General features: G+C 41.6%; 8 protein-coding genes and 2 long non-coding RNA genes across 16 annotated transcripts in view; 3 read left to right on the top strand and 7 right to left on the bottom strand.

Moving 5' to 3' along the window:
* Positions 1-5,944, top strand: part of LOC135348855 (ERO1-like protein alpha) — a 10,857-nt gene extending 4,913 nt beyond the window's left edge. The window contains exons 11-16 of the mRNA XM_064547214.1: positions 3,168-3,327; positions 4,003-4,066; positions 4,856-4,942; positions 5,081-5,190; positions 5,551-5,596; positions 5,831-5,944. Coding sequence (XP_064403284.1) covers positions 3,168-3,327; positions 4,003-4,066; positions 4,856-4,942; positions 5,081-5,190; positions 5,551-5,596; positions 5,831-5,881 — 518 coding nt within the window. The 3' untranslated portion in view covers positions 5,882-5,944. The remainder of the gene's footprint in view (positions 1-3,167; positions 3,328-4,002; positions 4,067-4,855; positions 4,943-5,080; positions 5,191-5,550; positions 5,597-5,830) is intronic.
* Positions 5,945-6,811: 867 nt separating this feature from the next.
* LOC135348773 (uncharacterized) lies at positions 6,812-15,205 on the bottom strand. 2 transcript variants are annotated; one of them, XM_064547099.1, is made up of 9 exons: positions 14,906-15,205; positions 13,669-14,799; positions 11,441-11,760; positions 10,285-10,363; positions 9,123-9,243; positions 8,845-8,881; positions 8,516-8,615; positions 8,079-8,160; positions 6,812-7,559 (listed from the first exon to the last, which is right to left on the bottom strand). In XM_064547099.1, exons 1-9 carry the CDS (start codon positions 15,089-15,091, stop codon positions 6,880-6,882), a joined length of 2,736 nt encoding a protein of 911 aa, XP_064403169.1. In that variant the 5' UTR covers positions 15,092-15,205; the 3' UTR covers positions 6,812-6,879. The 2 variants fall into 2 exon arrangements, with proteins under 2 accessions (XP_064403169.1, XP_064403168.1); XM_064547098.1 differs by having other exon boundaries at positions 6,812-7,586; positions 14,906-15,198.
* A 15,756-nt stretch (positions 15,206-30,961) lies between these two features.
* LOC135348881 (beta-1,4-galactosyltransferase galt-1-like) lies at positions 30,962-32,409 on the bottom strand. The gene has a single exon (XM_064547260.1). It carries the CDS (start codon positions 32,234-32,236, stop codon positions 31,049-31,051), a length of 1,188 nt encoding a protein of 395 aa, XP_064403330.1. The 5' UTR covers positions 32,237-32,409; the 3' UTR covers positions 30,962-31,048.
* Positions 32,410-34,991: 2,582 nt separating this feature from the next.
* On the bottom strand, positions 34,992-58,829 carry LOC135348754 (lysosomal-trafficking regulator-like). Of its 2 annotated transcripts, none has more exons than XM_064547066.1 (45): positions 58,633-58,829; positions 58,424-58,512; positions 57,799-57,973; positions 56,571-56,661; positions 54,042-56,398; positions 52,996-53,662; positions 52,560-52,785; positions 52,081-52,232; positions 51,621-51,730; positions 51,124-51,327; positions 50,584-50,669; positions 50,068-50,209; positions 49,568-49,772; positions 49,107-49,294; positions 48,369-48,578; positions 48,055-48,228; positions 47,588-47,815; positions 47,288-47,489; positions 46,860-47,114; positions 46,521-46,723; positions 46,086-46,255; positions 45,707-45,842; positions 45,291-45,466; positions 44,724-44,998; positions 44,256-44,500; positions 43,490-43,702; positions 42,671-42,898; positions 42,499-42,575; positions 42,161-42,349; positions 41,693-41,850; positions 41,221-41,388; positions 40,829-41,040; positions 40,490-40,590; positions 40,158-40,316; positions 39,942-40,008; positions 39,421-39,724; positions 39,031-39,134; positions 38,510-38,623; positions 37,667-38,221; positions 37,343-37,438; positions 37,097-37,233; positions 36,660-36,778; positions 36,302-36,461; positions 35,644-35,718; positions 34,992-35,387 (listed from the first exon to the last, which is right to left on the bottom strand). In XM_064547066.1, the coding sequence occupies exons 1-45, from the start codon at positions 58,753-58,755 to the stop codon at positions 35,219-35,221; spliced, it is 10,494 nt and encodes a 3,497-aa protein (XP_064403136.1). In that variant the 5' UTR covers positions 58,756-58,829; the 3' UTR covers positions 34,992-35,218. The 2 variants fall into 2 exon arrangements, with proteins under 2 accessions (XP_064403136.1, XP_064403137.1); XM_064547067.1 differs by having other exon boundaries at positions 52,560-52,773.
* A 103-nt stretch (positions 58,830-58,932) lies between these two features.
* On the top strand, positions 58,933-59,575 carry LOC135348958 (uncharacterized). Its single transcript, XR_010398826.1, has 3 exons — positions 58,933-59,112; positions 59,193-59,229; positions 59,314-59,575. It is a non-coding gene; the product is annotated as an uncharacterized LOC135348958 (long non-coding RNA).
* LOC135348797 (uncharacterized oxidoreductase YtbE-like) lies at positions 59,563-63,893 on the bottom strand. Of its 2 annotated transcripts, XM_064547141.1 has the most exons (9): positions 63,754-63,893; positions 63,608-63,688; positions 63,445-63,552; positions 63,122-63,310; positions 62,855-62,946; positions 62,704-62,802; positions 62,440-62,542; positions 61,737-61,796; positions 60,055-61,505 (listed from the first exon to the last, which is right to left on the bottom strand). In XM_064547141.1, exons 1-9 carry the CDS (start codon positions 63,821-63,823, stop codon positions 60,244-60,246), a joined length of 2,064 nt encoding a protein of 687 aa, XP_064403211.1. In that variant the 5' UTR covers positions 63,824-63,893; the 3' UTR covers positions 60,055-60,243. The 2 variants fall into 2 exon arrangements, with proteins under 2 accessions (XP_064403212.1, XP_064403211.1); XM_064547142.1 differs by lacking the exons at positions 60,055-61,505; positions 61,737-61,796 and adding an exon at positions 59,563-59,711.
* A 27-nt stretch (positions 63,894-63,920) lies between these two features.
* Positions 63,921-70,683, top strand: LOC135348858 (E3 ubiquitin-protein ligase pellino homolog 1-like). 2 transcript variants are annotated; one of them, XR_010398816.1, is made up of 10 exons: positions 63,921-64,156; positions 64,384-64,497; positions 66,430-66,541; positions 67,164-67,274; positions 67,693-67,887; positions 68,105-68,293; positions 68,553-68,651; positions 68,979-69,107; positions 69,398-69,635; positions 70,390-70,683. XR_010398816.1 is itself a non-coding variant. In XM_064547220.1 (10 exons), exons 1-10 carry the CDS (start codon positions 64,068-64,070, stop codon positions 70,502-70,504), a joined length of 1,407 nt encoding a protein of 468 aa, XP_064403290.1. In that variant the 5' UTR covers positions 63,921-64,067; the 3' UTR covers positions 70,505-70,683. The 2 variants fall into 2 exon arrangements, 1 of the variants encoding a protein (XP_064403290.1); XM_064547220.1 differs by having other exon boundaries at positions 69,382-69,635.
* A 1,586-nt stretch (positions 70,684-72,269) lies between these two features.
* Positions 72,270-132,060, bottom strand: LOC135348752 (E3 ubiquitin-protein ligase RNF213-like). Of its 3 annotated transcripts, none has more exons than XM_064547059.1 (75): positions 131,237-132,057; positions 120,259-120,858; positions 120,066-120,205; positions 119,861-120,019; positions 119,581-119,801; positions 117,588-117,958; positions 117,023-117,261; positions 116,716-116,952; positions 116,477-116,669; positions 113,203-113,264; positions 112,851-113,157; positions 112,701-112,799; positions 107,303-107,425; positions 106,446-106,626; positions 106,059-106,391; positions 105,430-106,013; positions 105,192-105,357; positions 104,798-105,021; positions 104,449-104,739; positions 93,738-94,629; positions 93,330-93,600; positions 93,164-93,282; positions 93,041-93,118; positions 92,876-92,982; positions 92,624-92,762; positions 91,585-91,801; positions 91,314-91,536; positions 91,128-91,259; positions 90,958-91,060; positions 90,729-90,894; positions 88,301-88,472; positions 87,755-87,891; positions 87,306-87,623; positions 87,128-87,245; positions 86,847-87,079; positions 86,715-86,791; positions 86,291-86,424; positions 86,137-86,235; positions 85,924-86,073; positions 85,666-85,853; positions 85,183-85,405; positions 84,674-84,904; positions 84,312-84,586; positions 84,056-84,248; positions 83,908-83,990; positions 83,653-83,809; positions 83,286-83,479; positions 82,788-82,952; positions 82,530-82,734; positions 80,969-81,163; positions 80,787-80,914; positions 79,661-80,718; positions 79,180-79,602; positions 78,936-79,117; positions 78,661-78,870; positions 78,292-78,521; positions 78,129-78,234; positions 77,735-78,063; positions 77,561-77,672; positions 77,070-77,471; positions 76,903-77,019; positions 76,744-76,839; positions 76,425-76,685; positions 76,293-76,365; positions 76,193-76,227; positions 76,007-76,104; positions 74,628-74,962; positions 74,422-74,571; positions 74,200-74,366; positions 73,997-74,147; positions 73,857-73,940; positions 73,317-73,798; positions 73,022-73,210; positions 72,706-72,965; positions 72,270-72,560 (listed from the first exon to the last, which is right to left on the bottom strand). In XM_064547059.1, exons 1-75 carry the CDS (start codon positions 131,909-131,911, stop codon positions 72,410-72,412), a joined length of 17,028 nt encoding a protein of 5,675 aa, XP_064403129.1. In that variant the 5' UTR covers positions 131,912-132,057; the 3' UTR covers positions 72,270-72,409. The 3 variants fall into 3 exon arrangements, with proteins under 3 accessions (XP_064403129.1, XP_064403130.1, XP_064403132.1); XM_064547060.1 differs by having other exon boundaries at positions 105,430-106,007; XM_064547062.1 differs by lacking the exons at positions 72,270-72,560; positions 72,706-72,965; positions 73,022-73,210; ... (3 more) ...; positions 74,200-74,366; positions 74,422-74,571 and adding an exon at positions 75,814-75,905 and having other exon boundaries at positions 74,822-74,962; positions 131,237-132,060.
* LOC135348849 (zinc finger MYM-type protein 2-like) lies at positions 88,537-90,708 on the bottom strand. The gene has a single exon (XM_064547207.1). It carries the CDS (start codon positions 90,389-90,391, stop codon positions 88,871-88,873), a length of 1,521 nt encoding a protein of 506 aa, XP_064403277.1. The 5' UTR covers positions 90,392-90,708; the 3' UTR covers positions 88,537-88,870.
* A 7,501-nt stretch (positions 132,061-139,561) lies between the features above and the next one.
* On the bottom strand, positions 139,562-142,264 carry LOC135348955 (uncharacterized). The gene is made up of 5 exons (XR_010398823.1): positions 141,757-142,264; positions 141,491-141,670; positions 141,206-141,308; positions 140,193-140,637; positions 139,562-140,007 (listed from the first exon to the last, which is right to left on the bottom strand). It is a non-coding gene; the product is annotated as an uncharacterized LOC135348955 (long non-coding RNA).
* Between the last annotated feature and the right edge of the window lie 847 nt (positions 142,265-143,111).

Here is a 143,111-nt window from a genome sequence, read left to right as displayed (position 1 = left end):
GCATCATCTTCATATTGTCGTACATAGATCCTGCCCAGCTTAGTGATGTTAAGAACATGGGAATGCAAATGACCAACATTTTCAGGAAAGTTTTCACGTCTTCAACTTGTTCTGCAGTGAAAGGTCCACCATACTTTGACTTGCCCAAGTCCATTCTTGAAGGTATGTCTTCCTCCCAGTATGTGAGAGCACTGCGATTGAGGGGAGCCTTGTGTTGTTTAGCAAACTTGAGAACTTGGTAGATAGTTTTCACGGATTGAGGACAGTTGGGCTCAATAGTCAGCCATTTTGGAGCGAGAATAAACAATGAACAACAGACAATGGTCATACACAGTGGTGGAAAAATACTGAATAATTGGATATTATGGTTAGCTGTGCAATTATACATTAGTGAAGATACTGTGTCAGCAATCCAAACACCAAAAATCATGGAAAAAACAAACCAGGCGATAAAACTACTGATATTAGAAGAAGAAGCGTCCGGCATTTGATCTAGCCCCAGCTGTAAAGCTGTCACAAAGCATGCTGTAGCACCTACAACTACAACTACAAACTGTATACCCGTTACAATAGCCTTGAGCAACTCTATCCCAGGAATAGGAATGACAAAGACGAAAAATATTGACACAAGTGTGGCTGCAAAAAATAGGACAACAGAACCGAATTTGAAGACTTTGTAGTTTCCATATTTTGCATCGGCCATCCATCCTAGAAATGGTATTCAGACATAAAATGGTGCTGGTACAGCAATTGTTACATAGTTGTATCTCGGTGGTAAAATCTTGTTGATTCTAGTACCAAGTACTCCATGACACCCCCAAATAGTAGCACTGATCAGTGTTGTCCATATTAATACCAAAAGTGCTCCTTTAGAATAGAAACGTCTCACTCTGTACCTGCAACATCTTTCCTGAGCCATGAAGTACTTGGTGTACTGTTAGTTTGCTTATTCTTCAGAGCTCAACTTTATTTTTGCTTATGATTATAGTAAATGTTGCCGTTAACAAATACCCCCGTAGTATAGCACTGTTTTGTGTTATTTGCACTGTGCGTGGGTGTAAATCTAAACTTGAAACTGAAGCCCTTCCCCATGTACGGTAATTGACAAACTTGCTTTATGTGACAACAAATTAAAAGTCTCGTGCTAACATGCAGCAGCTACAACAACTAGAGCACTGATTTGCAAACCCTCGGCAGATGACATGATTATAAAGAAACCAGAGGAGTGATATAATGGCAGTGCATGTAGTATGTATGACTGAGCTGTCTAGCACATGCAGGAGCAATAGACCCAGACTGGACACATGCATGCTGAAACATTTGAGTAGTGCATACACTGTGAACTATGATTACAGTGAACAAGCCTGGAGTCTTAGAGAAGTATGCATGGTCCTGGTGCTAGGATCCAGAGTCCAGCAAAGAAACCAGTCACAACTCTAGCTTTCTACTTTAGTGACCCTTTTCCGTTGTTCTTGGTACGGGATCACTTCAGCTGTACATAAAATAGGCCTACCTTGAGAATAAAGGTCGGGTATATAGCTGCCAACGTCAAGCTTTTATTCGACAACGAAGTTTTAACACCAAAATCTGTCGCTATTAAAACTAATAACTTGTTGTGTAAAGGCAACATGTACAGCCAGCAAAGAAGCCAGTAATCTTTTCCCATAAACAAATACGTATCCATGTGGCACGTATGTGTAATATAATGTTATAGTGCATGCCTCGAATTTATATTTTCTAATGACCAACGTGCAGGTTCAAGCTTTTAGCTTTTGTTTGACAGCGAAACTTTAACATCAAAATCTGCCACTATTAAAACTAATAACATGTTATGTGATAGCCTCGATCCCAGGCCGCTCTTCCTAGAAGAGAGGGCCTGGTATCGACTGTTTGCGCATGCGCCACATAATCCCCAGAAACTGGGGACTCCGGATATCATTGTATAATGCTCAGTAAAGCAATGACGTCACAACGAACAGAAGTGGATTGAAGAAAGTGGATAGAAGTGCGTTTGTCATAGGTGCCAACCTCCAAAGAAAAATTTCCCGGACAAAAAATTTGTTGTTAGCGGTTGCTTTCTGCGCATGCTCAGTATGATCTTCTGGAGAGCCCCACCCACAAAAACAGTGCAGCAGCCCCACCCCTTTTTTCTAACCCGATTGTAGCAATAGACAGATAGCATAATTCAGGAAACTGAATTCTGCTCATGATTTAAGCTTTCAAGCCATAGTTGCAGTATTTTTGAGCTTCTTCGGACTGTATTATCCCAGTAGGAGCAGCAACCTTGAAAATCTGGGACATTTCAGGTAAATAGCAATTTCCGGACGGGACACAGAACAGAGCCTCCAAATCCGGGACTGTCCTGGGAGTTTCGGGACAGTTGGCACCTATGGATTGTGAAGGTTTCTAGCCCGTGTGATAGCGTTCTAATAGCTACCCTTATAGCCTGCTATGTTAACAAAGGACTCACAGCCTGCAACAGTGTGGATAACAATCGTCTGAACGGAGGGAAGGCTGACAATAGCCTATATGGACAGGCCACGCCCATCTGACACTAACCTTGGTGAAAGTCTACATGTAGACTCTACCAGAAGAAATAGCTGCTGTAACCAAATGTACAGCTCTGTCTCTAGCTAGCTAGCTATATAGCTCTGTGTATGTAGTATTTTTGTTATTCAGGATATTTTTCGGGTAAATTTCAGTTTAATGGGAAAATTACGGGGAAATTATCCAATAATTTTGCGCATGCGCAAACAGTCAGTTGCAGGCCTCCTTTTTGAGGAGTTATGTAGTTATGTGAAGGCTATCCATGCTGTAAACGCACCGCTATATGTATGGCATTCAGGTGAGCAGGCTCAAAAATCGTCAACAGATAGACAGACAAACCATAATGACTATACTTATTGTCTATACTATCGTATATAGCAGGTTATTTTCGAGGCACTAAATGTTTGCGGATTACCCAAACTAAACATTTTGAGGATTTTATTTTTAAGGATAGAGCTTCAAATGACCACACCCCTACAGTAGAGAGGTTTCAATACCGGATGTAAACCAATTTTTGTGCCTCGAAGATAAGCAGTATATTATACGGTATACCCGTGGACGCCCACGCGCCCTGGGTAATAATGCATTAACTGCACACTCTCCTATATACATAAACACAGGTCCTGGCTGGCTCAAAAACTTGTACTTTGCCTACCTCCTTGTGTTGAAGGCTGTCATTAAAACGGAGCCTTATTGGCAGAGTTACCAGTTCTACACGGGGAACAAGACAGAAGACGTGGAAACCAGGAACATGGTGATGGAGATCATACAAGCAGCAAAGTTAGTTATAAAATTGGTGAACAACTATATAGTCTCGGTCCCAGGCTCTCCTTTTTCTGTTCTTTGTCATCGTTTCAATATGATAAAATACGGTAGGAATAAAGAGGGAAAGTTATAAAAAAGGAGCCTGGGATACAAAGTTGCGTGACGGTATATAGAAGGGTGGTAGAAGGTGAAATTTGAGCATGGGTAAAGGTTGAGATATTTGACTGCCCACCTTAAATCAGGACTGGTGCATGCGCTGGTTCTGCACTGAGCTTGCATGACTTGGTACTTAATTGGTACCTAGGTAGATTTAGAAATCTACCTAGGAACTAGCAGTGTCTTTAATAATGCGTTGGAGAATACCCTACATCATGATTGTGGGCTAAATATCGCCCACGTTCATAAAAATGTATACATGTGCATGCAGGTTTTACAACGTCCATCATTTCCTTCGTTACTGTCTCCCATCATATTTTATATTGAGAGCTAGACAAGAGCAAGAAAAGGAAAGCCTGCATGGGGATAAGGGACAAGGCTATATAGTGAACAATCATGATACCCGCTTTTTTAGTCCTTTGATTATCGACCTTCCTCTGCTCTTAGTGAACTGATGCTGTTTTTAATGTGGCATATATAATAAAATGTGTGAGCACTCACATGTATGCATGCATTTATTATATAATTATACAGGGGCTGCTCTAGTTTGTTTGATGAGTCGATGATGTTTACTGGAAACACTTCAGAACTGCTAAAGGTCTGTGTCGCATGCACACAACTTCTATGGGGATGCCAATATAATTAATTATACAACAAAGTAGTGTATAATTATTAAGTATAGAAACGCCAACACCTATATACAGTTAGCCTCGATCCCAGGCCGCACTTCCCACTTCACTTAGGGAAGTGGGCCTGGTATCGACTGCTTGCGCATGCGCTAATATCCCCCCGGTATCTGGGGGCTTTGGATAACATCGTATATATGCTCAGTAAAACTATGACATCACAACGAACGGAAGTGGATTGAAGAAAGTAGATAAAAAGTTCGATTGAAGGTTTCTAGCCCATCGGATAGCATTCTCTGATAGCTACCCTTAGCCTGCTATGTTAATAAAAGACTCACAGCCTGCAACAGTGTGGATGACAATCGTCTGAACGGAGTGAAAGCTGACAAGAGGACAGGCCACGCCCATTTAACATTAACTTTGGTGAAAGTCTACTATGCTACTGCTACCGGAAGAAAATAGCTGTACAACAAACCTACACAGCTCTGTCTCTATTTATAGCTAGCTAGCTATATAGCTCTGTGTATGACTTTTAGGATATTTTCTCTGATGAATTCTGTATTATAGGAAATTTTACGGGAAAAAATATCCAATAATTGTGCGCATGCGCAAGCAGTCGATAGCAGGCCTTCTTTTCTATGAAGGCCGGTGAAGGAGGCTAATATACAGTATGCATGCAGTGTCCCATTGAGAGATTTGAATACATGACGTTATGGTGTTAACTATACAGTTTGCATGTGGTTTATCAAGTGTTTTCGCAGAATGACTTCAAGGCTCATTTCAAAAACATTTCTCGGATTATGGATTGTGTGGGTTGTGACAAGTGCAGGCTTTGGGGGAAGTTACAGGTATATGTTTCTCAAACTTAATGGCCATTGATTTAATTTTGTAATGTCGAAATGTATTTTTAACGAGGAGAGAAAACTCTCTTTGCATGCGTATATATAATCTAACCATCCCTTTCCACCCCACCACCTCTTGTGCAGGTGAAGGGTGTAGGAACAGCTTTGAAGATCCTCTTCTCCAATCGCAGGAACAAAGCTCCTCTACGTTTGACTAGAACAGAAGCAATTGCCCTGTTCAATGTACTGGGGAAGTAAGTCAGCGTGTATACCTTAAATGTAATAAAACCACTTGCGAGTAATTAGAAACGCTATGAGTAACATTAATTTCACAACTTGAGCAGAAGCATAATTTAATACCAGCAATTAAAATGATCATGAGCTAAACAGTGAAATCGCAGACAAATCTACCTGTGAATATTAAGTAAGTAGTGCAGTGTATTACAGTCCTTATAACAAAATTAATGTCCTTACAATAAACTTGAGTGGGAAGTATATTCAACTTCCCCCTATATAATGCCCTGATATTGTGTGCATGAAAAGGAGGTGCATGTAGATTGATTCAATGGTATCATAATTATTGTATTTAACTTTGTTTATATCTTTTTTTGCAGGTTTTCTAGTAGCATTCAATATTTAGAAATGTTCAGGCGAATGGAGGTGAGTACTTTGTACTAGCTATAACTATAAGTACTGAAATGCTAAACCCTCGGCTGTTGACATAAATAATTATCCTTAAAATTATTAAACGAGTGATACCATTAATGAATGCAGTAGTAAGTGTGAGCATGCATGGAAGCTCGCTGGCAGCATATAATTATATAAATTATTATAGGAGCAATAAAAATTAGGGGCTGGTGCGAGACTAATAAAACGCCAATTGTTTTTCTGCAGGTTAACTCAAACCCATCGAACGACAGTATATCGAACAAATCAGAACTATAGAATTTAATGTCAATTTTACCTCAGTGCCTCATTATTAAAGTGCAAACAACTTATTTATCTACACACACAGACTTGGGTCCGAGTCAATGGGGAAACATTAAGGGTTTGGTAGATTATGAGGCATGCACATTTAATATTCATAATTTAAAAGAATAATTTTCTCCATGATAACTTGCCATTTTCCCGGAAGCTGCGTATGAAAACGGACGGCAAGGCCTTTTAAAGCAAGGTGTTTGTGAACAGCAATTCCATACTGTGTTGACATTTTTAGTGTTGGGTCACCAAAAAGGTTGCAGTTTGTTATGCATGTATGGTTATCCTCATGCACTCACCTTACTACCACAATTCACTACCGTGCATGGTTCCAGGGGTAGTATAGCCAGGATTTTAGGGAAGGAGGTGATTAGAGGTGGTATTTATAGCTGCATTTCGAGGAGCTATAATAGAGGACAGAGGTTCATCCCTATATATGTGCGGTATGACACAGTCACATTATCATTTTTTGGAGGTGGTGCTGTCATAATGAAAGAACCGCGGGTACTGATGCCTCGGTGGATGTGTCAACGCTACATGTGTATACCGTATAAACGCCCATCTCGTTTAAACGCCCAGGGTAAAAGCTCTGTCTTTGACAATAAACACTCATCTTAAATAATCACCCATATAGGTATATATAAATAGACCTTTAAATAGAAGTGAGTTGCACAGAATAAGCACATTTGCGTGTGGTTTATTATAGAACTGCATGACTTGTGCATGTAGAAATAGGCCGTCATGCAGCTTGGCTAGCCAGGTCACACCCATCTATATATATGCTTGTTAACACAACCTTGAACCGCGGGATGTTACTCGAGGGTACATATATATACCAATCCCTCCTTTTCCTGTATCTATATATGCATGGTCATGCAGTACAACTGACATATAACATTCAGATCAAATGTACATTATTTTGTGATAATAATAAATAATTACAATAAAGTTATACAAACTACGTACTAGTGTGTAATGGATGTGATATAAATTGATGTGTACAAAGAACTACCACCAAGTACACACAGTTTACCAGATAGTTCAATGCAATAGCGACACTTCATTTTCTCGGGAAGGTTACCACATTGTGTCCACTGGTCTTTGATGGGATTGTACAGGTGGATGCTTGAGATAGCCATACCTCGTAGCTCTTTACTATCCTTACCTCCCACAGTTAGGACGGTGTTGCCGATGGCGATGAGAGACGACCAATAGAAAGGAACACTTGCGACAGACTCCCACACACCAGAACTGGCTCGTGACATGAGGGAGGGTACATGAGCTCGAAACACTTCTTTAGTGGATTGACCTACAAGATACAGTGTGTCTCCAATTAGGCAAGTGCTGTAGTCATCAGTGCTGGGAAGTGGTTTGACTGTGATCCATTTGTTACCTGTGTTTAGAATGCTCACATCAGCTATCCTAGTGCTGTTTGAGTCATATCCACCGATAACGATCAGATGGTTCCGATAGCCAACAACTTTTGGCAAAGTTATTGCTTTTGGCATGGGGGGAAACGACTGGACCCATTGTCGAGAGCTCTCATCGAATGTTAGGATAGTATTCGTGTTCTCCTTAGTAGACTTGTCCCGACCTCCGACCACTAGCAGTTGACTTCTCAGTGTTGCTATTGTGAATCCACTCACTGAAGGGGGTGGAAGCTCACCTTGATCTGGTGTGTGCATTAGTATAGTAATTATTGTTATACCATATAACGCGAAATTTTCGCAGATTTCGTGGGTAGCAATCCTACACGAAAATTAAGTCCACGAAAATTGTTAGAATCTACCTGCTATAACGTGCAAAGATTTAAAGGCGTGGCTTCTGGTAAGTCATTCCGCGAACATTGTGCAACGAAAATGCAACGAAAAGAGGCCAATCAATGAAATATAAGTGCCTTGAAAATTTCGCGCTATACGGTAATAAGTCGCAATAATTATAGGCAGTGGTAAAGGAGCAATCCACAGCCTTTTGGGTTATTTTATAGCTGTTAGTAATTTATTTAGCAAACCAGGAAAGAGAGCTACATACATGCAAGCTTTTTGGTATAATTATATACGTGTATATACTGAAGTCCTGATTATAAACATTCCAAGATGGTATATAGATCAAGGTTCTAGATGTATACACCCTACATTGATTGACGTGTACATGAAATACTAACGTTTGAGCATAGATAGGGGTTTTAGGTACATCCTCAACTCTGTGTCTCCACTCTGCACGGCCTTGTCGTAGGGAGTGTTACCCTGCATGTAGAAAGAGCGAGAAATGGAGTCCAAATTAAAGTTCAGTTAAGTATACATACAAAATGGGCAATTGCAATAAGCCATGCAGCTGGTACAAATAGTATATATACGGGTTAGCAAAATAGTAATTATACAAAAAAAGAAGCTATATCAGGGTGTCATACAGGGGAAAGGGGGGATATCCCCCCAGCTCCAACCCCCCCCCCTTTCAATTATGACTGAGTGTCCATAGCTGGGTATTGAAATAACAGTTGTAGCAACATTTTCTGGTTACTTTTCTCATTTCCCCCCTCTACTTCAAAATCCTGTATGACACCCTGTATATACAAGAAGCTATATACACTTGACAAATTACTTTATAATCCTGTTGGTCGAGAGAGGCCCCTGCCTCCACTAGAATCTTGCAGATGTCCACATACCCAAACCAGGCCGCTTTATGAAGGGCAGTTTGGACTCTAGAAACATTTAAAGGCAGTTTGGAAGTAATTACACTCGTACAATGTACATTCATGACATCGACACTCATGCAGTGCAAACAGTTGTTAATTTCACTAAATTGAGAACTTCCTGTAGAATTATACCGTCCACTTCCAGTAAAATTATACTTCCATATAATCTATACTGCTACTGATTTCAGCCAATCAAATAAATAACAGATGATGTAATGTAGTCTACAAAACTCGCCTTTCGTCTTCTGCAATGTCTAGAGTGGTTTTGCTCACTGTAGGCAGTGTGTGTGTGTGCATAGTACCCAGCATATGATGTCATGTGATTGTACAGAGTACATGATAGAGTGAAAATGTATATACATATTTGGACGCAAAAGGATTGTTACAACAGGATTGAGTACAAACACAAAGCATGCATGCATGAGCAGTAGCATTAATTTTTGATAGGGATCGACTGTTACAATACAGGAACAGCCAAAGCATCATCAGACAGACACCTGACCTACTACGCACCATTATTCACAATGTACTGGACCACTTCTTTCTTTTGTAGTCGGGCGGCATGATGTAGGGGAGTCCAACCATTAATATCAGTCGCCGTCAGTTTGGCTCCCTTACTGTGGAGCTTCTCAACCTGGAGGGGAGGAGAGGGGAGGTTAGACAAGCCTACTAGGTATATACAGCTCTGAATTATAAACTGTAAAGTAATTACGTGGCACAAGCAGCTTTAATTGTGGCACAAAGCACAAATTGCCATGTAATCTACTTTGTTGTCTTGAAACCATTTGCTACAGAAAAAGTTGGGCTTGATGATGGAAAATAGTCGATGCCGTTGGAACTGGAACTGTTTATTTGAACATGCAATTATTCAAATTGAAAATAGGCAAGGATGTACAAGGTACTCTACGTGCCCCAACTGGCAGGCAATCTATTTTCAGTCCAGTCTGCAGTACAGAAAGGAAACATCATGAAGTTTGGCTCCTCAAGATGTTGGATTAGGAACAGGAATGGTGGTCTCCTTGGTATGGGTTCGTTGAATGGAGGCTTGTACCATCTTAACTGTGAGCCTATTGACGGAACAAGCAAGTGCAGCCTGTGAACAAGGTGCTGATTTATGGCACCAACATCTTGGGCATGCAAATAGAAAGTACATGGCTGATCTCTCCCGCAAGCAAATGGTCACCAGATTGAAACTACCGAGTGAACCCAGATTGTCTTTCTGTGAAGGCTGTGTGGAAGGTAAAATGCATCATTTATCATTTAAATCAGTGGGAGAGTCACCATTCAAGTCGAAAGCTCCAGCTAGTACACAGCGATGTATGTGGACCCATAGACGAATTAATCGCTGGAAAACGTTACTTTGTCTCGTTTATAGACGATTTTTCTAGGTGCTGTGCTGTCTACTTCTAAATCTGAAGTGCTCATGCTCATACGAAACTTATTGATACAGAGGTTTTCAAGTAGATTGAGGGATGCTTCAGAGTGTATAAAGTTGCTCATGCACAAGTTGTAATTAAATTACTGTTGGACGTACATACAGCAGATACAGCAGTAATTTAATTATAACTTATGCTTTACACTCTCAGCATATTCCCTCAACCCACCTGAAAACATAGAAATTACAGGATATGATAGCAGATCTGTTGACACTGACTCTCTATAATTAACAATATACCTCAGCAATGTTCCCCCTTTTGGCGGCATCAAAGAGTGCCCTACTAGGTCTGTGGGCGTGGGCGTCCGTCACACTAGAGCTGCAGGATTCGTAGTTACCATGACAACACTCACCAACATAACACAATTATACATTATACGTACAGGCATGGTTTACAGAATTGGCACAAGTATATAAGCAACACCTGCAAAACAAACCAGGTATATTACATTATACAGTCTATATATACACCAGTGATGCCAAGAGCAGATAAGAGTAAGAGTGTTGAACCATAGATAGAAAAGTAAAGGGCCACTAAATGGTTGAAATACTCCACGTTATCATTTAGCGATCGCAAATAATTTTGTGGTTGACCGTTCTGTGACTGTTCCTAGCTTTCTTATCCACTAGCGATCACTCAGGGGCTGGGAGGTACTCTAGAGAAGTAAGTTTTCAATTTTTGTTGACTTTAGCTTGAACTACTCTTTTCTATTTCCCTGCTGTGAAGCCAAAACAGTAAAGGATATTGCTTGACTTGGTTATTATGTATCTAAGTGCTATATAGAATGGCTTCATGCTCTGTACTAGCAGTTCATAAACGTTTACAGTATAGTCCTTCTAGTATACTTTTAGACACACCACGGGCCTACCCTCCACGACTTCATAGTAAGGGCGTTCCTTCTTGTATAGCATTTATTTGTTTAGTGATAGTGCCTGAGTGGCTTAGTCAACCTTTTAGAGCTAGGTTCTCTTTACTTTTTAGCATAATCAAGATTGAATAGTGATCAATTTCACTATTTGTGTGTACAGCACATTGTACGGCAGTCAAGACAGGTAATGAGCATGCTGAGTATATTCATAGTTTTAGCCACACCCTATAACGCGGAGTGTTTCACGCAAACATTTTTGTTTCTGATCCCTTTTACTTTTCTATCTATGGTTGAACTGCTGTAGTAAACACAGAACCGCATTTGCCAAACCTCTCTTGGCGATATATATATATAATTATATACATGTATATTATAACTGATACGGTGTATTTGCTTTAAGTTATAATCATGTAAAGTGTAAAACAAGTATGACCTACAAAGCTGGTTAACATGCATAGACCATGAACACCTATAGAATATAAAGTAGAATGCATGATTGTTTTTAATGGAGAGGTCATTGTACATACCATATTTCATCATCCGATGATGTTTCTTCAGCTGCCAGAACTTGAACCATACTGTTGCTGGCCAATAAAGATTTGAGATCTCCTAATTCATGTACAGTCTCAGCAAAATTACTCCTGCCCCTCATGTACAGCTTCCCATTGATAGCCACAGGCTGACCCATCACATCCATCTTCCGTGGTATGTCCTTGCATCTTGTCCAGTTGAAGGTGATGGCAGTAGGAACAGTTGGTTGTGGTGTGGTCGATTTGTGTGGTAGTAATTCGTTTCCAGTGCTCGAATCAATACTCTTGATTGCTTTTGTGGTTTTCTTTGTGGTTTCCTAAGTGTACATTATAATTATGTAATTCAGTACGCTGAGGTGCATTTGGTCAATTGAGGTTTACCGTGAACATTTTTGCGGGGTGCAAATTTTCACTATTTAGCTAGAGAGCCCTAGAGGAAATGTTCATGGATGATAATACGATGCCAGGAAACCAGACCCAGTTGAACAGTAAATGAAATAATTGCGAAGGTTTTATTTTCCAGCAAGTGGGCGTGTCCGGAAGCAATAGCTGGTGACATGCATGTAGTGAGTAGCTGCCTGTAGCAAAAGCTGTTTAGCATAGATCCAGACTACTTTCAGTAGCTGTTTAAAGCTCAAAAGGTAAGTACATATGTTGTTTTTGTAAGTACATGGTTGAAATGAAGGGAACACTCTTAAGTTGAAGCGAGTTTTGTTGAGTAGTGTAGCCAAAATTGCCATTGCTGTGCACATACTTTTGGGCTTTTACATGGAGTAGCTAGTCTGTTATGCCAGGGACACAATTTTAAACTATGTAGATCTGTTATTAAGCTAAGTGCATGCAGGGTTTTGCAAGTGTATTTCCCTCCAAAACAATTTGTCAGTAGACTTTTGTAGATGGTACTACATCGTGTAAACAATACAAAAAGCATAGTAAAACCATTATCTATGGCTAAACATTCAGTAACGTTTGCATGCATATCTATCAGTTCGTCATAATAATTTATTACTATACTCCAGGGCAGTCATGACTCCTGTCTCTATGTTCTCTTTGTCACTGTCACTGGTCTCACTGTCTTTAATCTAATTCAATTTCCGGCTCGTTCGTTTCGATGTTCTTACAATCTCTGCAAGTTCACCTGGTCTAAGCCACAGTAATGGCTGTTTCACACTGCTGCTAACGTTTAAAAGTTCACTAACTGTGGAAAAGAACAGTGAGATTAACCTGTCGCTCGGTAATGTTGGGTATTCAGGATAGACACACTTCATACGATAACCAGTTTTCTTCCATGTATATAGGTACTAAATAAGCTGGGTAGGTTAGTCGAGCTTCTCTAAAGTAGGCTAAGCATATACAGCTGGTCCGTTCAACTCATTAAGCACTATTTTTACCCGTAATGAAGTATAGTTTTTGCACCACACAGAATGCAAGTACACTAATGATCTGGACGATGCTTGGAATGCATTGAGGAGGACATCTGTTGGAGGAAATACACAAAATGTAACTTACTTTGTGTTCACGTCTCTCTTCACTAGTGCTATTTATACAACATTTTCAACGACACATTTCTCGACCGTTAATGAATCGACATAAAAAATATTTATATACACACGTTCATCAATAATAATATTATGGGATGGGCACTCAACATGTTAAAATTCATCTCATACCTCCAAAACAATTGTTCAGTGCACTTTACGCAAGGGTTTTAATTTTACCAAAACTGACATTCCAATCAATGCCCCGCAGTGGCTCTAAGGCTAAATTTAGATCCTGCCATGTATGGTAGAATGGTGCAGGAAGCCAAACTCGCATTTTTTTAATAACTCTCTTCCCCTTGCAAAAATAAACTGCAAAGGGAAGAGTTATAAAAAAATTCGAGTTTGGTGCAAGCAATTGCAAAAAGTTATTTAATATATTCGTGGAGAAAATAAAACTCCACGTAGGAGCATGCACAGGCACTATTGCTGTTGGACTGGACCCACCAATAGCTTTGCATATATATGAAATACCGATGCGTGGGAGTTTTATCCCAGCTTTAATTTTCGCGTTAACTACTCTACCCTTGAAAAACGCACTTCACAAAAATTTAATTGCCGCTATACGGTATAATATGTAGACCAATTGCCAAACCACACTGTCATCATCAACTGCCTACTTTTTGGCAAATATTACCAAAAGCACACTCAATTAACTGACTTACAGAAGGACAAACACCCACTCACCTGCCCTGAGCCCTGCTGTATCTGTAGAGACCTCACTGAACTGAAGAGACGATCAATTTCTCTGCGTTGAACTTCCAACTGCTCTTGTTGGAGAGTGGTCAGTTCTTCCAGTCCACAAACTTGATCTTGTTTCTCATCAACAGTTGCTTGAAGTGCATTTATCTGGGCTCGTTTCTCAGCTTGAAGACGATCGATACTTCCTTGTAACTGATTTACTTGACTTGAAAATTCTTTCTGAAGTTGATTGATTTCAACATGCTTTTGTTTCATTTCCTCCAAGTGCAGTACTTTATTTGCGCCTTGTTTTACTCTTTCAGCATCTGCGGCAACTCGCTGTACCTCTTCTTCCTTCCCAGCAACCTGTTGAATCAGTTCCAGCTTGGTCTGGGTGCAGTTCTGAGAAAGTGTTGTTCCAACCTCCTCTAATCGTCTCAACACCATCACAGCAGGTGGTCGATCTTCAGGAAGGAACTCAAGACAATCGAGGGTCAACTGGACTAGGGGGTGGGTCTCACCAAGAGCTGTTTTCATTGGAACCATGTAATCTTTATGACGTTCAATTTTCGTTTGTCCTAAGACCCTTTGAGTAACTGGATCATAATATGCAGCAGGTTTGAGATCTTTGGGGAAGGTTTGTGTCAGTGTGAACAGAGATACTACACCAAAAGAAAAAATGTCTATGGCAGTGTTGTATCGTGTGACGCCTTCCTCTTGAGCTGCCTCTGGTGGCATGTACACACCAGTGCCTGGCATTGAGGCGCAGGCAGCTAGCCGGCTAGGTTGAATGTTCACAATCCTAGAAACACCCAAATCTGCTACCTTGGCATTGAGACCATTATCGACTAGAATGTTTCTGGCTGTCAGATTGCAATGGGAAATGGGTGGAGTGCGGCTGTGCAGATAGACCACCCCTCGGCCAGTCCCCGTCAGAAGGTGCACTTTGAGGTCAATAGGAATTCTGGGGCTGGTTTCCAGAAGATTTTCGAGGCTGGTTTGTAGCTTCTCCATCAGTAAAACGGGGAGTTGGGCTCCAGGGAGATAGCACACCCCCAGGAACTGTACTATGTGAGGGTGACGGAGCTGGCTCATCAGCCTACACTCCTCCACAAAATCAGTCACCCATTTCTCAATCTGTACAATGTGGGCAAAAATCATCCAGTAAATTGTACAACTATAGACTTAGTAGATCTAATTAGTCTATGCTGGCTATGCCAAATAACAGTGTACATCTTGCTACCTGCTGTGGAGAGCCCAGGTTGACAAGCTGTTGGTGTAATTTCTTGGCAGCTACCGTTGCTCCAGGTATCTCTACCTCTTCTACACTGCCATAAGTACCTGCTCCTAGTGCACGTCCAGTCAACTCAACTGTAGCGACTATGAACTGCTCCAACTCAGAAGCAGTGATTCTAGCCATCTCTTGCATGTCATGTAGTCTATAGATATTAAAGTCGAGTTTGACCCCGGAAGTTATGCGGTCAATTATTATGGCTTCATTTATGCTTTATGTGGTGGACAAGGATGGAAATGCTAACTTTTAGCTGGTTGGAGCTTACCAGCTCTACAGCACCTAAATAGAAACGCTTTTTAACAGTAACAGTGTTTTTGTTGAAAGTGAATGCAATTTATGTTATGATACTAATTTTATCGGGTTATCACTGTTACAGAAGGTTTAAATAAACCTATAAGAGTCCGGGTCTAAGAGCACAAACAAACACGTACTACATTTTCTAAAAAAGTCATGTAGCTTAGTTTTGAATAACTTGAGCTTACAATGCCTTCTGGTAGACTGTTCCATAAGTGCGGGGCATTAATAAAATATGAATAGATCTACCTGTACTGACTGTCAATTCTCAACTGTTCAGCATAGCGTGAGTTCGAGGTGGTGATGCCTTAATTGTGTTTGTAGTACATAGTCTGAAATATTTATTGCAGTCGAGAGAGTTTAGAATCTTGTATGTAGTCGGGCTTGGTCGTATGATTTTGTCCTACAGTAATGATGTTTGTCCTACTTGGAACAAATCCAGTGGGTTGCTTTCCTCTGAACTTTCAGCTTTCCCAGTGGCTGAATGGGGACTCAATGATAACGGTGTGGCATATATACTCCAGATAAAACAGAGCTGCAATGTGAACGCTCTTTTCTTGGCTGATCTCCTGCATCTGTATGTACATTGATCGGCGCAAAAAGGTTTAGTTGGCTGTCTATATGTACTCCTATAGGACAAGGTACTTAAAATTGTCTACAAATTCCACTAGAGAATTATTCATTATGTAGAAGTGTAGCTGGGGGGTGAACGTTTGTTTGATATGCATAGAACCTTGATATTAAAGGATAATTACCATGTATAATTATGTTAGTGACCACAAGAAGATTTTTGACGGTGAGGTCCTTCTGTAGGGAAATGCAGTCCTGTTTGCATGATAGATCTACATGCACTTTCAATAGAGTGTACAGTCATCGGCGAATAGCCTGGTCTGAGTTTTTTGGCATTGGTGTCGATAACATAGACTATAGAAACAGTATAAAGGCCCTAGGATAGACCCTTGTGGAACATCTGCTGTGACAGTTGACCATGTAGTCTGTAGAGCTTTGTTTGTCTAGGAGAACGCGTTGTTGGCAGTCACTGCACGAGGAATGCCTTAATCCAGTTGTTCCTTATACCAATGTTGTCCAATTTGGCACATAACTAGGCCCTGATAAATGATGCTTGGAATAATTTTAGCCGATAATAGCTATATACCTGTAGGTGTCTAAAGAATAATTGGTTAATCATTTATGATAGGGTGAAATTCTAGTATTTATTTTTGTATAAGCATAGAACAAAGTCAACTAATTATAACGAGTGTTGCAAGCTGTGCTGTGCTAATGCCTTTCGCCATGTTTTGGTTCAGTTAAACGTATAATTTATAAGAGTATAATTAAAAGAAGAGAAGAGTGTCGAACTATACCGATACCTCTACACAAAAACTGCATGTGTACAAAGTAACACGACTTCACGTGATAAAGTATATTGTAGTAATTTTCTAGTAAATGTTAGTCGTGACGTTTTTAGGGGTGTGGTAATTGAACAATGACATCTCATTCTAGCTAGTCGTTCGCATTCAACATTTTAGAGCTGCTCACTGCGGAGACGATCTCTTCACAAAAACCATCTAAATAGAGACAATAGTCGAGTTGATCCTCCACTGTTAACAAATTATGTGCGCTGCGTATATAATGTATGATTGCGCATGCAAACGTCATCAATTGCGAGTTGCTCACGTGCAATTGGCAGGATGTCACGTTACTTTGTGCACAATTTTTGTGTAGAGGTAATCGGTAGTTCGACACTTTTCTCTTCTCTTGCATGGTGTTAATCAATATTGTTGCCTTTTGACCTCTGAGATTGAAGAATATAATTACGGCATATTGCACTGTGGGTCAGTTCTGAAAAGAATGTTTTGCTTCACTCTAGGAATCGTTGTATTATGCACTAGAGCATAATTATATTGAGAGAGGCAGATTGTCCACATGAAAGGTGTTCTAATAAAAAAAGAGTGCCTATAATTATGTTTATTCTAGAATTATAGCAGGTTATAAGATAAATTGTGTGTTTTTGTTGATGACTTATTGTGCAAGTAGTGTATAGTATAGGGTCTATGCAATCCACTATCTTGTACGTTTGGTACATGCAATGCGAGTAGGTCCCTGCATTGTCCATTGCATATTTCCTCGCAGCACGCTTCGTAGGATTTGTTCCAGGAAAATGTGATGGGGTTCCACACTGCGCATGCCCATCTTGCTGCCCTTTTCTACTTTTTCCAATGCTGTTGTGTCTTTTAGTTGGTGGGGTGCCCACACGGGTACACACAACTCCAAGTGTGGACGAACAAGGGCCTGGTAGGATCTATTTTTGATGGACTTGGATGAGCCTCGAAGGTTCCTTTGCAAGAGGTTGTGAAGATTTGGTTTGCTCTGGCGGTTGAGGCATTCACTTGCGCTGACCACTTCAGTTTGGTGTCGATCAGCGCACCTAAATATTTGAAACTATTCACATTCTCTAGAGTAGTGTTGTTGATCTTGTAGTTACAGACTGGCCGTGGGGGAGTACGCTTGTTTGAGATGACGAGACATTTGCTCTTGCTCAGATTTAATTAGGGTAGTTGCCTAGTTTGTGACCAGCAATAGAATGTATAGTTATGTCTCGTTGGACTGACGTCACATCATCTTGACTGTTCACACATCTGTAGACTGTGCAGTTGTCGACAAACAGTCTACACTCGGAAGAGATCCCTTTACCTATGTCATTAATGTAGATGAGGAAGAGGAGAAGGCCTATAGGGTGGAACCTTGTGGAACTTCAGATGTTACTGTAGATACAATGCCTACTCTCGATCTGTGCACGGTTAGTGAGGAAGGCATTTACCATGTGAGAAGTGGCATGGTCTAATGCCGATGTTATCTGTTTGAGTAATTATGTGGGACAGAGTCGAATGCCTTTGCAAAGTCAAGAAATACGATGTGCTTTGAGGAGCTGTTGTTCAGTGACTCTGCCCAGTGATCCACACACTCTAGTAGCTGAGCAGTGTTCCTTGCGGAAGCCATGTTGATTTGCCGATAGCTTTCTGCTTGTTGATAAGTGGGAATATATTTTATCGTATATGACATGTTTTATAGTGAGACTTACTGGTAATGGTTGATGTTTTGAGCCTTTTTTGTGGATCGGAGTAACATTCGCTCTGGTCCAGTCTTTGGGGAGTTTTCCTGTTCTCATGGACATGTTGAATATTTTTTGTGAGTGGTTTATGAGTCTCTATATAGTGCTGCTTCAACAAGGGTTGATTTTCCCAGGGATGCATGTTGTCCGGTCAACAAGATTTTGCGGGGTTGATCCTACAAAGTGCTTCGTAGACTTCCTTTTCACATCTTCAAGCTTACTTGAGGGTATGGTGAAATTCCTGCATGGGGAAGTTAACTGGTTCATGCTTTCTTTGGTGAAAAGTAGCAATTGAATGCAATGGCTTAATTTGTCAGCAACTTCTCTAAATGACTGGTCCTGATAGAAAAGGTCAGGGATACGAGTGATTCCATTCCTTATTCTTTTAATCTAGTCCCAAAAGGGTTTTGTATTGGTGTGCAGATTGCTGGTCATGGTGTTTAGTCATGGTGGTATTTCCTTGTGAGGTCACATACAGTGTTCTATCTGTGACCTTTCTGATGGACACAGTGCTGGGTACGCGTTTATGACTCAAATGCATGGTAGGTAAAGGGTTAAGATATTAACTCGGAATTGTCATGCATGGGCTGTAAAATGCGCCCTTAAATACACTATGTAACTGGTAGGTGTTTTTAATTTGGTGACTGGCAAATTTTACTGAAGACTTTACCAACTTAAAGTTTTCCGGTGGACACAACGTCATTGCTGCAGTAGCCACGCCTGAGACGGTGCCAAATTAAAAAGGCTCAAATGGCTCATTCGCCAAATAATTATAATATCCACCAAATTTTCCAGTTGTATGCATCAATTAACTCTCCTCATAATTTATTTCGTCTGACTAGTGATTGCGATGGTAGCTCAGCTAACTTGTTGCTTGCTTCAATTTGGCAAAATGATATGAGCTGAAACTTGCATGACTTGTACAACTAGTGTTCAAGCTGGCGCTGTGCTAATGCCTCTCGCCATGTTTTTGCTTTCGCTCACAAGTATTAGAAAGGTTAATAATTTGCAATAATTATGATTTCAAATTGACAGAATAGGTGTTAGCAATTGATTAAACACAGTAACGAATAATATAAATTGAGTACCTGGACCTCAACAAAGCTGATTCTCTGCAAAATGGATTCTCTTACCGTGGTATTGAGCGCGCATGCGCATTAGATCTAAGGGGTGTGTCTGCAGTTCAATCAATAATGGCTACTAAAATAGCTAGCTTCTTTAGCAGCTCTTTCTAACTCTTGTAGCCAACAAAAAGCTAGCGCTTTAGTGCAAGGCTAACTCATAAGTTGAATAGAAAGTTTGTGCGAACAGATGATGCTATGAAAGATTCTGAAGAGACTGCAACAGCCTTCAATGTGAGTAAAACTAGCCATAACTCGAGAAAGAAGCTTTAGTTTGCTAATCCACAAATCAAAATCCAAGAGAACGTGGCTAGAAGCCTATAGAAGCTGTTAGTTTTCGTCGCATTGTAACCGTTGAGCAGTTATAGCTGGAATACACACACACACACACAGACAGACAGACAGACAGACACACACAGTCAGCTTTACCGTATCCCTCGTGCGGCTACGCCTCGAGGCATAATTAATATGTATAGGGAGCTGAGGACCTGTTAAGTTACCTTTATGGTGACATATTTCACAGGTAGATTTGTCTGAAATTTTACTGTTTAGCTCATATTTGCTGGTATTAAATTCTGCTAAAGTTGTGAAATTAATGTTATTCATAGCGTTTCTAATTACTCACAAGTGGAGTTCAATTATCTGCGAGTATATACAAATGTTTGCGATTTTACTCTTATTTTACTCTCGTTCGCAAAAGTAACACCCGCGAAAATATGTCACCTTAAGGTATAGTATACATGGAACTATAATTATGTCCAATTTCCCTTCAAAGCGATCTCCCTCAAAAAGCCATATTATATTTACAGTGCTGAGTAATACCTGTGAGTAGTTGTATACTTAAATATATCAAAAATGGAACATTTCTGGTGAATGAATAAGCTACAACCCAAAAGTTGTTATTGTGGGAAATCCATTAAGTGAAAACGGGGGTGATCGTAAAAAAATATGTGCAAAAATTTATTTATCTCAAGCCGTTTTGGACAAATTTTCTAATCAAAAGCTATATAGACAATTCAAGCTTACTCATGTGTAATTTTTGGACATTAGCTGGAACTGTTGGTCTTTTCTCTCACTAACCGACTACCCAATATAATTAACGTTTACTGTTCTATTAATCACCTACAAGAGGTAGTGGGGTGGAAAGGGGATGTTGAATTAACAGAGTTTTGTACTGATAATAAAGCTATTTTGATAACAATACCTTAAGTTTTGAAAAACATACCTGTATAACTTCTCCCAAAGCCTATAGCCTATACACAATCCATAATCCGAGAGATGTTTTTATACCATTTTGCGAAAACAACTAGATCTAAAACCACATGCATATGTGCATACTGCATTAGTGTGTACCTAAACGTCATGTGTTCAACTCTTTCACTGGGACACTGTACTGTAGGCGTTTTTGTATATTGGCAATCCCCACAGAAGTTCTTGTGCGGCATAAATCTTTACAGTGCATCCAGTCTATAGAGAGTAGATTACCACAAATGTGAAAAAATATTTCCCAAAGTTGTTAGTTGTTAACAGTGTGAAATCCATTTAGGTGAAAACGGGGTGATCATAATTTTTTATGTATCATCTATTATTTTCTCTGAAACTAAGTTTTTGGACACATTTTTTTTTATCACATTCATTTCTGTGTAATTTTAGACCTCTGGATTTCGCACTGTTAAACACCTAACAACTTTGGGGAAATATTTTTTAAGTACAACTATACTCACATTTGTGGTAATCTACCCTGCAGAGGATGTGTATAGGATGTAAGTAGTATCAAACCCTATAGCTTCATAACATAGCCAAACCCGCTCTATCTATATAGAAGTTGTGACAAAATCCCAGACTTCATATAATATAGCCGAAAACTGTTGGTCTTTTCAGATTACCCACGTCACTATATATTGTTCTATGGTTTCAAGCGTTGCATGGTTCCTACTCCATGATTTTAAGCGTTCCATGGTTCCATGGTTCACTACAATATGTTGCCATAGAAACATTATTTTTGTAGCTTATTTATCTCATGCACAATGGTGCAGCACATTTTCTTACATCGATATAAGTACATATTTGTGGTAATCTATATTCTCTATAGACTGGATGCACTGTATAAGAGCAGCAGTTTTGAAGTGTTGCCCATGCATCGATTGACATTCATCAAACAAACTAGAGCAGCCACTGTATAAATTCAAAGATAAAAACGCATCCACACTCATAAAACAGCGTCAGCAAATTCAAAGATGAAAACGTATCCACACTCATAAAACAGCGTCAGCTCACACACAAAGAGCAGATCGAGAGGCCAATTCAAAGTGACTAAATAAGAGATTAATGAAGGTATATGCACGGTTGTTGATACCAATTATTTATATTAATGATCTCCATCACCATGTTCCTGGTTTCCATGTCTTCTGTCTTGTTGAACTGGTAGCTCTGCCAATATATACCGCTTCGTTTTAATAAAACCCTCAACACTCGGAGGTGGAGGTATAATTATAGGCTAAGTACAAGTTTTTGAGCTAGCCAGGACCTGTGTATGTCAGCCAGCCATGGCCAGGAGCCATGCAGCCAGAAGCTGCTGTCAATACAGAATTTGGGATATTTTCACAAATGTTGTAGTCACAAAGCTTTTCCAGTTTCAGGTTCAAAAATACAAAACAGAGTAATCCTATGGGGATATTAGATAAGCGAGAATAAAATATTTTTGCCAACTCATAATAATTATTATTATAAAGAATGATTATGGCTCAGGAAAGGTGCTGCAAGTACAGAGTGAGACGTTTCTATTCTAAAGGAGCACTTTTGGTATTAATATGGACAACACTGATCAGTGCTACTATTTGGGGGTGCCAAGCAGTGCTTGGTACTAGAATCAACAAGATATTACCGAGATACCACTATGTGGAGATTATTTTACCAGCACCATTCTATATCTGTATACCATTCTTCGGATGGATGGCCGATGCAAAATACGGAAATTACAAAGTCTTCAAATTCGGTTCTATCGTCTTATTTTTTGCAGCTGTACTTGCGTCTATGTTTTTTGTCTTTGTCACTCCTATTCTTGGTCTCCTGGGCTAGAGTTGGCTATTGTAGCAAGTATACTGTTTATATTCGTGATTATAGGTGCTACAGCATGTTTTGTGATAGCTTTGCAGCTAGGGCTAGATCAAATGCCTGATGCTTCTTCTTCTAACATCAGTAGTTTCATCGCCTGGTTTGTTTTTTCTATGGGTTTCGGTGCTTGGATTGTTGACACAGTATCTTCACTAATGTATAATTGCACAGCTAACCATAATATCCAATTATTCAGTATTTTTCCACCACTGTGTATGACCATTGTCTGTTGTTCATTGTTTATTCTCGCTCCAAAATGGCTGACTATTGAGCCCAACTGTCCTCAATCCGTGAAAACTATCTACCAAGTTCTCAAGTTTGCTAAGCAACACAAGGCTCCCCTCAATCGCAGTGCTCTCACATACTGGGAGGAAGACATACCTTCAAGAATGGACTTGGGCAAGTCAAAGTATGGTGGACCTTTCACTGCAGAACAAGTTGAAGACGTGAAAACTTTTCTGAAAATTTTGGTCATTTGCATTCCCATGTTCATAACATCACTAAGCTGGGCAGGATCTATGTACGACAATATGAAGATGATGCCAATACCAAACAGCTCCAACATAAGCTCATGCTATTTGGCACTCATATACAGTTTTAGCTACAGCTCATGGTGGAGTACAATTGTAACAGTAGTTTCCTATGAATTTGCGCTCTATCCATTACTACACAACTCTGTTCTAGCACTAAGTACTCTCAAACGCTTTGGAATTGTAGGATTCTTTACATTGCTAACAAGCTCAGGCTACCTTGCGATATCTATCATATCACCAGTTGATATTACATATCCACATTTCATAACAATCGCCCTGCTGAACGTTCTCAATGGATCTATCACTGTGTTCTTACTTACTACTATGAATGAGTTTGTATGTTCTCAGTCTCCATACAACATGCGTGGACTACTAACTGGATATGTACATTTTCTGGTATTGCTTTCAATATCTATTTGTATCCTATTAAGTGAATTGATACGCGAGTTTATAAGAAAACCTCAAATACAGTGCAACAGTTGCTGGGACGAACATAACTCCATCATAACTACAACAATTCTAACTGTACTGGCTTTTACTGGATTTATTTCTCACTGCCTCCTTGCTCACTGGTACAAGAGAAGAGTGAGAGACGATGGTTTTGTGCCTCAACATATTATCGAAGAGGTTTACGACCGTTACCTATCATCGATACCTATCATCAATTAAGGGCTAGAACTTGAACCAGGCAGGAGCCATATCAATTATGAGAACACTCACCATTTAAGCATGCATGTACTACATTTTACATCATTATTCAAAGCCATTCAATGCATGGGCGGACATCTATCAACTTCTATAGTAATGGGTCTGCTATATAAAAACAGCGCAAGGACTATATACAACAAAATATATATAAAAAATGCAAGGCATATATACGGTACATGCATGTATAATGTACTATACGTATCAACAAAACAATGACATGCATGCAGGTAACTTTGACAATCTAGCTATTAATTGACCTTTGACCCAATGCATGCATCAGGTGATCTGTCTAATTCCCCTAGGTAGGGGAGCAACTTCAAGTCTAATCCCCAACTAATCCCCACTTATCCCCGTAGGGGGGAGGTGGGGCATTACTTTGACAATATGAGATAATTAATTAATGTTTTAATCACTATAGCTGATCATAACATAAACTGCATTCACTTTTCAACAACAACACACTGACTGTATACATGCCTATATATAGCAATCAAATATGGCATCCAGTATACAGTTAGTCTAATAATCAGATGAATATGTGGAACAATTAAGCTACTGCATGTTCTAAAAATCCCAATGACATGCATGCATGCAAAGTAAGTTAATTCTATATATAGGATATATACCATATCTAAGAGGAGGATATGCACCCATAATTATACAAGACCCACAGATGATATTATACTCTGGTTTCCGTAAGCCTAGTTGGCAGCTCTGGGCCAGCCTTGCATCTGTGTTGATCACCCTGGCCTGTTCTCTACCAACTCTACCTCATTTATATGGTCACCATCGGATACATACTCTTTTTCCAAACTTTTTTCTGTGAGTTAGTGAAGCATACACGCCAATAATTGCATAATATTTCTTATCATACTTGGTATAATTATATACAGAGCATAATATTATTACGGGGCATAGGCCACATCAGTACAGAATCTTTGCAACAGTTGCATGTGTGTAAAGCTTAAGAGCCTGTATATACTACATGTGGTTACGGAAAACCTGAACCAAAGCTACCACTAGAACTACAATAATAATAGTGACAGTTCACTATTTACGACAGATCACAAGCTATCTAAAACCATAGTTTCATTTAGTAATTAAGTCCTTTCCACATATTCTTGGATGAGGCTAAGCACATAATTATTTGAATGGATAGTTTACTACTACAACGTAACTTAGATGGTACTTCGTATAGTCACCAATTGTAATTGCCTATTCTCGGTTGACGATGCTTCAATTGGATCATTTATGAGGCTAAAATTATGCACAACCAGTGAGTGGAATCACTTTAATTTGCGTGGGTGGTGATAGAGTAAAACACGTCTCTTATTTGTAAAAAGCTTTGGGGAAGAAAGCACATGCAGTGGAGGTAATAATTTGGAGGGCCTATATTAATGAACTTTAGTATACGTATAGAACTCATATCTGGTATACTCATTCCACCATCCAACCAGATGAAGCAATTTATCGATCATACTCAACTAGTATTTACGATACAAGATCCCCTCCCTGCTGATGACAAATATCCTCTCCAGTGTGTTAATAACCTAGAATGTGCCGATGTAAGTAAATATTTATCGAGAAAGGAAATGGAAAAGTCCTGGTCACTAATAGTTCAGGGCGATCGGGATAGATTTCCTAGAGAGATAATCACAATGGATCAAATAGCTTCCAAAGTAGAAGGAAAATTGTCGAAACTAGTTGTCATTAAGGAGGGCAGGGCCCTGGGAGGGGGTAAGACGACTTTAAATTTGTCATGGGAACTGTGCAGACAATGGGCTAATGGTGAAGTTTGGACAGATTACTCCCTCGTTGTATTGCTCAGACTTCGAGAATGTTCAGGAAGCTGTAGAATTAGTTGATCTATTTCAATGTGAAGATGCTATACTATTAATCGAAACAGAATCAAGGGCAGGGCGTACTTTTAATTTTGGAAGGCCTGGATGAGTTACCATGCACAATCCTTTATACAGAAAAGGACTCCATGTTTATGACGCTAATAACTGGACTTCTTCTGCCAGCTAGTATACTGCATGTGCTTGTTACCACTATAGGCCCTGGGCTCTGCCTGTTAATTGTAGCCCAAGAGTTGATCAGTTCATTGAAATCTTAGGTTTTACAAATTCGAGAATACATTGATCTAATGATCAAAGATGGGGCTCCATCAGAACTATGTGACTCTAATCCACGTATCTCTAGTGCAATGTATAACCCTCTTCATGCCAGAATTGTAGTTGAAGTTTACAGAGAAAACCACGAGAATAGCAACAGTATAATCTACGGTGGCCCTGAGCGCTATACGAGTAGTTCACCTTAGCTATACTTGATAGTTGGATGCTTCTTGGTATAACTATTCCTTGCATTACATCACACTAGACTAATGTGTATTACATCATAATCATAGTAATGTACGGTGGCCCTGAGGTATACACCTACTCCATTTTGCGTTTGCGGTTCATTTTTTGCAGTTCGCTTTTGCAGTTCGCTTTTGCAGTTCGCTTCTGCAATTCTCTTTTGCAGTTGCTCAATCTCATAATAATCACATGACATCAACATGTTCTTTAATAAGAAACAGACAAGAGAATAATTATGCTGTGTCTAATTCTAATACATGTAGACTATCTCTGCTGTGTCTGTCTGTGTTTTATCATGGCACATTTGCAACAACTCAACAGTATACGGTAATAGGATATAATTATTATGCAGACATTGAATACCCCATTTCAACATATCTCAGTGTTGATGAAATACTTTTACTCGTGGAGACCTTACAAATAATCGTTCAAACACAGACAGACACGTACAGCAGAGATATTAGACACAGCTAGCTAGCTAGCCAGCATAATCATTGCATGGCTTGCCTGTTTTGAAATATATGTTGTTGCAACATCTAATTATTATTGTTGTTTATTATATAATTATGGTAACCTGTTTCTACAGGCTTGCTATCAGCATTTCTAGGTCCTGCTGTACAATATTTCTATGTCCTTAATGCTGTAAAATCATATTGAATTGTGGGCAACTGCAAAAGTCAACTGTGAACATGCAGAAGTCAACTGCCTGCAGAAGCGCAGGTGAACTGCGAAATGAACTGCAAATGCAAAATAGAGTAGGTATATACCTCAGGGCCACCGTAGTAATGTACATGCAGTGTATAGGTACGTGTAGGTACTATAGGTAACACTGGTAATGTACCCCTCGGCCTTTCGGGGGCTATATTTTAACCAGATTTTGAATGGTATTTTACCACATATCTTTACGTCTATCCTTTGTTTGTACGTGATGTATCTACCGTATAGCGCAAAATTTTTGAGGGGCTTAATTTTCGTGGATTTCGTGGGTTAGCAATCCTACACGAAAATTTAAGTTCACGAAAATTGTTCTTTAATTAGAATTATCTGCTAAACGTGCAAATATTTAAAGGCGTGGCTTTTTGCATCACTACCATACCACTGGGATTATATGCACTTGCACTACAGTAGATTTTGAGAAATAAATCTACTTTTAGGACATATGCCCACCAACCTACCCAATAACTCAGTTGGTCCTTTTATAGGCTACTCCTTTTCATTAGTTATGGGAAGAAAACAAAAAATTTACTAGCTGAACTAATGAATTCACCTCAAAACACATGACAATTATATAGGGAAAAATTGACCGATCAGAAGTTTGACGTCATTGGGCAACAAGTTAGTTATGGCATGTTGCACTCGTGCTGGGCAATAACTAATACTAGTTGAGAGGCATTAGCACAGCACAGCTTGCAATATATACTCGTTATTGTATATCTTTCTCAAAACTGATATGCATATAATTATAAATATCATTATAGCTGTAATATCAGTCAAGTTTTGCAATTAGTATTACGAGGTAGGTGTAATAATTCCTGAGCCCTAACATGTGCTATGTAAGCTACATTGCCAGATGGATGAACGATTGTTGTTCCTCCCAATATTCCACCTGTAGAATGAATTCCAACCGATGTCGTCAGGGTTGGTCTACAAGCAAATTTTGTCTCCGATGCCGTCCAGAATTCTTTTACTTTGAGTAAACGTGTTATATTTCCGTCTTTCAAATTTGATAACGGTTGTGTTAAGCCACAATCAGGAAAATATTTGAGCCATACAAATTCAGCTGATACTTGATTGTCCTCAGTAAAAAATTGGTTGACATAGTCATGTACATCAGTCTTGTTAGGAAAACGTGGGATAAAAAAGTCATCAGTATCTAAAAAGAAGGCAAATTCAAACACTTCTCGATAGCGATACAAACAATCATGATAGTTTAGAAGTTGTGAGTGGTAGTTAATCTGTGATGTATCGAAATATGTTTTGCGATTTTCTACTTTCAGGAAACCTTCTTGAATATAACTTTCAACAATTTTGAGATTTTCATTGTCACTCATAAATTGCTCTTCAACATATAATTGAACCAAATCAACTCCAATAGTCTTCTGATATTTCAGCCACTCACTTAACCAAGGTGGTTTGCCAAAGCAGTTTGTACAAACAACAACTTTGTTTTTATAGTTATCTCTACGTGCAGGGTATGTAATGTCAATAGTACCTGTTATTGCTTCTTTCGAGTTTGGAAGTGGACGGTAACGCACAAAAGCGGTGCTGTTTTCATGGACTTCAAGATCGTAACAATCAATCATTACTTCCTCATGAGTAAGTTTTGGGTAATGTTGATTAATCCACGGAAAGTAAAGAGTAAAAATCTTGAAAGCTTTAGCATTAATGGAATCAGCACCACAGCCTTCAATTAACCCATGTTTGTTTGCGTATTTCCATAGAGGCCTCTGCAAAAATCACTACTGTGTTAACAGGGTGTTTGCGACCATTTCTCGCACGTGTGTCAATGTATGCTGATCGAATAACCATAGAAGAATGGATATCACTTGGTTCTGAATGAACTTGTTGGAGGAACACGTTTTGCTTCTGAGTTCGAGTACCATTAGAAACGGCTTCTAATCTTTGTTCTGGAGTACCTTCTATTTGTGATGAACTGTTAGTACCAGTATCTGAACTAGCAAATATATTGAATGGCCGTGAAGAATATTGATAGATATAGAAGATACCAACCAAAATAATTACCAATGAAGAAAATCCGAAAAATGCTTTCTTTAACTTGTAATTAATCATAACCACTCCCTTCACTCTGAGCTCTGGATCTCTGTGACTTGACGGCGATTGAGCAACCGTAGATATATATATATCTTCTCTGGACGGATATATTATGGTAGCTACTACCTAGCCTAGACTCGCAAGCCGCCGTCACTGTTGCAGGCGAACAGTAGACTGGTCAAACTCCGTGTTGAGACTTGTGTAACGTTTGCCACAATATTTGTGGCAACTAACCACATGCGGTTACCACAAGATCAATGATAGTGACGTTCACTAGAAAACTCTACGTATCACATGCAGTATACTGACGTCACGAAAACCGCAGCCACTTAAAATATTTTCTGATATGCTGACTGTGCAACACAAGTCTCAACACGGAGTTTGACCAGTCTACTGATCGCCTGCAACAGTGACGGCTTGCAAGTCTAACCTAGCCTCGATCCCAGGCCGAGTTTTCGCTTTTATAAGGGTTAGGCGAACAAGGCCTGGTGCACATGGTTAGCAGTGTCTCATAATTCTCATCCCATTTCTTTGTGCACGCTTTTAGGGCAAACTTCTGGGTATCCTCCAGTAACTTGATGTCCTTAGCCAAGTGGGGACTCCAGACAGCAGAGGCGTATTCTAGATGAGGTCTAATTAGTGATTTGTATAATTTTGAGGTAGAGTCAGATTTCGAGTATTTGTAAAAGCTCCTGTGGAGCATGCCAATAAGTTTTCTCGATTTATTGCATGTAGAAGTAATATGCTTGGTCCAGGAGAAATCACTTGAGAAGTTGACACCAAGGTATTTGAGAGAGAAAAATTGTCGTCAATAGTAAGAGGGGAGTTCGGAAGTGTGGGTGAGTGTTTCCTAGAGAAGGTCATGTAGCAACATTTAACTTCAAGTGATTGTGGGATATCCAGTGGCAGAGTGAGTTCACATCATCCTGGAGTTTTGAGTAGTCAGATTGTGAACTGATTGACCTGTAGAGCGCGATGTCATCAGCATACATTACTATGCTGCTCGATGACACACAGTTGGCGGCCTTATCAATATAGATTAAGAAGAGTAGAGGGCCAAGAATTGACCCCTGAAATCACAGGTAGGAGGCTTGATTCTACACCATCAAGAACAACTAGCTGGAGCCTTCCCGATAGATAGCTTTGGTGATGAATGGGTTTAATCCAATTTGTTTTAGTTTATTTAGCAAAGGAAGGTGATGGACTGAGTCAAAGGCCTTGCTGAGATCGAAAAACACAGAACACATCTCTTTACCCCCATCCAGGGATTCAAGGCAGTCGTGTGAAAAAGATACGAGGGCTGCAGTTGTGGATTTCCCTGCAGTGAATCCCCATTGTTGAGAGGACAGGGGAGAGTTAGTATTGAGGTGGGTTGTCATGACGCTCAGTAAGTGCCTCTCCAGAATTTTGCTGATGACTAGTTCTGATAGATCAATGTAGTCTAGAATTTGTTCAGAAGAAAAACCTAATGAACTGATTAACTCTTGGGCTACAATTAACAGGCAGATCACATACTGCCCAGGGCCTATAGTGGTAACAAGCACATGCAGTACTAATCTAGCTGGCAGCCAGCTAGCTAGAAGAAGTCCAGTCCACGAAAATTGTTCTTTAATTAGAATTATCTGCTATCACGAAAATTGTTCTTTAATTAGAATTATCTGCTATAAATATTTTGAAAGGCGTGGCTTTTTGCATCACTATACCATACTTCCCACTGCTGTGTACACTATGTACTAGCTGTAGCTAGTGTACACAGCCAGAGCAGTATATAGTTGGTCCTTTTATAGGCTACTACCTTCTCATTATAGTTATGGGAAAAAAACCAAAAATTTACTAGCTAAACTAATGAATTCACCTCAAAACACATGACAATTATATAGGGAAAAATTGACCGATCAGAAGAGTTTGACGTCATTGGGCAACAAGTTAGTTATGGCATGTTGCACTCGTGCTGGGCAATAACTAATACTATAGTTGAGAGGCATTAGCACAGCACAGCTTGCAATATATACTCGTTATTGTATATCTTCTCAAAACTGATATGCATATAATTATAAATATCATTATAGCTGTGATATCAGTCAAGTTTTGCAATTAGCATTACGAGGTAGGTGTAGTAATTCCTGAGCCCTAACATGTGCTATGTAAGCTACATTGCCAGGTGGATGAACGATTGTTGTTCCTTCCAATATTCCAGCTGTAGAATGAATTCCAACCGATGTCGTCAGGGTTGGTCTACAAACAAATTTTTTCTCCGATGCCGTCCAGAATTCTTTAACTTTGAGTAAGCGTGTTATATTTCCGTCTTTCAAATTTGATAACGGTTGTGTTAAGCCACAATCAGGAAAATATTTGAGCCATACAAATTCAGCTGATACTTGATTGTCCTCAGTAAAAAATTGGTTGACATAGTCGTGTACATTAGTCTTGTTAGGAAAACGTGGGATAAAAAAGTCATCAGTATCTAAAAAGAAGGCAAATTCAAACACTTCTCGATAGCGATACAAACAATCATGATAGTTTAGAAGTTGTGAGTGGTAGTTAATCTGTGATGTATCGAAATATGTTTTGCGATTTTCTACTTTCAGGAAACCTTCTTGAATATAACTTTCAACAATTTTGAGATTTTCATTGTCACTCATAAATTGCTCTTCAACATATAATTGAACCAAATCAACTCCAATAGTCTTCTGATATTTCAGCCACTCACTTAACCAAGGTGGTTTGCCAAAGCAGTTTGTACAAACAACAACTTTGTCTTTATAGTCATCTCTACGTGCAGGGTATGTAATGTCAATAGTACCTGTTATTGCTTCTTTTGAGTTTGGAAGTGGACGGTAACGCACAAAAGCGGTGCTGTTTTCATGGACTTCAAGATCGTAACAATCAATCATTACTTCCTCATGAGTAAGTTTTGGGTAATGTTGATTAATCCAGGGAAAGTAAAGAGTAGAAATCTCGAAAGCTTTAGCATTAATGGAATCAGCACCACAGCCTTCAATTAACCCATGTTTGCGTATTTCCATAGAGGTCTCTGCAAAAATCACTAACACAGGGTGTTTGCGACCATTTCTCGCACGTGTGTCAATGTATGCTGATCGAATAACCATAGAAGAATCACTTGGTTCTGAACTGTTAGTACCAGTATCTGAACGAGCAAATACATTGAGTGGCCGTGAAGTGTATTGATGGATATAGAAGATACCAATCAAAATAATTACCAATGAAGAAGATCCGATAAATGTTTTCTTTAACTTGTAATTACTCATATCCAGTGGTAGACTGGAAGCACTCCCTTCGCTCTGGATCTCTGTGACTCGACGGCCTTTATTCCGAGGATCAGGAAGGCTCAACACATACGTACGTACGTACTAGCCTCTACACAGGCTCTCCTTTTTCTGTTCTTTATCACAATCGTTATCACAATCGTTCAATAAGATAAAATACTGTATTAATCGTTCAATGAGATAAAATACGGTATTAATTGGAGGAATAAAGAAAGAAATAGACGTAGAGTAGGAAAAAGGAGAGCCTGTATCGGGAAGTCGCGTGAGGGTAGAAGGGTGGTAGAAGGGTGAAAATGAGCGTGGGCATGCTGAGCTAGAGATGTTGGACTGCCCACGCAGAGATCTATGACTAATAAAACTTTGCCTGCAGCAAGCTGGACATGGACTTGGAACTGGAAGTTTGCAAGCACTATAGCTAGCTATACCTTAGGCTTAGCTAGATGATCTACTAGTTATGTGTTCAGATTATATCAGACTATCCACCTTTTCTTGTGTCTTTCTACATACTATAGTCTACTGATAGTATAGATCTAGTCATCATTATCATATAGCAGGTAGCTACTTCCACCAGAGCTGGCCACGCTGGTTCTCTGATCTGACTTGCAGCACAGCTTGGTGGTTGTCTCAGTACGTACAGTCTTATTAATTAACTCTGAATGCGTGGGAGAATATCTTACGTCACGATTGTGGGCTACATATCGCCCACGTTCATAAAAATCCTTGCGGATCACGCGATTTCCCGAACCAGGCCTTACTTTTTCTTAACTGTACGCCCATTTCTTTCTTTGCTGCCTCACTATGTCTTTCTTATGATTTATGGATGAACAGTGACAACAGCAAGAAAAAGTAAGGCCTGGGATCGAGGCTACGTACGTACACAGGAATGATTCCAACTGCTGAGTCAGCCCTTTTGAGGTTATGGCCGCCCTCACATAATAGTCCTGAACCCACTAATCATGTCCAGGAGTGCATGAATATTCATGCACTCCTGATCATGTCTATAGGAGGGCTGCAGAACATGGGGGGAACACCTGTTTTGCAAATTCTGTGATACAGAGTGTATTCTATACCCCTGGTTTATGGAAAATAATTAGTGATAGTGAGACATTACAAACATCTGACTCACACTAAAATAAATGTACACGTTTACTCAATCAGAGCATTGTCATGAAATTGGCCAGTTTTGTATGGTGTATGCTTTGAAAAGTCTCTAAATGAATATCAGCAAAACTCTGTCGTGTGTCCATCAGCTGTATGTATATTCTAATATGAAAAGTAAGATCAGATAAACGTTCTAGACATAAGTACGTATACCTCTCACCTAATTTCTGAATGAAAGGGTTGTTAATTCGCTGGAGACCAAATCAGCAAGAAGATGCCCATGAGTTTTTGCTGGGGATGTTTGAACACATCAAATATATAGCTCTTACAGTACAATACAGTTTAGCCATGTAAATATATAATTCTTTATAGGTCATTGTCGATAGGAAAGTATTAAAACTGTCTACATAGATTTTTCATGACATAATGTCTTAAATGTCGTTCTTCGAACTTTTGTGATTCTGTGATTCTTTACTCACTAATTCTGCAGCTACCGTTTTATCTATTCTCTTACCCCTGTATAGGATGACCAGTGTACGTGGCATTCTTCTGTTGGCAGTGAAACAAAATAGAGGGTACACGTTGTTACACACTGTCAGTTTCCATCAAACATTTTCTTGTCGCAAATCATACACTTGACAGTTACCGCTCAACTTTGTATTCGAAGTGCATTTTTTGATTGTCATGTGTCTGACAGTGTGGATTGTAGCAGAGGTTCTCTGCATGGGGTTGTAGGGTAATTTCTCTAAAGGTTACAACAACCGTAGAGGGGTGGGGCTGCTTGGTACTAGCACACTGAGCATGCGCAAAAACACGAGAATCTACCCCGGGGTGGATTTACCCCTACGTAAACTTATCCTTCACCCCAGAGTAAGGGTAATCGTCACCCCGGGGTAACTGTTTGGTAATTTTGTTACACTTGCAATTGGCTTGCCATAGCGACGCCCGTCTAGTAGTACTATAGACAGGTGTTAGGTAGACCTAAAGGCATGCTTAATATCTATCCCCTCCAATCAACCTTGCAAATTAATACATGTGCAGTGTGTAGTGGTGTACTCAGAGAGCTCAGTTGCAGTATATATCTATCGTGATAGTACAGGGCTAGAGATTGACATGGCTAGTCGATCTAGTAGACTTGCCAGAGCCGGTCGGTACTGACAGAAAAACACCCACCATTCTACCTCAGTACAAAAGAAGACAAAACCTGACTTTTCAACACTAGAGAGAGCGTGAGCTAGAGCAGAAGAGAAGTAGAAACCATCACAGCAAACTAGGCACTATAGTCTAGACCATAAATGTTGTAAAAGTTATTGTTGAACAATCAAAACTCTACCATGCATGAATAATTTTGCAACTGGTGCCAGGAATGTGAACCTTGCATACAGACAATATACGAGTGACATACGCCTGCATGCTCAGCTCTTGAATATATAATTATATATAATCAAGAGCAGGCGTATGTACCTATATGTATTTGTTAGGGGATGCATATAGGATCATTCAATAGTGCGTACATGTATATGCGCATTAGATATCAATCATCGACTGATCTACTATAATTATAATTATACATTACAAACGCCATTATCTTACACATTGAAACAAGCATTCTTGTACTGACAACAAATTAACACAGTGCAAGTTACTATGTCATTATTTTACTCATTTTCATAAGAAATCTACATGTATTGCTGCTGTTGGTCACATTAAAATAATAAGTTCTGTCTATAAATAATATAGACATGTGCAATGAACAAATTTTAAACACTATAACAGTTTAATCTTGTTCAGAGAACGACTGACAACAAACACAGTGCAAGTATACACAAAATAACACAAAGTTAAAGCGGGCGATTGAAAGTCTCATCTAACAAACTTTGTCTGGTTATAGTAATTGTCCATATTCAAGTGCTCAAATTCTCCCTCTTGTGTTGTGTGAGTGCCTGTATCGTGCTTTAACTTGACCCAGGCAGCAATCTGCTGGTTGCTATAGCCAGCATACAACTCCTTGTTGTCTGAGCTGATGGCCAGACTGTGTGGAGAAAAGGGGGCATTTTGAGTAACGCAATGCAATGGAATATAGTTCCTGTATTGATTTCATACGAAACTTAACAGTTGTACAGAAATGTCGCAATTAATAGGCTAAAAGATGCTTCTTCAAATGCTCTTTAGCTACATGTAATACTTCAATTTTAAAAGGCTACATTTTTGTAGTAACAAGTAAAATGGCAAAGCACGCTGCTAAGTGGTCCGAGTACGATGGGTCAAGACACATGACATCAACTGACCTGAGGACCGGGGTAGGGCTGCTCAGTGGACAGAGTATCTCTCTCAGCAATGACAGATCCCACGAGCTCCAGAATCTGCAAAGATGGTGGGTACACAATGTATTTTTTTGAAAGCTCATAACTTTCAAACAAAGGTGTGACATGTGGGTGGTAGGAAGGGGTGGTCTATTGAGAGGAGAAAGTGTGTGTACCTATAATGGGAACAATCTGTATACATGTATAGCTCACAAAGAACTTTGTTTAGATCCTACGTGTAAAAATTGGGAAAAACGCTAGCTGATACATTTAGGCTGCATGCATGTTGCTATAGAAAAAGAGGGGGTCACACTGTAGCCACCCCACTTGAACACACTATAGCCACCCTACTTGAACACACTAGCCACCCTACTTGAACACACTAGCCACCCTACTTGAACACACTAGCCACCCTACTTGAACACACTAGCCACCCTACTTGAACACACTATAGCCACCCTACTTGAACACACTAGCCACCCTACTTGAACACACTAGCCACCCTACTTGAACACACTAGCCACCCTACTTGAACACACTATAGCCACCCTTGAAGGGCCATAGAGTAAAGTCTGCAATGTACATGTAACTCTGATGTATATTACATGTACTGTTATATATATGGTGCATTCATATCACACACCTGATGTTTCCATTTGCAAGTCCTCCAATGAGAGCATTGATGTAGAGACCCTCAGGGGCTGCTGTGTAGGAGAGGCAATGGACCATGACCTCAACATGGGTCCTGTCTATCAGCTTCCCATTGATTGTCCACAGCCGAAGCATGCACGATGATGCCATCCCTGTTGAAGTAAATAGAGCACACAAGACAATCATGCAGGCCCCTACACTTCAATAAACAATACTTATAGTATAGCAACAGTATAAATAACCTGCCCTTGAACTAAAAACTTAGGACAATGTAAGCCTGAAAAACACTGTGATTGATGTGCTGTGACATACTGTATACAACACATGTATATGAGAATCACATGACGTACGTGTGGACTGCTTGTGTGTCTTGCAGACGCAGACAGTTGCAATGTCCCCAAGAGTGGGGCTGGTGGCGATGACAGTCACTGGTCCCTCATGGCCTTTCAGAGAGTTCACATAGCTCAGTCTGTGGGGGTGGATAAGAACAATTGATAACCATAAGCCCCGAGGGTCACTTAATTAATGGCTATAAGGAACATTTATAGTGACAGTACATCACGGTGCAATTATGTTTTGGGGAGTGGTTACGTATGATTAAAAGGTCAAATTATGGTATTGCTGGCATACTTAATTTGTTGATTATAACCTATATTCATGTACACGATATTGCACATTGGACGATTCTTGTGCATGGTACATGTAACGGTGATGTGGAAAATTCGTTGAAAAAACACAAACACCCTATAATACCAGCACTTACAGAGAGTGACTTTCACATGCATACCTGTTAGTGTCCCAGATGATGGCTGTCTTGTCCACACTACCTGTGACCAATATACTGAATGGTTTGCAGGCTGCCAGACACTTGACCGCACCATCGTGTCCTCGCAGGTGAACCACCTCCCCGTAGTAGGAGAGGCTCTGTCAGAGAGAGAGAGAAAATGAGTACCAGAAAAGCTTGAGTATTCACCATTTAATTACACCACATGTGAACTGAAATAGATGTGTAAGTGTATCAAAGTACATGTACCTGGTTTGTGTTTTCGATAGTCCAGAAAGAGACGTTTCCTGTGGATCCACCAGACACCACCATCTGACCGTTGCACACACACTCACAGCACGTCACCTGGGAGAGGAGGAGTTATAGTCAATTAAGTGACCAAGCAAAACACCAACTAATAACTAACTATGTAGTTACACTTCTACTGCCTCAATGAATTATTACAGATGGACAACCAGATTTAAATGTACATGTGTGTGGGGTGGGGTACGTGCACCAATAAAATTGAACAACACAGGCACACCTTACAGATTAAAGTGCAAGATATACACTCAACTGTTAGAGTTCACTCACCTTATTGAGAGGGTGCGAGGGAAGTCTGACCACGACACTATCATTGGCCGTAGATCTCACAAGGATAGAATTGTCCCAAGTGCCCCATTGAATCAGCAACGTTGAGTTAGAGGGTGAGGAACTCTGAATATACAGAACCTTTTGTCCAATTACTATCAATTCCCCGCCTCCCATGTACACTAACTTCTCGGGGCTCTTATTGTCCACCCCCAACCCCAAATAAGACAGCTGCATGTCCGGAGTCCCTTGCGCCCCGATAAAATCACAGTCGGAACTGGAATAGGTGTTTTTGACTTTGTGCATGGAGATGAGCATCCAGAAGTACTGACTGTTTACTCTTAAGAGAGGAGAGTTGGAGGTGAGTCTCTTTAAAGCTGTGCCCAATCGCATTCTAAAGCCAGTAAGGACGGTCGACTTTGTTCGGGGTGAGTGGGGCTGTTCTCGAAACAGCTGCAGGGGCATTTGTCCGTACGTCTTGACCATGGCTCTCATGGCGGCACGTTGTGTTTCATCAGTTACTGCTTCTATGTCAATACCATCAGCTCCATAGTATGTCTGGGGGGATTATACAAAATGAGTGATTGCTGGGGGGGTATCGAGAAATACTTAAAAAGTAAAGAGCACGCAATTACATGTAGCATCGATTAAAAATGTAGGGATTGAGCACCAAAAATGCATTCCAAAAATCAGTTATACACATTGTGAAGGACAACTGGTCTATGATGGACAGTCTTCATGGCACCATCTTCAATCAAAGGACAACCTCTAAGACCAACGGTTTCCTATTTTCAAGAAGCTCCACTAGTACAGCTACATGTATTATGAAGTAGTTGCATGACTCACTGCAGGATGGAAGACGTTGAGTGCTTGAACGGCTGCCTTTCCGGTCTGCTTGTAGCCAAACACCAGGTCAATCCAAGAGTGGAGGTTCTGGGACACGAACTCACTCTCCAGTGCCTGGGGGTAGGAGGGCGACTGCTATTAGAGCAGACTACTACATTTTATTCCAGAAGTAGGATTGACAGCAATACTCCCTATGTACGTACATGTACATCCAATGTATCAACTATCTGAAGGTGCTCCCCTAAACCCGTTGCTTAGCACTACCGTACATGCACATCAAGAATCAAGTTACCAAATTACCAAATAAAAGCATCGTTGTGTATTATGCCTCATGCAGAAATGATACTGTTCTCATAACTTTGCTTAGCTAACAATATTATTTTAGGGACTAAAGCAACACCTAACATCAACAATTTAACATGTACCATTCACAGGTTCGACCAATGATAGTCTTTTGAAATCGCTGTAATACATTAACTACTACCGTATATCGTTATAGTGATGAAGTACATACAACATACCTGTCTGTGTTTAAGGATGAAGAGTCGGGGATTGGAGTTGGCCCAGGGTGGGAGGAGCACGTTGTCCACCACCTCTCCAGTCTGACGCTCACCAAAGTTGAACCCTGCACAAGAACAACATTCATCACTAACTCTTATATACAAACAGAATAGTGTTCCCGTTTACGACCAAAAATGGTTGTGCAGCATACATGTCTGTAGCCCTCAAAGTGGACTCACTGTGTACACTATATACACATGTGCAGGATCTAGCTAATAGGATCAATCATTACCAGTCAAAAATGACGGAAAGGGAAAAAGTTTCATGGTAATTACGTACCCAACACAAATCCCTCTACATTGTACATACAATACACATTCAGAAACTAATTATTGAGGTTCTCCACGTACTCTCCCTATTCTCGAGGAACTCAGGGAGAAAGAAGAACTCAGGAATAAGCTCTTTGACATCGGTGGATGATTCATAAGACGACAACCACCATGTCGTGGAGAGTTCGTGGAACGTGCGGTCAGCTATGTCGAAGTTCCGCCCTTGAAACGCGAGGAACATGTCGGTGAAGGGGGGCAATCGTACCAGGAAGTGGAGGACTATGCCGCTGTTTGAGTAGTGGGAACCATAGTGGTAAGGTTTGGACGTCTGATTGGGCTGTCCAGGGGCCGAGCTGTTGGCGTTGCGACACTCAGTATCCAGAAACTGGGAGGGGGAGGGGAGGGTTGATAAATGTGAAGTTACGTCCTGTGAAGGATTTAACTAAGTACTACGTACCTGTTCCTACTCTACAATAATGAGTTAATTAAAGTTACATTATATACGCGGTAGTGTACGTGTGACACTACAGGTATGTATGACTACAAGATAGGTATATGCAGTGAGTATAATTATAGTTATGATACGAGACTGCATGGCTTACAGTGTATGTGTCTTGATATTTCTTGATCTTTCTGTCATCTTGGACAGAGACGGGAATGCTAAATTTCCTGTAAGAATTTAACACATAGAATCTAGAATCGCCGAGTAAACTGGAATGCATGTGCTCATATGAATATGATGTACATCATAGTCAACTTTGATTGACAGACACATGTGTATGCTACATGTAGTTTACTCATTGACTTAGCTCTTGTACCTGAATGAGTCATGACTCTTGAGATCCAGCTGCTTGCCCTTGTAGTCTGACAGTATCCATGGAAACACTGGGTATTGCATGAGGTCATTGAAGGTCCGTCCTGCCAGCTTGTTGAGCTCCATCAGATACTCAAAGTTGGTGGTCTCTCCTTGGCGCCAACTGCAGAGAGGAACGACAACACAAACAGTGTCAGGTAAGTAGCGCATGCAATTCACTTAAAAATACATTGTGGGTTTCTGATTCTGTCCTCTATTGTCCCTATGTTTTAAGGAGAGGTTATTATACGATAGGATTGAAGAACACACCCTCCCTCTAGACACTTTCTTACTCGCCTTATTGTGATCCGCTTGAGTTTCTCGCTCTCTTGCTCTCCCCTGTCTACCAGGTTGGGCAGGTCCAGCTGCAGCAGAGCCGCCCGGACTGCCTCACGATCCTGAGGGAAGGGGTAAACCATTGCATGTTTTGTTACAACCTATCAAGCTATCACCCTGGGGTATTGCATTAGAAGTATGACATGGAATTCGCATATACATGTATTGGACTAGTCTATATGGCCTATAAATGGAGACGGTCTTGAGTGATTGAGTGACTGCTAGTGACCACTAACAATACGCTTGTGTTTATGATACATGCAGTAACTACTGAATATGAAAAAGACAACATCAATTTACCTTTGTGCTCTCGAATGACAACAGCATGGTCTTGCCATTGATCAGAAATATCTCTAGGGCATTGTTCTGTAGCATGTAACGACGATGATGGATCTCGACGATCTTGGTGTGCTCCCAGGAGAGGAGGGTGGTCTCCTCGTCTGATGGGAGGACCTTTGTGATGTTCGGGTCCCCCAGTGGCTCATTACCAATGAAATAACAGCAGATATTAGCTGGAGCGAGTGTGTGTGTGTGAGGGGGAGGTGGGTGAATGAACCTTTTGATTTTTAAGTGTACACAACCTGAGCAAAAGCTAAATGCTTGCTTAGTCTCAGTTACTCAAAAGGTACAAACTAGGGCACATAATTAGCGTGTTGCTCAATTAAAAGGTTCCTGTAGCTAGATCGACTCACAGATTATGAGATTTCCCTGGCAACAGTTGTCAGGGCTGATGCTGGAGCAGCTCCAGGGCATATTGTTGTTAAGCACCACCTCTCCATCCTTGGGCACAAACTTCTTGAGCAGTCCCTCCATAGCATAATACGCAGTGTTCTCGAAGATAAACGACAGTGGGCTGACGTCTGTACTCGTGAGTGAAGAGAAAAACAGAATTGTATAAAAATTATTACACAATGAATTTAGCCTTCAGAGCAGTAAATGCAGTATTGCATACTTTACTTACATGTACCAAGCATACAAGATGGGGTAGTAACGCTAAAAATGGTGACAGTCCAATTAGTGGACAATCTCTATAAGGAAAAAGTAGCTCCTATCCTATCAAACTGTCCTTTATTTAGAGGCTCCAACGTTACATGTACCCAGTGGAAGGAATTAGAACAAAATATGAATTATTATAGCTACATACATAACCATCCACCCACCTACCTGTGTACTTGTTGGGTGACTTGACAGCCTCTGGGAGGAGGTGTCTCTCATTGGTCACCCTCGGTACTCTCATAAGCCTCCGTCTGACCCGCCCCGGACCCTCGGTGGGATCCAGCTGCCAGCACATCTGACGACCCTCGTCACCACTCCACAGCGCCCTGGGGGGAAGGAGACGAGATAATTAGCAAACAGAGGTGCTGAAACGACTGCAGTGGTCTGATAGAAGCTTATTTTTTGTATACAGTAAATACATGTACATGTAAGTGCATACATGTATAATAATCCAACACCTGATCTGTAACCATTGAAAAGTTTAACGTAATGCATTTATAAGAGGAGACAATTGTTCTAGAAGGTAAAATTGATCTGGAAAATATCACTACATGATACGTATAAACGGAGTTTAAGGTTCTAAAATAGAATCGTAACGTATATCTATGCATGCATCCACCACGTCCACATGCCTACCTGGGGTGTGTGTTGAGTTGAATGACCCTCCTCCAGTGCTGCAGTGAGTCCCTCTCTCTCATACCAGCCAGTGAGATCTCGTCCAAAAAGTTCCTCTTTAGAATGCTCTGTTGAAGGAAGATCCGTTCTGTGACCGTTGCCGAGGCTTGGTCGATGGCCTGCTGACGATGCCGGGCCTTCTCAACCAATCTGGGGGGTGGGGGTACGAACAAATTGGCTCACAATTCAAAGCTAACATGACTATACTACAGCCCTAGGTTGTGACATAATAATTTATTTGTCCAGTCCAGGTAGCAGTAAGAATCAGGCTACATTACGAAACGTGTACACGCACACACCTTCCATATTGATTGACTTGTCTCTGAGCAAATCCTTTTGTGTCAAACTCCACTCGAGACAAGAAATTCTGGTCATTCTAAAAGCAGGAAAAACAGAGGGTAATAAATAATAAACGGCTACATGTAACTAACTCAAAAGCCGAGCTGCTAAACTGCCGCTCCCTCCACTCACCACTCTCATGTCCTCCAGTAGGGACGAGTACTTCTGTCTCTTCTTTAAGTCTCTCTCTCCCTCGTACCCAAGGAGAGGGGCCAGTTTGGTCTGCGGCTTGAGCTTGGTCACACCGCTGTTGACCACGGTGTGAAACACACCATCAAAGGTCTCCTGTAGTTCTCCATCGAGGTGAGGTGGGCTCTGTTTCAGCAGCTCAGTGATCATCAGGATTAGACGATAGGCAAGCTGGGTGGGAGTGTGTGTGTAGGGAGGGGTAGTCCGTGTTACATCATTGCATAGAAGTATTGTGCAAAGATGACTGAGCAAATAATTATGAGCAATTTAACAATTGCATAGAAGTGCGTATATTTAGTAGATAGGTCCAGGCCAGAGGAGGTTGGCATTTTGTACATGTACATGGACCGGGTGCTCTTACCATAATTAATCTAAACAGTACAAATGCGCCGGTTTAGGTTCTATGGACTTTCAAAGGAGATCTATATAATGTAGCTAAGAATACTCTACTACATGTACATATACATGGATGTACAGCATGTAGGTCACTACAAGTATAAGCATTCAATATAAGGCGAATTATAGGATTGCCAGAACACAACACAAGTTACAGCTGCTCAAAGATGCTACACTATACCTAGCCACACTAATCACTGATGCATCTATCAATGTAAAGCCCCATTACCCCCTCCAAGGCAATAGTGGGGTTTGTCAGAGCAAAAAGCAGAAAGCCGGCCCTTACATGTACATGTACATAAATGATCGAACTACACACTGTGAGTTAGAAACATACATTGTACTTGTCTATAGTCGCCCACTCACAATCTTCCTGATGGTTGAGTCGAGGAGGTGGTTGAGGAGGTTCTTTGCATCCTGGAGTGTCCAGAACAAGCGAAGGACAGCACATCGGATACGGTCGTCATGGCGAGAGGACACAAGGTGGTTGACAAGGCGACTAAACTGGTCCTTGAGCTGACTTCGACAGTTGAGTGAAAACCTATGTTCCAGGGAGGCCCCCGAGGAGAGTGTCCCCGACTGAGAGGAGGGGGGAGGGGACAAAATAATTACCTATTCAAGAAACAGTTGTTATTTTGATATCTAGGGATACGTTGTAGGAATGATATAATGTACAGTTTGTAATAGAAGGGAGTACCATGGTTTGAACATTAAAAAATGTTGTACAGCGCACCTGCGCGAAACCATATATGACTAGGTGGAATAGTATCGAGATATTTTTGTGCAGTACAGCAGAAGTAATGAAACAAATGTTTAGATGACCGTGTGATCATTGCCTCGCCCCCTCCTCCCCTGTCAATTTTTTCTGTATGAAGGGCTGCTAGGGAGAGAGTATATTAGGAAGCAGGCACTCACTCTCGGCCAGATCAAGTCTAATATCATCCAGCATTGGTATAGCCCAGAATGACTACATACTACTTAAAAACTTCAAAATGATGTAAATGCTGTTTCGACCTTCATGAACTCTAGGCTACTTCAATTCAATGTGACAAAATGCAAGTTTATGTTCGTCTCCAAAAAGACCTCCACTGCTGTTTAGTTGAACATCTCTGTAAAATTCAATTCAACACACCTTCAGAGCAGCTCCTCCGTACCATAGTTTGTGGAAGTACGAGATAAGAAATTTAGTAAACGTTACGTCCATATCAGGAATGGTGATATCATCACTCAGTGATATATTCGCCGGCATGGCAACAATGTTGTCGTCGTCAGTGAAATACTGAGCATGTGCAGAAGTGAATGACTCTATTCCATGCATGACCCAGTCCACCGCAGAGTTCATGGTTGTCACAAACCGGTTGTTCAAGTCTGCTTGCCCTGAAAAAAACGAACATAAATTATCGTAACAGTGGAGCGCCTTTTATTTATAATAAACGACTACCCGTAAAGGCCACGCACCTATGTCCAAAATATACAGTTTTTGTACAAAACAACAAAAGCACCTGTATACGTTATAAATGGGGTTTACTGTGTAGCACACTGCTAAACTAGAAGATGGAGCATTCAAATCAAGTACAATTACTACACGTAGACTATATACCTGGGATCTGATCAGTTGATGAGAGAGTAGGTACATATCTCCTCCCAGTTGTGGAGCTACGGTGGTCCCCATGTCCATTAGCCACACCCCTGGCCACACCTCCTTGCAGATCTTCTTGGAAGTAGCGCAATGCTATGGTCAGAATGTGGTACTGGTAGAGGTGGAGGTAAGAGACAGAGAGGGCTGAGGGGTCCTTGGTCCGACGGAGCTCAGAGCAATGGCGGATACACACTAGCAGATTCTCCATCATACGGAAGGACTCCTCCTGGTCAGCACTGCAGGGGAGGGGGAGGGGGAGGGGGAGGGGGAGGGGTTAATTGGTACTTCCACACACACTGCCAGTAAAATACTATCTCTTGTAAAAAGCGATGTGGCAAACATATTTGGACATCCCTAAATCTTTGGTACATGCCCCCCCTCAACCCAATATTATAAAGTGACTATACGAAATGTCCTAACTCTCCCTTTAGACCACTACTTATTACGTGTTGACAGCCACGTTATACACATGTACATTGTATGTAAATACTTGTGTATATGTCATTCACACAGAGCTGGCATACCAACCTAATAGCAAATATGACAACCAGTTTGCACAGCTGTAGTGCATCAGTCAGCAAGAGCTCCTTCTCCTCTATCGAGAGGCGGGCGTGGTCAGTTACTATGCAGATGAGCTGACAGATGACTTTCAATAGGCCATTGTTGAGCATGAAGAGAGGCATGCCCTTCACCGTCTCAAACAGCTGCAGGGGGAGGTGAAACAAACGTAATAATTATATGCATACCTGGGATTAGTAATGAAAACTGCACTTTACTAGATAGATTCAGGTTTAGCTGGATGACTGAATATGAATGCTTCACTGCACATTAAGCAGAGTCCTATACAGAGCCTAATTGCAAATCTTTTTATAGACAGAAACAGAAAACGACTGTGCAAACAGGTCACAGGGTGTACGTCTCTTTTTGCGCTTTAGTGCTAGTACCTCTCTGATGAAAGTGAGAGTGGTGTGACACAGCTGTGGTTGGCCGATGGAGTTGACCACCACCTGGATCATGGGGATCACAGCATGCATGTGGAACCCCGACAGCTGGCGGGGGATTTGTAGGTAGATACTCAGCCTGAGGGGGTAAAAATTTGTTGTGCTATAATTATGGCACATATAACTGTAAGTAAGTTTTAGTTCTATCACTTGCTCTGAGTGGAACCCTAGACTCTTATCAACATTGCAGCTGGTGCATCATACATGTAGCTATAATTATTCATTGGCTATGACGATATTGCTCAGGGTATTAGCTATCGTGAGCCCACCTACAGTCTGGTACACTAACACCTGCTCACTAGTGTGACACGCTGTTACTTACGGCTCTTTCGTGAGACTAATGTCCTGTCCTACGACAATACTGCCCAAGGCACTCATGAGCTCGTGAGACACGTTGAACTGTTTGAGTTGGTTGGCAAGGAGATTGAAACCCTTCACCTGCACAAAGTTGCTCCTCATTGCCTCACCCCTCTTGAAATACTCGTCGAGAACCTGCATCGACAAAGAAGGTGGTAACTCATATTTACAGAGGGTGCAAAATAGTGCACTTAGAAAGAATTAAAATGTCTTCATAATGTAGATGTACAATAGGGACTGAAACATCGCGTACATATCAAATGCCCTAATTAAAGTGGTGCAGCTGTGTGGCCATGCACTGTTTGGCCTTTTCCACTGGCACTCCTCACACATGCACGTATTTATCATTGCTAGGCAACCACAGCTGATTGCACTGTCTTCAATGAAAAAAACGACTTACCCTGACTACAGCCGTTCTCACGACAATATTCTTGTTGTAGGCAATGGCAACCAGAGCCTCGTGCTGGAGGGAATGACCTACAACCTGTCGTACCCGCTGGTCTGGTAGGAGGGTGATGAGCCGTCTGACCACACCCAAAAGCCCCACCTCCAGGCTCGCCGGGATCTCATCCAGCAACTCTCCGTCTTTCATTGGCAACTGGCCTGCACAAAACACGACGAGACATACCATTACCAATGGTGATATCAGCGTGATGACTTATGTGCATATAGCTATACCAGCTGTCTAAGCTGTACAGTGACATAATGCATAATGCTTATCATTGAGATGCATACTGACCAGTGATGTCTGTCCACGTGAACAGGTTGTCCTCCCAGCTGTATGACGAGTTGGGTAGTCTCCCGGCAACAGGTTGAGTATCAAATGCTATCATCTCCTCCGGCTCTTCCTCTGAGAGGTTAAAAGTCTCAGAGAGCACCATGAGAGTGGTCCCTGAGCTAGTGGGGGAGAGGGGGGAGCCCAGCACACCCCCTATGGCCCCGTCACTGGAGCTCTTAGATATGGGGCGGAGTGAGAGAGAAGATGGGGTTCGTCCTGGAGGAAAGGAAGATGGTGACGAAGAGAACGGGTACGCATATAATAGTATCTTTAGTCTAACTTGACATATTAAATAGTGAAGAAAATGAACACTAGTACCGTAGAATTACATGTACTATATAAAGCATCCTATGGCAACGCTAAAATTGTTGGGTGTAAAGTAAACACACCATCAAAGATGGTGATGGACGTGTCAAAGGCTCCGGGTGGATTGACAAATTTAACATCGTTGAGGTCTGAGACAAGGAGGTTGTCGCTGATGTAACGGAGACATTCTTGATCGGGGGGACTGCCGAGTAGGCACTCACACAGCCGGACAAAGTGGGCGGTAATGGGTGGGGGAAGGGCGGGTAGACTGTCCAGGGAACGGTCCTGGGGTCAGGTGGGTGAGTAAATAAACCCCTAGAAATACTCATGCATGCGTACACTAATTGGAACTAGAGTATAGCACAGACACTCGTTGCATGTACCTTGGTAGTGAGCAGTATGAGCTTAATAGCTCCAGCTCTCGCAAACTGATCTCTGTTGAGGGACCCGTAGCGGTCGTGGCTGAGGAGCTTCTCTAATTCTCCGAGCAGCTGAGACCACACCCCTTCCTCTGCCTTGTGCCACACCCTCCAGTCAAGGAGGATGTGCCGTAACACTGACACTACCTTCACTTGACACAGCTCCGAGCCACAACACCACCTGAGCATTGTCTGGGAGACGGACGAGATAAGAGTTCACAATAATTTTTACGTAAAACAAGAAAGTATGTACGTCCAGGTACATGTATATAAATCATTTTCAAACAGCCACAAAGTAAATAGTCTTTTAAAATGAGAGCTACTACTAACTACATGTACAGTGTAAGTATGGTTGGGGGTTTTTAACAGTGAGCACATACTGTACATGTATACAGATTCCAATAAAAATCAGAACATACATAATTATATACCTTCATAATTTTCTCGCCAACGACTGCCTGAGGGGTCCTCATCACCTGCTGAATGAGCAACATGCCCCCCTGCTGCTCAAACTCAACAGCTGCCACCACCGAGTGCTCCGTTGCCAGGTGGAGGAGAGACAAGACCCTCACCTGCACATCCTCATGGCAGCCCTCACTCACAAGCTGGAGGAGACAAAGATACAAAGACAATCAACAAAGAGGCGTGACAAGAATAGTTGGAAACACGAGATGCTACGAGGTGCATATTTCGATATATATTTAGAGGTCCGCTGTTTTACACACAGTTAAGTTAATTTACAGACCTTTGCATAGAGATAGACAATCTGTTCAATCCCGACGACAATCTGGATCATATCTAGTAACTGTGGGCGTGTCACTGCATTAGCGGAGGTCACCCACTGTAGCTGGTGAACGTGGGTGACCTCCAAGGGGACCTCGTCTTCCCTTGTGGCCTTGTAAGCCGTCAAGAACACTCGGTGGGGGTCAAACGCCGAGTAGGAGAGGATCGGGGTCTGGGGGGAGGGAGGAGTGTCACTAACTGGCGGATATTGGTCATTTCCCAACAATACATGTACATACTGGCACATGCAACGTCAGAGCATAATAATATTCACACAGAAAGCAACTGTCAAATGGCATTTTTACCAGAGGTGGGGGAATGCAACATATACTGTTCGCCACTTGTTCGGTGGGCTTGAGTATGTCGAAAATTATCCTAAAGTTTATATAGAAAGTATAACTATCCTAACCTTCAATATCACAACTTTGTGATATTAAAGGTTTCCTTTAGGAAGCTGGTGTAGTATGCAGGGTTTCATCTAGGATGAAAAGTTAGGGCGTAAGCGTCTGATGTTGTACTAATAATAACACATGTCTGATGTTATTATTCTATAACATTTTGGGGGGGGGTTCACCCCTTCCCCCCCTAGATGAAATCCTGCTATGGTACAGGTAATCAATTGAACAACAATGATATGAAAAGGCTACCCATGCAGGTAATGATAGACAGAGCAACATAATTATACAACATGTAAGATTACCTCTAGTAGTCTAGCCCTCTCCTCGGTAGACACAGGTGGTGAGACGATAATGCTGGAGTCACCCTGACTGTTGTCCTGGTAACCAAAGTGACAGCACTCTATGAGACTGTCCACCATATGCTGATTGCTGGAGGCAACGTCTGGCCCCAGGCTGTGCAGCAGACTAGCCATACTCGGGTTGGAGAAACCTGGGGAAATTTGAGTATTATAGAGCAAATGTAATTGTTAAACACGCATACAGTTTGCACTAAAGGGTGTACCGTCTAAATATGACTCCTCTGCCTATTCTGGTCACCCTGTAAAGACCCTGCCCTATACCTTACACAGTAGCTACGTAAAACCAAGAGTTCATTTGCTCCTGGTAACTCTGAGGTCAATCGGTATTGTAATTAAGCAGTTCTATTTTTACTAAAAATGAAGCAGAGGTGGACCATATCACAGAGACGTACGTACAAACCCACCATTGAGTACTGAGAGAGAGCCCAGCTTCCACTCGAGGGCAATGTTGTCGGCACTGACGAGAGAGAGGTGTTTCTTACGAGTGTGGGGACTCACAGCACCACCGGCCAGATAGTACTGCTCCTGGTTGTTGGTTAACATGGCGTTGAACACGGGGAGTTTGACACTCTCTCGAAACACGTCAGTACCATCCAGCACTACCATCAACTGCAGTCATGGATACGGGGAATGACAGCTAGGAGAAAAATTGCTGCACAACTAATGTGCAACACCGACATTGCAGCAACATTTTTAGGAGTACAATAGTTATAGTATATATGAGCAAACAGCTAGGCTCTAGTGAGGGTGTGCATGCAGTGAGAATAGAAGAGCTGGTGGTTGGGAAAGAACTAGGCCTATAAGGATAGCAATTATGAGTTGAGAGGAATACATATCAAAGTTGCATGCAATTTAAATTGGAGGACTTCTTCTTAGGGTAAGCAAAATGGACATCATCCCTAACCTTGTAGACTGGCTCCATGGAGGCGGGCAGTATGTTGATGACGATGTGCTGCCACTTGCCGAGGTGGACCACACTTCCCAGCGTCACCGATTGAGAATTGGAGCTCTGCGGCGAAAATGTGAGATCCATGGTCGCACACAATCTGGGGGGTGGGGTGGATGATGTATGTGGGGTGGGAGGAAGAAGTATATACATGAATAGCATTAAGCTACTTCAGAGGCTGTACAGACCTGTGATAAAAGGATGGATTATGGCCATGCAGCCACAGTTCTAGTCAGGGATAAGATTTAAGATCTAAACAATATTATGAGCTGGAGCTCCCTATAATTAACGAAAAAAGTTGTGAAATACACAGTTGTGAAAGGTCACTCTAAACTAGTTATGGGCACTCAAAGATAGCTAGGCTATAAAATTATATAGCGAGAATGTAATTTGTGCCCCAACCATACATGTACATGTAACACTCAATGTGGAAGGGGGTGTGGGCTGTGTATTGCATGCAGGTATGATGATTACCTAATGATGAGGTCACCACTGATAGTGCAGACCCAGACTTGCAGGAAGCAGTCTCCAGTGAAGGCGGAGAACAAGTGGAGCCACGCCTACAAAGTTAAAACCAACGGCAGCATAATTAATGAGTACATCCAAAAAAGTACGTAGCACATGTCCAATGCACAATATCTGTACATGCATTTTGACCAGGTGACCTTCAGAGATTCGTAAGGCACTGTACACGTACATAATAGTTAACAGCTACGTGTACTTGCAATAAAAGCCCGCTGCATACAGTAGGTACACCTCATCGGGGTACAGCATTACACTCATGCAGTCACCGTAAGGGGTGTGGTCCCCCAGACCATACACCCCCTGTGGATGCAGAGGAGGATCGTCACGGTCAAAAGGTCTTAATCATAAAGCTGCTTCCGGAGGACTTAAATTGAATTCCACGCAGCTAGCTCCACGTGAATTGGAGATACTAAAGGAAGAGTGAATTCAATTAAAGTCCTCCAGAAGCAGCTTAATGATTAAGACCTTCCGTACAGAGTCCCCACCCACCTGGAGGGGGTATCGAGATACGCATATCCACATGGAGATGGCTCTGTTGTAAGCTTTCCAGGAAGTGAAGTAAGGGACGGACAGGAAGTGCCGAGGGCTCAACTCATCCAAGGGCTGGGGGTACGAAAACTGGACAAATGCAGAGGGTTGGGGGGAATGGGCAGAGCTTTCAGCGACAGAATACAGTAGCCCACACAAGTTTTCCTGGGGGGGGGGAAGAGAAGCAGGGATATAAAGAAGATTTCACAACCCCCTAAACAAATGTATAGGCCTGTGTAATTATTTGCAGTCGAATATATTTTATAGCTTTGAGAGTGAGTCCATGTACACATGTATGTGGACCAAGTTTCATGATCAACAACGTGAAATAAGCCACTTAAAATTGGCCTGAGTGGCATATGCTTAGACCCACAAAATTGATTCACTGCTGGTATCCATCCATTCAACTACAAACATAGTTACATCAGTACATTGTACAGAAGAATACTGAGACTCACGAGATGAGCCTTGGATGCCTGTAGCTTGAGGAACAGTTTCCTCGTCTCACTGGAGGACACTTGATAGCAGCCGAGCACCTCGGAGATCTGACACAGCAGCTGGCACAACGCTGGAGGGAAAGGGAGAGATTGCTGGATTAATTGGTATTATACAAGTCCAAGTCGAAGTTATGGTGGGCACTTTACATCATTATAATTATCACACACGTGCTATACAGCTATAATGGTACACACGTACATCAATATAGGGCTGCATATACTATTTACTATTTACTATTTACTGAGCAACAAAACAGCTAGAAAGAATATTATCATGAAATGAGATATACATACATGTACTTATGTGCATGTGCATATGTGCATATTATTAGTGGAGCATTGACTGCACTACGTACAAAACAAGTCAATTAACTTAATTCAAATACTTAGACATGTCACCCCCTCCCTCCCACACACTTACTGATGCTTCTCTCTGAGCCCGAGTTGAGTAGAGGGGAGAGTGTGTCCAAGAGAGTGTCAAGGAGACCCTTGCCAGAGAGCAGACTGACGTTGTATTGGTCAGCCTTCAGCAGAGCACACAGCTGATGCAGGAACACCTCCACACACTTTTCACTGCACAGAAACATAAATAGGCAAAGTTTCAGGAATGGTACAACATTCATGAAGACCAAACAATGTGAAAATGCATCATAAAACACGGTTGTATGCAAATCTACATGTACTTGTTGACATTGTTTCACATACAGTCCGTAAAAATACATTGTAGCACAGCTGTGGACCAACCCCCTCGACTCTCAGTCTGTATATGCTACATATGATACACGTAGTGGGTACTCAAATAAACCAGCCAAATACATCAGTCTCTACATTCTCTACATCCAACAAGGTAAACTGTACAGTGAAGCTTAATTAAAGCAGTACATTATTTGAGTCACTCACAGGTTAGACGTTAGCCCCGCCTTAATGCTCTCTTTGAGCAGGTTGATACACTGATATAGCGGTACCGTGGACCAGAGCCTCTGTCGGACCTCAACGGGTACGAAACAAGCTGGGAACGGTGGGAAGATCACCTGACTGCTCAGCTCATGTTCGTCACAACTCTCACCAATCTCAGTGCCCGCTCTCTGGTCGTGCTCTCCGTCAGCTTCATAGCCTGGGGGAAAAACTATGAATGAGTAAAAAATTATAATAACACGTACAAGAGTTATCCACATACGTGCCTTGCACATTCTACTCAAATACATTAAATGCACGCACGGGGGTCATCATTAGAAAACAAGTTGGTGTTAAGAAGCTCACTAACACAGGTGTACTACGTTCTATGCTCTCAAACACATAATAACCCCCCCCCCCACACACATACACCACCCCTCACCCGACTGATCCGAGCCCTCTGGTTTGTCGACCCAGAACCAGCTCCTGAAGGAGGAACCAGGAGGAACGTGGCTACCTGCCTCCATACTGCTGGCGTTCCAAATAGACCAGCTGTTGGCAGAACTACCATACGATGAGTTGAAAATAGTTCCACTCCTCATAAACGACCCAAACTTTCCCTCGCTGGTGCCAAAAGGGTTAAAGCTCCCTGCTCCGGAACTAGCCATTGAGCCACGCTTTCCTGACGATCGTCGTTGTGAAAATTGAGCACCCGCAATTGGTATGCCTTGACTTCGAGGTGGGCGATTGTTTCTACTAGTCTGGTTGACATCTTCGTTTCTTGTGGAGGAGTCTGGAGTTACTTCAGCGGTGGTTTTGAGAGCTCGCCTGTCGTTCATCATATGACCTACGAGGGTGGGCGCAGAGGCAGGTGTGGACGTGAACGGGGGCTGGTGGTGTGATGGGGAGGTGTGACCTGTGAGGCTGTGAGGCTGTGAAAGTGAGGAGGTTGAATTGCCCGGACTTGAGTCCTCAGAGGACGATAACAATTGAGAGAAACAGCAGGTGGCTTTGAGTAGAGCAGTGCAGTATCGGTGACCGTTGGCGACTGAGAACACGTTTCCCCCAACCAGTGAGTTCTGTATCTCATTGCAGAGCACCTCAAACAGCTGTGTAGGGAATATATATAAAGTAACTCACAGCAAATACTAGGTGTGTACAGTGTATACATAAGCACTAACAGCACTTGACTACCAGTGGCATACTAACTGAAAAGCAATCAGTAATGAAGGGTACAGTAACACACGTGAAAGCTATAATTATATCTACACTATTTGGACAGGCATAATAATCAAGAGGGTGACTAGAAAAGTGAGTATAGATGTACACACAAACACACACAAACACAAACACAAACACACAAATTACAACAGTGATCGTGAAAGGGCTACGCAGGTCCAGACCAAAGATCCACAGAAATGTGGGAGCGGCCAGTAGCCGAGGGCCACTCACTGGCCAGTAACTGAGGGTGGCCACATACTCACTCACCTTGAGGTCTTTCTTCTTCCAGCAGAGGTAGTGTGCCAGAGTGAGAAGATGGGCCATGAGGGTCAGACCATTTTCCCTCAGCGATTCCAGCGATGTCAGGTCCAGTCCAACTGCATCCTGTTCCCGTGACAACCGTTGCTGTAGCCGGGAGAGGAGGCTAGCCAGGGACGGGGCAAGAGAGTGTTGGATGACGTCCCACACGTGGTTTGAATTTAGAATTCTCATTGTACGGCTGTCGCTAATGGCCAAGTTGCTTAGAATGTTCCAGATATCAGCGATGACAGCAAGATGGCGTACAAATGAAGGTACCAATAGTTCCTTGATCGGCTTGGTTTCGAATATATTCCTCACAACTTGTTCCATTTGATCGGCTTCTCTTAGCCCAAACACTTGCAGCGATCCTTTTCCATCGGCAATCGATAAGCACTGTTCAGGAATTTTGTCCAACTGTACTGAGAACGCCAGTCTGAGTAAGATCTGCACGACGGTATTGAGTATTCCTGTGTCTTCAGTTTCTGGTGTGTCAGCTCTTTCGCTGGTCGGAGAGGAGGCACCGATACTAGACTTCTTCAGGGTACGAAGACACTCTTCGAGAACGGCCAGGGCTGGTGCTCGGAACTCGGGTAATGGGAGGTAGAGAAAGAGGGAGTAGAGATTCGAACTATCCGAGGCAAACTTGCCAAGACTGGTAGAACTTGACATGACTTTCGCTAATAATTTCATGAAGAGGACAATGATCACTTTGTCTTTGTTCTCAATCGTTGCTTCTTGATCAAATGACTCCTTAGGTGGGGAAGTGCTATTGTCTGACGGCTTCTTGCTGTAACATTTCTCCTTAACTAGCGAAGTGAGGTGCTGATGAAACGGAATTATTACAAATTGAGTCAATCGCGATTTCAACATCGAGGACTTGTGCCCAAACAGACACTGTAGATGGTATATAACCTGGCAGACAATCTCTTGAGATGACTCCAACAGAAGCACAGAGTAATTCGACAGTTTCTTCCACCACGGGGAAGATGCTGGGGGTTGATAATCGGGGGGCAGTCGAAACCAAACGTTTTCAAGCAGTTCAAGATAGAGATCGAGGATTTCTACGTTGGAGCGAACAGATAAATCAGCGAAACTTGTGAGAAAGTCACTGATTGTGCCGACCGTGTCTTTGGCCGTTTCCGATAGCAGCTGGAGCGAGAGCAGCTGCAGGAGTGGTACCGATCTGAACGTTGAAAGAAGGAGCTTTGCAACTTTGCTCAATCGCTGAGTGAGCTTATCGAGACCAGTAGCCACCTCCAGACTGTACACCACCGGTTTGAGGAACGGAATGACGAGTCGATTGTTGACATCTTCGTAGCTTGATGTAAGGGCCAGTTTGGACGCTTTTTGGCAGGACTGGATGTGGGAGGAGATAGCAATCAGTTCTTTCAAAATGTGAGAGAGAGTTTCAAACGAGTAGTCGAGTATCAGGGGCCAGTTTGACGATTGTTGATCGTTAATTGGTAGGGGATTTTCTTGATCGGTGAGATGTTCCAAACTATCTGTTATCCCGTGGAGTTTTGAGCAGATGTAAGTAAACCATTCGTGACTGCCATCAGTTAAAGTGTCTCTAAGCACCTCGTAGAAGTCGTCCACGGAACATATCGGCACAATAGCACAGATATTGGCAGCAAACAACGAAGAGAAGAATGATTCGAGTATGATGAGTGTGAACTCCTGATCGAGAATCTCGTGTCCCTTGAAGAGCCCGGCCTGTTGGAGATTGAAACACGCCTGGGACACTGAGGCAAATGGGAATGATAGAAGAGGCTTCACTTCAGCTATCTGCTGTGTTGAGAGAGAGCTGTGCAAAATTTGTGTGGAGAGTACCAACCAAAACCGAAGCGTTATCCTGGCAATTTGCACCGTGCCTTTGTAAGCATCAATCTTCTTAGAATTGCCGTCATTGTAAGCTTGTAGCCAGAGAGATATGAGCTCTTCGAAGAAAGTCGTGATGCCTTGAAGGAGGTGTATGGTGGAAGAGATCTGTGTGGTTCCTCTAGTGCTTGCTTTAATGGTGACGCCCTCTAAAATAGACAGTAACAGAGTGTAGAGCATACTCTCAGAAAGAGATTCTTTGAAATTGGACGTAGTTTGCTTCACCATTCGTAACAGTTGCTCAATGTCTTCACTGGGAGTGATGGGTTTTGGCTGGTCCAGTTCGGAGGAGGAACTGCCGGTGGATGAGTTAGAGGTGGTGGGTTGTGAGCTGTCTGTGTGCTGTGTGGGGGGGCTCAGGAAGGTGGGGGCAGTGAAGGCGTAGCATGAAGAGAGAGGCTTGCTGACAACCAGCTTGAAGAACGGGATTAGACCCAACAGTGAATCTGAGGTGGGAAGAAACAGCTAATAAATGTAGATACGAAACTATACATTGACAGCACATAGATACACCTGTAAGAACCTTTTCGCAGTTATGACTGCTTTTAAGAAATTACCTAACACAAAAACTGTTACAGTGCCAATAGTCTACGAGCAGTTAAACTGGAGTACACGTACCCTTGTCTACTGTGAAGTCACATGACTTAGCCAGCAATGTCTTGAGGACCACCAGTAGGAGTTCGGCTAATTCCGGGTAGGTGGAGTCAACCTGAGAAGGGGGAACAGTGACGGTCATACATGACACAGGGTATGGACAACTATCACAACAATATTTATTGTGCATGTAGAAACAGTGGCTATTAACAGGGAGCTAATAAGAATAGTAGACATGCATACAGCGCTTTTGTCGGGGGGGGGGGGGGGGGGGGATAATCTAGTGTGTACATGTATTAGCTATTAGCATCATTGAAACCATTTATGTGCCATACTTTCAAACACAGTCATTTTTGAAAGGTTTCCACATCGAGGCTGCCTTAATTAGACCAATATTGCACAGTACACAGTACTACATGTATGTATTCGACACAAAGACCATCTATGTATACGTCATGTTTGAAACAATTGTTAGATTTCAAAATGAATGAATGCACTTAGGAAAGGAATGCAGCAAAGAACAAAAGTTAACAATTCGCAAATATCGCACTGGTTTACAATGCATACTTACTGTATAAATAAATACTGTACAGTGTATGCACACATTTCGAAAAACATAAACACAAACTATTCAAAAGCAACCGAGTTTAAAATTTTACTTGAACTAACACAGCAACCATTATAACAGCTCGGTTACAGGCGTGTTGACATACAACTGTACATGTACCGCATTAAGCTTGTCTCTACAGGAGAGGAAGCTACTGTGTTTGCCCATGCAGGTGTACATGAATGGCATGATTATGTCATTGTGCTATCTTTTCTACACAGTAGGAAATTTCAGGAAACTCTTTTCTATGGCTACCAATTCTTATTAATATTCAACGCAATATTTACCAGTCACATGTACAGTGAAACACCTGTCTATCTACATTGGTCATCCCCTTAGGGCACATTCATGAAAAGAGGTGTAACTCTATAATTATGAACCAGTGTAGGAAGCTAATGTCCTCTCTCCCAGCCATGCATGGGTGGCATGGGATATTATATGTATACAGCAGAAACATTAGGGAAATAGAGAAGTAGCCTAACTAACGCAGGTTGGAACACATGCTAATGGAGACTTTGGGCTAGTCACATTATAAAGGGGTGACCTGATTATGGGGTGAACACAATACAATATAAAGGATCTTAACCGAAAAAAGTGGGCCACAAACCTGACAGATGTAGGGCTGCTAGTACATACAGTATGTACCTGATGAGAAGTGATTTGGATGGAGAGTAGCAGCAGCACAGTGTAGTCTTCAGTGAGGAACTCCTTCAGAGAAGAGCTCTCCTTGACCCGAGGGCTGGGCCCAGTGTCGACAAAGGCCTCACTGAACTGGGAGAGTAGGGCCTGCACCAGTAAGCTGGTTATGGAGTGGAGATCACTGGGGGGGGGGGGGAGGGGGGTAACAAAGTAAGTTACAAACGTGCTACATCACAGTCTAGGAGGGAGCTGCTAGTGCCCCAACAGACGCAGTTATATGTAAGTAAACAGCAACCATACAAATAGCCAGATGACTATAACTTAACTATAGTGCCTCCACAGCATGCGGTTATGTAATATACAGCAACCATACAAATAGACCCTTTAGAAAATAAACAAGGTATTTAATTAAACAAACCAGACTTATGATTTGTGTTTATATACATGTACACTTATAGCAATTGTGAAGTGCGTGTCTTGTCTCGTACTGTTCCTTTTATGTCAACATTCAGTTGCTAACATTTGCATTAGCAACTGAACGGCTAACACACAAAAGCACAGCAGATGTTCCTGAGCTCTGTTGTCATTTCATAATGTGAAACCAAACTTTCACTAAAAGGAAGTAACATACCTCGATTTGAAGAAGACGTCTTTCCTCTCAGAAGGTGATGAGGTAACAAACGCTAAAAGAGCTTCTTTAGTTTTAGATTGTGACCAGGCCTACATAGAGCAGCACAAGATAATAAAATCAACACACCCAGAACTGTACAGTATTATTGGACAAAGAGCTCAGCTCAATGGGCTCATTATCATGTTTTTCCTATTCTAAATGCTACTCACTCCAGCTGAGTCTTTGTGCAGTAGTAACTCCATGAGGCCACTGACTGGCAGCTCTCTGGGTCGCTCAGCCCCTCCAGCAGCCTTCAGCAGCTCGCGATCTCTGTTGCTTGGAGATGAGGCCATCCTAGCTCCCTACAGTATAGTATAGTACTGCATGTATAACTTTCTTGGATCATGGGGTCCGAGCAGAGTACAGAAGGTCAACGTTTGGTAAAGATTGTTCCATTAGGTGCTTGATAATAGATTCTCATTATGGTATTGCTTCTAGCTGTTGATGCTTTCCAATTCTCAATGTTTGGTAAAGATCGTTTTATTGCTCATTTGCAGTGTATTATTGTGATCAAGACAAAAATTAAGACAGACTCTATGTCAGAAGATGCTTGCTACTCACTACAGGAGATCTCACAGCATAATAGCTCCATATCTTTCTGGATAGCTATTTATAGCAAGGTCTATGATGTTACAGAGTTTATTCATAAGGTAGTTCGATCTGAAGTTATGTTGACGTACTTATTTATAGTCGCCATTATATTTTATATTTATACTTTTGCACCACACAGCACCCAGGAGGAGCAAAAATACTAATAGATTTTGCAGGTACTAAATTATTAACTTGTATGAATTAAAAGACATTACACACATTCACGCACATGACAGCAGAATCTCCCGTATTTATTGCAGGAACAGATACGAGTGGTGTATTTGAGGAGATAGGTCGTCATACTGCACAAGCTAGAGAACTAATGAAAGAGTATTGTATTGGAGCCCTGAAACAGTGACTACGCAATAATGTACTGCATACATAAGGTCGGATCACTGTGTATATAATTATTTACTTTGCTTTTGTGTTTCAGTATTCATTCAATGCCATTGTGTGTGCAATAATCATAATTCACACAGTAACAAGAGTCACCAATCATGCATTGATGTTTATGTGACTCCATTAGGGTCCCAGCAGAAATGGTATCCCTCATCCAAAGAGGTGTTGAGTGTGTCTTTATCTTCCTGGGAGAGTTTGATATCAAACAGTTCACAGTTCTCTTTGATACGAGCAGCACTGGATGCCTTGGGGATGATTCCTATAGGGATCATTTATATATAGTAAAACTCGAGGCTACTCACTATGAGTAGATTATTTTCACAAAAAACTATTCTAACATGTTTGTTATTGTAAACTAGTGCTTATGAGCTCTACATTTTCCTAGAAATGAACAATCTCAGCAAGAGCTTGTTTTAAAACTCTTGCAAATAGTTACGTAATATGTACTGTGGCCCTCCAATGCTCATAAATCTTCATTGTATGACTGCATGTCAGTGAGGGTGCTTAGGTGTCCACACTGCTCAACTCAATAGTGCTGACTACAAGAACCATCCTGAACATAATAATTAATGGAGCACTCACCAAAATTGCCACGTGTACTGTTGAATAGCATATAATTTATTATCTTTTAAAACTATCGTCACCGTTCGTTGTATATATACTCAAAGCTACATGTACAAAAGCAAATTACAGTATAGGCTAAAATTTAGTTTTGCACACCAGTTTCTGTTCTATAATAAGAGCTACGATGAATTACATCACTATCTGTCTACATTTTAAGTCAGCACTTGTTAATCATTGGGGCAATCAGTAGAAGTGGGTACCACACGTGTTCCTGCACAAGCAGTGGGACCACCACAACAGAGCAGGTTGACACTGTGTGTGTTGGTGATACTCAAGCCTTGACAGGATAGTGGGTCGGTGCAGCGTATGTTGCAGCTGTAGTCTCCTGTGGGACAGATCACTCGAGCACTGATACAGGAATACTGACCGTCGCAGTTGATATTGCAGTTGTTTTTAGCTGAGCAAGTAATGGTAGAATATCGACACGATGATAGACCAGTGCAGTTCATAATGGGTTCATTTAAACCGGCACGTAGTGTGATAGTTGAGCCATCGCACGACCACTTCCCGCTACAAGACAAGCAGTCACTGCTTGGTCCACATGTAATGCGTGAAGAACGGCATGAATTGTAGCCACTGCATTCGACGGTACAGTCCCCATTACTGGTGGGACATATGATATTAGCACTATCACATTGGTGACTACCACTATAAATACTTAGTTCAGTGCACCTGATGCTGCAAGTACTGTTTTCTTCACATGTGATGTTTGTGTCGTAGCCAATTCTGTACCCTCCATAAAAATTGAAGACACAGGTACTGCCTTGCTCACACACAAACTCTGTCGAGGAACACGTAGCACTATAGTCATCATAGTAGTACCTGTAGGCCCAGATTATGTCATAATAAGAATCGTTACAATTCACATCGCAAAAAGCACCCTGTGAGCACCTAACCGTTGCATAATCACAAGAAAAATTAGTGCAGTACAGGCTACAGTTTCCATTAGAGCAGTCTAAAGTTGAGCGTGAGCATGAACCATCATTGTGACAATTAATACGGCAACTTTCATTCAAACTGTCTATGTCCAAATCGGTACATGTATCTTGTCCTTCACAGTCGAGTAGATAGTTCTCTCCTGAGGACTTGATAGTTGAATGTGAGCATGACTCTTGGCCCATGCAAGATAGGAGACAATCGTAACCAGAGCACTGCATCACTGAGTATCTACATGAGTAATCACTCAAACAGTTCACATTACAGTTCCCTTGAGGGCATGAAATGTTAGCTTGGGTGCAGGCGAACAAATCATCGCAATTGAGATTGCAATCTCCCAATACACTTGGACATACAACACCGGTTCTGAAGCAAGTGTAAGGTATTATGTCCTTGCAGTTTATCGTACAGTTGTCTCTATCAGGACACACCAGCTGTTCATACTGACAGGTTGCATCCTCACAGTCCAGGAGAGCTCCGTTTGGTATAGCACCTGCAATATTATGCATGCAACAACAGTTTTTCACAAGTTTCTTTCGATACAAATGTACTAGGAATTGTTAGCCTATACAGACAAAGCATTTTTTGCTGCAAGTTTATTGAAATTCCAGCAGCTATCCCATTCACTAAAGATGATTACAAAATACCAATTTAGCTACGCAGGGGTTCCGTTAAAACAGCTCATTACATTAATCCCACATGCAGTATACATGCATATACCTACCTTTCTGCGATCTCACAATCAATGTGACCCCCATTCCAGCAAGAGCCAGTATAGCCACTACTGCAAAGATAGCAGATATACACGTCTGACCAGATATCTTACATCGCTTGGGCCTTGCAATATTGGCAGGTTGTAGGACATCAATTTTACTATCAGAAATCGAGGTTCTGGCAGTGCTTATACTGATGAACTCATACGCTGGGTTCTTCTCCATTTCGTAGTGAATTGGGCATGCAACTGATGTTGGTTGACTCATCAGAGAGCATTTATTGTATACACAATCCCATTGTAATGATTCTTTGCTAGTCAATATGTGACAATGTTTACAATTTAACAAGTCTCTATAGAACCTTGGGAAAACTTTACATTGAGTGTTTTTGTAGTCTCTAGCAACCTTGGGAAAATTTTACTATTGAGTGTTTTTGTATGTTGAACAAATTTTTACCAATGCATGCATGGGTTAGATCAACAACAAACAAACTAAATCACTCAACATAATAATAACTATCTTCCCACACTCAATTTGAAGAAAGGCTCCACTGCATGCGATATGAAATTTAGGATCCATTAAACACTAGTTGATAAGATGTACACATGACAACTAAGTTGGTATATATCTGGAAGCCTCGAGAAAAGATTTGCGCGTGCGCACTAGTATGTGTATATGAGGGTATTTAATTACAACTATAGCGTGGCTACTTACCCATTCCCTGCTGCAATGCCCATGCCAGTAATATTTGAGCAGAAGTTTTGCCGGGGTACTTGCTGGCAATAGCCATCAGCTTCTCATGCTTCATTAACTTATCCTGAGAGAGAAACGCAAGACAAACAGCAGATGAATAAAACTGTGGCTGCTCAAAAGCTGGTTTAAAGTATTTAGAGACGTAGGAAAATATGAAATACTGTGAAGAGACAAATATAATTTTATTTTCCACTTATTGGTATATAGTAAGTCGGCAACACTCACATCTCCAGTTCCGAGGGATGAGTAGGCCTGGAAGAAGATCCCGTGCTCTGCACAGAACACCCTCACATCATGTTGAGGCAATAAAGGATGACACTCACTCTATTAATAACATTGAATTTTTAGAGTGCTTAAATCCTGGGATATTTTGTACCTGTAGTACGTGAGGTTTAATAGTGGAGTATTCCAGCATTTCTTGAAGGTGCTTTAGTGTGTAGTTAGACACGCCAATTGCCTTAGCCTTCCCTGCCGGAGGGTAAACACATAGAAATTATGCTGCACTGTCAATTAACATCATCAGCAGGACTAATCTTCTTATTGTTCTGGGTTGTCTATATACCTGGTTTTATGTGCTACACCTAAATTAGCGGTCCTCAACATAGTTTTTATCTGATAAACGAGGTCTTAGATACAAACACACCCGCTTGGTAGAGCTCCTCCAGTGCCCTCCAGCTGCCCCTCCTGGCCTTTGCGTTGGCAGGATCGTCTCGTGCTTTACCTCTCACCCCGGGCCAATGAATGAGGTACAGGTCAACATAGTCCTTACCCAGCGCTTGCAGAGAGGTTTCAAACGCACTCAGAGCATTGGAATATCCCTGGCTCCCAGTATCTACATGTATAATAAGTAATTTTACTCTCAAAGGGGAGCACTCAAAGTTTAATATGACCCGATAACATTTAGCGAGAGAGAGAGAGAGAGTGAGGTACAAATGCAATCATTGTTAGCTAGCAAATGTTTCTGACCTAGTTTAGTTGTGACAAACACATCACTGAGTTTCAAGTTGTACTTCGAGCATGCCTTCCTTATAGCTTCTCCAACCATGTGCTCGTTATGGTACACAGCAGCCGTATCTGTGAGGGAAACAAATGAGGATCGATAATTGTATAGAGAAGTACTATTGCTTGCCAATCAGCCTGGTTCCATTTTTAATAGTGAATTCGATGGCATTGTGAAGGATTTGCTCATCTTTCATCTTGTAGGTGCCAACTGAGCAGAGGAGAAGAGATCATGAGCGTGCAGCATGCATTGACCCAACTAGATTATATACTTACACCCATAGTATGGCATTTCTTTGCCATTGCTGAGCTTGAATTTAGAAGATATGTCCACAGCCATTTTCATCTAATGACGATCGCTGAGCAGATGGGCAGATCCAGCCACGCCTTCTTTCTTTGCAGACAATGATGGGCGTGGTCTCCAGTCTTGCCACTTTGTTGGTGGTCAATATGCAATCAATTCCGCAATCATGCATCAGGCATTAACTTGTGAATTCTTCAGTGGAGGATTAAAATAGCTAGCTATAATTATAGCTAGATTTTCAGCTCTCATATACAAAAGTGTGCTAACGAAGTAAAGAAGTGACACTATGAACGGTGCCAACGCCAAGATGACGAGACGTCCCACTACTGAAGTGGGAGATATTATGGAGGCAGTTAAACTCAAGCATGCTTCAAGGTACGTGCAATTGCTCTTTGTAAAGCATAGACGTCATAGCTCTTTACTGCTACTTGCTACATAGGCCTTACCAATTATAAAACTGTATTTGGCGTATGCCATGCCAAACTGTACTAAAGTTTTGATACTAATTTTTATATGTGCAGTGTGTAGCAGCTTGCTAGCTAGCTATAAATAGAACTGTATTCTTCACAAGCCAGTATAGTGTTGATGGTGTGTTGCTGCAGTGATGCAATGCAGAAGCCCATTGGTGAGATACTAGGGAGTGACGAGATAGACGGGGGCAAGAGGAGGTCACCTGACCCCAACGCACCAATCTACGGGGAGCTCATTGTGTTAGGGTGAGAAATGTGTGTAGATTAGTTATCATGGCGTGGTTACTGGTTATTGTTGAGCAGTGGAAGGAGGACACCTGTCACTTGTAATTCAAATGTCCCACCCCATTGCCTCTGTATGACTTTAGCCTTATAAGCAGTATCGTTTGGTGGAGGTTATCCTTTCGGCAATCAGTAAACTTTACAGACTAGTTGCATGTCCAGACCTATTAAGTACACAATTTAATGCAGTCTGGGTTACCTTGTAGATTTGTCTGAATAACTGACCTGTTTTCTGGCATATGCCTCCAGTATTTAGTTGCACCCAATTAAGCAGTATATACGATTGTAGCCCTCGGGCACTTAGCTGAGATGTGTGGGCTCCATTATAGGTGTGCCCCATCACCGGTGTCTTAGCATTGTCTCCTTAACAACCACAGTGTGTCGGCTGCTTCTAATTACCCAAAGTGAACCACTTGTCAGACTCAATGGAGCATTAGGTCAGCTAGAAGTGTGGCCAAATTAGTATTGTTTGGTGTCTTGTGGGGGCCTTGGTTCCATTACGATGTGGGCAGATCCCCTTATCTCAATTCCTAATGGTTTCACCCTGCCATTGTGTACATAGACTCTACACTGTCAGCAGGAAGCTCATGGTGCATGTTGAGCAACTATAATGACAGCCATACTACTTTTTTGCTTCGTCATGTATGGCTTGTGGATGTACTTAAATCCGTGTATTCTAAGTACTGCATTATACAACTGCTTAAGGAAATCCCTTCACGTCCCTTCTTTTGTTAATTGAAAGTGATTAGCCTTAAGTCTGTGTTTGCTGTTCAGTACTGCAATGCTGTTTCAACAGGCAATGTTCTGTTGCAGTATAGATTAATCATATACAGGCTGTGTACGTACTAGTAAGACGTGTGGCTTGTTCCTTTCACTACATCCCAATCCCCAAATAATTGGCAATAGTGTGTGTTTTTACTACAACTTCCTTATCTTACTTCCTATGCTGAGGTGGGTGGTAAGCAAACACTACGCCGCTCTTTCTCATACATGTACAAGGATTGGATGCACTCTTCATACGTGGATGTGTAAAATACTATTATTCATGCCCGTTAGCACCTCGTCTATTTCTCAATTAGATCTCAAAAATGGTTAATTAGCCAGTCATTGTGACAACATTGTGACAACTATAATTATCCTTAGAGCCTTTTATTAGAACCTGCCCCCATGGCTTTGTTGTCCCCTATATAGAGACTGGTTAGCACCCTTCTCAGTTTCTGTTCTTACAACTTTAGCATGAGTTGAAGTAGTCTTGCGGACTAGAGTTAAAGGGGGTGGCATACCAAACTAGAGTTGTACTTTACTGTCACAGCAACGGTATTTAGTTACATACAAGCTTTTGATAAACGTATCGGGTTACTAATGGAAGCTGTATTCACATTTCAACAGAGTGTGCTCATATGCTCATGACATTATTTCCATGTTACAGATACTAGCTACATCGACTCCCATTGGAAACAATGCTGACAGCATATGCCTTTGTGTAAACACTTTGTTGTAGTTCGACTAACACTTTCCCATCTACCAGTAAACAATCCCAAAGCTCTCATCTAACACACCACAACAGCTGATCACTGTATACTCAGTACTATAGGGTTACAGACACCTCTTTGATCTAGCAATTATGTAATTCAGTAGAGCTTCTTTGAGTGATTGTTTGACTGTGTGTGTTAGCAAGCTTGTGCACAGATTTGTGTATTGCCATGTGTCTGTAACTCTCAGGAATTTGGTCACGGGAAAATCTGGATATGTATATTATGTTACGAGTTATGTAACTCTTTGTAAACTTTCACACGGCTTGATCGCTAGTTAATGTGGGGTCGTGTGTTGTGATATGTCCAATGGAGAGTATGTGTAAACTGCTTGGTTTAGATGAATGATCCTCTCCCTCTCCAGGACAAATGGCAGTCTCCCCTGTCCCCAGATCTCATCCAAAATGAGTCATAGCTTCATTCTTAGAAAACAAGCCAGAGCCACCGGTGTCTCCGTCATCACCAGAGACCCCCAGGTACAGTACACATCGTCATGTTGCCATCCCTACCCATAAGTTAGCACCTGTCTGCTTCAGTGCCAGAGGTACCTTGATAAAATACAGGCTGTAAAATATTTACTGTTAATGTACAGTACATACAGTATAAGCAGAGGTGGTAGGTGCTTAGACTGCATGTGCAGTGTCCTTAAAACTCTGTTTATGCGCTTGTCCCCCATGGGACTGTCCTTACCATAATGTGTTGACTGTTGTGTGCTAAACCAAACCTTTTGTATGGTGTTGTTTATCAGCTGAAACAACTGTGACCGCTCTATAAACAGGTCCCTATAAACAGGTCAGTTAGCAACACTCCTTGTTAGTGTCTGTTGACTTGGTTATGTATTGTGTGAGCTAACCTAAACAGCTGCAGAGTAGCCAGTGTTTATGGTAGGCTCTGTTAAAGACAAAACAATGAGGTGGCTGTTTTCAGCATACATGTATATGGATGTACATGTATGTATGTAGGCTTGTTTTGTGTTCAGATAACTCTCATGTCATCAAATCAATGCAAGTGTGACATTGATGCAAATACTTTACACTTTCAGCATTCATTGTGTGTACTGGTAACTGTATAACATGTACACACCACACACACTGACAGGACATGGACTCTTTGGCTCGTAAGTCAACCCACACAGTGACCATGAACAAGACCGCCTCCAACAGTACAGTCACAGAGTACGGCCACGATCCCAGCACTGACCTCTTCCAGGTGGGTGGTGTTGGGCACATGTAGCATTGTGTCGTGAGACCAGACACAACTACAGTCATGTAGGCTACATGTTTGATAATAGCCACGACACAGTCAAGACCTGACCAGTGTGTATGTATACATGCATGTACAGTGTACCTATGTACATACATAATTATACAGTGTATGTACATGTGTACAGGGAAGTTGAGGTTGAGTTGTAGGATAGCACCTTTTGACAGAAAGCTCTGCCTTCACCAAACATTCTGTCTATTGTGGTAACCCTATGAACCAGTAATACAGCTAAGCCTCCATAGCATGTGATTCAACCTGTGTTAGCAGGCCACCTCATGTATGACCAAGGGTGTCTCCTATAGTGTATTTGACTATATTATTTAGTCTATAGTGTGTACTCATGTATGTATCTTCCCCTCTGCAGATTGGCCGTTCTGCAGACTCAGCAATAGACTTTGTTGTCGTAGAAACTGTGACAGGCCTGGATGGACAGCGTGCGTACAAGGGCAACAGTACAGTGTCTCGATACGCCTGCAGGATCCAATGTGAGAGGAGACCACCCTATTCTGCCCGACTCTATGCAGCTGCCTTCGACACACACGGCAGAATACAGCTGTCTGTAAGTTCCTGACTAATCTCATTAGACATTGTCAGCTAGACAAATTAAGATTGTACTCTATAGACTTCTGATTTGTGTGCCTGTATTGTACGAGTGTATTTTTGGTCCTGGTTGTTATGACGCCAACTGCATAACAGAAACGTTCATGTCAATGTATACTTGCGTATCTACGTACGCCTCCACTTACCCCCCCCCATATACATACACACCTGTATAGGCCAATGCTCCGATGTGGCAGGCCTCTACCAGTGATTACGACGGACTAACAACCAATGGGATTGCAATCATGCGGCCGGTGGGGACGTTTGAATCTGGAGTTAGTCCCAGTGCTTGGAGAGAGGTGTCTGTGATGGGCAACATGCTCAAACTCAGGGAGCAGAGATCTTCCAGAAACCCAGGGGATGAAGTAAGTATACATGTAATGTAGTCTCAAAGTGCCAAACTGTGCATGACCTAGCTATAATTATGCTTGGAATGTCAGTACACAAACATTAAATTGTTGATGAGGTTCAGGCATTTACGGCCAAACTTTAGAGGGTTTGCACTGTGATGCTCCTGTCATATTAATATATAGAGGTTCAGCAGCTCACATGAACAATGTGTTAGTGGACACTGAGTGTAGTTAACACAGCACTATAATACAATCACTACCCTCTCCTATTTAGATGCCAGAGGAGACCAATATCCTCACTGATGGCTGTCTGATTGACCTGTGTGGCATCACCCTCATGTTTAGGACGGCCATTGGACTAGCCCAAGGACCAGTGAGTCATTCTTTACTTTATATATAAGTGTTTCCCAGGAGACTAATGATCAATATTGAGTTAAGAGTTGTAAGAGTTGTATCCACAACAGTACAAACCAAAGGAGGTATGACAACATCACGTGCGTGGACAATGGGATGTCAATTAACATGCACAAAGATGCTGATGATGGGAGGGGCCATTATCATGCAGACCGCACCCACACTATTTTATCTGCTGTTGATTGAAATTCCATTGTCCACGCACGTGATGTGGTCGTATCTCCTCCGAGTACAAAGCTTTAGCTTTCCCACGCCCATACCTCACCCCTCACCCCTACCCCCCCAGAGTCAGACCATTCTGCGAGAGCACAGACGAGCTCTCAATGAAAAGTCACCTCAGTGTGCTGTCAACCTGCTGACTCTGCACTTTAGAAGTGGCTCCGGTGTTTCCGCTGTGTCAGCAGACACTATCACTGTGAGTGCAGTTTTATGTACATCATGTACCTCACGTACTGACTGATCAGAGGATTGTGGCCAACATTTAGTCTATGCATGTACAATTCATGTATAGTTATCCTCTCACACTTCATGTGTACAATGCTCTTCAATAAAGGCACGTATTTTAATCGGCCTGGAATTGAGGCTAGCAGAGCATTCATTAATAGCCTCCTTCTATTACCCTTTACTAGCTATGCCTATAAAAGTAATTAATCCTCCCTTCTCCACATCCACCCACCCTCCCTACACAGGATCTGGACGAGGCAGTGTCGGCCAGCTCACGTGAGCCGTGGGTCTACCTGCGCTGTGGTCACATCTACAGTCAGCACGGCTGGACGGCGGGGCCAGAGGAGAGCGACAAATATCGAACATGCCCCCTCTGCAGGGAAGCAGGGCCATATGTCAAACTGGAACTAGGACGGGAGAGAGGATTCTTTATTGATGATGGCCCACTGTCACATGCATTTGTGCCCTGTGGTCATATCACTTCGGAGAAAACCACAAGGTGACTATAGTCACAAGTTGCATTATATAGTCGCCATCATAGGATTATATATGTTTTTAATGGCCTACACTGTGTTGTTGGAAAGACTATTATTATGCCTCGGTGCGCATGCACAAGCGAGGTATACGGTAGTGTGTTTGTGTGTCTGTGTGTCTGTGTAGACTGCTACAGCTGCTCAAGGATGAATCAAGTGCAAGTAAGAGTTTCTATAGGCTTCTAGTCATGTTTACTTGGATTTCAATTCGTGGATTTGCAAAATAATGCTTCGTTCTCGAGTTATGCCTAGTTTTGCTTACTTGGAATGCCATTGCAGCCTTTTTAGAAGAGCACGTAGCCAAACTTGTTTACCGAGTGTTACTACTCAGAACGCTAGCTATTGGTAGCTGCAAGAGTGAGAAGAGAGCTGTAAGGCTCTGCTGACTTGCAGCCATTAATTTTAGGCTTGAACTTTTGGCATCGATCATTTTTAACAACAATCATCGTCGATTATTACCCACTCCTTGAGTTTCTCTGGATTTTGCATGCAGTAAAATTAAAAATGTTCATCATGATGATAATTATAATCAAAGTGTGTAGCTTAGTAGCTTTATGTTATGTAGCTTTGGCGGTGCTTTCATTGTGTACTATTTATGGCATGTTATGCTGACCAAGTTACACATGTGGTTAGCAATGCTTTCTATACGTATGCTGTACATACGGATGAACCTCCAGAAGCTGATATGTTTCAGTGGGTGTGTCTTTCTCTTATGCGCAGGTACTGGTTGAATGTCCTGATCCCTCACCTGGCCAGTGAGTGGATACCACGATGCCCATTCTGTTCAGCTGCTCTCGATAGAAACACTCCCACAGTCAAACTAATATTCAGTTAACTCATCATAGTCACTGTTGCCATAGTAATATGGTATTTTTATCACTCACCAATAGTTGCCTTGGTACTTATTACTATGTAACGTATGTACCATGCACTTAAATGTACATGCATGTATCTTGAACTCACACTTGTTATAATTATGTTCTGCTTTTTTAATAATTATTGTACAATACTTTGTCCGTTTTAAGGATATGCCTTGGGGCGTGTATACAGGTGCAAGAGGCATAAGCAAATTAACATGCGTGTGTGTGTTTGTGTATGTTTCGCAATAATTATGCAACTATACAACTATAATTCTATGGTTTCTTCAGGATCCTCTACATGCATACACATGTATAATTATAGCTATCAGACGTCATTACATACATTTCCTGCAGCAAATTCAATTCTACACCGGACCAACATGCAACTCTTGAATTCATATCGTTTGAGCATGCTCATATATATATAGAAGAAATACGTTTACCACTTATTCTTGAAGTACATGTCGTACGTGCACGCGCTATGCGCATGCAAGATCTAATTTACACATGCAGCACATGAATAAACAAGATCAAATCCTGGCAGATTCGATCCCTTTAATTCACCATTCTGTCAATCCTCAGGATATGCACGTCTAGCTTCTTGGCCTCTAGAAGACCTCATGAGGGTTCTGCGGTAATTAAATTATAATTAGCCACAAAACACTACAAACTACGTAAAATGTGTTCAGTTAGGCCCCATGCAAGAAGCAATTATGGGCTTCATGTAGTCGACAAGCTATAGTAGTATGCCAGAACTTCTATACATGGAAATGCTAACTTTTAAAATCTGACTTTTTGAAATTGAGTGCACTATGACAAATTTATGACAACAGTAGACTCTCGTTAATCCAGCCACCCTTGGGACAGTGGCACAGTGCAGCTTGGCCAGAATAACGTTAACGAGGTGGCCGCATTCCAGAAAATAAATAGCCGCGGCTAAAAAGCGGTCCCTACCTTGAATCTAGATAACAATAATGGTTCTGTCTCGAGGATTCATTATGCTATCTTAATTAAGTGTAATCCAAAACGTCATGTCTGGCCGTAATAAACATATAAAACCTACTTTGAGGCAGCCAGTACTGGCCAGTATACGGAATAGCGAGTGTCCGCATTTCAGGGTGAGTTTTATGCAACAAACATCTATAGCCAGCAATCCGTGCCAAACCAAATGGCCAGTATATCGAGGTGCATGGCCGTACCACTTCAGAGGGCCGGAATAGCGAGAGTCTGCTGTAGACTGTATTACCGAGCGTTAAACAAGTAAATTTTGCGAGTGTTGGTCATTAAAATCCTACTGGTAATAGCTAGCTTGTATGCATGACATCACGATTCTTCTAGAACGCAAAAGTTAGATATTATGAAACGTTTTTCACACGATTAGTAATACGTACGATACTCCAATACTCGCGTTTAGCACTGCAGAGCTTATTATGAAAATTAAGGCAGACAAAAAATTGAGGCTTAACTTTCGTAGAATTAAATTTGCGCTATACGGTACGGCAATTACATTAATTGCGCTCGTCGATAGCTATAATATATATTCGTGAAACAATTTCGTGGAGGATTGCAAACCCCCGAAAACTAATTTCCTCGCACTATAGAATTTTAAAACAGTTGCATGAGACAAACTAACCACCAACTATACTGCTATAGCTATATAGTGAAGTAAATTAAAATTAAAATTAATGCACGTCATGCATCAAACATTGATGCTATAATTATAGCCTCGGATCTCCCGTGTGAGAACAAATTTGATATTGCAATTGACTTTCAAATAAAACTGAATAATTAATTCACAAAAAAAACTACGCATGTACATGTATAGTAACAATAATTGACTGCTATAATTTATAACTAACTACAAATTTCTCACTTCAGTGTCAATGTCTATTTTCCTTGTATTCAGCGACATGCTTCCACATGGCCACAGCCTGGGGTACTGTAATACTTTCAGGAAACTCATCTAGGCGATCAAGGTCAATTGGGCTCTGTTCCGTCATGTCCCAGTAGAGTTCGAGAGATTCGACCAGTCTGTGTGTGTGTGTGTGTGTGTGTGTGTGTGTGCTGAAATAAACATTGCAACAATAATTAATTTTGTTACTGCAGATGCACCTGCATATAATTTGGCGAGTATACGTTTAGTGCAAGCTTGAAAAATACTATCAGGAAAATTTACGCAAAATCCTCCTCGTTGGCAGTTATGTGCTTGACGTGGACCTCAATGAACTCAAACAAACTCCCTAGCAAGAGCGCCAGGTCAAAGGTCCTCAGGCACTTATTCAGGTCGTTCAACTGATCAGTTGACAGGTCAGCAGAATACCCTTCGGGAATTCCCTCGAACGGTTCCTGCCCAGTATGCCACAGCTGCCTGGCCAATTCCACAGAGATTGTCTCCCACAAGGAGAGTATATGACCAAGCGTGCAGTGCTCTTTAGCCTGGGGGTGTGAATAAGAAGCTTCAAGCAAAGTAGGTACATATCTCTGTTACTCACTTTGGCACTAAATGGTTTGTTGCCCATTTTTGTAGACAAGATGTACTTTTCCAACCTAACATCATCGCTGGCCCCTCCTGATGAAAGCAGCCCAAGGACAATGTCTACCACATCCAGTGATTCTTTCAGTTTGTCAGGAGTTCGCAGATCAGTTATTATGTCTTGCTGGATACGTTGGCGAAGTCGTATCTGTAGTGAGATAACCAAAAACATCGTCTTAAAGTTATGTACATTTGTATTTACTTTGTGGACAACGAATTTTACACCAAGCAAATGACACTCAGATATAATTTACCTGGGGTTTAACTTTGCGTCGTATCTCCTGGAAAGTCTCTGCAGTGTAGATGTCCTTACGATAAGCTACGCAATGAATGTCCAGAAGAACAGCTGGTTTGCCATAAATAAATCTGTTGAGGATGTGTTTCTCAAGAGCAGGGAGGTCGTACTTGATGTTTTGACCACTCCCCACGGTAAGTGAGTAGTGACAGTGAGAGAGGATGATGGACTGTAGATGCTGCTCATACTCCAGTAAATGGCAGCGATGCACATGAGTGATGGGGACCTTGTGCTCTTTCCACACTGCCGAAGCAGAAGACTCTGACCCCTGACTCACGATCCCCCTGCACTTTTCAATGAAATCGTTGTGTGTGAGGACAAGATAGTCAACAAGTGCCGTGGTACAGCGCCCTTCCCTCATGGTAGTGGGGATCAAGTAGACCAGTGGTGTTTTGTCCTTGATCTCTGTTATCAAATACTTCTCCTCTACTGGCAGTCGGTCTGTTGAAGAACACATGCATGCCTCAAACACTTCAGGCACTGTATACACACAGCTTACTATGGTTCTTGAGCTTCTGTCCTACTAGAGTCCATGCTTTCTTCAGATTCTCTATCATTTCCTGGCACTCGTTTTTGGTGTTTTCTGAGTAGAAGAAGACCATACAATCATATAATGTGACTCGCATACTAATCACACACCATTCCTTGTATCTTTCACTTCCTTGAGGAATTCTCTGATGGTCATGGTCTCTGCTTTGCTCTTGTCCAAACGTCTGTCAAACGTCTCAAACATAAACTGCTGTAGTCTTACAATGTCTGGGATGTATTGTGTAGCTCGTAGGCTCGGTTCCTAAAAAAAGCAAACAAACAAACCATGCGATTGGTGATGAATGCACACTCACATTTTGAAGGAATGTGTCTAGAATTTTGCACTCATTCCCAGCTTGTACAGCGCTCTTAAGATGTTCCAGGCAAATTTGTGGTCTGTAACTCCAGAAATGTACCTCCAACTTCCCCTCATCAACCACCTTGACCTTCTCATAGGCCAAGTAGAACAGACGGTCTTGATCTAAGAAGATGGATCCAGTGGGTATAAAGGTCATACACAACGTAAAGAGCCAAACCTTGTTGATCGTCATTAGCTACAAGATCCAGTGCTTTGGCCATAGCTACTTCAAGCTGGTTGAGAACTGGTTCAACATAGGTTATATTGAACTGCCGCTCCCACTCTTTGCGTGCAATCTTATTTTGTAGTTGGTTCGACTTCCCACAGGCTGTAGATCAAATACATTGAACAAACAGATCTATTAGTTCAGTTCTGTATACTTACAAATTGAAGGATTGGTTCCTAGTATTTCTTTCAGCACCAGATGCATGATCATGACACACTCATCCATCCCCCTTCCAGTGCTACGTTGCATACACTCCAAGTCCTTCACTAGATGGAACCAGAAGAACTCTGCTAGGTCCTGTGGCCTGACACCCTTGACCACTTCAACAATAAGCTCCAACTGTTGGTCGTGGCAGGCAGCCCAGAGGAAAGAAGCATGCATGAGCACCCTGACAACGTTCACTGCTGTAGCAGACAAGGTTCTTTCTCTCTCGGAATTAACAGTGCGTTGTTGAGGGGCACCAAGGTCATGGCCAGTCTTAGTTGTGTCGTTCCTGTATAATGGCAAAAATGGGTAATTTTTTCTGATAACAATTGTGACAATCAAAGAGGGAATGCATCTAAGCATATGTATGTATACCCAGTGAAAAGACTGGATATGCCATAAATAGATAGAATGACACTGCATGGTTACTGGCCGGGGGGGGGACAAACATTACCATTGCATTCGCTGCAACTCAAGCTGCTTGAAACGCTTTTGTGTTCGAATTCACCGACTAAATTTCTCGGAAATTTTTTGTGTCAAATACACCGTATTACTAGAATATTTTGCAGGTGACAAACTTTTGCGAATGAGCCAAATCAGGAACCTTTGCGATCTAACTATTTCGTTCTGGCAAGGATCGTGTGTATTAACTAGTGCGGATGTTATTGTTGCGAATTGATCAACCCTCGCAAAGTTTGCAAATGTTTGATGCTCACAAAACATTCTGTATACTTCAAAGACCACACACCTGACCTCCTTGATGGTGAGAATCATTTGGAAATAAAATATTGATCGTCATGTAAGTAAAACATGATTAAAGTGGATGTGTATAGCGGAATTAAAGAACTGCTCGTGGATTTTACAGACAGCAAACAATATTTATAGCTTCCATGTTGGAATTGACTAAAACCATGGGGAACACACTGACGGTACCACGAGCGGTGCTTCCCTTTTTTCTTCATCTATCTAAGCCCAAATGTAGATATACAGGGTCAAGTTCAATCACGTTGCATAGGTGCAAATATAGACCTATAAATATAGACCTATAATGTATGTGAATTTCGTTGAGTATATAAAGTTGCATGCCATTTCTCTTATATACACATGCATGCATGCAAAAGGTCCAATGACAGTATTTACATGGTTACACATGATGTAGTCTGGCAGAATGCCTCCTGTGTACAGTATATTGGAGTTGCGTACTCTTCCTAATGAACTCTCGGTATCTCCTACTACAATTGTTAAACTTTGAAAGGTTCACACTACGATGAATGTAGGACACATAAAAATTATGAAAGTGTCAAGTTGAAATGCTTGTGCATGATGTACTTACACTCTTGCAGTCCTGTTATCAGACCTAAGCTTATGGCTGGTACCACCAATAGATGCCCCACACTCACGACAGGTCTTTAGCTCCACTGGCCGTCCACACTATTAAAGCATATATGTATTATACAGTCATAATTTGGACCATAACATTGTACAGACCTATAGCAAGTATTGAAAGAAAAGTACTCACCTCTCCAACTAGATAGGGATGACCGTTGGGGCATTCTGTAAATAGCCGTGGAGATACATGAAATTAATATATATATAGCCCTATAAATTTACTGACTCACCATAAAAGGTACCACCTCCAGCTTGTCTCACTTCCTGCAGCATATCCTCAGGCATGGTAGGCAGGTAGGCATTCTGTAAACATGCAAATATAGAATCACTGTATTTTCAGAACCCTGTTTTCTCTTATATACCTTGAGTAAAGTGGGATTTGTAAGCATGTTAAGGAATGGCAGCAGTAGTTCATTATTAGTTCTGCTCAGTAGCACTGTAACAATGTGCACCACAAGGCCAGTGATGGATCTGTGGAGGCCTGCTTGTGCCTGGTGGGGGGATACAACCATCTGGGCCAAGGTGCCACCCTGTTGGTTGGCCAAGAGCAAGCGCAAGACTTGCAGCAATTCTGGTGAGATAGTTGGGTAATTTTGGACGAATGTGTTTAGTAATTGGAGGGCCTGCATGGGGAGGATAAAAACTAATAATCATGCATCTTGTCTGTCGCTTTGTCAGTACCTCCGCTTCTATTTGAACTGCTGGTGCTGTGCTTGCTCGAGATAGAGTTGCTTTCTGGTAAAAAGCAAAGGCCAACAAGCACACCTCAGCTCCATCCTGAACGTGAAAAAATCAAGTATTACACACATATACCTAATGAAAAACGTTAAGTACATGTACCTCCACACATGCTGCGAGTTCTGTTGTTTCGTTGCTGTACAATGCTGTGTTAACAGCAATTCTCACATCTTTATACCCCTGCTCATACAGCACAGACAAGTCAATTGATTTCTCCTCCTAGAATAGCAATAGTATACAATTGACCCAACCAGAGTATAAGCACTTACATTGTCCACTCTTCTCAGAGTCTCGGGGACGACCCAGGGATGGGCCTGGCTGACAGTCTGGAGACAAGGGAAGCCAAATTGCCTCACTAGGAGCCTCATGAGGTAGAGTACTGGTCCTGTAGTGTCCACTCTGCCTTTGGGGTCTATCACATTTACTCTGGTGTCCATGCACAGATCTCTGGCCACTCTGAGAAGACTGCTGTTGACACGATCACTCTTCAGCTCCTGGGCTAGGACAGAGAGGGAAAGGCGAACACCGGCGACTGATTCCAGATACTGCAGACTAACTGAGGGTGTATGAAAATACTCCTGTAGAACCAAATAACCTTCCCCCAATATCCGCTCAATGTAGCTAGCCCGGCTTTGAGCAGGGAGAACATTTATTCGTTTACGTAGAGAATCCTGTGTGTTGTGTATTGTGGGGCTGGGTTGAATGCATGATGATATATACACAGACTTATGCACCTATATATACATGCACACACACACACCTCAAAGCACTGAATGCACAGCAGACAAAGTCCCTGGTCCATGCCATGCCCTCTGATCACTGCAATGGACCGCTTGAAGTACTCGTCTAGGTACTGTTTTACCTGATCATGTCTATCAAGAGTTAAGAAGACATGAAATCCTCTAAAAAACAAAATGTCTAGCTAACGGCTCACTCATGTTCAAGCAGCAGCTGCAGTAAGAATGATCTGATTGTAGGAGTCTCATCCTGCTGCTCGTCATTGTAAGGAGAAAGCCTGCTAGTTTGGTTGTCTCGAAGGACAGTGTCTAACAGCAATTTGACAAGCTCTGTTTCTGGTGCTTCCATACCACCAAAACACAAGCTAGAGACAACCTCAATGAAGAAACGATTACAACTTTTCCTAATTTTCTTCTTCGTGATATTATCTGCTTTAAGTTTTGGAAAATTGAACACAGCATTCAATATTTTTTTGACTTCCTTGACGGTGACTTCTTTTAGAAAGTCTGAATGAGACTTCAAAGTCTGCATAAACATATGGAGAATGAAAAACATTGCAACGTCTAAATATATATTTAAATGAAACTTACTAGCGCAAGTCTTCTAATGATAAAACGCATCCCATCAACTTTACAGTGAGGGAGATAAACCTTCTCAGCGAAAATCTGCAGAGCTCTAATCCTTTGCCATGTCAGCCTATATACAGAATGGTAAAACTAATGGATGCATGCATTCACAGCCTTCTCTTTTAACCTTGACATGATGGTAGTATCATCCCCAGAGCTTGATCTCAAGATGGTGTCAATGACATTTTGAGACAAACGGACGTGGTTTAACCATCGCTGAAGGTCCCGAGTGAGATCATCCTGGTTAGTTTTGTGCAAAGGAGGGTTAAGGCCGGCCAAGTCCTGGCTAGTGGGGTCATTATATTCCTGATCCGATTCTAGCACTCTTTGCACCGCATACAGATGAAGAGCGAAATCCTACAGAAGGTAATATAATGACAATGTGAGGTTAGTATCGTTGTGGACATTCAATACACTGACAGTTTTGAGCGAACTATAGAATCAAATGTCCGATCTACCGAAACAATCATACTTGTATACATATAAGTCAGCCTACTTGTCCTGCCACTCTGAATGAGTCCTTGTTGGATAGGGAGCGTAGAATACTTGGTCTGTGCAATACAATCTGACCAAACTGGAGCACCTTGGAAGAACACTGGCCATGAACAAGATGGAGAGCCACTATTTTCCGAGACAGTGATTCGTGGCCATCCACAGAGCAGAAGTCATTATGGTGGGTCATATTGTCCAACGCATTCATGATTAGCTGTAAAGAAAATTATGAAACAAGTTACCCCATCAACTATAAGAAAAGAAACATGCCAGACATACCTTGTACTCCATATTGCCTAGCTCGCTCTTGTGACTGCTTTTATGAATGTAACGCACAAAATCATAAAGATAGAGTTTGTAGAATTTGTCAACGTGATCCTCATCAACGCTGCCCAAGATCGTCCCCATATCAGTTAGACTCAGAGCCTCACACAGTGAGTTATGGAGGTGTTGTTCAGTATCTATGGTAATGCATGATACATGATTGCACTAACATGCACAACATCATAACAACTGCACCAACCTAGCATGTTAGCTCTCTGAGCGTTCACCATGTCTTTTACAAACCACGAGAAAGGAAATTGGCACTGGAAGTTATTCTTTATGGTTGTTTTGCCCTCTGCTAGTGAGGAGAAGTCAATCCTTCCTCCCGTGAACTTGAATATGGTAAGCCACAACCTTGATACAGGTGAATTCAGGTCTTTGGAATCGAGTAGATCAAGGTTACAGTTCTGGTCAACATGAGCAATGATCTCAGCAAAATAGGGAGTGATGACTTCATCAATACGGCGAGCCAGAACATTTCTGAATGTACCTCCATTCTGTAGCTTTCTGCCACTCATGGCCTCATTGAGCACCCATTCTCTTTCGTCCACTCGGTCACTTTCTCTCTGCAGCAGAGCCGAGTGAATAAGCTTGACCAAAAGGTCGTAGAATGGAGCCTCACCTATATATAGGGATAACTTATTAGAACAGTAATTAGTGTACATACTGCATATGGTTACCTGGATGTGTTTTAGGAATAAGTGACATGAGTTTCAGTATTCTGTGCTTTGCTCTGTCCTTCAGAGTGTCTTTGAGCATTGATACAGCAGCTTGCACACAGCCCAACAGCCGGTGGTGCTGAGAGTGGAATGATGGAACTTCTTTTTGAACAGTAGGAACTTCAGCAATTGAATGAGCTTTCATTGGAAGAGGTGTGGGTTCGGCATTGTCGTCATCAGAATATTTGATGGGACTTGTAGGCACAATGCTTTCAATTTCCTCACTTGGAGGTAAACTGATTTGCATAGTATCACTAGGCAGCTTGTCAGCCTCCACTGGAGGCACCGCTACGTCGATTAGTAGAGGATCAAACAATTGTGCATCCTCAATGTCCATCATGTTGCTTGCCTCATCATTGAGAGCACTGTCTCTATATGCCAGCTCTACATGAGGTTCGTTACTTTCAGTATCCATTCTGTTGACCTCTTCTAAACTAGATATGCTAGGCCGCTGGGGAGTATCTGGCACACTTGCTTCATCAGACATGTCTTGATCACTGTATATATCATCGTCCCTCATGTGATGGCTATGCTCGGCAGAATGAAACATTTCGCCCTCACTATCCTCTTCACCAGTCTCAATCCTAAAGTAAGAGTCACTCCCTTTTTTTAGTTCTTGCTCATCACTTTCTTCTAAATCAGGTCGCTCCTGGTTTTTCTCTCTCAGTTTCCCGATGAAAAGTTCACTAATAGATGCATTCAGCGCTTGTTCAGGTATCACTGTAATCTCAGAAGTAGCTCGCAAATCATCAATGTGCACCGAGATCCAGGGGTCCCCTTGAAAGCCCACGAACTGTGACTTGACTTCTTGTTGTGGCAAGTGAATGACAAACAATATACGAGTGACGTCAATATTGTTACCACCATGAATTTTGTTTTTATCCTTTGCTCGTATGGCTTCATCGCAGACCCTATATCTGGCACACGCAATAAGGTCAGAATTCAAATGGCCAGAGTCACACTGTACAATCACCAGGAATGGTTTAGCATCATCTACGTCATCACGAATAAACTTGGGGCTGCATATCAGTGAACATAATTATAGAAATGTTATTAGAAATAATTATAATTATAGTACACGACGTACCCTATTTTGTTTGAGAAATCCAGTTCAGAATCAAACTCATGTAGATCAAAATGTGCAAAGTCCATGCCAACAGCGTCAGTGACCTTGGTTAACTCCTCACGAGTCATCAGTCGACAGTGAGTAGTGACCTGAAGAGATACGCAATGGCATGAGGTGTGCGCGGGATAACATAATTATGTTACCTGTAAGAACACTTCGCGATTGTGACGGCTGCACTCGTACTGTAGAAACTCTCCTATGGAGGTGTGGTATTGGTGCTTGAAATACCAGCTTGTAAGACACTCAATGTCTTCTTGTAAAAGGTCGGATTTACGAAGACGGATAATTGCATCATCAGCAGCTGTTTGGAGCAGAAGGAACTGGCTTAGTTTGAGAACCTGCATGTAGGGACATCAGTGAAAAACATTGTTAAATGCTAAAAGCCAAATGAACAGTAATCGCATTGGGCTTAATTTTTGTCGTTTTCGTAGGTTAACAATCTTGCACGACAATTTTTCAATTAGAATTATCTGCTATAATGTGCTAAAATGAAAGGCGTGACCTGGGAGTATTTCTGGTTATAAGCAGTATACATCCACGAATTTATTCAACGAACTGCTTTTTGACGCCAGATGCCATTCCACAAAATTTAAGTGCCTAAAAAAGTTCGCGCTATACAGTATGTTGTAAGAGTATATATCGTAGATCTTGCTCGATATAATTATGTGATGTACTCTTAGTAGCCACTATATAAATCACAAACAATCAAACAATCAAATATGAAACTCAATGAACCAGTGCATAGATTCTGAAGCGTAACAAGCCTATTCTGAGGGTGTGACGTCACACGTTGAGATTGTAATGGATCACGTAAGGCGTTTCCAATCCCTTTCTGTTCGTTTATCTATGATAAAAGCATGCAACGGAAAGAAAAAAAACCACGTCACGTGGGTTACATTTTGCTTATCTTCTTACAATAAATATACGTAAGGTCGCACATTTTGAAGCACTTCCTACATGTAAACCTTTAGCTTGCTTTTAAATGCATGTTTTGTGATGTTTAACCCATAGACTCTTGACAGTCACACCCGGACTCTGCAAGTATGGGAGTGGTCTCGTCTTTTCTTGAGCTACTCACAAGTCAGGAAATTAAAGGGACCGAAACTCTCCAAAGGTGGGTTGGCTTGGGTCAGAAATGTTTAGCTCTGAGTACAAAACGTTAATTTGAGGTGCTGTACATGTTTGTGAGCGTTCCTAGAGTAAGCCTGTAGCTTCATATCAGCAACTATTTGCGCAAATGCAATTAGTGGTCATTTTACTGTGCCCACTACTCATAACAGTTATGTGTCTTTATTCATTTTACAAGAGGAGGTCTAGATATGCTATGTAGCAGAGTGACAAGATGACTAGGTAAGCTTCTATTTTATGTGCTAAGCATTACCTTAATTATCTTCCATAAAGCCTCTTTTTTTTATAAAGATTACATGGGTAATTTAGTGTCCGACCAATATCACCTGATGGCAGAACAAAATGTATTATGCTAGGACAGCTTGTCAGGACAACCAATATGTGTTATTTATACCTCTGCACACTACTGTATACCCCGTGCACACGAGGCACAATGAAAGCAAATGAGCTCCTCGCTACGCTAACAGTGCACATGTTACATGCAGTTATCAGTATACGTGCACATTATTGTTGACCTTCATGTAATAGTATGATGAAATTGGTGTACTAACACCACCAATACAAACTTTAACTCACTGAGTCAGACCATTGTGGTGAGTTCTCGGACAAGCCAACAAAGTTCTCACTAATGATACCAGCCCTCTGCAGTTGTTCAATCTTGCTACTAAGTGACGGATTCCGTTGTAGTCTTTTCAAGAGATTAGTAGCCTGGAACACCACTGCTGCAGGTGTGTCCTTCTGGTAGCCTATGAATGCATGGGCTTCACTAAAGTGATTCCCTCTGAAATTACAACAAAAGTGATGTAAATACATGTACACGAGTATACAGTTTACCTTGTGTTTGAGAAATCTTGAATCCAGGTATTGAAATCTTCCAAAATATCACTCTGCCACTCTTCAAGCACAGAGGAGGTGAGAACAAAGTGCTTCTCAAGGCGGTTGATAAGGGGGGTAGGAAATTTTTCGTACACAGTGTCCTTCTCAGCTATCAGAATAAGCCTGTTTAGGGAAGCAGAATTTACTAGCTAGCCTGTGGGGTTGACAACGATGGCCATTGTGCACAGGAGGTATACATGTAAGCCATCAATTTAAATTTTACGTTGCTTTTGCGTTGCCGTTTATTTGCTGCCAGAAAAATGCTCAATGAATGCATGATAGCATTCATAACTACAATTACTATTGCATGCACGTGCAATGGGGAAAAAAGGGGCAAAATATTACGTTGGTTCCATTCAAAATATATACGCATGCGTTTTATGGTAGTTTTTAAAATTCAACGATTTAATGGCTACTGTAATAATTATTGTATTTTGGTTACTCATATTCACTCACTTGAAGTTAGGATGAACCCTGCACTTGACCCTGTGTGTCTGTAGTCCCAAGTCCACATAGCGCACTCCGCCAGAGTACATGTAGTACTGATTGAGAACATCGTAGAGACTTTCATAGAGATTCTCTAGATTCAGCAGGATGACTGTCCGCCCAGTCTCCATGCAAATCTTAATCTGATTGATGTTACGGCAAACCTATAGAAAGGAATAGAGTGCACCAGTACACAACCCATGATAATTAAGTATATAGTATATCAGTATATACACTGATGCATTTTAGGCTTGAACTACAAACTAAGTGTATATCATACGGCATGGCTAAGTAGCCATTAACGCAATTACATATTATGCCAGGCATGCAACTGTACCTGTGTGTACCCTTTATCCTTAGGGAAGCTGCTACCGAAGAGGATGTACGGTTGTGACGTGAGGTCTGAATCATTCGCCCCTTCTCCTCTCACATAATGTTTCAGAATGTCCAGAGCAGCGTAGTTTTCAGTCAGGAACAGCAGGTAGCGATTCTCACTGGATTTAGCAAGTGAACAGAATAAATACTGCACTGCTATTACATGCATCGCTTGCAAGCTATTCTAAACACTAATGGTATACAGACCAGACCTTACCCATGCGTGGTGGTGTCCTTGGTGTAAAGGCTAGTCTTGATCAGACCCAGTGGACTACAGTCAGGCTTCAATATCGACAACATCTGCAAAGGTATAGATCAATAATAAAAGCACACATCTATAGTAGCTATCTTAATAGTGGCAGAACCTTGTCATCCAGTCCACTGAAGTCTTGGTTGTCATCAAAGTAGTCAGTGATGGCCTTACTAAACTCTTCTAAAGGATTTATTTCCTTTGATTCTAATCCACCAAAGTTTCTGCGTATGGCATGATTCAGCTGGAGCCATGAGAGGGGGTGACCCCCAGACTTCTCACACATCCAGTAGAGCATCTTAATAAGGCTAGAGGGAAAAAACAATGGAGCTCAAGTGATTTTTTTTAATGAGATTTGAACATGAATATACCTATAAAAGTCTCGGAGCCCAAAGAACTGCCTCTTTTGTTTCTTACAAATGTTACAAACGTTCATATAAGCCTCAGACAAAGGCGCAAAGTATCTATGAAGTTGCTCCTTGATCAGTTTACCGTCTGCATTAGAGCAGATACCCTCAGCACTCAGTTCCAGGTCATTTTTCTCAGGGTCTCCCCTCGTTACCATGACACCACGGTTCATCTTGGCAGGGTCCAGAGCCCAGTTAGATATGCCAATGAAGGCCACTCTCTTCTCGCGCTCTACAGTCTGAGAGAAAGCATCCACAAGTGTGACCGTACGTATGTCGATCATACAAAGTGTGATACAGCACTAGAAGGCTTACACAAACAATACCTGCTGCTGATGATCTTTACCCGACCCATCTGTCCCGTCTTCTAGCAGAGGGTGCAATGCCTTGAGGGGCAGGGAAGGGGAGTCCTCAGCCAGCCCCACTTCGTCCAGCACAACCACTGACACATACTGTTTGATATCTTGTTTGGCTTGAAACTTCTCAGCTGCTTTAAACACTTCTATAACACTCTCTGGAGTGGAGAGCTGACTGCATTGATATGAGAACATGTGCACCTGCAAGGAATTCGACAATGTACACACATGCAGTCATGTATAAATTCCAAGGGAACATAATTATGTGATACACATAATTATATAACAAAAACACCTAAATACAGTCAGCTATATAAACCACTGGGCAAGAGGGTGAACCCAATAATTTGGGCCCGGAAACAAGACACCACCGTACAGAGGACGTATATCAGTGTTCGGGAGAACAACTGAACCCTCTCTCCAACACCGCTCAGCCCCTCTGCTGCCATTAACCACTGCTTACACACTGTTTTGCTCACCTGTTTGAAGTCCCTCAGTACTGGTGACCGTGATCCTGGTCCATGCATGGAATCTTGAATAATAGACTTAGCCAGAGACTTGGAACTGCCTGGCTTGCCCACCAAGAAGAGAGGGATCCTGAGCTCAATACAGATAGCCATCATAAACACATTCTCCCGTAGGGCTGCATTCTTAGCAATGTTAGGGCCAAGCACCATGTTGTCCAGCAAACCCTCCTCACACCTGCAGATAACGAGCAAATACAGCCCATCTCTCATAATTTCCCGTACAACACATTGAACAGGGTGACAGTTACAATAGTCTCGAAAGACTGCTAACATGGATATTATAGTCATTTCATTGCCTTAGGCTATCAATATAATTATATAACTGATACTACAAATTGTACGCTATTCACTAAGCTGGATAGCGTAGTAATTAACAAAATACTGATACATAATTATTATAACTATATCTATAATTATGACTAAAACCAAGCTGACCATCTTATCTCATCTCTGAATCGCTCATCTCCTCCGTGTAGAAGTAGTGGATTATTGAAACATGCTGCGATATGCTCTTCATAAGGTTCTCTGTCCTGTAGTCTAGCACGATAACACACACTTAGAGAGAGGATCAGTGCAATAGTAACATTGTTCAGACGAGGGGGAAGAACTGCTGCCTCATCATCCTACAGTGCAAGGTTGCATGAGAATATCATTGATACATAATTATTCCAGAGATTCCACTTGTATCCATACCTCATTATCACTGTCTACATACTCATTGTAGGCCTCTTCTGCTCTCTTGTTTATGAGTGGAGCAAACACACGATCCATCTTCTCGTAGAAGTACTCGAAGACAATCATGGCTCTCTCAACATCCCTCAGACTTACAAAGCTGCACTCATTCTGAGCAGGTATATATACATGTATATATATTACATGTATGTTGACGATAAATAAAGTAATAACCTTCTGGTCTCTCATGAATTTTTGAGATTTAGTCAGCACTTTTGATATGGCTGGAATGATGGCAGGACTCTCATTACACAGAGAGGGGTGTCCGTGCACCTACAAGGCAATGGCTACTAAACTGTACTCTGCTGAGATATAATTATATTCTCACATGATCCTTAACAATCTGACTGGTGTAGTCACATTCAGTAGCAGTGTTGAGCTGCCCAAAGTCATAGATTAGAGGGCACATACTAGGAGGCAGTTCCAGTACACGGTACACCAACTGACGCAGGGGAATTTCACCTAAGAGGTGGTGGTAGTCGCAACAATATTCATAGGACACAGTATACCGTATACAGTAGCGGAAAATGTTCACGTTTTTTTCGAGGACAGAGCAGTTAACGCAAAAATTAAAAGTGGGATAAACTCCCACACATGCACCGTTATTTCACAAGCAAAAGCTATTGGTGGGTGTGGTTTCTTGGCATTGAATTGGTATTGAAATGCGGATATTAGAAAACCCACGAAAATTTATACTGAGGCCTCTGGAGCCAAATAGCGAAAATTCCCCGTTATGCGGTATCTTTTCTCACCTAGCTTCTGCTGAGTCTCTCTCACATAGAAGCCCAAACCAGCAACTTCCAGCTTTCTAATCATCTCCTTTGAATGCCTGTAGAGAGGGTGCATGGTATTCTAACAGAGCCTTCTACAAGACATGCACTCACTTTTTGTATGGGTTGCAAGCGGCTATGAATTTGAGGTTATTGGACAACGGTTGGCCATTAATTCTCCGATCACACATGATCTCCTTGATGAGTCCAATACTGTCAGTGGTGTTGGCCTCGTCAAAGAACACCACAGTGCTTAATCTGGGGTCAACTGCCTTGTTGGTTCGAGCCGTTTCTTCAGCGTACTCAACAAATTTGGTGACATCTAGGTCCGTTATCCCACCATGGATCTGTGCAAAGTTTTATGATTGACCACTAACTAAGGGTATACACGGTACCTTTAGTATGAGCATGTTCTTGAGGTCCCTGCCACCCCGTGCCAGGTCACACATGTAGCGGATCAACCTGGTCTTACCACAGCCTGTTTCACCCATAATCACCACTGGGATGTCACACCTGTGTCGATATATACATCATGACATTCAGCAATAATTGCAGCCAGTATTCCACACACACCTGAATCTCATCTGGATGGCCAGCATCTTTATAAGATTATCCGTAGTGAATACGTAGGTGCCATCGGGATCGTCAATGAATTTAAACCCCATGACAGTTGTTATCTTGGTGATCATTTGGGCTTTACTCCACCCGCGATAGTCCTCATCGAAGTTGACCCCGTTCTGTTTGAGTCCAGTGTAGAGCTGTTGTGTCATGATTGCTGACTCAAGCACTGTTTTATGAGCTGGATCCACAAGGTCTCCGTTCTGTGTCACCTTGAACCCAACGAATGTGATGCTCACATTGTCTTCATTGAAAAAGATATACGGGTGGGAGCTAAAGGTGTAGAAAAGTGCAAGGTGGTAATATGTGTGTGGAGGGTGTTACCATATAGGGAGAGTGGATCGAGGTACAACCAAGCACATACTGTAGTAATTAATGTATACACAAAAATACTATAAACATACTTTTGCTCCCACTGCCTTCTTTCAACAATCTGGTACTGCTCCAGCTGGTCATTATCATCAGCCGCAGCAACAGCTGGCACACCTTCCTCTAGATTCTCCCTGGCCAGCACTCCCTCCAGAGAGGGTGTTGAGAAATCCTGCATGGGAATTAGAAGAGTTGGAGTATAATATAGTGTTAGCAACAATTTGGGTCCACAATATGGGGTCTCAAATAAAAGGCCAGGAAGCATAGAGAGGAAGTAAGGTCATGCAGCTCTAGCTCAGGGCAGTTACAACATAGAGGACATAATTATGTAAGGGAAAGATCGTCTTTAGATACTATCAGGAGTGCATGAATTATTCATGCACTCCTGATACTATATAATTTAGAATAAAATGTTTGAAAACACTCAGTCTCTTTCGATACCAGTGTCATAATTAGGTTAACCCATAATTATATGATTAGCATCAAAGATTAAGTGCTTTGCACCTTTTCTGTGCCCAACTCTACTAACATGCGAAACTTTGTTGAACACTTTGTCTATACAATTATACAAAATAACGCACCTGAGACATCCTGATCATGAACTTGACCACAAATCCCTTGAGACCAGACATGACATCACCAACAAGAGCCTCGTTACAGAACACTGAGTTCTCACACAAGTTGAGTTGAATGTCCAAAAACTTTACAAAATAGTGAATTTCCGCCCAGCTGGGGTCTCTGATACCACACTTGCTATAGGAGGTTACATAACAATAGTAAATAAACACACACCCATGCATACAGCCAGGAGCACATAAAGAGAAGGAGCATCTAACTCCCTACAGATACTCAGAATAGCTGTTGTCTAAGTGGTTTTAGAAAATGCTTGTAGTAATACTGCAATCTGATTGGTCACTGAGAGGTCCATTATTTCACTTATAGACCTGTAACTGTCAGAGGTCTTCTAAGTAGGTCTATTACTGATTAAGCCTACAGGCAAGATGATGTCAAGATTAACTTGTATGGAAACATGGAATGCATAGCAACATAATACATAAATAACAAATACATAAAACATAATACATGCAAATGCACAAGTACATATATACGGTTCGTACAGTTTGAGGTCTAGTATCATAAGAGTAATACGACTATGTGTTGGAATAGTGGAAGTTAATGGATATGTTAGAACATGAACTTAAGTGGAATGCTCCTGCATGATCGTTTTTCGAGCTGGAATGTTGTGGTGCACTAACGTTTGACGTCACAACTTGTGAGCAAGAAGAAGGTAGTGTTGGGGATCTTGTCAGACTGAGAGGAAGTGCTGGCATAGGTACGAACGGCTGTTTGTTTGAAGCTGGTACAAGGTCCATACAAGGTTTTTTGCCATTTAAAAGATCCGAAATGTTCTCCTGTTGCTCACTGGAGGTGCGTTTGTAGCTTCGTATGCCTTCGATACTACGGTGTCCAGTGCGCTCCATCACTAACTGTTCATCAACACCGTTCGAATACAGTCGTGTTGCTGTAGTCGCTCGGAGAGAGTGGTTGGTTTTGTAGCCAGGTATTCCTGCTTTTAGACACATATTCTTAACAATATCCTTAAGAGAATTGTGGCCCAAAGGTACTTTCGAAAACCAGCAGTCATCATTTTTTGGTTTTGCCAAAGGAGTGAGGTAGAGAGCATTACTGGGGCGTTCTGGTAGGCAAAGAGTGCTGTACTTTTGAAATAGTCGTACAAAGCATCTTGTTGGATTCTCGATATTTGAATGGTGAACAACTACTTTTTGCTTGTGTTTGCGGCCTTTTAGCCCACCTGGGTGGTTCTTTGAGATATCTTCGGTGTATCGAAGACAGGATCGTCCTTGAGGATTGTCAAAAACTTCAATTTGGCAAGGAATGTGACGAAGCTGACGATGTTCACCTCCACTACGAAGAGCAAAGTACAGCCAATTCATAAAAGCCATTGTGTTGAGTAGAGCTGCAGGACAGTGGTCACCTAGCAGCTTTTTCTCCCACAAGAGCTCTTCTTCTTGCATAGAGAGGGGTTCTGCTTGCTTCCGTGTAGAACCTAGTCCAGTAGCTTGGAGTCTCTTCATTTCTGCATCAAGAGATGAGCGAAATTGTGCGAATTCAGGGTCTTTGAAGAAGTCTATCTCCGGTTTTTCACACTGTTGACGAACGTAACGCATGATTCCACATATGAGATGATAGAGTGTGTTTGGAGCGTATTCAGTTCCTTTCTTTGTTCTAACTTCCAAGACAAATCGACATAGCCAATACTGCATTTCTTTCTTGTCAAGTCCCATTAGTGAAGGAACAACAACATCAGTGAGTATTTTACGGTTACTTGCCCAGTCATGCCACAATTTCACACAATATGCAGTGTCATCTCTTGTTTTCTTTGGAACTGACTCAGCTCTAGCCTTAGTCACAGCTTCATCTGTTGTTGGAGGTGCGTAACGATTTTGTGGCACTTGCACATGCATGGGCTCTTCTATATTGCTCATGCGCAGTAACTCTTCAGTCACACTGGATAAAAGGGAAGGGCTTTCAAGTTCTGGTGTTGAGCAGCATCCCCAGCCATGCCATTCCTTTCCCAAGCAGTGCGAATTTCTGCAAAAGTCTTCTTTGTTAGCTCTTAGTTGTCTATTAGCATCGTCCGTGCTGTCCATTGTGACTCTAGCTGTTCCTATAATACAGACTGGCCTACACAGGTGAGTAAGCGCTATTCTAAACAAGTTATAGGCCTCGTCCACGGTCACTATGGAGTTTTGAGACCCTCAGGCCCTCAGTCTATAACTATTATGTAGTAACAAGTATACAAATTGACAAAACCACAACACAGCAACATTTCTCCGAACATCATTATAAATATTGGTAATGATATTCACATATTTCACAACTACCATACATGGAGATATTTGGTCAAACCACTTAGACAACAGCTCAGTTAGATGCTCCTTCTCTTTATGTGCTCCTGATACAGCTGACTTAACAACAATTACTTACCTGAGAATAATCTTGAGGCAGTCTTGTACCTTGCCCTCAACTGAACCGCCCTGGTAAGAGAACGTGTCCAGGTTATGACCACCTGCATGCCTCCTGAGGTACTGATACACTCTCTGAATAGTGGCCCCTTTGAACTCATTATCATCCATACCAAGCACATCAGCACCTGCACGATTAGATGTGTACGTGTGTGAATAGAGTCTCTAATCACTTCAGCTATATCGTTTACCTAGTTGCTGCTGTCTCGTTAGAGCCACATCTCTAGGGCTTGTACAATGAACAGTAGGTAGTAGATTGAGCAGGTTAAGAGTTTGAAAGCTCTCTTGATGAGTCTAAACAGCAAACAAACAGGACATGCATGCACTGAGGGGTTCAAATTTCAACTATATATACACTCACAGTTTTCTCGGGTAGGGTAACCTCCACTATGTAGAGGTGACTGGCATGACTCCTCCACACTAGCCCTCGGCTGTCATTCAGCCCACTCAGAATGAGCAGCGAGAACAGAATACAGTCTACCTCAGCCAATACCTGGTGCAAGATGCTCGCTATTGACTACTACACAATTGGCCTAAAGGTACTTACCCGTGGTGCAATGTCCAGATGATAGATAGTACTATTATCTCTCCCTGCGTAGTTTTTGAAGTAGTCCATGAGTGTGTCAGCTGTGACCACTGGCCCGTGGATAGGAATAGTGACATGAACGCCATCGTTCGATATGGCCTTTCTCAAAGATGCAGATATCTTCTTAACGTACAGGGATTTTCCCATACCAGAGCGGGTGGAGGATACCACACGAACACAGGAGCTATAAGGGGAGGTTTATTTTAGCAATCAAATTCATACAAAACCTAACTTTTCAGGATCCACCATGGAGGCCCGTTGGTCTGATATGGGTGTCACCTGACAATCCAACTCCATGTCCATTTGGTGCACAAAGTGTGCCTTGAGATATTCCCTACAATTATCTACCACCAGCGTGGGGACCACTTCTCGTCGGTTAAAGTGCAGTCGTGAGATGATGTGCGACGTATCCTCTTTCTCTTTGCCACATATCACGACCAAATGATAACCTGCAGCAGAGGCAGGGTTCTATCTAGGATTAATGGTTTGGGGGGAAGACAAATTAATTAAGGGAGGTTCGGGGCGACGTCCGATGAGATTTTTTTTAGCTTCTCAGAACTTCTCAGATGTAATTTGAATACCATTTACCTTATCTAGTTTCAAAATTTGCCGACTATAGTGTAGGGGGAGAAACTAGACTGTTTGGGGGGACTTAAAGGTTTCTTCTCAAGTTTTTAGGGGAAAAACTTAACCCCCCTCCCCCCACTATAGAACTTTGAAGGGGATAACAGACAGTAGTGTACAAATAAAGAGTAGCATACATTACAATACCGTATTACTAGAACGTTTTGCGAGCATCAAACATTTGCGAACTTGCGATGGTTGATTAATTCGCAACAATAAAATCCGCAAAACCTAAATTATTACTAGTAAATACACACGATCCTTGCCAGAACGCAATACCGTATAGCGTGTAATTTTCGTGGGGCAAAATATTCGTGGTTTTCGTGGTTGGAGGTCTGACCACAAATATTTTACCCACGAATGAAGCGACCTTGCCTATCTTTACCTGCAGTGCCAGCTCCAACCACGAAAATATTACCCACGAAATGTCTCAATATTGCTGAACCACGAATATTTTGTCCCCCGAAAATTACCCGTTATACGGTAGTTAGATCGCAAAGAGTCAACTTTTCTGCTGACTTGGTTCATTCGCAAAGGTTTTTCACCAGCAAAATATTCTAGTAATACGGTAAGTTATATACCCACAGACATGTAAAGCGGCAGCAGCACTCACACCAAGAAAGTTTCTATACACACAAGTCACTTACGCGTCTTTCCCTGAGACAGCTCCTCCAGTGATCTGAGAGCAGCATCGCAGACCTGGTAGGAAAGCCTCTCAGCATGAGCCAGACAAAATACTCTCTTGTATTCAGGGTCATCAATGGCGCGTCGCCACAGCAGACTGACCTGGATGTGGGTGAGGGGAAGCATATAACTATGGTAGGATAAGGTTGGTGTTACAAAAATCTTATTGTTACATTGTACCTACAGTGATTTCAAAATCTGTAAACAAAATTTACCTCTTCAGTGGTGGTTCTACAAGTACAAAGAAGGACCTCCTCTTGTGTGGGGAGTGGGAGGGTGTGGTCTTCTGTGTACAGGGCCAGCACACTACTCAGTACATCGTCTAGAAACAGAAGAGGACAGTAACTGCACATGTACCACACAATTCTAATTATATGTACCTGGTGCTGTAACCAGAAGATTGGGATGTCCAGCATTGAGGTAAGTTGTGTTAAAGCTCCTCTGTTGATCCACAGCACCTGAGTTTTCAAGTAATTTTTGATTTAGTAAAGGGGTACAGTTACCTGGTACAAGAGTGCTGATACTTTTTAGCACGCGGCCTAGGTCATCAAGCGGCAAATAGCTGCTACCGGCATCAGAACCTCGATGCTCTATGAAATGATCTTCATCAGCCTCAGCAACCCTGGAAAACACTCTGATACTTTGCATGTACATTATAGTGTAACTTACTGGTCTTCCATCCAATTTGGCTCTTCCTCCTTGCTTTTGGAGTGCACAAAAATTCCAGGTTGGGCCCCTTCTCCCATCTCTCTAGCATCCAGTAGCTTTATGGCTTCCTGCATGTCTCCCAGGGATTGTTCTATAGCCTCCACACAATCCTGGAGTTCATAACCTGCTTCTACTAGCTCCTGCACTCCCGGGTGACTCTCATCTACTGTCACCACTGTCTTAATTTGGAGACTAAAGTTAGAAAGTGGCCCTTCTAGTTCAGCAGCAGATACTGCAAGGGTGCATGTGTGTGTGTGCGCGTGTGTGTGAATTGGGCTCAGGTATTTTTACCCATGCACTAGCCGAGTACTTTAATTAAGCTACAAAATGAGGTGATTATACTTTATGACAAGAATGCTAATGACGCACCTGTGCTGGCTTGTGACTCTGACAGAACTCTAGTTGTGTCCATGCCCTTATCAGAATCTGAGTCGTCAAGAGGGTCATAGATGTCGGTCTTATCTTCCTCCATCTCAAGCGGGCCCACACTACGCTCCTCGTCTGGTGTGATGTCCTCATTACTAACACACCACGGTTCTATGTCATATATAGTCGCCTCCTTGCCACACTCCTTAAACGCTCTCAGTACGTGCCTTTTAGAATAGCCGAAGAAGTTAACACAATGTGTATATGTTTCCTGTTGATGCTCAGTTAAATTCTCGTACATGAGTGAAGGCAGTTTGAGTGCTGCTGAGGGTGATGAGATAAACTGTTGAGGATCTTGTTTTTCAAAAGCAGGAGAGGATTCCATAACTTCGACATCGGTGGGTGTAGTTATGGCGGTAGCAGTGGTGATGGCTTCCATTTCACCATCATAGTCCATTGGCTCAGGTTGTGTGGCATGTGTGGATGCCTGCATTGCGTCAACTACCACCCTACTGTCAACTTGTGGGGAGATACTCTTCAGTAGCATTAGCACATTGGGTTTCACAATGTGGGTTGCATTGGACTGAGTGAGCATGCCCAGTTCCTTTCTCAGCTGGAGAAGTTGAATCGTGGTGAAGTAATTTAGTTCGTAGTACTTCCCACGAGCATTGTTCACACTGTCTTTCCAAGCAATCAACTGTCTATCCAAGGCCCTAATGTAATTCTGCAAGGTAATCTTTGCCTTGGCCTCATTAAATTGGACGTCATCGTCTCCAGGTTGGTTTGCAATGAAGACGGCACATCGAAAAGTAAGACTAACATCAGTGTAGGTAACTTCTCCAGCTTTTTGCAGGTCAAGGTAGAGCTCAGCTATTCTAGTAGCACTGTGCAGAAGCTGGAAAAAGAAATAAAATAAGTATTAATGAAAGCACAGTGGCCTCATGCAGACATCAAAATTGATTTTTTGCTTCGCAAATTCTGTCGGGTCTCAAATTTACTGCCTTCCAGCGCATGCGTATTAAACAATCAAATGGGTTGGGTTTAAAAGAGAGAACTCTAATGTATTTACTTGATTAAACGCCAGGGCGTTTAACTCCTAGCAACATCTGTAGAGGGGGCGTTTAAACGAGATGGGGTCTTATTCGAAATGGGCGTTTATTGTTATGTCTACTTCAAACTCTTGCATAGCAGCAGTTATTATGGCTGTTGCCACAGCTCTCAGCTTAAATCGTATATAGGAGTGGTGTTTCTCCCTCTGTGTCGGCTCTTCACCATCATAACTATTGTTCTATGCTGCATGCCATGCTTGCAACTTGGTACTTCAGCTCCACCCACAGTGCCACGCCCCATACATGGGCAATTATTGACAAAAATAGAGCTTTTTTAGCCTCTACACGCTCTCCTTTTTCTGTTGTTTATCACAATAAGATAAAATACTGTATTAATCGTTCAATGAGATAAAATACGGTATTAATTGGAGGAATAAAGAAAGAAATAGACGTAGAGTTAGAAAAAAGGAGAGCCTGTATCGGGAAGTCGCGTGAGGGTAGAAGGGTGGTAGAAGGGTGAAAATGAGCGTGGGCATGCTGAGCTAGAGATGTTGGACTGCCCACGCAGATATCTATGACTAATAAAACTTTGCCTGAAGCAAGCTGGACATGGACTTGGAACTGGAAGTTTGCAAGCACTATATAGCTAGCTATACCTTAGGCTTAGCTAGATGATCTACTAGTCTAGATTGTGAATTTGTGTGTTCACACTATCACCTTTTCTTGTGTCCTTCTACATGCTATAGTCTATAGTATAGATTAGTCATCATTATCATATAGCAGGTAGCTACTGCCACCAGATCTGGCCACGCTGGTTCTCTGATCTGACTTGCAGCACAGCTTGGTGGTTGTCTCAGTACAGTTTTATTAACTCTGAATGCGTGGGAGAATACCTTACGTCACGATTGTGGGCTACATATCGCCCACGTTTATAAAAATCCTTGTGGATCACGCGATTTCCCAAACCAGGCCTTACTTTTTCTTAACTGTATGCCCATTTCTTTCTTTGCTGCCTCACTATGTCCTTCTGGATGAACAGTGACAACAGCAAGAAAAAGTAAGGCCTGGGAACGAGGCTATGTACATTGTACAGTAGTTGAGAGTCCTTGATGCTCAGTGCTCAAATCAGGATGGATCTACACATGCATGCAAGAAGGAGAGAGGCTATAGCAACTACTCTGAGTCACTAGAAAGATCTAGACTGAGCTTAAACCAGGCATGTTATGTTTCAAGGTTCTCAATGGCATGGATTCAGTTCTCAGAGAAAAAGATGCAAATCAAATCTTATATTTGCAGTACTGCCACTTGAATATGGAATGCTGGTTTTAGGTATAGATGTAGTACTAGTAGGAGACATCCTTGAAGCTAAATATCTACAACTCAGCTCTTGTTTCTGTACAACTACCCATGGAACTTCTCTCTCTTTGTGATCTTCTGGGATAGTCTAGGGCACAAATAAGCCATTATTGTCAGTTGCATTTAGCTGGAAACTGCAACAAGTTGGGCAACAATGCATAACTATCTTTCCTTCTTTTTGCCTCCAATTGACCGCAGCGGTTAACACGCCAAAAAATCTTCGGCGTGTCGACACAACTTGTACATAGGAAGTTCACCAGACCCATGTTATCAACCTAGCGTTCAAATAGAAAATATCCGGGGCTGGCTGCGCGAGACTAGCTATAGCTAGCTTCTTTAATTTAGCATGCAGTCAGTTTCATTTGAAGCAGCTAGGTGTGGCTATGAATTATTTCTTGCACATGCGCAATGCACTGTGCAACTGAATAATCTAGGTTGATTGAGAGCAGCAACTATGTCGCAGAAACTGGACCACTATTTCTCAAGGCCAAGATCTAGTGCCAGCTTGCCAAGCTCTAGTACTGCAGCCTGAGTACTGATGAAGAGCCAGCAAAGTAACTGATCAGCTACATTATCATATACATTGCATTGTAGTTATGTGTAGATAGCACTGTAAATAACGAGTGTTGCAAGCGCACGCTTGCTAATGCCTCTCGCCATGTTTTTGCTTTCGCTCAAAAGTATTAGAGTGTTATAGAAGAGGTAAATAATTTGCAATGTGCTTTGATTGTTTCGCAAGAAAGGGTGTACAGTTAATAGTGTATATACTGTGAGTTTGTCAATGGCACAGAGTAAGAGAGAATTTAAGCACAGACAGTAGTATAGCACAGACAGTATAGTATATAAACAAGCAGAAAGTGTGTATCTATCTATCTTAATACTGAGAAGAAAAGACTTGTGTACATGTATCTACTGTTGACTTGTGCACATGAATCTATTGTTATCTAGTCTATATTGTATCATTTGTGTTGTGGCTTACCGCTATACCAGGACCTCAGTCAAGAAAAAGAACATGAAGAAGTAAGTTGATTCTGCCACTAGATTCTCCAACATGTGGGGGGGGAGCGCGCATGCGCATTGCATCCACAGGAATAATTAAAGGGTGTGTCCAAAGAGATCAAGTTCACAATGGCTACTATAGCTACCATACTTCTTCTAAATAAGGCGCCTCTTTTTAATAATTACGATATGAGCAAGGGCCATAATTAGAGACAGAAAAATTAGATTTGGTCCAGGGAGGCGCGTATTTAGAAGGGCGCCTTATAAATAGAGGTTATTTGAACAATCTTGGTATCCTCGATTCCAGGCTTCATTCTCATCATCCTCAAGCTTTCTGAAAAAAGATGTGATGTTAGCCTCCATTTACAATGCGCCACCAAAAAATAATCTCTCTAGCCACGTGGAGCTCTATATGGAGACTTTAAAATTACTTTTCAGTCTGGGTGGCGCCTTATTAGAAGGGCGCCTTATTTAGAAGAAGTACTGTAGCTGTTTTAACAGATCTTTTCTGACTCTTGTAGCTAATAAAAAGCTAGCGCTTTAGTGCAAGGCTAACTCATGTGTTGAATAGAAAGTTTGTGCGAACAGATGATGCTATGAAAGATTCTGAAGAGACTGCAACAGCCTTCAATGTGAGTCAAACTAGCCATAACTCGAGAAAGTTGCTAATCCACGAATCAAAATTCAAGAGAACGTGGCTAGAGCCTATATAGAAGCTGTTATTTTTCGTCGCATTGCAACCGTTGAGCAGTTACAGTTCCAGACACACACACAGACACACAGTCAGCTTTTACCGTATCCCTCGTGCGGCTATGCCTCGAGGCATAATTATTATAGCAATGTTTCATGCCAGAGGAGGGAGGACACGATTAACCTTTAGCTCTAATTAGCTAATTATTGCGACCTTTCAATTACATTCTTTGAACGATTCATCTTTTCTTTCTTTATAACCTCTACATATTGGGACACACAGAAAGTACTGTAGCATGAGTGACAGGCAATTCTTGCAGGTACAGAGCAAACTACAAAAATAAAGGGGTGCTAGAAGCTGAGACTAACAGTCTCATTGATGTTCTTCATGTTGGAGACACTCTGAACTAAACAATTCCATGTTCATTGTTGCAGCTTTATCACAGAGACAGGAGTGCCTAGCCGGGCCTGGGGTGCTTCTCACAGGGATCTTGGAGACAGGAGTGCCTGGGGTGCTCCTCATAGGGATCCTGGAGACAGGATTAAGAGTGCTTCTCACAGAGACAAGATCAGAGTGCCTGGGATACTTCTCACAGGGATCTTAGAGATAAGAGTACTTGAGGTGCTATTACCTTCAGATCCTGACAACTTGGCCATAGGGGTATCTCCAGTAGGAGAAAAGGCTTACTTTGCTCTAGCTCTTGTGTCTAATATGTAGAGGTTATAAAGAAAGAAAAGATGAATCGTTCAAAGAATGTCATTAAAAGGTCGCGATAATTAGCTAATTAGAGCTAAGGTTAATCGTGTCCTCCCTCCTCTGGTTTCATGCCAGAGGAGGAATGCCAGTGTCAAAAGGTCACTAATTAAAACACCACGTGGCCCTATGTTTTACATGTAAAACTGAGTTTACCCTCGCGCCCCTGAGTTTATACACCATCAATAGCTTGATCCTCTTTATAATCACAACAGAAATCGGTTGAGCTATCGCGCCCCAGAGGAATCAGCTTGAGAGAGGAGATCCAGGATTTAATTGCAACCTTTGACCTTTTATTGCATTCTTTGAAACCGCAAGATATGGAAATTAGCCTTCCGTGGCTAGGGTATAAATTTTGATGTACTGGCTTGCTGCACTGGGTAGATCTAGCTAGGTATAGTAAGCTTTCCAAGCAGGCAAATAAAGAACAGAAGCGCTAAGCTGCTATAAGCAGCAAAGGTCAAGAACCCAGAACAAGAATGTTTATTAAACGTGACCCTATTGACCCTGGCGTTCCTCCTCTGGTTTCATGCCAGAGAAGGTCGGACATTACTTGAACTTTCACTAATTATGACCTTTTAATCACATTCCAGGCCAAATTGCTTTTCGTTTTTGCTGACTCAGCAGTAGAACGTGAATCTAGGGCGGATCTAGCTAGTATGGGTATTATGTGCTGATAGGGTTAGGTCCAGTAACCATCATAGACACCAAACACAACTAGCTGTCAACAGATTCAACCGTGCAGAAATATTGTCTCATGAATCAGTCGCCCTCTATAACATAGACTCGTGATTAGGCTGCCCAACTTTTAGAGGGCGGCTAAAATAGAGACTAGCAGAAGTACAGTAGACGCTACTGCTGAGTCAGCAAAAACAAAAAGCAATTTGGCCTGGAATGTCATTAAAAGGTCATAATTAGTGAAAGTTCAAGTGATGTCCGACCTCCTCTGGTTTCATGCATAATAATTATTACAAGTAGCGAGTCCAAAGGTCATTCAATTACGTGACCACCTTTTCATTCAAAGTACGGTGTATATATAGGTGCCGGTGCCAGAGGAATGAATAACTCCCCGGTGGGAGTGACCCCCCAGTCATTCCTGCCTAAGGTGTGGGCCGGACTCCCCCAGGAGTAAATGACTCCCTATGCGCATGCCCGCCAATGTGACCTGTTTCCATTTTAGAGCCAGGATAAAGAGCAAGGTTAGTAGCAAGGTATAGTAATGAATAGTAGACAGCAAGTGACAGCTGGAATGTATATCTATTATGCATATGAATGAAGAGCAAGGTTGCAAGGATAATATGGGAAAGAACTGGAGCCAAGTGCTGAGCTGCAAATCGCCCAAATGTACAAGCACACAATGGGTTGTTACTGTCTGTGGCCTCTATTCAGCAGCAGAGCATGCAGTGGCAGCAACAACTGTGGTTTATTTGCTATTGCCGCTACATACCACGAATTGCAAGAGACAATTTGGATCACATCATCCAGACAACATGAGGCATCATCTTGTACGTTGTTTAGAAGATTTTCGAAGTCAAAAGAACTGAATAGCCGCAGGAGACCAGAGAGGTTTTCTAGTATTGTGATTACTATAATTATACTGCCCTTGTCTCCGCCTACGATGAAATGATACAGTGTAATATGTGCAACTCGTAGTATCATTATACGTATTCAATAGTTTTGTTCTATAAATATAATTTTTAGTCTTTTGCTATCTTCCACTGTTGTTTTTGTTTTTCATATAATGTAATAATTATTGTGATGGATGTTGTTGTTTCAAAATTATATTGCTTTGCAGTGGATGTGAAAATGTGAACAGAGTGTTTGACTAAGTGAAGTAACGATAGCTAAGGAACATCAGCTATAATAAAACCTATCACTTGCAACAGGCCTCTCACAGATAACAGATAACAGTCTTGAACTTGAATCTTTACTTGATTGTATATAGTATAGTCACTGCATGCAGTCTTTTGAGGATGTACTTAGTAGCCCTCGACCTCCGCTGAAATCTCTAAATTTAGGGGGAGTCATTTTTTCCAGAGGGAGTCATTCGTGACTAGGAGTCAGTGACCGGGGGGGGGAAGTCATTTATTCCTAGGCGTGAGTGACCGGGGGTCACTGGTGACTAGGTAAGAGTGACCATGAGTCATTATTTGGGAGAGTCACTCGCGCTTATGACACCGGTGTGGCACAAACTTGCAAACAAGTGTGCTGTTTAAAGTGAAAGTTTCTTTGGCTTAAACTGGACAAATTTCGCTGTTCTATATATCAATCTAAAGCTTATGAGTTACTCTACCTGCTAAATGAGGTAAGAATTGGCTGTATGCAAATCAATTTCTTCTTTTTTTAATTGTTGTTGTTGCTTTGGTTAAACATTTTTGTGATTGAAGAAAATTCAGTACAGACTCTCTTTTGGGGGTATAAGCTAACAACTCTGAGCATGGTATACATTTCGATAATGTGCGAGTGTTGTGAAATTGTGTTTCTTGTCTTACTGCTACATAGCGCTTACTTTTAATTACCAACATAGACTGGAAACCACTCCCTTCGCTCTGGGCTCTGGGGACTGGCAAGTTGCCGTGTTGAGAGTTGTCCCATTGGAATGCAATTAGAACAAACCACAAAATGAGTAACGCGTGGGTGATATTATTTCAGCCTCGATAACAAACCGCCAGTGATGTACTTATACTCGAGGCCGATAATATTTTTGTGCAGTAATACAGTGATGTAGTTAGCATGTGGGAGGTGGCACGTGAGTATTTGTGACGTTTACATTCTTGTGGCAGCGTGACATTCTTCACGCACTGGGACAACTCTCAACACGGCAGCTTGCCAATCCCTTTTTCCCGAGAGAAGGGGAGTGGTTTCCAGTCTATTACCAACACTGGTGATAGTTTGTATGTAATGCATGTATTTTTGAAGCTACTTGTCTATACCCACATTAAATACAAGCCTACTAGCTTTGTGCTGATTTTGAATCTAGTTAGTGATATTTGCAGTGCCTGAACAACACTAGATCTAGAACAGAAGAAAAGTATTCTTTGGTTTCGAAACTATGCTATAGACTATAGCATACATGTATACTAGTATAATACAGTGAACTTATTGTATTATACAATGTAGGTCCACATACCTGGAAAGTTCGGTAAACACCTCAAACTTACCAACTACTGACTACTACCTCAAGTGAAGAATGGCTGCATTTCGAATCGACTGATTCTTGAGATTGTTCACCTACAGGCAGTATACCAGTTCGATTTACATCCGAAAGGAGACTTAGAAGTCATTTTTGTATCATCACTAGCTAGACAAAAGTATGCTCTTTTTTACTAGCTATATAATATAAGTACATTTTATCTTTCATTGGTGTCAAGTTCAAAATATGTACTTATTTTTGCAGCATGTTTGTAGGTGCTCTAGGTTAAAAGATATGATAAATGGTAATTTTAATCCATTATTAAAATGTGCCACGCCTCCCATAAAACAAATTGAAAAAGTGGGTACGCTACCTCCGTGTTTTAGCATGATACAAGTACATCTACAACAACTATTCCTGGAAATGAGTCGAGGTGCGGTTTCCGTTCGCCGAAAATTTCAGAAAATTCGCACCCTTTCAGCTCAGCCCCCTCCCCTTCCTCAAATTCCTGCCTACGCCCCTGCTTTTCCTGGTACGGGATCACTTCAGCTGCAAGCAGAGGAGTTACGACATAGGTTGACCTTTTGCTAATCGGTCGCTAATGAGTTACTCCCGTATTGCATTCCTGTGTCATGACAAGATGTTACGCCCGTTAGAGTAATACAACAGTAAGCTTGTACAGCTAAGGTCCTAGACTTCATTACATAATTGTTTTAGATTTCATGACCATCCTTTATGGGTCTTACATATGTTCACAGTGTCTATAATTCATGGTTTACCGGTTGTTAGGTACACTTTTGGTTTCTTCTGAAAATTTATAGCTTAGCTTTAAAAGTTCTCTGGTAAGTTTACAAATAAATGGGCTACATTTTGATACCAAGAACATCCTCTATGCTTATTCCATTGTTGAAATATCACTGAAAAACTACACATTCTACTATTTTCTACTGTTTTGATGACATTACAAGCTGCAACCACAAATCGATGACGCTAACCACGTAAGTGGGTGTACAGGCATTGGTTTGTGGTTTGCAGCTGCGATGTCATCAAAATAGTATTTTTCAGTGTTATTTCAACAATGGAATAAGCATAGAGGATGGTATCAAAATGTAGCCCATTTATCTGTAAACTTACTACAGAAATTTGAAAGCTAAGCTACCGTATAGCGCGAAATTTTCGAGGGGCTTAATTTTCGTGGATTTCGTGGGTTAGCAATCCTACACGAAAATTAAGTCCACGAAAATCGTTCTTTACCTGCTATAACGTGCAAGATCTAAAGGCGTGGCTTCCGGTAAGCAGTCATTCCGCGAACATTGTGCAACGAAATGGCTTTTAGAGGCCAATCCACGAAATATAAGTGCCTCGAAAATTTCGCGCTATACGGTATATGACTAAGCTACAGCCCCGTTTACACGGCACCTAATCAGGGTCGAATTTTTCTGAATAGTGGGCATAGTAAAATGACCACTAATTTCATTTGCGCTAACATTGGCAGATAGGAAGCTGCAGGCTTACTCTAGAAACACCCACGAACATGTACAACACCTCAGAATTAGCCCTTTGTGCTTACTCACAGCTAAACCGCTTCTGACACAATCTGAACCACCTCCAAAGGTGGGTTGGCTAATCCGGGTTCTTAATCCGGATTAGAACCCGGATAAGGACCGTTTACACGAATGCGGTTAGGTTTAATCCGGATTCCAACCCGGATTAAAGGCCTCGTGTAAACGGGGCTTATGACATTACTCTAACCAAAAGTGTACAGTAAATCATGAATTACATGCACTATGGACATTTGTAAGACCCATAAAGGATGGTCAGGAACCTAAACCATTGAACAATTATGTGATGAAGTCTAGGACCTTAGCTGCACAAGATTATTGTTGTATTACTCTAACCGATTACCCATGCACTATAACAATTTTGCTGGTGTTAACCCGAGGCGCGTAGGCGACCTCGGTTACAGTAGTCTGTCAGTCTGTGTGTCTGTCACGCTCAGTTTCGCTTACCTGGTGATTTAGGCATCACAATTATTTTGTACGTAGGGAAACTTGTAGCATTAAAACTAAGGCTTAAAATTTGGCAGATTTTGCAAAGAAGTCTTGGTTTCGCAGAAGGTCGATACAATAGAAAGCTAGAATTGTGTCTGGTTTGTCTCTGTTAGCTGACTCTGGGATCCTACTCCAGGAGCCATACTTCTCTGCATGAGACTCCAGGCTTCTTTGCTGTGATCCTAGTCCACAGTGCAAGTACATAATTATATCTAAAACCCTAACTGTTCTCAAATGTTTCAGCATGTCTCTAGTCCGGTTTAGCTCTTGAGTTGCTGTGCTTATATAGACAGTTAAGTATATACATGATATTCATCACTACATGCACTGCATTATATCACTCTTCTGGTTTCTTTATAATCATGTCACGTCACCAGCTGAGGGTTTGCACTTTAGTGCTCTAGTAGTTCTATTAATCACCACAAACCCACCACCTTATTCACCTACTTGGTATCAGCACTATTTCTTAGAAATGTTCCAATCGAAATATATTTACATTTAAGTACAGCTACTCACACATTTGTGGTAATCTATACTCTCTAAGCTGGATGCACTGCAGGTATATCTATAGAATATAATATACATGTACATCATGCAAGGAGGAGGATATAAGCAACATTCACACTCCGAAATTGTCAGCCAACATTTGTGACTAAAAGCCAAACACAAATATTTTACTCACATTAAGGTAGTCATCCACCTCGGCCCTGTTTTCCGCTTTGTTTCCACAAATTAGCACCAGCTTGCTCTCAAGGTCTCGAAGCTCGTCTAAAGAATACTTCCACTTTACTACCTTCTGCCGGCTCAGAGTTACAGAGATGAGGTCATGAACAGTCTGAGCGTTCTTCTTAAAGCCAACTCTGTACGTGCCATACTTTAAAATGTTACTCATCTGGCCATAGGAGGTGGTTTCCACAGAGCCCTGGGTCTCCTTCACAGATTTGTACCACTCAATGTCGTCGTTGCAGCTCACCTAACATACAGATAGAGATATTGCAAGCACACGCACAGAATGTGAATCAATTAATTACCAGTAATTCTGGCAGGTTGGGGTTCTTTTCCAAGGCATCCCATAGAGATTTGCACCTGTCCTTGAGCTTTTTGTAGCCATCTAACTCATTCACCTCGTAGATAAGTGATGCATACCCGCTGCCAACATTTCGTAAGTGAGATAGCTTGTCACTGGCCAAGTCATCTTCTCCTCCAGCAGCAGTGGCTAGGGCAATCGTTACGAAACCCTGGATGTCGTTGACACCTGAAAAGAGATTACAGTAATTATCTGTAATCATACTACGGGCACATGCATATATACACAGTCTCTTTACCCAAAAATAATTTAACATCAAGTAACACGTAGGATATATAAAGGACTTTATACGAACAGAGAATTTGGTATAGTTATATACTATACACAGCAGTACTTACTTGTGGTGAACTTTCGAAGCCATTTTATCAACCCTTGGCACTCGCCAAAAACTTTGAGACATTCGTGCTTTGAAGGATGATCAACAATCTCTTTCAAAAAGTCACCAGTGTCAACTAAAGTATCATCGATGGCATCAATTGTTTGGTCTTTCATTGACTCCTTGAGCTAAATGTAACAAGTACAGAATCATTATACACAATACAAAAACTGGTTGAGCAGCTATATAGGTGTATATACCTGAACGGAAAAATACTTTTCAATGAGGCTGAAATCTCCCTTCAGATTGAGAACATCTTTAAGCTGTAGAAACACTCGAGCACCATCTTCATATCTGCACAATCGCCAGTAGTCGTGCACTTTTTTCACCGCAGATTGAAGTTGGTGTGATTGGGGGATAGGCTGGGAACAACTTCTTATTGCTTCTGCTAAGTTATTCACATTATTTGAGAGATGTTTGGAAAACTGTGTAAGATGCTTGTCAACAAAATCCAGCTTCATGCTCCGATCAGCAAGATTAGTCAGAAGATTCTGACAAAAGGTGAATGCTGGCTGCCAAATCTTAGAAAAAATTTCATTAACTGTAATTTTAGTGTCTAATGTTGCTAAAACCTCTTTTAATTTCTTGGTCAATCTGCGGGCAAAGATAATTGGACTTTTGCGCATCATTATGGCAAAATTGTCCACAAATACATCGAGAGGCTGAGCAGATTTCAAGCAACAAAGTTGTAACTGGTCATCATCGTCTAGTTGACAGAGATCACTGATGTTCATATGATCAAAATTGTTTTCCATCTCTCTTTTCAGCTCCAGAATTCCTATAACTAATAATAATTATATAATTATAGTAGAAAAATAGTCTTACATACCAGCAGTGCTTTGCTTTGGGTTGCTTGAGTTTAGAATCCACTTGCAAATTTCAAGGTAAGCCTGTCGACGACGGGAGAAGTGGCTGAATTCTTTAAGCCTTTGATTAAGACTACAAACAACTTTCTCATAAGATAATTGACTATTTTCTGATTCAGTAACAGCTTCACACAACCGCTGAACTTGCTTCTCCTTGTCTTTCATTTTACGGAGCTCCTTGAAACTAACATTTGCTTTCTCTAGTCTATTGCAGATCTCCTCAAACTTAGAAGAAGCACACGCACATACAACACGGCACTCTTCAGGGAGCCCGTCCTTCAATAGAGATTCACTTCCTATGGAAGATAACTTTAGGAATATATATAGTGGCAAATAATTCGTGTGGTAACCTTGATGAACTATTTTAAGATAGTTTGGCCATAGGACCCAGTCAAGCAGAACATCGAGAGTGATCCAGTAACTGTTCAAATCAGGGTACTGCTTCTTCAAAACCTTTCCAAGAACAACTCCCAGAAGTTTTGAGTCTGTACTTATCATATCTGTAAAGCTTTTCAGAGCTCTGTCAGGTTGCTACGGAAACAACATGCAAATAAATGGTGCGCAATGAAAGCACCATGGGTGCTGATGCCTCAGTATAGAGGTGTCAACGTTACGTAAAATAAAACTATGAACTGCAATTATAGCTTACACACACTTTATCATGGTAAACATTTTTGCAGCTGCACGGGAACTCAAAGAGTGGGAAATGATCGACATGATTTTTAACAATCAATGATAAAATTGTAAGTCTAAAATTAATGGCTGCACTAGCAGAGCCTTGCAGCTCTCTTCTCACTCTTGCAGCTACCAATATAGCTAGTGCAGAGCTAACTACTATAAGTATAGAGTAGCAAGACTCCATGCATGGACAAGTTTTTCTATGCACTTTTCTGAAAAGGCTGCAATGGCATTCAAGTAAGCATGCAAAACTAGGAATAACTTGAGAACCAAGCAATATTTTACAAATCCAAGAATTGAAATCCAAGAAAACATGACTAGAAGCCTATAGAAACTCTTACTTGCACTTCATTGATCCTTGAGCAGCTGTAGCAGTCTATACAGACACACACAACAATTACAGTATACTGTATACCTCGCTTGCGCATGCGCATCGAGGCATAATGATCTCAGAGGTATAATAACCTCTGAGATCATAATAATTATGCATGATGGGTAAGACAGTGTGTATTGACTTCACCAAGTTTACCTCGAAAAAAACATGTTCAGCACCTTTGGTTGCTACATCCATGACGGCATTTTTCAATATTTCATGTTCTTGGCTATTGCTCTCCACATTTTTGAGTAGTGTGACAGCACATCCAGGAGGGACCTGCAATTAAAAAAAGCAGTTTGATAAACAAAAATATGGGAGGTAATTAGCAGTGTGCAAATATAGATACATGTAGGTGCTGTTTTTTATTTATTTATTTATAGAGGTTGTTTTTTTTAATTGGTGGTGCAACTCGTAGAAAGGTGCATTTTGTAGACAGCTGCATTTTTCAGGGAGGTGGGTTTTGTGCATTTTTCAGATAGCGTTTTCAGCCAACTCCCACCCATCAGAGTGGTCACGTGACACATAACTTTTCCAAGCTATATCTCTGCATGGCTATTTCTAAGTGAAGTATATATGAGTTCATGGTTGAAAAGGCTGAACATGAGTGGTTTCTGAAATGCAAGTACTGCATACTGCAACAGGCTTTGCAAAATCATGTGTCATGTGACTAAATCACGTGACCATCTGATGGGTGGAGTTGGACCACTTCTGAATCTCTAAAAAATTCCACCGCTCTGAAAATACACCTCTTTACATATTTTTAAAAACGCACCAAACAGCACCGTTTTTCCTATTTTTCACCGCTAATTTTGGCAGTAATCATTTCCCATAACAAATTGTTGCTAAATAGACCAGTTATATACTTGTAATCATTTCCCATAACAAATTGTTGCTAAATAGACCAGTTATATACTTGGTACCAAAATCTAGGATAGGGGGCAAACGACAACAAAGTTATGCAACTTTCATATTCAAACAGGTTGAATCACTTCATTCACTCTGATGGACCAGGGGCGTAGGAAGCATGCTCTGGATCAAGCACCCCCCTTTTTCTCAAGCTATACCTTACCTAGTTGCTCCTTCAAGCTAGATAGATCAGATAGGCACTTTCATATTCAAACAGGTTGAATCACTTTATTCACTCTGGTGGACCAGGGGCGTAGTTCATTCACTTTGATGGACCAAGGGCGTAGGAAGCATGCTCTGGAGCACCCCCCTTTTTCTCAAGCTACTTAGTTGCTCCTTGAAGCTAGATAGATTAGATATAGGCTTCCCCACAGCCCCCCTTCACAAATACATCGAGTCATGTCAAAAAACACAGAATGGTAATGGTCGTTAACTTTACATAGCTGAGATATTTCCGTTTTTCACTTTCCATACACCCTGTTACAAGGGAAGCATGGACTTTCTCAAAAAAATTTTTCAAGCCAGGTTCACAAGTACTCAGCTCTCTAACTTGGGTCTCTAGGAAGTCCGTGGAAAGAGACAGTTGTTTCTTGTCTTTTCACAAAATACGCATTTAAGTCCACTAATAGTCTCGAATACCAGCCGGTTCTCATTGTAAGCGTGGGCGGGAGAGAACTGTCTGGTGACTCTGGGCAGAACGTTCTGTCAGTCAGGAATGTAATCATCCTGTTAACCACGTGGATAATAACCCACAATTTAAATAAAGTTTTGTAGTTGCATTCTCGAAGCTATCTTACATTCTTGTAGGTAAGGCTCCAATGAATATACTCTTTTGCGGGTAAGGCTCAAATGAATATACTCTACCCACATTCCGTCCGACGACAGAAAAGTATGCCCAGAGTCACCAGACGGCTCTCTCCCGCCCACGCTTACAATGAGAACCGGCTGGTATTTGAGACTAGTCCACTAAAACTACCTCTTTTGTCTTATACAGTAGAACCTCGCTAATCCAGACCCCGAAACCTCGCAAATGCAAACTGAAAAAAGGAGGGGCAGTGAGTAAGAGGCAATAAAAAAGGAAAAGACTACTGCGCATGCGCAGTACATATTTCTTTGCTTAATCAGCACTAATTTTGTTTTGTGGAGATATTAGACCAGATCCCAAATAAGAGCTATAAAATTATCTCCGAGAAATATGGTGTAGGGACCTCTACTATCTCTGAAAAATGGTTCAGAACTGAGGAATCACAAAAGGAAGATGATTGAAATAGGATGCACACTACCTAATAAAACTATGAAAATGGGAAAAGATATGCAGCTGGAAGAAGCAGTCTTTTGTGGTTTAGACGCATTCCCATATCTGGTAAAGTTGAACCAGAATTGTGGCTTCTATAAAGTAACAGCAGAGCTCTATTATGTTAGCCGTTGCCACCAGCTTGTTATACCTTCTTTCTTGTTTACAGGTCCCATTCTCAAAGCAAAGGCGATAGATTTATACACAAAGTTAACCGAATCAAGAGGTGAAAGTGGCCCAATGAAGGATTTTGTAGCATCAGATGGGTGGCTGTGGAGATTCTCTAAGCGTCATGGTATCAGACAGCTTAGTTTACAGGGTGAGAAATTGCCAGCTGACAAGCCTGCTGCTGATAACTTTATCATCACTTTCCAAGATTTTGTGGAAACAAATTGTTACACGCTTAATCAAATATTCAACTGCGATGAAACAGGATTGTACTACAAGCTTTTGCCAAAAAAGACATTAGCATCTCATTTCGAAAAATGCGCTAATGGCCGAAAGAGTCAGAAGGAAAAAGTCACCATAAACGCATGCTCAAACGCTTTAGGGACCATAAAGCTACCTCTACTTTTTATCGGAAAAGCCAAGAATCCTTGGTGTTTCAAGAATGTACGTAGGGATAGCCTACCTGTGATTTACCGAAATCAGTCAAATGCGTGGGTCAATACGGAAATATTTGCTAACTGGTTTCATACTAACTTTGTTCCTGTGGTTAGCCAAATATTACGAGAGATGGGTGTTGAGCCCAAAGCAGTTCTATTGCTTGATAATTGTTCAGCACACCCTAACGAAGACGAGTTGGTGTCAAGTGATGGAAAAATAAAAGCAAATTTTTACCTCCTAACGTTACTTCTCTGATCCAGCCGATGGACCAGGGTGTATTGGAATCAATTAAGCGCTGGTACAAACGAAAGATTCTTGAAATGCTTATTCTACGGGACGATGAAGGTGTACCAATCCTTGACTTCTTACGAAGTATAAATCTCGAACATAATTGCTGTCTGCTGAGATGAAATCCCTGCAAAAACTCTTCGACTATCATGGAAGATATTACCAAAAGGTTGCTCAGATGCAGGGGACCACTCAATTGAAGAGAAGGCTGCTACCTGTTCAAATGAAGAATTCACTTCTCTGTTTCATACATTGGGACATGACTTGACGCAAGATGAACTGACTGATTGGCTGCAAAGTGATATGGGTGATAGGGGATATGCTCATCTCAGTGATGATGAGATCGTCGCAAACATGACACTTGAGCCTCCACAATGCTTGGTGGGTGTCTCAAATGGCTACAAGAACAAGAAGAATCAATGTTCGTGTGCTTTAAGAGTTGAGAGAGATGGCTGCAAGAAAATGTATCGATACAATTAAACAGTCAAAGATTTCAGATTTTTTCCAAGCTACTTAATTATTATGTTCATCATAGGTACATGCATGTAAAAGTGTATACATTCATGTATTAATAGGAGCATAATAATCATTACCCGAGGCGCGTGGGCAGCCACGGGTATAGTAGTCTGTTGGTTTGTTTGTTTGTCTGTTTGTTTGTCACAGGTATATCTACTCACCTGGTAGCACTGCGTTTACAGCATGGATAGCCTTCATACAACAATATCTTGCTTTAAGTAGTGGCAGATTTTGATGTTAAAGCTTCTTTGTCGAGCAAAAGCTAAGAAGCTTGAACAAGCTTGTGACTAGGTCGGATGTTCTAGCACTGCGTTTACAGTATGAGTAGCCTCCACACAACAAGTTAGTACTTTTGATAGTGGCAGCTTTCGGTGTTAAAGCTTCGTTGTCTAATAAAAGCGAGCAAAATGTAGCTGGAACAGAACTTGCACATGCGTTACTTATAACTGAAGTGATCCTGTACCAAGAACGATGGAACAGGGTCACTAAAGTAGAAAGCTGTATAGATTTATACCAGGAACAATGAAACAGGGTCACTAAAGTAGAAAGCTTGAATTATAGCTCCTGCTGCTTAGCTGACTGGGATCCTATTCCATGCAGGACCTGGAGCCATACTTCTCTGAGACTCCAAGCTTCTTTGCTGTGATCCTAATCCACAGTGCATATATCTATAGTACCACTACCTGTTCTCAAATGTTTCAGCATCCCTCCAGTCTGGTTTAGTTTTATTGCTCCTTAGTTGCTGTGCAAGTCATACGTGATAACAACATCACTATATGCACTGCACTGCATTATATTTTTATAATCATGTCACCAGCTAGCCGAGGGTTTGCACTTTAGTGCTCTAGTTCATGTATTAATAGGAGCAGGAGTGCATGCCTGATAGGAGCTTATAGGAGCATAATTATTATAGATCTACACTAAAATAATGCAAGTCAGTGAGTTCAGCACCATCCAGAGCACATCGAACCTTCTCCTTTCCCTCACGCGGTCCCATCACAAGCACTTTCACATCGCATACTCTGTTTCTGTGAGACCTAGAGCCACGACTGCTCATGGAGAATTGAGTAGACAACACTGTCCTACACCCATGCATGTGTGCATATTTTAATATAAACAATAATTACACTATTTACATGTAGTTTACTGTCAATTAATACACTACACTCACCCAGAAGCTTCAAAGCCTTGCCTTAACAGTGGTGCTAAACAGTTGGCTGCTTCTCTAGCAAGATGCCCCAACATACAGTGGCTGTCGACCCATAGAGCGATGCAGTTACTGTCATATGCATTACTAGGCTCCAATTGACAATAAAATTTTCTTCCTACAACAAAACGTGAAGCAGAAACATCATAAAACTTGATGCCTCTGGCTTGACTTGTAAAGGAAGCCAGTTGACAGATTGAAACCGACATAGCTATAGCTAGCTCTCTTCAATCTAGGCTCTCTGCAATAGCGTTTAGCTTTATACACGTGCGAGTAATATTCGTTAATGATATTCATAATTGCTTAATTACATCCGTTAATCTGGAAATTTCATGTATTCGGATGGGGTCTGGTCCCACTCTATTCGGATTAGCGAGGTTCTACTGTATTTATAGAACTGCATACATATATTCAGCAGAAATTGTTCAATTAAATAGCATGCGCACATGCAGTGCACGTGTAAAAGTCTAAATTCACAATTTACAATGACTTGTGCATAGATCTAACGCCCACAACGGCATCCAGCTGTGATGTCACAGCAATTTTAAATTCTTTATGCTCTTACATGCAACTGGTCTATTTGTTTCCCAGTGTCACTGTGGTTCTATAACGAAATTCTTAAATGCAACATGCACTGTCTATAATTATGGGTATAAATAATTGATAATGAAACAGGCTTCAGCATGCATCTATTCTCAAAATAGCTCACATTAACTAGAATAAATGCAACTAACCTTACTTAACCGCTCCTTTAAAACAACTTCCATGGCTTGTTGCCATTTAGTTTCCACTGTATTGCTAGAACACTTAACAGAAAGAAAGCTCTTCCAAATCTATTTACACAGAATAGATTGACATGCAGATATATAAAATTATTGAGTTACCTTTACTTCAACATGACTCATCAACAGACAATTCTTTTCATAATATACTGGGTGGTTGCCAAACATGTTTCCTCCAACTACTTTTTCGGAAGAGAGCCAACTTCGTAGCAGTTTCTGAGTTGCTTCAATTTTTGTTTGTATAATGGGAATATTAGCAGTGCAGACATAACTGTAGCATGCAATAGACTCTAAAAAATTTGAAATCACAGTTTTAAGAACTTGTAAACAGTGATCATCAGAGCTCTTCATACTGGCAGTACACCTCTCGAAAAGGAGAACTGTCGACTCCACGAGATGCAATGGATCACTATAACATGAATAAAACCTAAATTCACATAAATATCATACAAACCTTTCGAGATATGAAGTGATATTTTTCTGGATAACACTCAGCCAGCCAGCCCACATCGTTACCTAAGCAAGAATTCATATGTAAAAAATATACAGAGCATCCAGTCTAGAGTATAGATTACCGCAAATTTGTGAGAGATATTATAGTTGTACTTAAATGTAAATATCCTAGGATTGGAACATTTCTAAGAAAATGTGCTGATACCATTGTGTAGGTTAATAAATAAGCCTGCAACATATCCAAAAATGTTTCTATGGCAACCTAAGGTGATGGGTTTGTGGTGATTAATAGAACAGTAAACAATTGCTACAGTAGAGTATGGTTAGAGAGAGAAAATACCAACGGTTTTGGGCAAAATGGTATAATTATATCAGCACAATTTTCTAGAATCTTAAGAATTTTAGACACTATAGGTGATAAGATCTACATGGGAAGTACAGGTAGACTCTCGCTATTCCGGCCTTCTGAAGTACGGCCACCTCGATATGCCGGCCATAATTTGGTTTGATCCGGAATGCTAGCTAGATGTTTACTGCACAAAACTCACCCTGAAATGCGGCCACTCGCTATTCTGTATACTGGCCAGTGCTGGCTGCCCCAAACAAGATTTTATACGTTTATTTACGGCCGGATATGACGTTTTGCGTGTGGTTTGGCAATTAAATAGAGAGCGGAATGATTCATTATCTTTCGTTATCCTTGCGGCAGAACCGCAAAATTAGTCATTAGATTCAAGGTAAGGTCGGTTTTTTAGCCATGGCTATTTTCTGAAATACAGCCACCTTACTATTCCGGCCAAGCTGCATTGTCCCAAGGGTGACCGGATTAATGTGTACATGCATGGGAAGTACATGAAAGTGCCTCAGAGCAGGTACACTATATGTGTAGTAACTTAGAGTGTTTCATTGGTTGATTTATGTTTGTTTTCTGTTAGTAGCTATACCTGTTTTTGGTTTTAAAAATTAGTTGATTTCGTGTTAGGGTTTACAGTAGTGAAATGTAGGTTTCACAGCTCCATGATGCAACGTCTGAAGAATATTCTAGAAACATTCCAGAACTCTGGGTCAGTTTTTGTATTTAAGTCTCTACTATTGTTGTTATGCCTCGAGGCGTTAGCAGCAACGAGGGATACGGTAAAGCTGACTGTGTGTGTGTGTGTGTGTGTGTGCTTGTGCATTCCAGCTGTTGCAATGCGACGAAAACTAACAGTTTCTATAGGCTTCTAGCCACGTTCTCTAGCAAACTAAAGCTTCTTTCTCAAGTTATGGCTAGTTTGACTCACATTGAAGGCTGTAGCAGTCTCTTCAGAATCTTTCGTAGCATTATTTGTTCGCACAAAGTTTCTATATTCAATTTATGAATTAGCTTTGCACTAAAACGCTAGCTTTATTAGCTACATGCATGAGTCAGAAAAGAGCTGCTAAAGCAGCAGGCTATATCCATTAATTTTTCTGTGGATCTAGTTTCATGGATCAGCCGGACCCAAAGGACCGTCTGAGCACTCTTGATGTAGTTTTTTGTTGCACATGCATGCTGGAATTCCAGCGGCTCGCTCAATCAGATTGACTTATTCTAGTCAGGTGATATTATAGGAGGCAATAAAGAACTGCACGTTGCTCAACGCATTTAGATAATCATTAACGCATGCATTACGCATGGTAAACGCTTTATACGTAGACGCTGCTACGAAGCATATAAGCAAGCCAAGCAGGGGTCCTTGGGCACAGAGTTAGCACCACAGGCAAAACACATAATAGATTGAAGCACGTTCGAGAGAGATGCCTGCGCTTGACACTTTGTATATACAATTAACAAATACGCGGGGGCGTAAGGTCAGGAATTGATTACATTCCATTGGTCTGGCACATTCCATTGTGAAATGACTTCAAGACAAGAGTGCTCAGACCCCTTCTTAGGAGGGGGCTGATCCATGAGACTACCTAATGCGCATGTGCACTCATCCCCACATGTGAGACTATCCAGATCCTGGCAGAATCAATATTCTTGAGGTCCTTGTAAGCCACAAAACACTGCCATAATTATATACAATACAAAGTCATTCCTAATTCTCAGTTATCAGGGGCGTAGCCAGGATTTTTAGAGAAAGGGGTGCTATCATAAATGAAAGAGGGCACGAAGCGCCCAATTTTTAGCCGCACAGCGCCGAAATTTGGCTGACCGGAAGCCACACCTCTTATTAATGACGTCATAATTAACTTATCTGCCAAGTAGGGCGTGGCTGAACCTTTATTTGCATAGAGAAGCTGGCCACGATCACAAAAGAGAACTATAGTTCATAGATTTAAGCCAGAATAGCTCACAGTTTAGAGACTGAATCGTTTTCCTTGCTAATACTAGCTAGCTAACAGCCTAACTGCAGCAAGATCTGGAAGAGAAGGGGTGCTCAGCTGGATAATCAGATACATTTCTCTGTGATTTGTATACTTGACTCAGGCTGGTTGGGGGTGCTCAAGCACCCCCCCTGGCTACGCCCCTGGTTATATAGATACACTTTCTTTGTATGAAATTCAAATGCAAATTGTAATGTAAAATTCATTTATAGTTATTCCCCCTACTAAAACACTAATACTTTTGAGTGAAAGCTATCATGGCGAGAGGCATTAGCACAGCGCAGCTTGCAACACTTGTTGTGCCAGTTGCCATCACAGTACTTTTGCTGTTATTATTCTGTTGTTGAACATCTTTAATACTATAAGCTCCACGCTTATAGGGTCAAACTGATTGTTACCCAAACTGGATATTTTCTACGCATAGCTAGTTGTTAAATAGAACTGTGCACCTATTACACTAGGGCTTAGTATACTTGCAACTTACTTAGTGTACCTATATAGTATCCTGTTGTCAAGTAATTGTATTGTAGTCGAGGGCAAGGTTTGCGCATATACGCACTAGTATCTAAATGAGTTACACTGTTTTGTCGGTGTCCATGTAATTTAGAAGCCCTCAGCCACTTGTATAGTACCCTCGCTACTGTTGAGATACTAAATCAGTGCCTTTGCATGGGCTTCTAAATCCCATAGACACCTCCAAAACAGTGTCTAACTATTATTTGTACCATGATGTGCTCTGACGCTAAGGAATATCCATTGAAACTCTCAGGATACTCCTCGGGGAATACGTATAGAACTGCCCTCGGTAGTATACACCCTTGATATCCATGTTACAACTATTACATATACATTTGAATACAACTATATACTCACACATTTGCTCTCTAGACTGGATGCATGCACTGTATACTTTTTACACTTACTTCATCTTTGGTTGATGGTCGATAGTGGAACACATGAAGAAGGTACGAGACCCACGTAGTAGCAACGTGCGGCGGAATCAAAGCAAGAAGATTATCAAGCTCATGATCAGGGCAAATGAATACAAAGGCTTGAAGAGTAAGAGGGTCCATCTTCATGAGAAAGAGCATACTTGGATAATACTGTTTCATAATCCTGCAAATAAACATAAATTAAATTGCAGTAAAAATCAGGATCTTACGTGAGCTGGCGATTTCCAGCTAATTTTCCTCTGATATTTAATAGAGGAAATTTCTGACTCAATTTCTTCCAGTTATCCATAAGAACATCCACACTCATTGAATTAATACTGTCAAATGGTTCTGAATTTTCCATCAAGAAGTTATGAAGAGGTAAGCCGTACATCCATTCTAAATTTGTTGCTTGTTGCTCAGAAATATACTTCAACATACGACTAGCAATCCCACCAATTCGTCTCCTAATAATTTATAAGTTACAATTATACAATATATCTAAGTACCAAATTACGTGCTTTAATACAATTATACCTGTTATTCCCGTTTTTGAAAACTTGCTTCAACTCCGACCACTTCTCACTAAAGCCATCCTCTTCTCCATATGCACACATCAACCTTAGCAATTTTGAAGAGAGAATTTGAAAACCTTCAGTGTAGAATGGAATATCCAATTCTGATATGCACGACAGGATGAAGATAGCACACATCAACTGCTTGGTTTCTCCATTTGGAAGTGTTGTAATGGCAGAATTTAATACACGGACAATGGCCTATACAATAACGAATAAAAAGTCACATTAACAATCAATATTCAGAGTACAAAATATATATTTTATATCTCAAAAGATGTACAAGTATGAGTTTTAGGAAAGTTTGGAGTCAGATACAGATGAAAAAAGGGCTAGCTTGCTTAGCATACTCTCAAAAATACATTACATTTATATACAAAAGTACATGAAAAAAAAGTTTTTAAAAATGATATTCACAATTTTTTTATTGCGTTATATTATTAGCGCATACTTCATTTAGCGTTAATTACAAATTTGCTAAAATTCGCTAAAATTAGTACCAGTTTATAATAGTAACAATAAGGTACCTCTTGTAAAGGTTGTTTTCGGAAACTTGGTTTAAACGACTTTATCCGAGGACCTTCTTGGTATATAAACTGACTTTCAAGCAAACAAGTGAAGATATGATAAACTCTTCGAACGACAATTGCAAGAGGGAATGATTCAGAAAATTGGCCAGTGGAAATTATTGCTCTATAATTAGCATCAATGTAGAACATGAGACAATTTTGCAATATAATGTAATATTCAGGAACTTCAAGGTTATCCTTCGAAGTTGCTTCATTTTTCTTCCCCCACAGCAATAAACTCCTCACACCGGACATAAATCTTTCACCAAGGTCTCTTGTTATCAGTACATCACTTGGGAACACCATGCTGTCATACTGGTGGTACACACCTGCAGTATTGTAAACACATATTGACATACGTTACTTACATAGTTAATTGTTAGTTTCTCATCATCGTCCATGAGATTTCCAACCTACACACTAGTTGGGCAGAGCCCAACCGTCCCTGACGGGAGGTCGGGTTTCAAGCCTATGTCAGGATTTGTCTTGCTGAATTATGTAACACGCTGATAAGCAGCTATGAATAATCATTTTATTCTATGAATATTATTATTCTGAAGTGGTGTTAACCAATTTTACCTTACTTGAGGTTGCGCAACCGGACATGACACCGACCACAGTAGAAATGTAGAGCTAGTAAGCTCTAACCAGCTAAAAGTTAGCAGTTTCCATGTAGAAGTCTCAGGCATATACTTGTCCACCACATAAAGCATAAATGAAGCCATAATTGACCACATAGCTTCCGGGGTCGAACTCAACGCAAATAGACTTTAGTAGATCTAGCTATAGGTATATAGCTAGCTAGCTTGCAAACTTCCAGTTCCAATTCCAGCTTGCTGCAGGCAAAGTCATACATCTCCACGTGGGCATGCAGTCCAACATCTCTAGCACTGAATGCCCACACTCATTTTCACCCTTCTATGCCACCTCACGCGACTTTCCGATACAGGCTCTCCTTTTTTCTAACTCTACCTCTATTTATTTCTTTATTCCTTCAATTAATACCACATTGAACGATTAATACAGTTATTTTATTTTATTGAACGATGTGATAAAAAACAGAAAATAATTATATACAGGGGCGGATCCAGAGGTAGTTCGTTGGGTTCGTACGAACTACCCTTCCAGCTAGTATAGCTAGCTAGCTACTGTACTGTCGTGACAAAGTCATACGTTCTCTCTGCTTAATAAAAGGGTGGGGCTGGGTCTCTTTGCATAATAAAAGGGTGGGGCTGGTTCTCTCTACATAGCAAGAGGGTGGGGCTGGCTACTGGCTGCATCAGCCACATTGATTTGCAGGTGGCAAGTGATAATAATTATTATTATCTAGCCATTTGACTTGTAAGAAGAGGAAAGTTTCAGGTAAGGGAGAGTGCATGGCACTGCATACTGATTGACACTGCATACTTACATGTATAATAATTGCTATAATCATTAATAAATTGATGGTCAAGTCTACAGCCACCACCGTTTGTCTTTCCACTGGGGGCCACTACTATACTCTCCAGGTCACTCCTCCAGTCACAAAACCATCTCTCCTGTGTTTATAAATCATTAATTAGTGGGTGTGGTCAAAATTTCGGCGCTGTGCGCCGGTTGGATTCTTGTCCGCACGAAGTACTATATTAACAGTCTATAAGAACCCCCTTCCTTAAATCCTGGATCCGCCCCTGATATAGAACAGAAGAGAGCCTGCATGTGTAGAGGCTATGCTTATACCTGCATGGAGCTCGACCTGCATTGTACATTCATTGTAGAGCTCATATACAATGACAATGTACAATGCAGGACAACATTGTTAGTTTTCTCATCAGGTCGATCTGAAAAATTGGTCAGTTAATTTTTTATTTAATGTTCAACAAGAAAATGCACCTAACATCACTTAGAAATGCAACGGATCTGTAGTTTTTCTGCCTGATGAGAAAGTAACACTGTTGTCCTAAAACTATACCTTCAACAGTTGCTTGTTGTATTTCTCCCTGGCTGAGGTTGAGTGCTCTATTCAGATCTCCTCGTGTTCTTTCAGGCAAACGAATGAACTCATACCACCCGTCTTTTTTCGTCAGAGACTTCTCGGTGAACACAACATACTTGTATGGAATTTGAAGATTTAACAGCTCTACACTAAGTTCCAATTGACAAGTCATTTCAAAGAGGCTCTCAGTGACATGTCTACCAAGCCGGTTTGGAAGCAAGAACAAATTGAATATGAGATATACAAGTTGACTTACAATTGGGAAAAATCACCACAATCTTTTTTCCAAGACCCTAACTCAGGGTTTCCAAAGCGTAGAGACACATACGATTGATCATCCCATTCCCAGAACTGTTTTGGGATGATCACATGAAAAACTAGGTTAACAGTGGCTCCTTGATTCCCAGACACGGTTCTATATAAACCGATTATCGTGGATCAATTATCGTTAAAAAACTTACCCCAAGTCAGATGTAGCAGACTTTTCTTCAGACATAGTTCCAAAATGCTTACCTTTCTTCTTCTTTTTAAATTTCTTGTTTTCTGTTGGCTCAAATAAATTTCCAGCAGAATCATCCTTTTTATAAGTAAGCATATTAGCCTATCAATAAAAAAAAATAATGTCGCTGCTAAGCATTACACAAAGCAACCTACATCAGAACTATGTGAAGGGTTGAGATCAACTCTAGCTTCTATTTCAGGTGATGTGCTACTTTCATTTTTTGCATCGGAAACAGCAGCCTCTGACATTTTGTTGGGTTCATCAGAGCTAAAGTAGAGTAATGGGTCAATTTCAGTACAATCATCTGGTTTGAACCGCTTAATAAAAAACTGTTCGTTGGTCACAATCGTACGCTTTCGTGGATTTTTCTTCAGCATATAATTAACACCCATTGCTGTTTCGGTACTAATGTTTGAAGTTGGTATGACTGCAGGCACTGACACCCTAACATTCTCCTCTTTTTCAAACCGCGTTAAAAAATCCTTAACAGTCCCTGTTTTGGAGGAGGCTTCTTGGTTTCTACTTGAATTACTAGGAAGGTTAGTTTCTTGACTGGTAATAGTTTCTTTTGGAGTATGTTTAGCACTGGCTCTGTACGAGTCTGCACAAAACCTAGCCGAAGGAGTAAGTAGGTGCGTATTGCAAAAAGTCCGAACAGGACTCCTCTTGTGAACTGGATCATTATCCAGAGTGGAATGTTCACGTTGTACATCTGGAGAACTTTGTGGCTTTGAGACGTCACCTTGTAATCCCTGCATGTGAATCAGTAGCAAAGGCATGCATAACATATGTACATGCCATTACCTAGCATTCAAAGTGTGGTGGTGTCAGTGGTGTGGGGCACTGGGCAGTCAACCATGCATGCATCAAGTGCCATGTAAGCCACACCATAATTGTCACGTGTACAAGTCAATCCTCTCTCCCACGCATGCACAAGTTCATATTTAGATTTATGAAAGCCATATTTATTGCTTCCATGTGCATGTTCCTAGAACTACAAATATATTAGCTTTTTAATAAGTGCTGACATCAGCATTTTACATTTAAATTGCACAGGAAGTGACTCATCACCAAGTGTGCAGATATTTTTCCATATCGCACACCCGGAAGTATTATTGCACACTTGTTATTACACACTAGGAAGTGATTCTTATTTGGAATGAAACGTTTTTCTGCAGTGAGAGAACAAGAAAAACAATAATTTACACTTATAATCATGCAATGCAATGTTTATCAGTCTCTTTTCATGTTTTCTGACGCTCTGTTGCTCTGTATAACTTCTTTGCTTTTTTACAGTGAGGCTGAAGGTAGGGAGGTTGTCAGTGTTTAGTTTAGCAGTCATATTTAATGCATCTAAGAGGCATCAGTGTTGGGAATGAGTGTTTTGAGCAGAATATTGCACATGTAGAAGTGTACTGCACCACCATTTAAGCCTGTTCAGGCTCTTGTAAGTCGTTTTTGCTTCAAAACGGTTGTCAACACTTTTCTTTTGCTATTGTGGTCCATGTTTCCTCTTCTGATACACTGGAGCATGATAGAAAGCCAGCACACGCTGTTTATCCTTCAAAACTATCCATTTTCAAAACGGGTTGGCTGGTTGTCAACGTTTTCTTTCTTTTTTTCTTGTCTGTTCTCTACAAAATCTTTTAGCAAGCTCTCCTGGTGTTCTATAGAGTCTTATTTCTTTGTCTTTTATCTTTCTCTTAAACTCATCTTCAACTGGGAGAAACTCAATTTTGTTGCTACGCATCGTTCTGGTTGACAAAGCAACCACATGTCGTGCATGCGCAGATTCAACCTGCATTTTGGTTGCTAAGCAATAAATGCATTATCCCATAGTATATACTGATGATTATCACTCGTCTGTGCCTAGTAACTGTCACTCGTGCAGTTACTGGCACAGACTCGTGATAATCTTCAGTATCCATAGGATAATATCATATTATTAAAAGCTAGCAGTCTGCCCTAAGATCCCCTAGTTTTTTCAGTATTTGCAAAACAAGACAGGAAATACATACCGCAAGCATTTTAAGGGTATTCATAAGGATGCTAAAAAACATTGAGATTTATAATTATACGAGTGTTGCAAGCGTGCACTTGCTAATACCTCTCGCCATGTTTTTGCTTTTGCTCAAAAGTATTAGAGTGTTATAGAAGAGGTAAATAATTATGCAATGTGTTTTATTGTTTCACAAGAAAGGGGTGTCCACAGTTAATAGTGTATGAGTTTGTCAAAGGCACGGAGTATTAAAGAGAGAATTTAAGAACAGACAGTTGTATAGCATGCATAGACAGTATATAAACAAGCAGAAAGTGTGTATCTATCTATATTCAGAAAAGACTTGTGTACATGTATCTATTGTTACAAGACTTGTGTACATGAATCTATTGTTATTTAGTCTATAATTTTGGTATATCATTTGTTTTGTGGCTTACCGCTATACCAGGACCTCAACTACAAGAAAAAGAAGTAAGTTGATTCTGCCATGGCCATTGGATTCTCTAACATGTGGGGATGAGCGCGCATGCGCATTGCATCCACAGGAATAACTAAAGGGTGTGTCCAAAGAGATCAAGTTCACAATGGCTACTATTAGCTAGCTGTTTTAACAGATCTTTTCTGACTCTGTAGCTAACAAAAAGCTAGCGCTTTAGTGCAAGGCTAACTCATGTGTTGAATAGAAAGTTTGTGCGAACAGATGATGTTATGAAAGATTCTGAAGAGACTGCAACAGCCTTCAATGTGAGTCAAACTAGCCATAACTCGAGAAAGAAGCTTTAGATTGCTAATCCACGAATCAAAATCCAAGAGAACGTGGCTAGAAGCCTATAGAAGCAATTAGTTTTCGTCGCATTGCAATCGTTGAGCAGTTACAGTTGGAACACACACACACACCCACCCGAACGCACGCACGCACGCACACAGTCAGCTTTACCGTATCCCTCTTGCGGCTACGCCTCGAGGCATAATAATAAGTTCATAATGATGACACCCAAAAAATCTACCAGATTGTGGTGAAGAGTGATGGATTCCAAAGCTCATATATAACACAGACCATTTAATAAACTAGAACTTGTTACTATACGAGATAAATTAGTTCAATATGGAATGTATTGACTCAGCAAGTTTGGAATAGATTAAGATAGTGTGAACAGCTTGCGCATTCTGAATAGTCTCTGCATGTAGTTGGTGGAACTCATGGCTGCATATCTACAGACGTGAAAGGAACCAGTGATTGCCTAAAGTATCAACTAGTGCATCTGATGCATGTGCATGCTTTGCAGCTAGGCTTGAAGTCATTCATTATGTGTTTTATGCTATTTTACCAAGTTGTGTATTAATGTCAAAGTTTGTGCAACTGCTTTGCAAACACCGTTCATTTGTATGGCATTTACCTTGAATATGTTGTGCATCCTTTCTAATTGTTCAACCAATTTTTAGCTTGCTACATTGATAGTGAACAGCTTACTCAAAAAGTCAAGCAATCATTTTTAATTACACAACTTCATACTAGTTTGACCCAAATTCATAATTTATAGTGTTTATCGTACGTTTATCGTATATTGTTGCCTTTTGACCTCTGAGATCAAAGGAATAGCAGTGCCAGTATATGGCATATTGTAGGGCCAATATATGGCATGTTGCACTGGGGCAAAGTGACCTTTTTAAGACCAGAGCCCACCCTCTACCCAATCATCGTGAGACACTTATGGTTCCTGTAGTAAATTTACTAGACAGCGTATGCGTGGTTTCGATGCACTTACTATACAATATTGTAAATCCAGCCACCAAAAACAGAACAAAAACTACTAAATTACCTATTTTTTTCACATCTACGCAGCAAGTGGTTTCTATGCTGGTTTCTATATGCCAGAAAATGCATGGTTTTCAAGGCAACAAATTAGTTATTACATGGCAATTCGTGCCACAAGCTGTTTATTCCAGTACTAGATTGTGGTCAAGGGCCTTTACATAGCCATGTAATAACTATTACATAATTTATGTCAACTTAGAAACTTATCAGAAAAACTGTTCTCATTAATATAATTATTCATGAGGCAACTTGTAGCACTTCCTGTCTTACAACATTTGTGGTCTTAGGGCAGACTGTATACAGTAAAAGTCATTATTGATTACCAAAGCAAGTTCTCACTTAAAAAACTCTACCTAGTCAAAACTACATGTAGAGTAAATTACCCAAGATCAGCAATCATCAAGTATCAAACTTGCACCATATAGCTAGAGCTAAAAAAGAGCTACAAATGTACAGTGGTTTTCCATACCTTTGCAGGCTATACTCTCAGCACTGAGCAGTCAGCACTCCAACCACATTGCCACAATGTAGTAAACTAGAAGCATGCGGAGCATGTTTGGGGCGAGCGTGCGCGAAATGTGTATCTATATGGGTTATCTATGCTACCATTACAGCAAAAGAACTGGGTGCACAGCCTAATAGGAAGATCAAGGTTACCACAAACAACTCCTTCTGGACTCAAGTACAAGAAGACTTCTTAGTGTGTAATTGCACACATGAATGTAGCCCACACAGTTGCATGTCTGCTTTAATATACAGCAGGAACATCAGCATGTAGGATGATACATGTATATTCCAGCTCATCTAACAAGGCAGGCTTTCTTGGCCTGCTCTAACCCTGAAGTTGCATCCCAACGATGAGATAGATTAGACTGATCAAACGTATTGTATCTATGAAACGTATCTGTATATGAATGAAAGTTCAGCATGTTATCAATATGCCCAACATTTTACACAGCATGGGGAAAGGTGTGTCTGTACAAACTAACAGGTGGAGCAAGGTTAGGGGGAAGGAGATTGTACTGTGACCTGTTAATGTTGTAAGGGTACCTGTGTGACCTCAGCCTGAGCTGCTCTGACCTTGTCTGGTCTCTGTTTGTCCTGTTGAGCTAGCAGGTTTATTAATTATCTGAACGCAAGTATACACAAGTAGTGATCTGTGACCTATCCTTGCCGCAAGCATAGGTATTCAATCAATGTTGCAAGTAAGTTGCTGTGACCTCCTGCAGGCGTGCTTGTGTGATCTCAGGCTCAGAAATCCCTCATCTGAGCTCCTCTGACCTGCTGTAGGCTTGCCTGTGGCCTCAAGAGTCTCTGTGTCTTGTCTAGTCTTCGTTGCTGAGTATAGATAGCTCTTATCTTGTGCCCATGCGCAGCTTTCACGTAAAAGTTGATGAAGGGTTGCGAGTACACAAAAAACAAATATCGTGCCGGTCCATGACACACAGACAGACAAAATTTCAACGTTCATCACTAGGAAGGGACTCGCTTCGCTCGCCCCAATAATCAGTATTTTGGTTGGCTTTCTGTTATGATTGTCAGTAACAAGTCAACAAAATAATACTAGGAATACATTAAGAGGAGTATCCAACTGTAGCAGTTGTAGTGTAAACCACGTTATGGTAGAGGAGTATGTCATACCACAGAGGAGAATGCCAGGGTCAAAAGGTCACTAATTAAAACACCACGTGGCCCTAGTAAAACTGAGTTTATACACTACAAATAGCTTGATCCTCTTTATAATCATAACAGAAATCGGTTGAGCTATCGCGCCCCAGAGGAATCAGCTTAAGAGAGGAGATCCAGGTTTTAATTGCAACCTTTGATCTTTTATTGCATTCTTCGAAACCACAAGATATGGAAATTAGACTTAGGGTATACATTTTTATGTACTGGCTTGCTGCACTGGATAGATCTAAGGTATATAGTAAGCTTTCCAAGCAGGCAAATAAAGAACAGAAGCGCTAAGCTGCTACATGTATATGCAGCAAAGGTCAAGAACCCAGAACTAATCCTTCATTAAACGTGACCCTATTGACCCTGGCGGTCCTCCTCTGATGTCATACCACGGTACTATCAGACTGTCACTGCATAGGTGTAGTGGTTAATTAGTTAAAAATTATATCAGCACACACACACACACATGCGGTCCAGCCCACGCTTAATTTTATTCATGGCTAACAGTTTACCTACAAGTGTTAGTGACGGATTCAGTTCTAGATGTAGAATGGAATGTGCGTGGGAGTTGAATACTCCTGATAATACCGTGTAGCTAGAAATTTCTGCGGCCGAAAAATTCTGCGAATTTTGCGAATGAATGAGTAAACGCAGAAATATTATCTACAAATGATTATTAACCACGCCTAATTTAACATGCAGTTGAAAGTTTAATTCGCAGAAATAATATTATTATCCGCAGAAGGTCTTTTTACAGCTATATATATTCGCAGAATTTTTGGGCCACCAAAATTTCTAGCTACTACGGTACTACCAAGGGCGTATAAAAGAAGAGAGGGCACGCAACTCCTATATGAGCAGAGTTCAAACGTGGGGGGATGAATGTGCATGACTGTGCATGAAATGCTAAATTTATTTTTAGCACTTCATGCAAATGCACACATTCCTCCGCTCTCGTTTGAACTCTGCTAGCTGCGTGTACTGATAGTGGAGTTGCATGCCCTCTCTTTTTTTATACGCCCTTGGTACTACAACATAGCAAAACCACAATAATTATCCTTTTAAGGTACTCAGCTATGAATATCATCTGCATGCTACTCTGGATGTGTTGTAGCTTATTCACCTACTGTACACAATGGTATCATATCAGCATACATGTATTATCTTAGAAATGTTCCAATCACATATTTATAAGTTACACCACACATAATTATTGACATTTAAAACGGCCAAACTCTGATGGACACAACGTCATTACCGTAGCAGGGTTCTGCCCAGGATGAGTTGAGTGGTGGCTAGACCACAATAGGGGGTCCGGGGGCTTGCCCCCTGGAAAAATGTGAGTGTTTATCTACCCTACATTCAATTTCAGCAATTCTAGAGACAAAATCAAAACATTTACTGATATTTATAAGACATGCAAGTATTATATAAAATTAACATTGAATCACTAAAAATAGATTGTTAGTCTAGATTGTTAGTCTCCTCTTCTTTTTTGAAACCCAAAGCCAGTCATTTGCAAATGTTGTGGCCTGCTTTCCTCCTCTCCCACTTGCTGTGGAGTGGCTTGACACATCAGCATCAACTTGAAAATATGCAACTCCTGGTTGAACTGCATCACTATATAGCTGCTAGCACTAGCACTGCATGGAATCAGTTTCTTGGCATCTCCTCTTAGAAGTAGGACTACTGTCTATATCTAAGTCTTTGGATGTAGCACTAGTCTAAAATAGTTCAGAATAGACATTATTTTACCATAGATAGAAGAGGGATTGGTAACGGAAGTACCCTCGGGTAACACTGATCCGCTTTACCCGCGGTTTAATCGAGGCTGTGTCAACAAGCCAAAGCTGTAGTTGGGCGTGGTCCGGCTAGCCAAGCTAATGGCCTATTTTCTACACACAGTGCAGGATATACCACAAGCAAACATGCTCAGTCTGTGCAACTCACTCATATTTAAAGGTCTACAGTAGACTCTCGTTAATCTGGTCACCCTTGGCACCATGCAGCTTGGCTGGAATAGCGAGGTGGCTGTATTTTGGGAAATAGCCGCGGCTTAAAAACGACCTTACCTCGAATCTAAAGACTAATTTTGCGGTTCTTGTCTCGAGGATAATGAAGGATAATGATGAATCATCATTCTGTGTAATCCATTTTATTTGCTAAACCACACCCAAACGGTCATATCCGGCCGTAATATACGTATAAAATTACATTGAAAACTTTGTTTGGGACAGCCAGCACTGGCCGGTGAATGGAATAGCGAGTGGCCGTACTTTAGGGTGAGTTTTGTGCAGTAAACATATAGCTAGCATTCCGTACCAAGCCAAATGGCCGGTATATCGAGGTGGCCGTACTTTAGAGAGCCGGAATAGCGAGAGTCTACTGCATACCTATTTTAGCAGTTATAACCAGCACTTACACGCGTTTTAGCAATACAAGAGACTATATAAATAGCAGCTGTACGCTTATAACTTCACTGGAACATTCCTTTTTACTGGGTGTGGTCAATCATTAGCTAGTACTGGTCACAGACTGGATAAATTGTTGAAAGAGATGGAAACACAGCTTTCTTATTTTGAGCGAGTTACCTGGCAAAAGAGCCTCGTTTGTAGGGCGTAACGCAGATAGTTTTCGAGGTTTTACTGCAGATTCAATGTAAAATGATTCCGTTACCAATCCCTGTTACTCTTCTATCTATGATTTTACTAACTTGTTATGGCACATGATTATTGCTGAGTAAGCATGCAGTAGTACTGCAGACTCAGCACAATAATGCGCATGCTCAGAACAGCTGCAGCTGCAGCTAGCTAGCTAGCTTATAGCTGTAGTGTTACTAGTGGTCGCAGAGAGGTGAGTGGTGGTCGCTTATAGAGCTGCAGTGGTCGGTGCCGACCACTGTGGGCAGAACCCTGCTGTATAGTATACCTAAGACGTTAAATTAAAACCGCCAATTACGTTGGCTCATTTGCCAAATACCCGCCAAATTTTCCAGTTGTATAACATATACGGTACATCAATCCTTATATTTTCGTGTGACTGAAATTATACTATCTCTATGCATTTTATTTGGGTCTACCTTATTGTTACTATTATAAACAGGTACTAATTTTAGCGAATTTGTAATTAACGCTAAATCAAGTACGCACTAATAATAAAACGCATTTAATGAATCTCATCTAAAAAAATTTTTTTTACTTTTCTGATGTACACTTCCACTTTTGAGAGTATGCTAAGCAAGCTAGCCCTTTTTTCATCTGTATATGACTCCAAACTTACATCTTTTGACAAAATAATATTGTGCTAATAAATTTGCTACAAATCCGCCAAAATTAGTACCCTAAAAACAGAGAAAAATCTGAAAACGCTAAAATTACTACCCGTCTATAATAGTAACATTAAGGTAACTACCGCTGTGAGAAGTTGCTCAAAAATTGGATTTTTCCGGAAGCAGCTTGTTGACATTGAGTATATAGGAGGAGTGATAAATGCTGTGCAAGTAGAGTATAGTAAATTGCATCGCCTTGAGATGTGTGAAAAGTCTGCAGTATTATTATGCCTCGAGGCGTAGCCGCACGAGGGATACGACTGTGTGTGTGTCTGTCTGTCTGTGTGCTGGAGCGTAGCCAGGATTTTTTGGAAGAGGGGCAATACTTACCAGCTGCGCAGCGCTGAAATTTTTACAGGAAGCCACGCCTCTTAATTATGACGTTATAATTGACTTCTCTATTAGTTGGGTGTGGCCTGATATTTTAGAAGAAGCTAGTTTAGCAAAGAACAACAAGAACTGTCTATAGATTTAGACCAGAATAGCTCACAGTTTAGGGACTAAATCGTTTTGCTTGCTTACTAGCTAGCTAAGATTCGGAAGAAAGAGAGTGCTCAGCAAGATAATCAGCTACACTAACCTGAGCTGAGTAGTAGAGATCCAGAAAAAGGGGGGGCATTTGCCCCCTTTGCCACCCCCTGGCTACGCCACTGGTGTGTGTGTGTATTCCAGCTTTAACTGCTCAACGGTTGCAATGCGACGAAAACTAACAGCTTCTATAGGCTTCTAGCCACGTTCTCTTGAATTTTGATTCGTGGATTAGCAAACTAAAGCTTCTTTCTCGAGTTATGGCTAGTTTGACTCACATTGAAGGCTGTTACAGTCTCTTCAGAATCTTTCATAGCATCATCTGTTTGCACAAACTTTCTATTCAACACATGAGTTAGCCTTGCACTAAAGCACTAGCTTTTTGTTAGCTACAAGAGTCAGAAAATATATGTTAAAACAGCTAGCTATAGTAGCCATTGCATGTGAACTTGATCTCTTTGGACACACCCTTTAATTATTCCTATAGATGTAATGCACATGCCCGCTCATCCCCACATGCTAGAGAATCCATGCAGTGGCAGAATCAACTTAGTTCTTTTTCTTGAGGTCCTGGTATACTGGTAAGCCACAAACCAAATTAGACTAGATAACAATAGATTCATGTACACAAGTCTGGTACAATAGATACATCTACACAAGTCTTTTCTTCTCAGTATTATATAGATACACACTTTCTGCTTGTTTATATACTATACTGTCTGTGCTCAGAGGATAAATTCCAGGGTCAAAAAGTCACTAATTAAAACACCACGTGGCCCCTATGTTTTACATGTAAAACTGAGTTTACCCTGAGTTTATACACCACCAATAGCTTAATCCTCTTTATAATCACAACAGAAATCGGTTGAGCTATCGCGCCCCAGAGGAATCAGCTTGAGAGAGGAGATCCAGGATTTAATTGCAACCTTTGACCTTTTATTGCATTCTTCGAAACCACAAGATATGGAAATTAGCCTTCCGTGGCTAGGGTATACATTTTGATGTACTGGCTTGCTGCACTGGATAGATCTAGGTATAGTAAGCTTTCCAAGCAAGCAAATAAAGAACAGAAGCGCTAAGCTGCTATATGCAGCAAAGGTCAAGAACCCTGAACATGAACGTTTAATCCTTTATTAAACGTGACCCTATTGACCCTGGCGTTCCTCCTCTGGTCTGTGCTATACTACTGTCTGTGCTTAAATTTTCTCTTACTCTGTGCCCTTGACAAAGGTTTGCTCCCACTGTTTGGCTACAGGCCATTTAAATAACATGCAGTTGCTTCAGTATCGTTGATTTAATTCTGTGATTGAATCGTACTTATCTCACAGACTACTGACTATAATTATTATGCCTTTGATGAAGGTTTGCTCCCACTGTTTGGCTACAGGCCATTAAAGACGATCAGTATGCACTATTAACTGTGGACACCCCTTTCTTGTGAAACAATCAAAGCACATTGCAAATTATTTACCTCTTCTATAACACTCTAATACTTTTGAGCGAAAGCAAAAACATGGCGAGAGGCATTAGCAAGTGCACGCTTGCAACACTCGTTTTAGATGCACCAGTATATTACTACAATTTGACCTTCATTGATTTTTGTGATGTGTGGGTGGGTGGACTACAGACAGGTAATCACTACATAGCCTGCAAAGGTATGGAAAACCACTGTACATTTTAAAGAATCCGTAGGGGTCCTGATCAATTATACGTGGTTGCTTTCTTTGATTTTACGAATGTCTCTCTAAGCATAATAACATAAATTCGCAAAAAATAACTCACCTTTGGGTTGCCAGTTGGGTTGCTATCCTTATTTCCTGCCCCTGAGGCATCATGGTCTCTTAGGTTATCAGTGATTCCCGAGATAAGAGTACCAGGTGGGCCATTGTTGTCAGGTGTGGGGTTTTTTCCAGGAGAGCTGCTGTCTAGTTTGGGGGTTTCTCCTGGAGGGCCACTGCTGCCTGGTGATAGGTTTTTCCCCGAAGTTCCAGGTGGGCCTTTGCTGTCTGATGTGGGGTTTTCTCCAGGTGGGTCATTGGAGGGTTTTTGTTGAGAATTGCCCTCACCAGCACTGTGAGATTCAGTCGGCTTTATCGCACCAGTATGTCTTGCTTCGGGGGTAAACTGTACTTGCAATACATTACGAGATGTGGGCGGGGTTTGACTAGCGTTCTCCAGTGATTCCTGGGTACGGGTTCGGGTTCGGCTTTCAGAGATATTAGGAGCAAGGTTTGATGCTCGTTCTACCAGGTCAGCCTCAAGGTGAAGGGTTGCTCTTTGCAGAGACTCAGTGACTTCTTGTCTGGACTCGTTTGTCTGGAACATCGATTCTTGAACAAGGCGACAGTAGGGACACGAACGGAAAGTAATTCCAACCGATAGTGGAATGTCAGGAGGATGATTACACGCAGAATTGGTGCAACGCCACCACTTGTCTCCACCAGATGTCTGCGACATCCTTCAGTATGGCAACTGGTCTTAATTGATGTTGTGAAGTCTACAGATCGACAAGACTGGAACTCAGACTGTACTGAGGAACAAACGGATTGAGTCCATACATGCAGTACATGCAGTTGTTCAGAACAGAATTGATTAATGGCCAGGTATTTCCCTGGGAAACCCCCTTAATTAATCATCCTGAAAGTAAAATTAAAAATCTATTACATGTACTGCGGTTTCAGTACATGTACTCTCTTAGTTCTCCGGAGGACTCTTCTGCGCATGTGCAAGAAACTTGACCACAGTAGTAAGCCGAGACAGTCTAGTCAGCTATAATTTATTAGGCAAGGTCTATAGCTAGCTAGCTAGTCATAATATAGACTATGACAGTGTCATGGAGGCAGTTCCTTCTCAAAGTAGTGCTTCTGGACCAATGATCAATGTGAGTGCCTCCAACCCCTCCAACCACACTGTTATGCCTACTTAGTCGAGCGCCGCCGCCCTCCTTGAAGGAGGTCGGGAATCAAGCCTATCCACAGTTTTGTTCTGGCCTGTTACGCAATAGTATCATGAAATCATTCATTCTATGTGGGTGCTAATCAATAGCGATGAATATCATTTATTAAAGTGGGTGTTGGCCTCGCCTCTCAGTCAATCAACGTGTGCAAAATTCACACGTGGTACAGTTGAGTGGGTGTGATCAATCCCCTTGAGATACTGCAATCTGATTGGAGCTGGTGGAATTGTTGGATTTCCAACAACAGAACAAAACTGTGGATAGGCTTGATTCCCGACCTCCTTCCGGGCAACGGTAGAGGGCGGCGGCGCCCGACTAATGCCTACTATCGTTGGTGCTAAGAAACTTGATGAACTTCGACTGTCCTGCCTGGTCATGCTGGTAGTCTGATTACTCCTATGTCTGCTACAAGTTTAGTAGGCAGAAAAGATAATACTGCAATTCATATGTATCTTATTAAATCAGCCATTTAATAGGCATGCAGCATTAATTTCATTATGTCTGTTCTTTTCAATGCCGAGACTATTATGCCTGCAAAAATAATGTTTGATTACTATCATTTATAAGGACATCTAGATCTACGCATGCTCAACCGCCCAAACACATGCCTCTGGACAACTGACCTGAAAATAGTAGTTAACTATAGTTTCACTGATCTGATATACTTTCTAAGACACACAAAACCATGTGGATAGCTCCACGTGGCTCCTATTGTGGGGGGCGTGCCAGTAGGCATAAATCATCTGCAGATCCTGCCACCTATAAATCCTGCTGTCATAGCATCACCTATACATTGCCTGAAAATATATCTAATGGCCTAGAATAATTATACTGGCCCTATTTTTCCCCTCCATCCATTGCGAAAATATACTTGGATGGCCTAATTTAAGATGCCTGACAGCCTAAACCCTCCACTAAAAAGGCTTGCCTTTCCCTCCAAGTATAACCCCCCCATATTCCTTTTTATCACTAGTATATATACACTTACTACTCAGTCATCATAATTATATGATGTGATGGTTAACAATGACAACATGCAGTGATGCTGAATACTTTATATAAAACCTTATGCCACTGCCAGTGTGAGATGGTGTCTCGCCATTCATGAAGAGTGCATGAGAGTCTATCAACCTTGATGACATCGCTGCCCTCTTAGTGCCGGGTTCTATACAGTAAGCCTGGAACGTATTATCTACCATTTCTTATCTTTTTGATTGCCCTATCTTCAAATCTCTGATTCCAAAAACATGGCCTGCATGCCAACATGCTGTACAGCACAGCACACTGCATCTCCATGCACAACATAATTGGCTCATTCAGTTTCCCCTCCTTGCCCGAGCTGCTTTCACCAGTTTGCAAATTTTACTGTTAAACCGACCCGCTTTGAGCTACTTGACACTCCCAGTCTGCGTATTCTCTTTTGGACCAGTTGCAGTTTCGGCCTCGTGGCCAGTCTAGCGGGGTCCTCAAAATCTTGTCAGTCTGCTGACAGGTATGTTTTTATTGTGCACACCGTAGGATAAGCCGTGAGATACATGTACACATATACATTATTTACTTCGACACCCATTCACAATACCATGCATGCAATGACATAAGTCTCTACTTATTCTATCCAACACTGTAGGTTCTTCTGGAGAACTTGGCTAACCATTACGGACAAACATCTCGGTACTACTCGACAGGAAGACGCATGAGCCTCCTGATGTGCCTGGCGAAAATCAGATAAGCGATCTCGTGACAAATTGTCCACTATATAAAGCCCATAATTATAGGTGCAGTGGCGTAGCCAGAGGGGGCAGAGGGTGCTCCAGCACCCCCCTCTGGCCTCAGACTCTGCTCCACAAGTTCCTTAGCTAAGCTACATGTAGCTAGCTAGCTGATATGAGAAAATTAGAGCTCTTATGTTGCGATCAACTCAACACTCCACCTCCAACTAGCTAGCTCCACCTCTAAATTTCATTCCAGCCAGTGCACATGCGCAAAGCCACGTGGGCTGAGCAGACCAAGGTCCCCCACAGAGTTGCAGACTATTCAGCAGCTATCACCATCATCATCATGTCACTCTTTCAGTTGAGCCCAGTTCACAGAGCAGCACTGCAAAACTGCAAGTGGCTTGCCACCCTGTCCTGCTAATTCACAAGCAGAACCTGGTTAGCAGCTGCATGATTTAATTGTCACAACTCAAAACAATGCATTTTATAGGACATAATTCAGATGAAGATGTGGCTTAACCACCAGTACCCTCAAAGCAGCAGTACCCTCATTTCTTTAGCCAGATTGCGTTAGAATCAATCTCAGAGCATGTAACAACAAAAATTTTCTGGGGGAGTGCCCCCAGACCCCCCCCCCCCCGTTGGGGCATATTTTGCACCGCCGGAGCGCACTGGTAATTCAGACAATCCATTCATCCAGCACCCCCCTCTCTCAAATCCTGGCTACGCCCCTGAGGTGCATGAGAAAAGCTTCTTTACTCGCACAACTCTTGATGACTGCTACCACCACTTGGTTATTTCATCGACAATTTACCATCGCTCTTCCCAGTGCCTTCCCCACAATACCGCCGCCCCTACAATTGGCACGAACTCCTTGATCGCCATGTTATGTTTTATCCTCTACTTTAGTATACTCTATGCCAGACACCATTCGTCCTCGTAGAATGTCCCACAACCCCTGCAGCCTGAGGCCTCGGACGTCAGCTAGAACTGTTGTGGGGACCAACTTGCTTAGAGAGCCAACATTTTTATACCGTTCCAACCACGCAAAACTCCGAATGAGCTCCAGCATTCAATTGGTTTATACTTATTGACACCGGCACTTTGGTCAAGCAATCCTGACCAACTACTGTTGCTGTGTGCTGCAGCTTCTCAACGATTGACAGCAACTCTGTTTTTTTTTGCATTGCATTCACTCTTCCAACAACCCCTACTTTTGCAATCGGCAGTCGAGCTTGCTCCTCTACGGAGTTAATTTTGAACCCCAGAAATGTAATGCATGTCGTGGGACCTTCTACTTTCTCTTTTGCTAGGCCTGCAAATGTCTTTCAGCTGTAAGCCACTGATTGCACAGTTATCTGCTCCACACACGATAAAATCGTCCCAATAATTATAGTGCCACACATATTCAATAAGCGGTGCCATCAGCACTATTTAACACACTATTTTACCAGTGATAGTGCATGGCAACCCCTAGACGCTTTACCATCCACACTCGGTCACGGTGTTGGGTGCCGATCTCAGCCCCCAAATAATGACAATGCTGCGTTCACAAAGACTCTTCCGTTTCATTCCATGGCCCACAACCTTTGATCCACTGCATGGGTGTACCACCGGACCAAGCCTGTAGGTTGGCCCAATCCAACAATCTTCTCACAACGTCATCCACTTAGCCATATACATTATAACAAACACAACTCTGGGTCGATTCTGTAATTAACACTCTTGCCATCCGAGAGATATTAACAATCAACCTCCCTAACTTGGGAAAAACCCCTAATCTGCTCACTTTAAAATGGCAATTTTCTCTCCTGTGCACTTCCTTTTCCAAATACTCACTGGATGCTGCATCGTCTAGCCGAAGGGACACACCAACATTGATTTTCAATGATTCCACACCAATGGGGTCACTATTGCTCGTAAGCACTCAACCTAATCTTCTCCAAACAGCTAAGATCCCCGTACAAGGTACATTCCTATAGTTAAAACTGCCATTTTAGTGAGTGAAGAAACAACTTAATGTTTCCCACTCCCTACTGTTCTCACCCGAGGGCGGACAAAGCCTAATATAATTTAAGTATTTCCTTTCCTATTAGGCCACTGTTAGTTGCATACTTGTTTCAGATGAGAATCTAGCTCAACCCCGATGAGGGAGGGAGGTCTTCATTACTCATTATCCCATTATTTGATGACATCATATCCTGTTTTTTTGAACTGACGAAAATTCTCAAAAGGAAATAAAAATAATTTTAATTTTTTTACGCAATGGCTTTTGGTGCACAATGCAACTTGCACATGGCACATGGTAAAATAATGTAATGTCAGCAAAAAAAAGGACTTTGACCTCAAATAATGGCTGACATCAGCAATAGTGACTTAATTGAGGAGGTGAGCAAAACTGAGGAGGGAGGTTGATCTGAAACAAGTATGTAACTAACAGCGGCCTTAGGGTGGGAAATGTGTCTCACCTGAGTCACAACTCCCGGTTATAGCCATTTATATGATGGTCGGACAACCCTAGTCGTTGATATTCTATAACCACACACCGCATACATGCATGTACACGTATACATTTTTTTACACTTGACACTCATGTACACTATTATCCAGGTTATCTACAAACATGAGTCGCAGCTCTGTTATCCGTCTCAGTTTGGGTGAGCCCTTTTGGTACCCACTAGGCATGACCTGACCCATCTGATCCACCCTTTGCACATTCTGAGCCAAACTATATGTGATCAAAACGGCATTTGTCACACTGGCTTACTTTTATATCCATACCAAACTCGTGGGCCCCGACCTTCACTATGATGAGCCACCACTCCCGGCTTTGTATCACCCCCTCGCCATTTCCAGTCGGCCTTTGGTGGATTGTCCGGGATATTCTCGGTGTCATGGCTATCGGCCAGCCCCCAGAACACGTTCTCCTCTGCAAAACTGAAGCTGAACAAAGTTGTATTTACTCGACTAACTCAGTTTTACCATCTACTTCCCAAACCCAGTGGGCCCGAGCAACACCCCGCGGAGAACTGGTACCATGATATATCCGGCGAAGCACTGGACCATTGCCCGATACATCTACTGTTTGGTTTTTGGGCACATTCAGAACTTTCCTCCTTCCCCTTATTCATACCTCGGGCCTGAGATCTCTCATCTCCAACGATAAGTTCACTATCTGCTTGACCACTTTCTCTGGGATTGGCTCCAACTGGCAGGGCTGGAACTATATCATTCCCATGCCTGTCACACCTGACCCCCTAACTGCCGCCATAACCTGGCACCGTGATTTAGGGTGTCCTTTCCAACCACAACACTGCCTGATCCTAGCGGAGGGTACACCCCCTCACAACGAAACACATTAGTGATCATACTGACTGACCTGCATGACTGTGCCACAATTATACTCTAATTATAATATTATAGGGACCTTCCATAACAACGGGTTTCCCACGCGGAAACCATAAACATACTGCCTCTACAATGAGTATATAGGCCTACACCGGTGAACTTTGGGTTAACTATTCTCCTTCCACATTCCATCACTGGCCTGTTGTCCAATAGGTTATTCACCACGGCAATGGTACCTATCATTATTACTAATTTTTTTTTCAATGTCCTCTACATTTTTGGTCCATCGCTATTTTTCAGGGACTGGGCGGCCAGAGGAAATTGGTTAGGGGCGCGGCGGGACTAGGGTTCAATGTGACATGTTCTGACTGACCCCCCACCTTCCGTATATATAGCGTTTCCTCCACTGGCCACTGAACGGCCCCAGCCTTCCCACCCTGAGGGAACTCTGTCTACAACACTTGGAGTTTCCTTTACTGGCCACTGACTGGCCCACACCTTCCCCACACTGAGGGGTTTCCATACACTTGGGAGTTTCCTTTACTGGCCACTAACCGGCCCACATCTTCCCCACACTGAGGGTTTCTGTACACTTTGAGTTTCTTTACTGGCCACTATAACTGGCCCACATCTTCCCCACACTGAGGGTTTACATATACACTTGGACTTTCCTTTACTGGCCACTAACCGGCCCACATCTTCCCCACACTGAGGGGTTTACATACACTTGGAGTTTCCTTTACTGGCCACTGACCGGCCCACACCTTCCCCACACTGAAGAGTTCCCGCTAGGGACCATTACACTTGAACTGTGGTTGAACTCCATGGATAAGCTGCTTTCTTCATCAACCAACACAGCCGAATATTTACCACGTTGAATTTATATACGACGTTGAACTGAACACTTAATTATAATAGTGCACATGTATAATTATTGCCTCTGCACACACCTGTAGTATAATTATGAACTAACTTTGGAACTAACCATGCAATTTCTTGCCACAAATGCCGAACTGTTTGCATGAAACCTTGCCTATACCACAAAGTCATATACGAATGCTTGGCTATACAAACTATCTGTACGTTTTCTGCAACCATGCATGCTTACGCTTGCTGTCACTATATACTGTATATAGACCAGCATATATACACACCTGAAGTATAATTATGCACTAACTTTGAAACTAACCATGCAATTTCTTACCACAAATGCCGAACTGTTTGCATGAAACCTATAGCTATTGTCTTCTACCACAAAGCAATATACAAATGCTTGGCTACATTGGCTACAAACTAACCGTACGTTTTCTGCAATCATGCATGCTTACGCTTGCTGTCACTATACTGTATATAGATCAGCTCTAGGCCCGACCTGCCTGCAGTTAGACCAGTCCTCGTCAGAGTGGGTTCCCAGGCCAGACCTGCATGCCTGCCTTTATATTCTCATGCAAACTGGAGGAGGGGCTGCCGTATTGGAGCTGCTCAAGTTTCCAACAGTACTGTTGCCACAGCGTTGTGCCTCCAATTCGAGACAGCCATGGTCTTGCCATAAATTCGAACAATAGTCTGAGTAGAAAGTATTTTCGAGAACCAAGAGGCCGTGCACTTTACAGTTATGTAAACAGCTTGAGAGTGAAGCCTGGCAACTGGTTACCTCTCGTTCCCTTAGATACCTATATATACTCGAGCATTGTTACTTTTACCAGGACCCTCAGGCCCCCGTTTCTTAGCTACCCTTGTACCCCTTCGGTGATAACACCTTTACAGTAATACTACACCCGAGCAGCCCCTCACCCTCGCAAAAATAAGCCCATTTTGAATAAACGCCCATCCCCTCTTTTGCTTCGAAGTTCTTGCATGAGGGTATTTTCTAGCCTCGACTCAAGTCCGCTTTACAGCAAGTGATAAAATCGGACAAAGTACACAAAGGAAAAATACGTAAGACTGCGTGGTTGGTGGTAGAACGTTCAAGACAATGGCAGCCACCAGAATATGCAGATTGTGCTGCAACATTGTTACTTCTGCTCGCTGCTCAGCTCTGTTCAGCAAAGAGTCTGTTCAAAGATGCCTTCCAGACAGACTTGGCAAATTGCTAGAGCTGCCAGTTAGTGAGTGTGATGGGCTATCTTCATACATTTGTAGAGCTTGCACAAACAAATTCCAGTCTCTGGAGTCTAAACTTAAAGCCTTTAGAAGTATGGCTAAGTGTGGTTTTGAGCAGGGTCGAAATAAGGCTTCCATCTGTAGTCCTATGGTATCAGGTAGGAAGAGAACTAAAGACACCAGTGGGCTTGAAGCATCACCTCACACAGTCCATGCTAGACCTCTAGCAAAACGTCTGACAGTAGGAGCACCTGGAAGAAGGCTTGCTTTCTCAACCAGGGAGGAACGTAGGTTGATTGCAACAAATCATATATGTAGATGACAGGAATCATCTCTTTTTCATAGCGCACACAGACTGTCCTCGTCAGCCACCGCTGTTAGAGTTGACCAATCTCGAGCAGTTTTCTTCTGTTGACGGTATGTTAAACCACCTACAAACGAAATGAACGTAAATTAATATATAGCCATTAACTTAAAGGTTCAGAAGGTGTTGCAAGAGATATTTCCAAGCCTGGTTTGACTGAAACAGTTATGGTGAGGATAACAGATCTGATACTGTAAACACACCAAAATCACACTAATTAATTAAACAATATACAGATCACAGTGAGCTCACCCAGTACAGTGACTGCGGAAGTAGATGAAAGTCTCCAGAAATTACGCCAGGCACTGAATAGTGGCAACATTCAGTCTATTGCCAAGGCAGCATTTTCTTGCCCTTCACTGAAGGACCAATTGGTAGAGGGTGTGGTGAAAATTCTTGACGACGAATGTTCCACTCTATGTCGTAACTCTGGGGAGTTTGTCTCTCTATTTCACCGGGTTCCAATTGACAATGTGGAAGCGTTATCGTGGAAACAGGCTGTGTCTGAACTACAGCGAAAGTCTCCGATTCTATTTAGGCTTATCCAGACGATCGTAGGACGTTCAGATCATAGGAACTTGCATAAACGCGGAGAGAGTCACTACCCTGGGATGTGTATGGCCACAGCAATTCTCTTGAAAGAGCGTAACACAAGAATGTGTGGTATTCAGTCGTTTCTGTCTCTCGTACTCTTCAACTGTAGAGTAAACAAAAAGGTTTGTACATGTACATGTACATGTATGATGTGTGTCCACTACGTATTTTCAGATACAGGTATAATTATTATATCACAGAGAGGGATTGGAAACGGAAGTTACCTTGCCACGTTAGGCCAGGGTTTAATCGAGGCTACAAAATGTATGTATGATTGTAACGTTAGTAAAATCTAGACTAGATAGTGCCTGCAGTATACTCCCAACTGTCACCTGAGGAACGTATGGATTGACACATGCAGTACACTGATAATTAAGTATTACCATTAGCTAGAAGCATACTCATAAAGATCTCAGAGCATGACACTCTTTGTAGCTATTTTGAAAAACGTATTTTTTCCAAAGGATGCTCACCATTATAGAGGGCATGAGAATGCATGTTGTTTTAGGGGGGCTTTGAATGCATTAATTGCAGTGGTCTTAATTCCAGAAACATCGTTTCCCCAAGTGCTGCACAACCGTACACAGATTTAAAAATTAATGTAACGCGATGCTACCTCCGTTTCCAATCCATCTCCTCTTATATAATTATGATTACATTGAATTACTCACAGGTATACTCCAGGCTGAATCATCTTAGTGTCACTATCAGTTACTGTGCCGTGTTGAAGTTGGTCACGAAAATCAGCAAGCTGTACCAACGTCCTATCGATGCCTGGATTGATGAGGGTGCATGTTTCAAGTTCGTGGGGGACAACGTTGCTAAAACAAAGGGCGTTAGAGACATACGTAGTGACCATCATGGTGAGCTAGTGCAAATGTACAGTTTGTTGGCAAAGGACCATCTCCAGTCTCAACCTTTTCCCCCCTAACCTGGGTTCCCTAAAAATAACTCACTTCCTTCCTACAAAGGCCGACATTGAGGGCATCCAAGAAAATTTGGTCGTTCTAGTCGGTCGAATACTGTGCGAGTACATCAAGCCCCTCCAGCGGTACAAACGGTGTGTTGTCAGTCACATTAAGCACCCCCACAGCACAGAGATGGCCAAAAAATCTGAGGTTGTAGTCCTTGATGTTCTACACAAGAATGAGGCAAAGGCCGCAGACATGATAGACATAATGATCGAGAAACATTCATACTTGAAAGATTCTATTGAACTTACTGTTATGTCAGGTGGCGATCAGATGACTTGCGAAAGACAGCGATGTAGCAAAAAACATATGCGAGATGCGGACACTCGCAGTGGACGATTGGAGCAGTTAGAGCCTTGTATAGAGGACTGGCACTGCCTTATGAGTATTCTGGGGGTAGGTGAAGCACTCACTTGGACTTCTTATCGACCCCTTTGTTTCCACTGAGTATACCAGCAGGAACACCACGATCATGTAGACTAGTCACTTGATCTACCATTAGAGACACTAGGGGACAATACTACGCTCACTAGGAGGAGAACTAATTCTATCCAGCTTCTTGTCGAATAAAAAAGGCAAAGTTTGGTAGCAGATAGACTTTCATATCCAGTAGGAACCCACAGGAAAACATCATTCCCTTCGTACAGCATCCGTAGAGTGTCAAGCTGTTTATCCCTCAGAACTAAATAACTTCTCTTCACACAAGAAAGGGCATAAGCCAGAGAGGAAGAGAACTCAGTGTCAGTCGAGCTAGTCATCTTTGCTATATGTAAAGTGTGTAACACGGACCACTAAAATTAGAATACAAAATAGTATACATGTTTATTTTACTGACAGTATCCACAAATACACGGATTACCCCCTTTTTGGGGTAATGTAAGCGCATGCGCATACAAGGTATACCAGGCCGCTTCTAAAGCGGCCTTGAATCGAGGCTAGGTATTTTCACTCGATTATATGCAGGGAACAAGTAGTCCTATATGCAGAGAAAAGAATCCAAGAAAGTTATCACACAGGCCAATTTTTCAGGTTACCTTGCCTTGATTTTCTGAAACAAAGTATCTGATAGCTGCTCTCTAGGAGTATGACCTACCATCCTTTGGGAAGTTTCTGCTACATCTGGCATCGACACAAGTGACAAGTAACGAATATCAAATAGAGTCAAGAGTCCACTTCTTCATGTTCATTCTCTTGTCATGCTTTAATCATACTATAGCTCCTATATATACTCATGCATTACATTGTTGTTGTTAATGAAATGTTCATACTATGTATTAAAATAAAAATACAATAAGATTGTCATAATTGGAATAGACGCTACAGGGAATTGCATACATGTACGTATGAATCTTGCCTATGACAAGATAGCTACTATCTTAAATATTGCAGCAAGCACAGCATACAGTATATTTACGAGTTTCAGCAAACAGGAAAAGTAGACCCTATATTGAGCGAACAAAGGAGAGAAAAGCTAAGTGTACATGAAGAAATATATACAGTTGGGATGGTGCTCGAGGATCCATCTATGCATGTATCTCTCTGAGGTGTGCCACGAATTGGAGGAAGCAATGGGGGTTGTGGTGACTCCCCCAACTATTTATCGGCT

The sequence above is a fragment of the Halichondria panicea genome, chromosome 15 (assembly GCF_963675165.1).
Source record: "Halichondria panicea chromosome 15, odHalPani1.1, whole genome shotgun sequence".
Lineage (NCBI taxonomy): Eukaryota > Metazoa > Porifera > Demospongiae > Suberitida > Halichondriidae > Halichondria > Halichondria panicea.
This window is presented reverse-complemented; position numbering and strand designations above follow the sequence as displayed.

Bases quoted from the DNA above. Each gene is read 5' to 3' on its own strand.
- LOC135348752 (XM_064547059.1), bottom strand. From the start codon at position 131,911: ATGTCGCAGACATCTGGTGGAGACAAGTGGTGGCGTTGCACCAATTCT. The intron at 116,953-117,022 runs GTATAATTGTAT...ATAAATTATTAG, and splicing joins TTCAAAAACGGGAATAACAG to GAGACGAATTGGTGGGATTG. The intron at 77,673-77,734 runs GTGAGCCGTTAG...AACTCTTGATAG, and splicing joins CAGCTGCTGCTTGAACATGA to ACATGATCAGGTAAAACAGT.
- LOC135348773 (XM_064547098.1), bottom strand. From the start codon at position 15,091: ATGCAAGAGATGGCTAGAATCACTGCTTCTGAGTTGGAGCAGTTCATA. The intron at 10,364-11,440 runs GTATGTACAATG...CGAATCCTGCAG, and splicing joins TCATCGGATGATGAAATATG to CTCTAGTGTGACGGACGCCC. The intron at 7,587-8,078 runs GTTAGTATTTCA...TGCACACACCAG, and splicing joins ACCCCTATCTATGCTCAAAC to ATCAAGGTGAGCTTCCACCC.
- LOC135348797 (XM_064547141.1), bottom strand. From the start codon at position 63,823: ATGAAAATGGCTGTGGACATATCTTCTAAATTCAAGCTCAGCAATGGC. The intron at 63,553-63,607 runs GCAAGCAATAGT...TTTCCCTCACAG, and splicing joins AAATGGAACCAGGCTGATTG to ATACGGCTGCTGTGTACCAT. The intron at 62,803-62,854 runs GTACAAAATATC...TGTTATTAATAG, and splicing joins TTAAACCTCACGTACTACAG to AGTGAGTGTCATCCTTTATT.
- LOC135348858 (XM_064547220.1), top strand. From the start codon at position 64,068: ATGAACGGTGCCAACGCCAAGATGACGAGACGTCCCACTACTGAAGTG. The intron at 67,275-67,692 runs GTGGGTGGTGTT...TCCCCTCTGCAG, and splicing joins CCAGCACTGACCTCTTCCAG to ATTGGCCGTTCTGCAGACTC. The intron at 69,636-70,389 runs GTGACTATAGTC...TCTTATGCGCAG, and splicing joins ACTTCGGAGAAAACCACAAG to GTACTGGTTGAATGTCCTGA.
- LOC135348881 (XM_064547260.1), bottom strand. From the start codon at position 32,236: ATGAGTAATTACAAGTTAAAGAAAACATTTATCGGATCTTCTTCATTG.
- LOC135348754 (XM_064547066.1), bottom strand. From the start codon at position 58,755: ATGGCCTCATCTCCAAGCAACAGAGATCGCGAGCTGCTGAAGGCTGCT. The intron at 41,851-42,160 runs GTAGGCATGTGG...CCTTCCCCCCAG, and splicing joins CAACTCAACACACACCCCAG to GGCGCTGTGGAGTGGTGACG. The intron at 39,135-39,420 runs GTACGTGGAGAA...GTTCTTGTGCAG, and splicing joins GTTCCTCGAGAATAGGGAGA to GGTTCAACTTTGGTGAGCGT.
- LOC135348849 (XM_064547207.1), bottom strand. From the start codon at position 90,391: ATGGACAGCACGGACGATGCTAATAGACAACTAAGAGCTAACAAAGAA.